We start from the raw sequence: 144,179 nt of genomic DNA on the forward strand, positions 1-144,179 counted from the left end.
TCAAACATTTTCACTGTGGAATAGATCAGAGGTCTTCAACAGGGGGTCCGCGGCCCCTAGGGGGTCCGCGGAGGTACTGCAGGGGGTCCGCGAAATCTTTGGTTGATTAGACAATTTTTTAAATTTTTTATAATTTTTTTTTTTTTTTTTTCACAAATGTAATTGTCTTTCAATACACATTAACATGCATCCAACATATTGTGAGGCTGATTTGACCCTCTGCCTGACAAGCTCCATCCATCTAAGATTAGATAAGTTGTGTGCTACCCATCAGGGTCCGACATCTCACTAATGTGGGGGTATGTGTGCCATCCACAGATGAGTATTCACTGTCTCTTCTACATGTATGTTTAAAATAAAAACATGAATCTGAATTACTTTAATAGCTCAGTGTTATATGCAAGATGTACAGTGGGTACGGGAAGTATTCAGAGCCCTATAAATATTTCACTCTTTGTTTCATTGCAGCAATTGGCAAAAATCAAAAAAGTTCATTTTATTTCTAATTAATGTACACTCAGCAGCTCATCTTGACAGAAAAAAACAGAAATGTAGAAATTTTTGCAAATTTATTAAAAAAGAAAAACTGAAATATCACATGGTCATAAGTATTCAGACCTTTTGCTGTGACACTCATATTTAACTTACATGCTGTCCATTTCTTCTGATCCTCATTGAGATGGTTCTACTCCTTCATTGGAGTCCAGCTGTGTTTAATTAAACTGATTGGACTTGATTAGGAAAGGCACACACCTGTCTATATAAGACCTTACAGCTAACAGTGCATGTCAGGGCAAATGAGAATCATGAGGTCGAAGGAACTGCCCAAGGAGCTCAAAGACAGAATTGTGGCAAGCCACAGATCTGGCCAAGGTTACAAAAGAATTTCTGCAGCACTCAAGGTTCCTAAGAGCACAGTGGCCTCCATAATCTAAGACCTGGCCGTCCAGCCAAACTGAGCAATCGTGGGAGAAGAGCCTTGGTGAGAGAGGTAAAGAAGAACCCAAAGATCACTGTGGCTGAGCTCCAGAGATGCAGTAGGGAGATGGGAGAAAATTCCACAAAGTCAACTATCACTGCAGCCCTCCACCAGTCGGGGCTTTATGCCAGAGTGGCCCGACGGAAGCCTCTCCTCAGTGCAAGACATATGAAAGCCCGCAGAGAGTTTGCCAAAAAACACATGAAGGACTCCCAAACTATGAGAAATATGATTCTCTGGTCTGATGAGACCAAGATTGAACTTGTTGGCGTTAATTCTAAGCGGTATGTGTGAAGAAAACCAGGCACTGCTCATCACCTGCCCAATACAATCCCAACAGTGAAACATGGTGGTGGCAGCATCATGCTATGGGGGTGTTTTTCAGCTGCAGGGACAGGACAACTGGTTGCAATTGAAGGAAAGATGAATGCGGCCAAGTACAGAGATATCCTGGAATAAAACCTCTTCCAGAGTGCTCTGGACCTCAGACTGGGCCGAAGGTTCACCTTCCAACAAGGCAATGACCCTAAGCAGACAGCTAAAATAACAAAGGAGTGGCTTCGGAACAACTCTGTGACCATTCTTGACTGGCCCAGCCAGAGCCCTGACCTAAACCCAATTGAGCATCTCTGGAGAGACCTGAAAATGGCTGTCCACCAACGTTCACCATCCAACCTGACGGAACTGGAGAGCATCTGCAAGGAAGAATGGCAGAGGAGCCCCAAATCCAGGTGTGAAAAACTTGTTGCATCATTCCCAAGAAGATTCATGGCTGTACTAGCTCAAAAGGGTGCTTCTACTCAATACTGAGCAAAGGGTATGAATACTTATGATCATGTGATATTTCAGTTTTTCTTTTTTAATAAATTTGCAAAAATTTCTACATTTCTGTTTTTTTTTCTGTCAAGATGGGGTGCTGAGTGTACATTGATGAGAAATAGAAATATTAGCAAATGTCTGCAATGAAACAGAGTGAAAATTTTAAAGGGGTCTGAATACTTTCCGTACCAACTGTATGTTTATAAATGGCAGTGGCATGGCCATACTGTACCTTGCACATGTTTAAATTAAAAACATGAATATATGAACCCTTGTAATATTTGAATAGCTTAGTATTGAATGCACAATATCAGGGTAGTTATGTTGAACATGGCACTAGGTCCAGTTTAATATAAAACACAATTTTATGCAATATATATAGTAGGGGGTCCCTGCTCCATCTCTCCACCTGTTTGGGGGTCCTTGGCCGGAAAAACGTTGAAGACCTCTGGAATAGATCATTTCAGGATTTTCACTGAAGAAAAAAGATCATTTAAGGATACTTCAAAGTACTGTAAAAACACTTTGCTCAATAAGTTTAGAGACATACTGATATGCCTGTGTTCAGAACCTCTCTGACTACCTACATACTGAATAGCAAACCTTTTTACTGGATAGATTTGAAGATTTTTCAAAGTAAAGTCCAACTTTTTCACTCTGGAATAGATAATTTCAGGATTTTCACTGTAGAAAATAGATCATTTAAGGATACTTCAAAGTACTGTAAAAACACTTAGTTCAGAGTTCAGAGACATACTGATATGCCTGTGTTCAGAACCTCTCTTTTAGTTTTAAATTTGAATTGATGTTCACCTTAGTAGGTAAGCATTCCTATTTACAACTTACACAACAGATTATTTGTAATTTAATTTTTACACAAGGTTCCTGAATGCAGCAGCACTCTCTTCACTGCAGTGTATATTGCTGCTATCGCAAAAACAAAAGTAAGTTTTCATTGATAACAAGAAATAGGTTAGTATCACTGAGAGCCAGTTAACGGGCCAACATTGGACGGGGCATAGTGGTGGGAACTGGGCTCGACAGGTCGGGTCTTGGACAGTTGCTGAAGACGCACAGTTTGACAGTAATGGAAGATCAACAAGTTTCTTGACAAATTCGGCTCTGGGAAGACAGCAAAATTCCACAATTGTGTCTGTCCTGGTGAGTACATTTGTTTAATACTCACAAAAAGTTAATGGGTCTAGGTCACCGGACTGGACTTGACTGGAGACACTGTCCAGTAGGCTAGAGCGTCCATTGCCACTCTTAACTGCCTTAGATCAGCCTGCCCGTCTCCAGGTTCCCGTCCCTCTCCCCTTACTATTTCCACGGACCTATCCTAAGTTCCCCTAGCCAACCACAACCTGGAAGAGGTTTTTAGTAAGGACAATAACCTTTTATCACCCCCTCACCGTCCCTATGATTGCACCATAAAATCGCTCCCCAGTGCCATGCTTCCCTCCAGCAGGCTGTACAATCTGTCCAAACCTGAGAGATAAACCATGGAAAAATACATCCAGGAAGCGCTGACTGGAAGACTCATTCCACCTTCATCCTCTCCGGAAGGACACCATAGTTGGGGCCATCCTCTTCCAGTCTCCGAAGGATAAACATCATGTCACCCAGGCTGAGCAGAATAATGTTGTTGGGAACCATGAGCTCCTGGCGGTGGTGTTGGCTCTGGAGGAGTGCGGCACCTGTTGGAGGGGGCGGAGTGTCCTTTCATTGTTTGGACAAAATATGGTTTATCTTCAATCAGCTAAGAGGTTAAACTCCTGTCAAGCAAGGTTGTCTCTTTTCTTGTTTAAATTCAACCCTGCCCAGGCAATGGTCCCCTTTACCGCCTCTATGTTCCTGTCCCTCTCAGATCCCAAGTGTTCCTGTATGGGTATACGTCAAAACTAACTTACTATCTGGGAGTTCAATGCACTTTAGAATTCATTAAGCTATGTTTTCTATGGCCCACAATCGCCCAGGACACTCAGTCCTTTGTTGTGCCTGCTTGGTCTGGGCCCCAGGAGGTTTCCCACCGGCCTCCCTCTGGACTGCTTCAACTATTGCCCATCCCCAACCAGAATGGTCCTATATTGCTGTGGATTTCGATACTGTTCTCCCCCCATCGGCAGGTAACACAACCATACTCACCATTGTTGGACGGTTCTCTAAGGGTGTGCACTTGTCCCTCTCCCAGGTGTGGAAGGCTTTCTGCCTGGCACTCAGGGCGTCAGTTAGCTTATCCTCCAGCTATCAACCTCAGACCAACGGAAAGGCCAAGCAGGCCAACCGGGACTGTGTTTCTGCCCAACATCCCTCATTCTGGAGTTCCCACCTTTCACACATCCCTCATTAAGCCAGTCTCCTCCAGTCCTCCTACCTAACTCTCTCCACCCACCCCGATCATGGACAACCATCCAACATTCATTGTCTACCTCATCCTGGATGACAGGCGACCGGGCAGAGGCTTCCGGTACCTGATGGACTGGGAGGGTTGTGGCCCAGAGGAGCGCTCCTGAACCTCTATGCGGCTCATCCTGGACGCCACTCTTCTCAGGGACTTCTATGCTAACCATCCGGAATGTCCTGGTAGCAAACCTGAAAGTGTCATTATATAAACCTTTAAAGTTTCCAAGTTGGTCTCCTTCATAGGGAGGTTTTATCTCTTTAAAAAAATCCTAGACAGATGTGCTGAGCAGGAATGGAGCAGTGGGTTCACAGATCACATATCTGCTGAAATAACAAAACACTAAGTGATTCAGGTAGCTTTCTTTTTAATAATGATAATTTCACAATAACTATTAACAGCAAACAATCATAAACTCTATTCGTGCACATTAATTAACCAACAAAATCAAGTGATGAGATCACCTGATTAGAACCAGTTAGGCATGATTTGGAAAACACAAAATGAGTCCGTATCTTAATTAAATTCACTTCATTTTGATTGTGTTACTGTAGTAAGGAGCTGAGCACGAAGGAACAAATCACCAACAGAACCAAAGGCCACGAATCAATACTGTTTTTCAAAAGCATCGCTAAGAAACAAAGTGCTGCCTATACAGTCTGGTCCTTGCACTGTGAATTTGTGATGTGCACGTTGATCTGTGTGAAGGCGTCACTTAAATCAGTTACAGTGGTTCACAATTTGCTGTGCACGCACAAACATAGACACGCAAAAGAAAGTCAAAGTATCATTAGTGTGTAGGTGGATGAAGAAGTTGCACATAGAGGCTGTCTGTGCGTTGTCAGTTAAGGAATTAAAATAAGACCTCATGAGGCTTATTAAAAAAATACAGCACAACCTTTCATGCTTTTACAAAATAGATCACATTATCTCAACATACATTCAAACTTGTGCAATACAGACATTCCAAGCACATCCTTCAGGTCATGTCAACATTCAATGTTTGACACTGCAGAAATCAAACTATAACTCTTTTAGGAATGTCATAGTGATGGAGCTAGGCATTACATCTCCATAAGTGAAGATGGAGAGTGGGGTTTTCTTAGTAAGTTATTTTACAACTGATTTGGTTGGTCAGAGGTATGTTTAGTTCTGTGTATCTGTGTGGTTGAAGGTTATTTCCAGGGTGTACTGCTTTGAATCCTGGAACTGTTCCTTCCAGATGCAGAGGAACTCAGTCGACTCCCGGCGCCGGATGTATTGGAGCGGGAGCTGAGGGTTGACATGCTGCTGGATCTGCTGCTCTCTGTGAATGCACACACAAACACTGGTGAGGAATAGGAAATTAAGTGAGTCAGTCTTCTACCAAGGGGAAATTTGGTTTTGATTCATGCTTAATTGGCCCGATGTAAGGGAAATGTAACATTTTGATCATGCACAATGTCATCATGTTTATCTCCCCTATAATTGATCATGATTAAATCTCATACTATGTAACCTTGATCATGCTGAATTCTGTACAACTGAATGAATCTCGGCCTGATTGCCTTAACCACGGTTTTGTTGGTGGATTCAGACTCTAACCGTCAGCAAAACCGGCCAGTTTATGCAGACTGTTTTATTCATTTATTTTAGGGTTGGGCTATATATTGTTCTTATGTTCAACTACGGTTTGGGTTATTTTCAGTTTTATTTCGTTGTCTTTTACACGTAGCGACTCCCCTCGCATAGTTACCTGCAGCAAAGGAGCCGTGTAACATCAGTTCAAGAGACTCAGCGTTTGTATGGAGAAGCGGGGGGCCGTTACAGTAAAACTCGAAGCTACACTGGAACGTCTTCCTGACCCGTGTCGTCACGCGAAGACACAAACTTACAAATCGACCGTCAGGCAAGACCGGAAACGCATCAAATTGCACGCATAATAGCTGCACTGAGAGACATGGATATGCAATTTTTAATGAAGCTTTTCACATGTAAATACAATAATTGTTGTGGACTTTGCTGCTGTGTTAAAGTCAAAACTGATCACAAAATAATGATGATGACGATTATAACGACCAATGATAAATATGTGTCATGTTGCAACATTATTTATTGTTTTCTTTGAGGAGCGTAAACACTGTTTAAATCGCCTAGGATAGCTTGTTGAGCATATTTATAACGCATCCTCTTTTGTTTGTGCCTGTCAAGCCTTTTTTTCCTTTGCTTATAATATTTATGTTGCATCCGTTTTGTACTGAAACTCTTAAGTATTCAACTGTTTTGTAAATGTCTGGTCAAAGAAATAGCAGTTACTAAATTAAAGCGACTACTGGCAGAGGTTCTATTCAGGCACACTGTATATCATACCTAAAGATTAAGGTCCGAAATTCAAATTAACAACGCAAGTAAAATAAAATGTCACTTAAAGCAGCAGCAACAAGTAAATCAGTTCCCATGCATCAAGACAGACCAGGCTCGCGGCAAAAAATAATTCCTGAGAACATCAGAGAGCTGCACACAAATACCTTTTATAAGGCCTATGAGTCCTGGAAATTGTCAGCAAGAGAAGTTCGGACTGAATTGAAAAACTACTGCTCTCCAGATGACCTCGATAAAATCCAACGAAAAATTAGTACAAACCATGATGTGGTGAGCCATCATTATGAGGCCCTTGTATGCAGCCAAACCACCACTCCAGATATCGTTGGTAAAATGGACACCTGCTCTGCTCTGACTGAAGAAATTCTTGCTCTTGCGAGCAATCGCAGAATAATCATTGATGGCAACTATAATGAACGAGTCGAGAAGGAGAGGGTGAGAATAGTGCTGAGTAAGGAAGAGCATGGCTCCATATTTGGACTTACAAATACTGAAACCGCATTTTCAGAAACATCACAGAACTCAGACCAATCAAATGCAATTTCCACAAGCTCTAGTAAACGACAAGACGCAGAAGCAGAGCTCGCAGCCAAGCAAGCGGAGGTAAAGGCAACTAAAGACATTCTAGCTCAGCAATCCAAGCTCAGAATACTGGAAGATGAATGGAAACTTGAAGAGGCGTCCATGTTGACTGAATTGGAGCGGAAAAGGACAGAGAGACAATCAAAGCTAGAAGAGGAAAGAAGGAACCTGCAGCAGCTTAAGGCAGAGAAGGAAGTCCAGGTAGCAGCTGCTAGAGTAAGAGCATATAACGGTTTTGAAGATGTCCGCCAAGATGGCGGACATCGTTTGTATGGAGAAGCGGGGGGCCGTTACACAGACCTTTGGCTTAGAAACAACCTTAACAAGAGGGGGAGGAACCAGCCAAATGTATAAAGAGAAAAAACTGCTTCCCATCGCTGTGCATATTACAAACCAACCTTTGACTTATGCACCATGCGCTGAGCATCAAATGTGAGAATACTGTAAGAGATTTGTGTCTCGTTCCTCGTTGTCAGAGTGGTATTGCAGAATTGCCACGACACTGATAATTGTGCGTCATGGACCAAAATTCTAGGTCTGAGTCAGAAGTAGGGCTGAACGATGAATTGCATTTGCGATAAAATCGCGATATGATAAAACGCGATTTCCTAATCGCAACTTGCGCGATTATTACGTGCGAACGAGAGTAGGGCACCGGGCTGCTGTCCTCACCCGCAGCCAGAATGCCGCGGGACAACAAAACTACGCTGATCCAGAAGATAGCGAAGCAGGCCTGTGTCCCCTACAGGGGCCTCAAGTCTTCGGTCGACGTGGCGGAAACATAGAACAGGCCAGAGCCCCCCGGTCCCCTACACGCACATCTGCGAGACGGAGATGTTCAGCATGGGGGTGTTCCTGCTGAGGCCCGGTGCCTCCGTACCGCTGCACAACCACCCGGACATGAACGGGACGCTCGATGTCTTTACACCGCCTCATGTCTGCTGTGTTGTGGCTCCACACACACTCTGTCTGTTACGTGACTTGTGTTCGAAAGGGTTAAAAATCAAAGTCTGAGGAGTGGGACCATTTCATTAGCTTCAGGAAACTGTTCATACATGCAGTTGTACGGTGGACTAGTGGCAGAAACTTGGACTACTGGCAGAAAAAGGTCTCTGGTTCGACTCCACGGTTCGACTCCACGGAGTTTCAACAAAAACTTACCTGGATAGAATAACAACATAAAGACGAACCTGGATCTGTCCAAAAGTTCAAAAGACTATTCTCCCTACCCTGTCTAGTGCCCCTGAGCAAGGCACCTTACTCCCCCAACATCTGCTCCCCGGGCGCTGTACATGGCTGCCCACTGCTCTGCTCTGTGTGTCTGTCCAAAGATCACACCAGATGGGATAAATGCAGAGGACTAATTTCCCCATTGCATGAGTGTGTCTATGCATGTTTGTGCATGTGTGTGGGATAAATAAAGTGTATCTTATTCTTATTCTTATACTGTTTGACTCTGTGGCCTGTGGATTTCTCCGTTTTTTATTTATAACTTTTTTTACTTTGATTTTACAAAATATTTTCAAAGTATAGTAGAAGCAAATTCTATGTTTCAGTTGTGTGAAATGTTACTAACTTGGGAGCAGTAAGACACCTATCATTTTAAAGAATATTTTACACTAAATGTATCTAATATTGTGTTGGTCATATTTAAATCATTCATTACGTTTTGTTGGAAAAAAAGAAGAGTATCAAATAAAAAAATCGCATATTAAATCGCAATATTGGGGGAAAATATCTCAATTCGATTATTTTCCCAAATCGTTCAGCCCTAGTCAGAAGGGAACTCAGAAAGTTGGCAAAATTATGACATGAATTGTCATCACTTATAAACCTGTTACCACCCCACAACAATCAATAAACAAAGATTTAGATGAGGTCATACCATGTTAAATGGACACCATAAATAAACGGTTGGATGAGTCGAAATAAGAGTTTATTTGTAAAAAAAAAACGCAAGCCATAAAGGAACTAAATGAATGAAAGAAAAGCTGACGAAGTGGGCCATCGCTATTAAAGTCAATCTTAATCAAAACCAATACAAAAAACTAGACGACTGGACATCTCCAACTCAAAGTAGAATATGCTGCTGCTTTGTGGATTGATTCAAAGAGTGAGAGAAAGAGAGACCAAAGGCTCTCCTCCTCCAGCTTCTTATCTCATCTTTAACTCATCTTTAAAGTGGGTTGTTTAAAAAACATAAATCCACATTCTGACTTCAAAGCACCTGAATATATCAAAGGCAATCATTTCACAATGGGAACTATATCATATCATTTACTCACATTTTGAACCAAACTACGTTTATTTTCAGCAAAACCCTCAAACCCCTTACCCTACCATACAATCTAATTTTTTCAATACTGAAAAGGGGTTGTGAGTTTGTAACAGTGTGGTCTTACGGTTACTTGGGATGAGTATCTCCTCCAGCTGCTCCTGGATCTTAGTCAGCTCATCTGATGTAAAGCGCCTCCTCATCTCTGCTGCCTGCATCTGCTGCTGAACAGAACTCTTCTTCCACTTTGACGAGGTGGGACACGACAGGCAAGTGGTCGGGATGGAGCCTGTGGTCAACCCCTCTGGAAATTTCTGAGCGATTACCTTGAGACCTGGGAGAACGAAGTGAGACGACAGCTCTTTTCAGGCACAATTTTTGCTTTAATAGTTCATATTACAAATTTGTGTCATGGGTTGACTAATATAACATTCTTAAGTGTAACTTCACCCATAAGTTTTGGTTGAAGTTTCTTTCCCTGTAAATTCAAAAAATGCCTTGAAGGCCGAACTAAAACACAGCTACCCTCATCTCTCTCTACCCTGCACAGAGAGTAGATTTGTAAACATTTTGGACAGCAGATAAAAATCAAGCAGATAGATGGAGAGGATTAGTAAATTGGAGGAAACACCCCTGTGTCTTTGGTCACATACTGGACAAGCAGGGATAGAGCTAAGCTATCTAGGGTGTCTATCTATGAGCATTGACTCCAGGAGCAGCACACACACTTTTTCAACAGAAAAGAGGCTTGTCACCTCCAGAGTTTCCTGACGGTCAAGAGCAGTGATTCCTAGCAACATGAACTACTGGAAAAGGCGGCTTGTGCCAAGACAGCTGGTGCTAAACTGTTTCTGAGGAGCGCTGTGATCAAAAGCCTATTAGAGTTTTCTAATATTTTTACATTACGTAGATATATAAATCCCAAACTGTTGATTTTACATAAGCATTGGTCCTGCAAGGTCCAAGACGGTTTGATACATTAATTCGCATTAAGAACCATGTTACCACATAAATCTAAAATTTGTAATGAGTGATATTAAAACCAGCATTCATGCATTTCATTACAGTCATGAGCAGTCATATGATTTAGTTTACAGCCCCAAAAAAAACGCATTTAAGTGCGCAGTACCTCTTTATATTCCCTTACATACTCATACATGAGTTATTGAAACGCAAAAATGTAAGCTCCAGAACCTCTCGCGACTACAACCCAAGAATGGTACAAAATATTCCCTATATGATTTAGAGAAAGTCTGACTTACCTCCAGACAACATAAACAGATTCTCGACTCCTCGCTGACACATGGTGGTGGCTGCCTGGCCGGCTATTCTCTCATCCTCATCATACACAATGATGATCTTCCCTGCTGCGTTTTTCTAAACAGAGTGTGGGTTAAGTTCAGACAAGACAGTAATCAGTTGTACCTGCGTGGTAGAAAACTATTTTGTAGTTGAAAAGTTCCTTTTATATACCCGTCTGAACCTTTTAATGATTTAAACTATCTGAGACCTGAATCTTTTATTACCTTCCTATTACTTATTTCGTGTCTGCTCTATCTTGATAGGAAACTTATACAGAGTTTTGTCCTGTTTCTGCGCCTACAGAACCAGTCTGAACTGGCTCAGACAACAGCCTATGTCTCCTATATAAGATGCTTGCATTTGACTTTTCTCCATCAACACTGTGAGATCCCTGTGACTCTCGGTGTTGATCATTTCTGCAGAAGGCTCCTAATATATTACACAAAGATCAATTTTGTAATCTAGCTCCCTATATTTTCTGATTTCCATCACAATTTGGTGCCAGAAGTGGGATCGGACGACTGGGTGCATCTGGACTCGGTGTCAGCGGTTGAATGGCCTTCTTGAAAAAAGTAGTTTCCAACCTCAACTTCCAAAAGGAAGAGGGTGATGGAGGGACCTAGACTTGAACCAGGATCGTCTCAGCACTGCGATCATTCTGGTGAGAATCTGAAAATTCAAGTATATTTTGTACCTGGTAACTTATTGCTAAAGATACGTGTTTCTAGAGGGATTGGATCCCAGATGGGTTAAAGCGCTGTACAGTTTTTAACCAAGGTTTAGTATGAAACCTGGAGGTAAACTGACGAGGTACCTAAGTTTTGCTAAGACCACAACCATGGAATAAAATATTACTGGTTAATATTTGGATTGTGTGATGCAAGACTCCAAAGGCGCGCTATGTAGACAATTTCTCTAAGGCATTATGATTTATGTTGGTCAGGCAGGATATTTAAAAATGTATAAAGCAACAAAAAAATAAAATAAAAAATAAGAGAGAAACATTTTGAATTTACCGAGAACCAAGTAATTACGAAAGGAAATTACTATTGGCCACATTATATTGGGGATATTAATATTAATAAATTTTCTATTGCTTTCTTAGGAAAGCATTTTGGAGAGTGATTGAAGACTCAAGGTAAGTATTACTTCAAATGCATTTAAAAAATGGATAAAAGTAATGGTAAAGAAAAATGTAAAGATCCGGATAATGGAACTGATCTGATTAGAAATACAGAGTTTTGTCTTGTTTTTTAATCTCAAACTGCGCCTACAGAACCAGTCTGAACTGGCTCAAGCAACGGCCTTAGTTCTCCTATATAAGATCCTTACATCTGACTGTTCTCCATCAACACTGAGATTCATATGTTGATCCTTTTTGCAGAAAGCTCCTAATGAAATGCACTAAGACAAATTTGGTAATCCAACCTCTTGTATTTTCAGATTTCCATTAAACCTGCATTTAAAAAAGCCCTGATGTTGTTGGTGACATGGACAAGTATCTAAAGTGAAAGTGTTTAATGCCAGTTTGTGTTGAAGGATACATATTCCAGCACTTCTTTGGAGAAGGGGTTCATTGTTCGAGACAGCTGGGCGATCGGGAAACTGTGTGCTATAAGAAAGACAAATGATTAGGATGTTAAAATTATTCTACTTGGCATAAAGAGCTTGATGATAATTTTTCTGCTACATACCGCTGATGATGTGACAGCAGTTGTATTGGTCCCGGTCACGCACGTCCAGCAGCAGGTAGGGGCAGTCGGGGTAGGGCCTGTCAGTATCATTGTCCATCTTATGACACTTCATGCCGAGGCTCAGCTCTCCTACACCACCGAGGCTCAGCTCTCCTACACCACTGACAACGCTGTGGGAGGTCAACGGTTAGGAGACTGACAGGGTCAGAGAATAATTCAAGGATCTTGATGAAGAAAAATATCCAAATAAAAATATGGATCTAGTGAATTTAAAAGTGGTTCTATAAAGGTATACTGTTGTTTTATGTTGTACACTTAAAAAAAGTTCAACCGAGTTGTAGAGTAATGTTGCTTTACAGTTACTTAAAGTTTAATGCAGTGATTAATATCCATGTCATAGCTGCAACTAAAAATTATTTGAGCTATAGATTAATCCAATGATAATTTTCTCAAAGAATTATGTATAAAATGTCAAAAACTCACAAAAATGCCTTTAATGTCGTGGCTTTCAAAAAAAAATTCCATTAAGATTACTTAAAATGTCTTGTATTGTCCAATTAACAGACCAAAACAAAGAAATTCAGTCTACTGTGATGTTTGATGGGTGTTTTTATGAGAAAAAAATACTGAAATTATGAATTGATTATCAAAATAGTTGCCAATTAATTTTCTAGCATCAAACTCTTTTAGTTGCGGCTCTAATCCAAGCTTAAAAACTGACTAAGCAACCAGAAGATGATGGAAGCTCAGCATCTTAATCATCTGCTCAAGTTTTACTAATGCCTCTCATCATCAGTGATGACTCACTAATGTACAGGATTTTGGTGTTGTGTGTTTCATACAGCAGGGAGGTCTTTAAATCTGGTAGTCAGTCAAACACACAACACTGTCCCTACGTGTAGATATGTTTTACCCCAGTGCCTTTTCTCTCCATATGTCGTTCCTTGCACAGTGAACGTGACATAAAAGCTTTGCCATTACAAACAGTCTGCAGCCCCAGGAGAGGTTGCAGATTGAGTTACACTCCTGGGGTTCCTGTTGCAGTTGGAGGGGGCAAAGACGCAGGTGAGAATTGGGTACACTGATGACAGATGGAGGGAGGTGACTGTGCGTAATGCAGAAGGGTGGAGTTGTAGGACAAGTGGATGTCTTAAGGGACAGTGCGTTCAGTGACACAGATATGGTGGGTGTAGGATTACAGGGCTTCTTGTGATTAGGGACCGTGATTTTTGGATGCTGGTTGAGACTGAGGGTGAGTCTGTGTGTATTGGAGTAACACTGCTTCATACGCTGCTTTCAGAGATGCACTGAACACCAGTCCAGACATTGCCCAGAGGGGCTGAATTTGTGAATGTAAATATCCTAGTGAGAGGTTTCGGACTTTGTCTGAAGTTTCTCCAACCAGCCCACTAGTAAAAGCTTTGGAGACTATCCAAATGAGCGAATACAGCAGGAGATCCTGAGCTAAACATGTACAAGATACCGACAAAGGTGTTAAGAGAGCTTTTGCTGATAAGGGCCCGATGTTGGTGTCGATATGCTGTGAAAAAAAGATGTGACCTCCGAAGCAGAATTTATGTTACATCCTGCTGCACCAGCCCTCACATGAATGCTCGGGAAAGTTTCTTGTTTTTGTGAACCCGTTTTAACAGAGAATCTCCTGATGCTTTGTGATTGAAAGGCAAACTCTGGACCCCCTTGTGCCGACAATCGTTAGTTCATGTCTGAAAACAGCTTTATACTCTACAGTGCAGCCAGTGGACGACTCTGTTAGATCGTCTAAGTGCAGCTTCTGGGACAGAGGTACAGTTCCTGTGCAAGTGCAACACTGACAATGGGTAAAATGGTATGTTAGATATTGAGCGAGGTCTTTCTTACCTTAGCAGCGTTGACCTAGAAGTGTAGCAGTTCTCCCTGGTGTCACCTGCACCATGGGGATCAGAAAGTGGTGACATGTGTAGGGCACCGTTGGTGTGTTCGGACAAACTCTCCAGGTCTGCATCAGACATCTCTGACAGGGCGTCTGCAAATGAGTGTGAAATCAACAGATTGTCACCCACTGTCAGAGCCAAGTTCAATATGTTAGAAAATGTTTATCAGCCTATTGGTATGAAGCTGTAGATGAATAACATTTACCGTCTGGGCAGTGTGAGTCACCATCATTCTCACATTCATTCAGGTCTGACACAGAGGCTACCTGAAGTATCTGGTGAGTAAAACAAGTTTGAAACTCAGCAATGCATGTACCAGCAAGAAAACTAGTTAAAAGAAACAGGAAGTAAAAGTGCATGGACAATGGTATCCTGGAACTATTCACACAAGTAGTCTATCAATTATTAAGTACAGTGAACAGTACAAGTTTTCTCACTACATTCATTCAGTCATCTCCAAAGTATAGGCAACAAATAAATAGATAAGCACTTGATAGTAAATCCAGCAGGACTTTACCATATAGCAATGAAATGAAAACTTACCAATTGTGCAAATGTCGTCACCTTTAACCGCTTAAATATTTCGTCTGCACGGTACCTGTAATCTGGGGAAATGGAGAATAAAAAAACAAATGTCAAGAACCACAGCTCTAACCTGTCTTCTCTCATGATACCGTCAATCCACAGCTGCTACTACTTCCCCCACATCAGACTCAGTTTTATCCCTGCACACTAGCTCACACTTGTTGGCATCCAATAATCACATCCCCACAGTTTTTGTCTGGCCACACTGTGTGAATGCTGCAATCCTCCATTGAAGACAGAAAGAATCTCTCATTTTTCCCTGAGAAATGGAAGGTTAGGTCACAAATTAACATTTATTTAATTGCTTAATTAACTGGGGTAGTATGAGAACCCAAAGATTCCTGAAAAATTGCCTGCTCTATCTCACATCTATTAAACCAGCTGACAGAAAGAAAGATGAATTATGACTGCCAGACTTTAAACGTTGGGTTGGTCAATGAAACATTCAGACAAAACCATACAAGCATAACAAATCCACAATACATCAGAAATTTATATATATTAACCAACTGCCACTTCTGAACTTCTCTCCTCGTTAAACAAGTTACTCACTTTTTTTAATATCCTCCAGTCTTTCCATGTACTTCGTAAGGCTGCATCCTACAAAACGAAACATAACCATAATGTGAAGAAGATTTAAAGCTGAGTTGTTTCAGATATCAAATGGTTTATACTAAGGCCCTGAAATTATTGTTCTACTTGAGTTATGTGTCCTTCCCTGAACAGGTTACTTGTGATGTTAAGGAGCAAAATCAAACAGAATCGAATAGAGTAGAACTTTATTGTCCACCTACATGGGAAATTGCATTCAATTAATAAATAAACAAACATAAAACCACAACGGGCGATTGACGCATCCCTGGAAAGCTCTGCAGCTTGAGTGACTTTACCAGGCAGGGAGATGAAAAGTTAAAACACTCTCAACAGCAGATTTGTGCACAGGTTCCTCAACCTGCAAACTGATTCCTAGGCCACAGAATCTAGGTCTTTTTTTCTCATGTGTTTTTGATACATGATTATTGTCTACAATATATAACCTTATGTTAATTATAATTTAGATCAATAACAACAATCCAAATGCAGCTCAAGAAGAGGACACACTCTGCTTATTGTGTTAACTAAGTAATTTGAGAGTGAGGTTCATATCTGGTTCTACTGTCCTATCAGGAGGGACACACATTTTAGTAGAATACCATGCATCTAAAGTATTCCACTTTTATTTGATTACTATAATCTTTCCATCTTTGAAATTACGTGATACAATTATAATCCTAATAATAAACTTAATTTATGCAGCTCTTTTTAAAACAAAGTTAAATAGTGCTTTATATGAATAAACAAGGACTAGGCCATTTCTGGACTGAGGCAAATAAATCAAAATAGTTCAAACAATATAGAAAATAGATGGAATAAACCACCCAACCGTAGAAACAAAAACAATAGACAAGAAAAAAGAGGAATAAAATGAATAAAGGGAAGACAGCCCCCAACAATACAAAATATGAATACTAACAATAACACAGATAAGACATCAAAGTTTGTGCTAGAAATCATTAAATTACAAAGGTATGTTATCAGAGGTGATTTAAAGGATGTCACTTAAGAGGTTAAGTTTCAGATCCTCAGGCAGTGAGTTCCAGAGCTGAGGGGTCCTGACTTATAGAGCCTGATATAGGATGTGTTACTACAACTAAAGTACTTCATGGTGTCCGATGAACCCGTGGGAATAGAGTACCCTGTGAGCAGGACACCTAAATAATTTAAACCTGTACCTGTATCCAATCGGGTCTTGACGTGTTGGTACTTTGCGTTTCTCGGTATTCTTCTTTTCATGAACTAGAAGGAAAAGGACAATGTGTTGTTTCTCTATAGCTTGGTACACAGAAGTATTTTGTTTATAAAGCAAATAACATTATACACATCGCGTAGATTAGAAGTACGTAACGGACCAAAGCAAGCTTTAAATTCTTACTGGTGTACTGTGGATATGGTTTAACAGAGATGACAGCTAGCTAGCTAGCTAGGACAGCTACATCTGATTGAGTTAGCCCACACCGTGTTCACGGTGCATTAGCCTAATTCAGCACCGACATTAGCAGGTAACTAAAAGATTTTAAATGTTATTTATCCAACATTACCTGCACACTGCCGATGCCCTGTTTGAGCGACATCCTTTCAAACCAGAATACCAAACATTAACGTCCAAGTTTAACAACCTTGCTGATGATTGGTCGGTGCACTTACTTGGACCAATCAGAGAAGCCGATACTCACTCTCCAGAACGCTTCCATTTGATAAGAGTGGCTAGTTGCTAGGCAGCGAGGGACGCTCCACCTTCACGGCGTGGTGCATTCATGTCACATAGAAATAATCGTAATTTATCTGGATATATCTTTTGGAGACAACGGTTACAGTTGTTGAGGCGTAAACAAACATCGCAAGCGTGTACTGGTGTTGATATTACGGACAAAATAACATAACAAAAGCATAAATAAATAAATAGAGGGTCTTATTTCAAGCAGCATAAACAAATTCAGTGCTTCATGCGTCCATCTGTAGCTATGGAGCCTAACTTTTTTTAATGTTTGCATGAAATCAAGTATTTTATAAAATTTGTGTACACTCTCCCATCAACTATTTTAGTTTTATATTTGAAGTGAATTTTGCTGATGTTCACCCGTGTTCACCTTAGTAGGTTAGCATTCCTATTTACAACGTTCCCAACTGATTTGTTTGTAATTGAATCTTCGCACCAGGTCCCTGAATGCAGCAGCACACTCTTCACTGCAGCATCCTCGAGCCACAGGTGGACAGTTACTCCGAGGAACAAACACTGAGTGTGTTTTGCCGCCACCGAAAAAAACAAAGTCAGTTTTCATTGATGCTCAAAAAGAAATAAGTTAATTCCACTGAGCGCCCGTTGGACCGAGCGCAGCGGTGCGATCTGGGCTCGACAGGTCGGGTCTGGGACAGTTGCTGAAGGCGCCCAGTTTGACAGTAATGGAAGATCAACAAGTTTCCTCCTGACAACATCAGCTCTGTGCAGACAGCTAATGCCCACAATGGCGTCTGTCCTGGTGAGTACATTTGTTTAATTCTCACAGAGGAGCTTATGAGGAGAAGCGTGCGTTTACTCTGATAATGTTCACTTGTGCCAATGGTAGCTGAGTCGGCGAGTTTGCTAGCTGCGTCTGTGCTAAGAGGATTTGCTCCTGAACGTGGCTGTGAAGAACACCCTGGTTCCTCTGTGCTGGCCCGTTGAAGGAGTTGTAGACTTGTGTTGATGTCAGGTTCAGCGGTGTCCTGGTGAAATATCTCTTCAGTGAGATTTGTAAACACGAACAGGCTTGGTCAGCGAAGGCAGTGTCCCACAGGAAGTACCTGCAGCCCTGCACCATATAAACAGTCTTTCCTCACACAGCAAAGTCTAGAGATCTCGTTCATGTGTCAGTGTTCACTCACGAATGCTTAAGAGCCCCCTCCTGTGTCTGTGTCTGTCTGTGTGTCTGTGTGTCTTTGCGTCTGTGTCTGTGTGTCTGTGTCTTTGTCTGTGTGTTCATGAATCTGCTATCTAGGGCTGGCAGTAAAACAATATCAATAATTATGCTATATCATTTCAAGCAATAGCAATATATTGCTTATTCATTGTGAAAGCACATTGAGGAGTTAAAACACTCCATAGATCTACCTCAGATTTGTAAAATGCGTTGCTTTTAATCAAGTGTTTGTCGTTCTCTGCTCATAAAGAACGGTTTAAAGCCACAACCTTCACTCAGGAGCACGGCTGCAACAATCAATTATTTGTTCAGTAATCGATCATCAGTAACTATTTTTCAATCAATAAATCGGTTTGAGATTCTTTGCGACTCTATTGACAGTAAAGTGAATATAAAAACTAAGTCTTTGAACAAGTATTTGAACACAATCACCGCGGAGCAAAACTTTTTCAAAATTTTTGTCAGACAACATTGTATCATTTCACCATTTAATCTGCAGAGGAAATTAAAAGTTTTGCTGACTGACTGTGAGCATTCTCTCTGCAGGATGATCCAACCCTGGAGAGACACTTCAAGGGTCATAAAGACGCTGTCACCTGTGCAGACTTCAGTCCAAACCACAAACAACTGGGTAAAACCAGCTGCTGCTGCTTTGAGCCTCAGATATTTACAGAAGATAGTTGGCTGTAATCATATGTCATGCTTTTGGTTCTCATCTAATATTAACTTAAAAACACTGTTAAGACATATTTTTTCTCACCTTTTATACAATGATGCACTACATTTCCAAAAATAGAAAATGTAGAGAATCTTAATCTGTAACATTTAGTGGCAAAACAAACACTTTCTTTGGAATTTATCATGTAAATCTATACCTAGGCTACATGTACAATTGTACTGTATACTGTACATGTAGAAATGGGAATATCCAAACTAAAATGTTGTGCCATCATCATGTACAGCACACTCCACATAATGGCAAAGCACAAACTGACTGATATAAAGGACACTGGCTTCATAAACTTGATAATTTTCTGAACTTTTGCATCTGAGTTAACTCAAATTAAACCATTAGGAAATGTTGGGCTTTCTAAGTTATTATTTTTTGGAATGTTTGGCTGTATTGATGCATACGGCATGACATTTGCCAAGGGTGTGTCTTTTTTTGGGAACATTGAAATTCTGCTCCTATGTCTATAGTGGTAAATATTAGTGGTGGGGGAAAAAATCGATTCTGTTCAGTATCGCGATATCTTGCGCCCGCGATACTATCGATACTGTAGCACAAAGTATTGCAATTTTTTTTTATTTTTTTTTTAATACTTTATTCACAATTATATATGTCACAGCCCCTGGCTGGCAAAGCATGACGAGGAGTTTCAGAGTTTAAAATATACCTAGTGTGTATGCGAAAGGGTGTTCTACACTGCAGGAGATATAGTTGCAGCCCGATTTTATTGAAGCTCGAGGTTACTCTAATTTATATGATTATTCTCAGGTTTATGTTACTCTATTATGTCTGCTTTATGTTACTGTATTGTATTTAAATAATTGTAAGTTATGTGCTGGGAGCTCAGCGTTCATGTGAGAGGTCTCCTATTCAGAAAATAATAACAAAGGTCCTGTGTCCTGAATGTTCAAGGACAAAGTTTTTGCACTTCAGTTAATGTGTAGAAGACAATGTTGTTCACAGAATTAAATGTGACATTTGAAGTGAGTTGAGCAGTCTTATTTTCCTAATTTTTTGTAATGCCTTTGAATAATATGGGGGACATGAATCGCAATATATCGCAGAATCGAATCGCAATACTTGCAGTATCGCAATATATCGCAGAATCGAATCGCAATACTTGCAGTATCGCAATATATCGCAGAATCGCAATACTATTGAATCATGGCCCAAATATTGCAATACTATTGAATCGTCACATTTTTGCCAATTCCCAACCCTAGTAAATATAGAGACATAGGAGCATAATATTGCTGCCCCTTTGACATAATATGAGAAAGTTTCTTTTTAAATTGGAAAATCTACACAAAAACTAGTAATGCAAATGGTAAATGGATTTGTATTTATATAGCGCTTTTCTAGTCTGATGAAGACCACTCAAAGCGCTTTACAGTACAGTTTCACATTCACCCATTCACACACACATTCATACAGTGCATCTACTTGCAGCACTTTGTTATTCTATGGGGGGCTATTGAGGGTTCAGCATCTTGCCCAAGGACACTTCGGCATGCAGATGGTTCAGACTGGGGATCGAACCGTCGACCTTCAGGTTGGAGGACGACCACTCTACCCCTCAGCCACAGCCGCCCTTAAATGTGTTACTAATCAGTGACATATGCCAGGCTGTGTTGACCCTGTATCTATCTAGATTGATAGATAGATATACAGATAGATCTTTGTCTATCCAGATAGATGGAGAGAGCGAAAGAGCGTTATGTAGGGATTGTAGGGAGGGGACCTTTTGGTCCCAAAGTACATGAGAAGTAGGTGAGAGGAAGTATTTTAAAAGTAGCCCTGAGGGTGTATTTAAATCAATGACAGTTCTCCTGCACGGGAGCAGTAGGGATTCTACTGTCCAGTTAATTTAGTTAATCTTCACTGATTCATCTTTCTTTTGTCTTCCTCCAGCCTCAGGGTCAGTGGACAAGAGCCTGATGATCTGGAATCTGACTGCTAAGTTGAGGGCCTTCCAATTTGTTGGCCACCAAGATGTCATCACTGGGGTGCAGTTCTCCCCATTAGGTAACCTGGTGGCAACATCCTCCAAGGACAGAACAGTCAGACTGTGGACACCTTCCATGTAGGTTTTCAAAGTCACTGTTACAGCTTCAATCATGACTTTTTTATTCATTAAGTACAATTAATGTACACTAATACGGAATGAATGGTCTGTATTTTTGTGTGTTGTGTCACAGGAAAGGAGAGTCAAAAGTGTTTAAAGCTCACACTGCTGCAGTACGCAGTGTTGCATTCTCCCATGATGGCCATAAACTGGTAACAGCGTCTGATGACAAGTCGGTCAAAGTGTGGAGCGTGCATAGACAGTGCTTCATCTATTCCCTCAACCAGCACACCAACTGGGTGCGCTGTGCCAGGTACAGCATGATTGTCAGCACCCTCTCTAGCTATAGCATTAGAATGTGCATGTATATTAAACATGTTGAATATGTGGAAATGCATTCAGAAAGTCCTCGGATCTCTTCAATTTTGGATAATTTTGCAGCGAAATATGTCCCTAATCAGTCATTTGAGACATGATTAGGAAAGACACATAACTGTCTATATAAGGTCTATTAGAACATTTATAGCTGCTTTCAGACATGCACTAAATTTGGCGGAAAAGAGGTTTATATGTGAATGCAAATGTTCAAGTGAGAGCCCCCTGAGTTTCTCTGGACTTTCTCCGCCTGGCTGCCTAAAGTTTGCAGAAAGTATAAATGAGTGGATGTGGAAACACAGCAGGAGGTCCTTCACCGTGAGCAAGTGGGGCGGGTGATGAGGTCCTAGACGAGACGGATGCAAAAATAAAGAATTCAATAAAAAGACAGCAACAAAGATGTCAAAAGAGTTTGTGGTGATAAGAGCAGAGGCCGCTGCCAATGTGATGTGAACAAAAACATGTGATCTTCGCGGCAGAATGAATACGTTATGCATCTGAGCAGAGAATTTCCTGATGCGCTGTGAATGTGTGACAGGAAAACTGCAGAGAAAGACCGGACCCAATTCTCCGAAGTTCATCCGTAGGTCATGTCTGAAAAACGGCTTCTGAACCATCTATGATAAGTCGGCATAAGCTACTTATTAGTCAGGCTTGGCAGCGGTGTGTTTATTATGTGTTTCCACCTGATGGGTTTTGTCTTTTCCTTGCTGCAGGTTCTCTCCAGATGGGCGGCTCATAGCTTCCTGTGGGGACGACCACTCAGTTCGACTCTGGGACACATCCAGCAAACAATGCATCAACTGTTTCTCTGACTACGGAGGGTAAGTTCCCAGAAATAACCTGCATGGGTGTCCTTTAGGTTGCCTTGTAAATACTGCTTAGGGACAATATATGAAAATTATCTTAAAAAGCTAACTCTGGATAATTTATTGTATTATGTCTGTTGCTTGATGAGCAAAATGTAAAAACCACAGTACCTGATTTGGTGTAGTCGTTCCTCTGTTTCTCCAATAGATGGCATTGCTGTGTATTATTTAGATGGTAGCTGCTATAGGTCACTAACTCGGTTTTTATCATCACAGGTCAACAACGACTGTTGAGTTCAACTCCAGCGGCACCTGCATTGCATCATCAGGAGCTGACAGTTCACTAAAAATCTGGGATCTACGGACCAACAAGCTGATTCAGCATTATCAGGGTATGTCAAAATCTCAGAGCTACAGTACAATACTAATGATATTTCCAGATTGGAAAATTGAGTCATTATCTAAAATATTCTTTCAAATAGTTAGATAATGCAGAAGATCCTGACTGATTGTATTTCCAGTTTGTCAGCTGAGGAATTATTTCATTTATTATCATTCTGAGCATTCAGACTCAGTATTTCTAATATATCTTCTTTCAGAGTAAATTACTTATTATATCACTTTTGTGTATTGCTAGTTTTTGTGTGTGGCTAATCTTTGTATGTTCCCGTTCGGATCAGTCCACAGTGCAGGAATCAACAGTTTTTCCTTCCACCCATCCAACAATTACCTGATCAGCGGTTCCACTGACGGCACGGTCAAGATTCTGGACCTGCTGGAGGGACGCCTCATCTACACCCTGCATGGACACAAGGTGGCGCTGCAGCACAGCTCAGTTCACCCACAAACACCAGTCAGACATTATCAGACAGTTCAGGCAGTCTGAGCTGCTGTTCCAATATTTTCTCTGAAATAGTCCTTGATGCTCTTCGTCTTAGTAAGTTTTGTTAATCACCAACATTGTGTTTTGCAGGGCGCTGTGACCACAGTCGCCTTTTCCAGGACTGGAAATCAGTTTGCTTCAGGGGGAGCTGATAGTCAGGTTGGTGTTTCATGATGCAGTAATGACCCTGTGTATCCTATCTACTCAATAGCTTGTAACTTTGGTGAGTTCGGAGTCATCCTACCACCAGTAGGTCGGCTGTTCGATCCTAGTCTTCCCCATCACGTTTCCTTGTGCAGGATACTGAACCCCGAATGGCTCCTCATAAAAAAATGTTCTGCCCAACTGTATGGGTGAATTGCAAAACTGTACTGTAAGCACTTTGAGTGGTCATCAAGACTATAAAAGCTCTATAGATACAGACAATTTACATGGACACCAACATTCAGACTTTTGTCTAATCTAATTTAAAATAAGACATTATTTCCATTATGGTGTTTACCGGTGTTGCTAAGTGAATTCCTGTCATTATAATTGTTACAGGGCATAGTCTGATTATGACTCACGTCAATAGGTCCGCTATTTCCTTACATCCAATGTTCTTCCCCCAGTTTTAAAATCCCCAATGTGAAATACTTTAAGGTATGATACCGTATGCACCCTTTTGGTGTTTTATTATTGCAAAAGCTACAACTCCTATACATTTTTCCATTTTGTCGGTAGTTGTAGCTGTATGTCGATGTTGCAAAATGCTGTGAAAACTCCAATAGGACGTTATAATACAATTAGGTTGTTTACAGGTCAACATAATGTGGCTAAGATCAGAAAACTCCACATGTCTCACTTTGATAATGATTTATTGAAGAGAGTATGTCCTTATTCAGGTGAGGGTAGTCAGGAAATGCTGTTTACATGGCAGTGTCTTATTCACACTACTGACTTAATCAGGTTAATAATAGACTATTGGTGTCCATGAAAACTTACTCTGTGTAATCCTTTTATTTTCTTAATTGGAAAATGTAGAGAACGTGGGTCATGTTAGTTGTGCTACTCCCTTGGTTTCGCAGGTGCTGTTGTGGAGGACAAACTTTGACACCAAATCCTACCAGGAGGTCCTGCAACAACACAGCCAGAGGTCCACCCCTGATCCCCCACCCCACATCACCGACATTCACCCCAGAGTACCCCACCTTCATCACCCACAGTCCACAGCCATTCAGGTCAGTTCAATTTGACTAAACATCACATTTAATTCATATTCATAGTGTCTTGTTACCTCCGCCAAGGAGGTTATGTTTTCACCCCTGTCCATTTGTTGCTTGGTTGGTTGAATCCGTGTATCATTCGTTATTCGTCATTATTTCGTTATTCATAAATGAATAACGAAATAATGACTTGTTTATACATTTTCAGATTTTGGTTTTCTAATTGAATATGAAAAGAATGAATGATACACAGATTTGGTTGGTTTGTGAGTTGGTTTGTTTGATTTTGAGTAAGATTACCCCAAAACTACTGGACAAATTAGCATGAAACTTGTTGGAAGGATGAGCTATGAGTTGGCCAGCATGCCCAAAATCACACTGTTGTGATTGGCCAAGTAGGAAATGTCGGACTCGGCTATCGCTCTACCTAGCTTTGTAGAGGAGCCTTCCAAGACTAGCCACTAGGCGTTTGTATTCGGCAAATGAAGGACACTGTAATGTCACATGACATCATGATAATGCAAATTCATCAGCTGGACAACTGATGAGGTTTTCAGCACCTACAGCTGTGCTTTTTAACTTAACCTATATAAGACATGAGAGTAAAGAAAATCCTATGAAAACCTATAAATCATATGTCTCCTTTAAAGCTCTTAACCTATTCATCCTTCTACTGTACAGATAGAAAGCATCTGGTAAAAGTAACCGGATCTGGTATTCATTTGACATTCCTCTCATATCATCTGTTTTCAGAGTATTGTGTCGAAGAGAAAGAAAGAGCTGTTCTCTGATGGTTAAAAGTGGAGAAGCTGTGACATTTCTTTATCTCCACAGATCAGTCAAACAGTGGCAGACACACGGTCAGCTGACCCGCATGTCATAGAGTTGGGCCATGCTGTTCCCAGCACCATGGTAAGATTGCATTACTAAATCTGCACTTACACAGTTTCAAGAAGACAAGCCAAATTCCTAATCATACTTTGGATATTTATTCAGGGTACTTGGGGGAAAATATTTATTATCACAAATGTTTGATTGCATAGAGCAAATGGCAACAGAAATGTGGTTTCTTGAGGGTAAACACATGTTAAGAGGAAAAATGACTTGGAGATCTTACAGCAGTTACACAATATGTAACATAGAACAGTTAAAGGGATAGTTCATCCAAAGATGAAAATTCACTCATTATCCACTCACCATATGCCGATGGGGTGGGTGGGTGAAGTGTCCACAAACGACTTCTGGACTCTCAAGGGGTAAACTTTGTTAGAGTCCAATACAACTCAAGTCAATGGTGAGTCCTTCGTCAGAGGTAATAAAACAACAGAAAAACCAAAACATGCCTCCATACTGCTGCTGTGGTGTCATCAAAGTGTCCACTTTTAGGTGAAATTAAATGAAATGAAAATGTTATGTCTGTGAAAATGAGTCTTTTGTACCTTTTTAAATTAATGTTTACAGAAACGTTGTGTTTATTTGGTGAAAGGCTCATATGACCACCAGGTGGCAGTGCAGGCCACAGGTCAGTCTTATGTCAGACCATCTTGCTGCAGCTCTGAAAGCTGCCTCAGGGAACAACAAACTCACATGACTAGCACAGTGCCCGTTCTAATCCTGCCTGTTCTCTTGTCCTGTGTTAATGCTCCAGAGCTACTTCAGAATTATTCCTTGTCATTAAGTCAAACAGTTTTACAATATACTGTCACTTTAATTGTTTGTGTGCTGGACGTTTTGTATAGAGCTTTTATGATAAAAAATGGTGCAGAGTGAAGTTAGGAAACTTATCCTACCTGGTTTATTAGCAGAGAAGATTTTATATAAATTAAATTTTATCAAATTAATTTTGGGAATTTTCTCTATTACTGTTCACCAACTTGTAATTGTCTTGACCCAGCAAACTCGTAATGCCACTCTGTGTTTTCCTAATGGTTCCTCTCTGGGGTCCTTTATTGTTGCTCTGGGACGTGACCAGGTCTTGAACTTGAATAGTGAGTTTGCATTATGTTGCAGAGGAAAATCCTGGATGTGAATTAGTGCTATCCGCTTACTGCACTAATGCAGATCTTGGATAACCAGGTCGAAACATACGATTGATTTAGGTGGGTCTTAATGAACAGATTCACTTAGTATTGGGAAAAAAACATGCTCTCACAGAAGTTCATGAACTTACTGAGAGATGTTGCATAGAATTTTCAAGTGGGTTTATATGTGAGGGTGACTGGTTTGGAAACAAGGTTGTGTGTTCTAATCGCTCAGCCACAGCTATGTAAAGGACTCAAGAGCGCTGTAAACTACACCAGAGTTTGTTGTGTATTTGTACAAGGGAATTTCAGTGGCATGAAATATCATTTCTTCTCTGGCATCTTAGAAATGTCCCATCACATGCTGCTGTTCCCTGGTGTGGTCCATGAGTAGTTGGAGTGGAATCAGGAGCCTGTCTCCACAGACTTTATAATTAATTATCGCCCTCTACTGTTGTAAACAAGAACATCAGGACATTAAATGTTAAAGCAGGGGATCACAAAATACTTCATGATAAGAAATAGAATACTCATGTCTATGTGCTGTATGGCCTTCTCTGCTTTATGCACTTAATGATTAATGATTCATAGTAATGTTTGTATTTTATGTCCACACCCTACACACATGGGTGTACTTAGGGTACACTAAGAGAAATGTTTCGATGGTGTGAATAGTTTGTCTCCTGGTGTTTCAGTTATTTCCTAATGATATTGAAGCTGCAATAAAACCACAAACAAGACCAACTGATAACTGATTCATCCTCAGGGGAAGTGTAAGTTATTCTCCAATATTACTACATACTTGTCGTACTTGACAAAGGTCTTAAATTGTAATCATTATGGTCATAAAAAGTCTTGTTGAAACCTGCAGAACCCATATGTATTATATGTGAAAACCCCTCTTTCTTTACCGTATGGAAAACTTAATTTGGGTATTTTTTTTACTTAAGATCGCTTTGTAGTCAAAAGCAAGCTCTCGCTCAGATTTTGCTCCATCTCTCCCTTGTTCTCTCTATTTATTGTTCTCCTTCCTTCGTGGGGTTGCTAACGGAGCTCGTCGTTGCTCCCTGTATGAATCGCCCAAGCGTGCCTGAATGGAAAGGCCCGTGAGAAAGAGAGAGAGAGAGATAAAGCTAGGGAGGAATAGAGATCAGAGAGATGCGGGAGATTGCAGGAATCCACGTGCCAGTACCCAGGCCCCCCCGGGGGCCCAAACCAAGGAGAGCAGCAGCCACAGCAGCAGCCGTAGCTGCAGCTCTAATAATAGACTTGCTGAAGTTCGGCCTGCCTGACTAGCTCGCTGCACTCTGGAGTAACACACAGTTAATACTTGTACATCAATTTCATCCTCTCCACAAATAGAAAGACAAACGTTGGTTCCTGTACATGCTTACTCACTCTTAGTGCATCAGCTACATCAGCCAATGTGTGAGTGCATTGGCTAATATGATAATATGAGCATGTTGATGTTAAAATGTAAAGCATGCACACACAGACTCATTCATGCACACCCAGCCCTTCCCCTTGCCTCCTGTAAGCTGTGTCTATGGATGTGTGTGTGTGTCTGTTCTTAGATGTGTGTGTGGTTAACTATAGTTGTGCCTCCTCTGAAGATGTACGTAAACATCTCCGCAGGCATATGCAGGGTTTTTATGAGTAGACGTAGGTTGCAGAGGAGCTGATGAGCACACCTCCCATACCTCAAAAGCACGTTGTTCGGACCTGTGTCTTTAAGAAAGCTGATTATACAAGATTAAAAAAACGTAACATCTCCCATATATATTTACTCTCTATGGACGAGTGAGTGAGTTGTGCATGTGTCAGGGGTTATGTGAATTTACAAAGTCATATGTATTAGTCTGTGTGCGTTTACAGTCTGTTTATGTGTGTCCATGAGTCACTGTGTGTGTGTGTGTGAGAGAGGGTCATTCCTGGTTAGATTGGTTCAGAGCAGGGAGCCCCCAGTGCTACTCGTCCTGTCAGTTATCATCACCCGATTTCCATCACAGGGAACCTCTCCTCTCTGCTTCCTTCTCCTCTTCCTCTTCTCATCCTCTCCTCTTCCCTTCCGGTCATTTCCTCCTCCTTCCACTGTTGTTGATGTCCTCAGAGTGCCTTCCCTTCCGCCCTTTGCCTGTGTTTCCCCTTCATCGCCCTAATGGGTCCAAGCGTGGGCGGAAACAGAGAGAGAAGGAGTAGGAGAGCCTGACAGACAAACTTAGAGATGTTATGGGAGACGCGAATGACCTGAGGTGGATACGTGGGTGGTATGATGGGGAGGCCCCTGCACTCGAGGTCCCGCTGCACCTTTGTGTCCTTAATCTAGGGCAATGCCCCTTTTATCACTTTTTTCTACTTTACTTTTTTACTTCAGCAGTATTAAACGTATCTATTCACAATGTTGTATTTTAATAATGTAAAGAAATCAGCTAATAATAATTAGAGCTGTCAAACGATTAAAATATTTAATCGTGATTAATCGCATTTTGTCATAGTTAACTCGCGATTAATCGCAATTAATCGCAAATTTGTATCTATTCTGAATGTTCCTTCATTTATTATTTTTCCATAATTTTACTTTCGTTTTAATGCTCTTATCAACATGGAAAAGTGGATTGGCTTGCTTTATGCAAATGTTTTATATTATTGAAAAACAACATTGCCAAACAGGGCGGTACAAAATAAAATTATAAAGTGCACATTTCAGGTAAACAAGGACTCTCCCTATAGTGCAGTTAAACCATGGCTTAATATTTTCTTTTTTTCAAGTTTGCTGTGAACATAGCAGTCAGTCCTCTTATTTCAGAAACAATGAACCATAACAGTTAGGTTACCAATAAAAGGTAAGCCTACTACTTCTTTGCTTTAAGCTAGCTACTCAAACAGACAAGCAACAAATAACAAACAAACAAAATACACAGGCAGGTGTCGGCCTACTTTGAAATAAATGAAACACACAACTTTGTAGGGCTATTTGAGTCCTCCCCTTATTTGTGGAAAATGTATGAAATAAGAAGTACCCTATTTTTAAATAAATAAAAACATATAGCTGCAGCCTAATAGTGTAACGGACTGGGTTTATGTTTATGTTTGGTTTTGACGTATGCTCAGTAAAACACTGTTGAAGGAGCGCTCTGATGTCTGACGGTCATGAAGGGGTCTGGGTGGGACATGTGACTGTTTTAACCAATAGGATGGGGGGATCGGGGATCAATGAGGAAGTGAAGTGTTGATGTCTGCGAGAGACGGAGTAACAGCGAGAGGTGCACATGTTCGTGTAGAGGAAAATACCAGTTTCTAAACCACGAAGAAGTTCCGTGTCCTGTGGGACGCTACAATAGCTTTAAAATATATATTTTAGGTGGCGAAATATTAAAACAAAAAGCGAGAGCAGGTCAGACTGGAGGCGAACACAGATACTGAAGCTGCAGCTGCAGCTCTGCTTTAACTCGAGTTAAAAAAATTGACGGCGTTAAAATGGGTTTGCGTTAACGCCGTTAATAACGCGTTAAACTGACAGCCCTAATAATAATATTACTAATATATAAACAACCAAATCAATATGCTTTGATTTTAATCATGCAAACTTGGAGAAAACACAGTGAAAGCAAATACAACACATCAGGTGTTCAGGAAGTTTGTTTGACCCCTTTCTGTCTTTCTTCTGGTATTAGCCATTAATCTCTGCAGAGAGCTAGCAACACCAGCAGGACTCAGTATTTCTGAATGGCGAGTTAGCAGCAAACATTACGTCATGGTAGAGCAGACAGAGGCTCAGGGTGGTGCCCTTGCTCCCCATTGACATTGCAGAGCTGTGAGAGACACACCAGTCGCCATAAAATGACATATCGCATTTATTCCAGTGTCCTGCCGGCACTAAACCCTTTCTTCCCCGACTTTGGATCCACTCTGGATAACAGATCCGTCTTTAAGCACATACACAAACAAACAAAAAAGATATATATGTATTTTAGTTTTAATCGTTGCATTATGACACAAGTCACATTTCGTTCTGATCTTCATGATATTGGCTCAAAATTAGGTTTCAGGGAGCCCGACAGGTCAGTGATCCTATCAGATTGCACTGGAGCAAAATGAGGTTTGTTTTAATCACAGGGCTCCACAGGCTCCAGCTGCCACCTGAATAGTTTCCTCTGGTTGGATACTTTTTCATCTAAATGTAATTTCATTTATGGGGGTTCAGAAAGTTTAATGGGAATGAGCTACATAAAATGTGATTAAACTAATATTAAAGTAAATTTGTATTTTTTAAGTAAATTGACATCCCTTATTAACAGTCTACAATGTGTTTGGAGTAGTACTGCTCTTCTGTTTATGTGGATTCAGCATTATGCCCTGAATAATAATATTAATAATAATAAAAATTCATTATTACCTCCACCAAGGAGGTTATATATTCGTCTGCATTTCAATGAAACCTTGTGAAAGTCTTGAATATGATCCGAAGAAGATACCATTAAATATGTTTTGTGACATTCTCTAACGTTGCAGTCATTTGAGGGCATTTTTCAACATATTCCTTAATTTCACAGAGAATAATTAATAGATCTTGATAAATCCGTTCCATAGGGGGAGTGTTTGGCTTGGTGAAGGTATGAACTCTACTGACGGACATTCTAGTTTGCCTCATAGTCACACACATTTGTCTCAATTCACTGTTTGGGATGAATTTGGGCACAACTGAAAATGTATCTGTCTTTAACATGTAAAAGATAAATGCAATTATTTGACGCTAGCCGTGTGAGTTTTGTTGTCTCTCAAATCGTTGTACAGTCTGTTGTTTGTGTGAGTTGCTTCTCTAGATGAATGGCAGCAGAAAGTATGCAACAACACAGACGGTGTCAAGTCCATTGCACTGAACAGATATCAAGTCAGCTGTGAAACACATGCATAGTGGCAAGCGTGAAATGAGGCCAGGGAAGAAAGCGGAAAGTTATAACGTGTGCGTGTGTATGGTGTAACTGTCTTTATGAGGACCTAAGGGTCCACTTGTATTCATAGAAATCCTCCAAAGGAGAGCTTGTTGTGTTGAAGTTAGGTTTGTTGTGCATCAGTTTAAGTTAAACACAGGTTTTGAGACAAAATTAGGATAAGGTTAGCTATAAAGTGTGAAGGGTAAAGGTTAAAGCAGTGTTTCAAAATAATTCTGTGTGTGTTTAAGAGGTGATTAGATTGCAGAAGGTTAGATTTGGTTTCTTGCGCCATCTCTCGTGTCCCTGCAGACGTGAGCTGTGACGCCAGTTGGACCAGACAAGGTGTCCTGTACCGACGTGTGTGTGTGTGTGTGTGTGTGTGTGTGTGTGTGTGTGTGTGTGTGTGTGTGTGTGTGTGTGTGTGTGTGTGTGTGTGTGTGTGTGTGTGTGTGTGTGTGTGTGTGCGTGCGCGTGCGCGTGCGTGTGCGTGTGCGCGCTTGTGTGTGCTTGTGTTTACTTTATGTAGGTGTATGTCCTTCATCCTCTGTGAATGATTCTATAATCCTTTGTGTGTCGGACCTGCCATCATTTTTTTTTTTTTTTTTTTTTTAATATTCTTTTTATTGGTTTTTAACCATTTTATAGAACAAACATTAGAAAAACAGAACAGACAACAAAACAAACAGAACAACAACAAAAATCCCACCCCAAACTAACAATGAGCACTGCAGTATATATCCTTACACACATATATACATATATTTATATACACACATACACATACCCATACATATATACATATACACATATATATATATATATATATATACACACATACATATATACACACATACATCCGTGTATACGAAAACATACATACATACACAATCAGCAGGATGACAGGAGATAGACAAGGGAATAGCGTATATAAAATAAAAAGAATGAAACAAATAAAATAAAAGAGCAGTTAGTCCTCCCCTTCCAGAAAAAGAATATGAGTTATGGCTTTTGTAAGAATGAATGCACCGGTTCCCAGATCTTCCAAAACCTGACTGATTTGTGATTGAGGTCGTGGGTCAACTTCTCAATGGGGAAAAGAGCAGAAATCTGCGATATCCACATGTCGACTGTAGGGACCTGAGGGGTTGACCACCTCAGCAAAATACATTTTTTTTGCCATCATTTTTAATGCTTCTGTTCAGGGGCATCCATCAACTGAATATGTTAAGGCCACGCATGTTTGTGGTATTGCACTGTGTGTATGTGTCTACATTTACACAGATGGCCCCGCCACCACCCCTCTCGAGCTTCCTGTGCAAGGGAAGTACAGGATATTGGATGGCCTGGAGGGTTAGATGCCAGATTTAAGTGCTGTAGAGGAGAACATGAGTGACAAGACGCGACGGAAATGAGCTAAAGATAGTAACAGCTCCGGGGGGGTGGGGGGGGGGGGTCACTTTCCATCAGGACACAGGCACCCAGCGGCTGCATAACACCCTCACATGTATGCCGGAACGGAAACACCACACTCTGGTACAGTCAGGAAAACACGCTCTTGCACACTTAGTCCTATGCACATTCATTCATACTTTATACTACAACACTGACTGTCACTTCTGTCACTCACAAACTCTCCCACAGGCCGAATCTGATAAACATAAACGTGCAGGCATACCTGATATGACAATTATAATGTGCATGATCTTGATATTACTTTGATAAAAACACCAAACCAAATGACTTCATTTAATGTAAAACAATCAGTCATAGTGCTGCACACTTAGAATCAAGCCCATGTTAGGAAACCAAAGTAAAAGTATGAAGTAAATCAGGCTTGTGTCTTTCTTCTTTTAATTTGAAAAAAGGCCTAAATGCACTTTCTGATAAGACGTTGTGTAACGGAAACATTACACAACGCCTCCTGACCACCCGATGGCCCCAGTGACAGCAGAGTCAAAGTGGAAACCAGTCTCCAGACACCGCACATGTTCTGTAGAGCTGTGTTTTGCTGCGAGATTCCCCCCAGCAGCTTCAGTCTCCTTGGCGCTCGCTGGCATGCAAGTGTCCAAAAACTTGATCTTCCTCATCAAAAATAGAAGAGGAGGGCAAGCCTTATTACTAATTCAGGAGGATTCTCTCTTCAGATTCCCGGCTGCCCCCCCTCACCCTTCCTGTCTCTCTCCTTTCTCTCCTTGTCTAACTGGTGTCTCTTTATCTCAACCTTACGCAACACTCACTCACAGGAAGCAGGTGCTTACCTCAGGCCCATGCCAACACTCTGCTCATCAAGAGAATATTTATTTTATGCTCTTGGATGTTTTTGGGGAAATTTTTTTGCAGAGCAGGCTAGAAATATAGGGTTGGTACTTTGTTTCTGAAACTGTTTTTGATCTCATTCCTCAAAGTAAAGAGGGTAAATGGTAAACTCAGGACCCAATTCTCCGTACTTTACACGCAGGGCATGTCAGGCCATATTCAGACATGACCTACAGGTAAAATCCAGAGAATTGGCTATGGAGTTTACCGGTAGTTTGCCTTTCACACATGCACAACGTTATGTTTTCTTGGACAGACTCGTTAACAACAGCATCAAATCTTTTGGATTATTCAGGAGAGAGGTGGAGCAGCCTGCAGACAGAGATCATGTGATCACGTTCACAGCACCTGACTCCTTTGTTACCACAAAATCTCTTGACATCTTCGTCAGTGTCTTGACACTGCTTTATTTCTTTTTTTCATTTTTGCGTCTGTCGTGTTTTAAAGTATCATCAACGGCCTTTTTTTTCATACTTGATTTATTCTGAATGAATATGCGGAGTAGAGGTGAGACACATGACTGGATGAATCTTTTGCCATCTTTTATGACACAGTTTTTGAAAGTTAAATAGAGAACAAATTTAGGTTGATGAACGTAAAGTAATGTAAGTATCAGAAAGTATTTGGTTAAATACCCAGTGCCGGTGTATTGATTAGAATTAATGGGATTATATGGGATTCCGCAATCACATAATTTAATATTTTCTTCACTCCTTCCTTTTCCCATCATATGATTTTATTTCTGAGTTGTTTGTTTCCCTTCCTGTCACTGTGAGGGCTTCCCTCAGGAAGAGCATCTATCCCCGTCTGACCTCCCCTCAGTTCTGAATGTGCCGTCTCAAGGGTACAGAATGCATCCTCAGGGGTTTCTCCTGGGAACCTGCTGACATTCTGTCCATGCTGGAGACTAAAAATAGCTATGCGGGTCTATTCCAGGTACCAGGGACACCTGAAAGGCAAATGTGTTGTGTTTTCCACCCTGCTTGCCATTATCCCTGCCTGGAGAAAAGGGGGGTAGCTAGGATGCAAGATGAGAACAGAACTCAAATGAGATAAAGACGAGCAGACATTTGACTTTGTTCTCGTTAGTTCGTGCCAAGAGGAGGTAGAGAAAAGACAACCAGAAACATTTGTGGTACCGTGCCTTGTGGTCAGCTCATGTTTTTTTTTATAATTCCTAGGTTGTGAGTTGAATCTATGATCTAATGGGGGGATTGGTCTTTGAGTTTGGAGATTTTTCTCCCCCAAAAAATCCAGTGAAGGAAACTGAAAACAAAAGAATTAAAAATTTGTAATATTAATCTTCTGCTGAAATAAACACGATTCATACTCAACACTAGAACAAAAATATGAATGCCCTTTCATGTTGGCTCGGCTTTATTTGCCTGAACTTCATATTTAAACTAAAAGATGCAATTTTTTATTGTCATTTTTATTGTTCTATTATTTTGGCAAAAGACTCATATTAAAAGCTGTAGGTTACTTTATGTTTAAAATAGTTATATACAAAGTAATTGACATTCAATGATAGATAGTCTACAACTGAAATGTTGTTGAGTTTTTCAAAGGTTGACAGGCTGAACATTAAGGCCAAATAAGTGTTGTGTATTTAATGTTTGTCTGAAACTGGTGGACAACAACAGCTAAGCCAGTCTGAGGGAGACACTATGTGAAGAAAGGCTACCTTAATATATGATACTATTTTCTTCCTGAGCGGAGGCAGAGAGGAGGTGCCCCGATGAACTGCGTAGGAAGATCAGACGCCTCTTGGCTCTGCTGCAGGCCCAGCTTATTTCTGTCCTGCTCGGTGAAGACAAACAAATTATTGATTTTTCTAAAAAATGCATGCGTTTTCTTTTTTACCTCCCACTGAGCAGCATGTACATGCAGACCTTAAGTGATTGGGGCTTAGGTTAGCCAAGACTGGACTGGACTTTCAAGGGACTTTCAGTACTTTTAGGAATGGACTTTTTAATGCTATTTTTAGCTGGGTGGTGGGTTGAACGTATTCATTTTCTTTGGGAGTATAGAACTGTTAATTTGTTCTCCTAATCAGTGTTCATGCTGTTTGTGGAACACTTCTTAGGTAGATTATACTGCTTTGGCTGGGTACACTTAGTCTATCTAGCTATATTTTTTCTTTTTCCATCAGGAACCATGTGTTTGAGCACTTCAGTTTCTGTGTGGCTGTAAAATGTTGTATACATGTGTCATCTTTGTGCAGATGTGTATGTGTCTCTGTCTGTATATATGTCAATCGCTTATACTTGTGGCGTCACACTCAGATATAGAGTATAACTGTAAAGGGAGGATTACTTGGAAAGAGCGAGGAAAACAAATCCATTTCCTCGAGCTGAGAAAGCCACAGGGTCACGGTTTCGTTCCGGCGCTGAAGCTGTAACCTAATACTGCCTTGGTTCCAGGTTAAAGCTCACCTCCCCTCGCTACCACCCCCTCCCGTTAAGCTCATAGTCCACCTGTTAGGAAGTCATTCATCTCTCTGCTCCCCGGAGAGAGATAACTGGATCTCCCACCTCTGACCACAGCCCCACTGATGGATGGTTTTAATGGACTTTTATTGTTTGATGTATCCACTCTCTTCCTCTGTCTTTTCCAAATTGAATCTGCTCTCCTCGTATCTCTACTCTATCTGCTCGTGATTTACCTTATTCCTTCATTTTTAGTGTCGATGTGCCATGTCCATTTCACAAATATAGTATTACAATGACACTTCTGTTTCGGCAGTTACTGGCCCTCAGTTTTTGGTTTCAGGATTAGCAGTCAGCAAACTTTCAGATGGTCTCAAATCCTCTCCATACATATATTTCCATTTTTTTCCATTTTATGTGGTGTGTCCCTGTGAGAATATTTGATTTTAAAATACAATTTAAAGGAACAGTCTCCAGTTGCATAGTAAAAGTGGAAGGGCAGACAGAGCTCTTTATCACTGCATGGCTTATACATGTACTGAGATCATAATACATTCACTATATGTACTACAAACTGCTTACAGTTTCACCTGTTCATAGATACTAGTAGTCTTCATATGTGCCTGATTTTCTTCATCAAGATCTTGCATTGTAAAAGAAAGTGAAAGAAAATTGGTTGAGACAGACAACCAGTGACAGGGCTCGTGACTGCGACTGATCTGGTCGCATATGCGACTGGAATTTTGGCCGTGGGACTTGATTTGAAATCACGGTCGCACGCGTGCGCCTATAAATATAAGCAAAAATTTCAGGTGTGCGCCTAGATAATGGGCTGCAGAACCAAGTCATAAGCTTGTATGAGCGCTAGAAATAATAAGATCCACGCCCCGCTGGCGAAAACTAGTCCCCTGACAGAAACAAGCGATCAAATAAACTACTCTGACACAAGCGATAGAATGATAGTTGCTGTCACTCGCCCGCTTACACAGAACCCGGAAGCGCTATCGCTGGCAGCGCTAGCAGCGCACCTTCTTACGCAACATCTTACACCTTGTAAGCATCATGCTGGTGCTGCCAATTTCATCGGCGCAGTGTGAGAGGGGCTTCTCCGCTCAGAGACGAATCAAGAGCTCCACTAGAGCCAGCATGGGTGTGGGCACCGTGGAGGATTTAATCCGCATCTCTGCGGATGGTCCTTGACTGGAGGACTTTGATCCACTTCCTTCTGTAAGGAAGTGGATCAGAGCCGGCCGTAGAGCCAGGAGACCGGAGTTCAGCCGTCCCTGCCCTGTCTAATGAGCTGACTGTTAACGTTGTTGTTTTTTCTTATGTACATGTATGATGTTGAGTAAGTAAGAAACTTAAAGGACGTTATATATATAGTGTTGTAACACTTTGGCACATGTAGTAGATAGTAATATGTTGTTCTACTGATCATGACTGTAAAACTGATTATATTTTTAGCTATTAATGTCAAAATTAATCCTGATCTGTGAGGCCATTCTTATGTATGATGTTAAGTTATTAAGAAAGGACATTATATATATAGTGTTGTAACACTATGGCACATGTAGGAGATAGTAATATGTTGTTCTACTGATCATGACCGTAAAACTGATTATATTTATAGCTATTAATGTCAAAATCAATCCTGATCTGTGAGTGTCACCATGGTTTCTTAATGTTGTAATATTCTTGTTATTTATTTTTCAACAGTTGACTGCAGGTACAAGAGCAGTCTGAGTAATAAAGAATTTGGTTAAAACAAATGGTGTGATTTGTCCTACTTCCCCTACCATCTAAACCACCTAAAATACCGTGCAATTATTTTCCACCTATCAATGTAGGCCTTTATCTAAGCAAGGTCATGCCTTACCTTTTATAATCTGTTCAAACATGTTATTCCAGGTTGTTAACATTGATCAATAGTAGTATTACTTGGTTTGGCCAACGTTTTATAGTGGTGCGCCTAGATTTTTGCTGGTGCTCCCAATTTTTCTGGGTTAGGAGCACAGTGCTCCTAAGCCAAAAAGTTAGTCTGGAGCCCTGCAGTGAAGAAAATAATCTTTTAGCAAAGGGAACAAGTAGAACTCCAGTCCCCCCAAAGGATCATATATTGTAATTTACAAACATGCAAAATCCTAATTTCTTTTGCTGCAGAATACTCTATCAAAATGCATAGTTGACTCAACAATAAACATGTGCATTTTGCTGCTGGACACTCCCTCTCGTTGTCCAGTCAGATCCATGTTAACACATATTCCCAGTTACTTTTGGTAAAACACTTGGTAAAACACTGAAAGTTCCAGCTACGGTACCTATGTAAATCTGAGTTGACCTTCTAAATATTTAATAGCCCATTAGTCAGCTTAAGTTCCTTTTTAAATTCATGAAATTGTTCAGGGTTGGAACACAGTAGGCACTGTGCACACAGATTTGTTTGCCCTTTGTTTTCAGACTTTGCTGATAAGTTTCTGATCTTTTACTGGGTCTTACCTTAATCAGATACAAACAGCCAGGGAATGCAGTTTTAATGCCAAAAATGGAATTATGGTCTCCATACAAACAGCTTTCATATTGTTAGATCCTGAGTACTAAATCTTTGTGTTGCATTAATATTGTTTTTTTGGGATTGTTTGTCAAGGTTCAGATTTAAGATTGTTGGTTAAAGACGCTTAAGTGTTTTGCAGTGGCCATGAGCCCGGCACATGTGTGAATTTGGCAAAGGTTTGGTCACTAACACAGTCTGTGAGGGGGGGATCAGTGCTGGCCTGAGTTTGCATTGTCTTACAACCAGACAATTAGCAATTAGCAGAGGGGATATTGTGAATGGCAAATGAGTTTCCCACAGGTGCTTTGCAGTCCTTCTGGTATTAGCTTAAGTGCTAAAGCTGATTAGCAGGCATTTGTGTGGCAATGCAGCCCAATCCGATCTCTCTTATGGACACCTGCCTGGTTTGCAGTTTCCTGTGAGAGCCACGAGCTTTGAAATTGTAGATTTAGAATTTATTTCGCTGGCCTTCTTGCATTTAGTGCTCTGTAGAAGCAGTGATTATTCACAGATAAAGAGGTTTTTTTGTGCTCTACTTTTTGTACATTTATAGTTTATCCTTCATTTGGTTATTTGAAGCAAAGCAGAGGATTTCTGTGACACTTTCAGTCAGAATGTCGGCCGTCTAACCTCTCTGTCACTCATCCAAGTTTTGGATCATCTCTGCTTCATGTGCAGTGAGAGCAGGGGCAGGGTGAGGGTGAACACTGGCCAGCAGGTCGGTTAGTGACAGCCACGTACGCTAGCTGATCATATTATTTGGTCTGTGTTTAATACAGCTCTGTAAGGGCCACAGACTTCTGTTTTTCATCTTATTTGTAGCCATCAATAAAGTGTTTAAAGAACCCTATATTCCTTCAGTTCATCTTAACATTGAATTATGAATAACCGGACAGAATGCTGTATTAAAAAGAGCTATTATATGTATAGAAGTCATCAACATTTCCTTACTCGGCACTACTATATTTCTCCTTGAGAACATGTCCACATGCCATCTCTTCCACAAGTCCCCTTGTGACCAGCTTTATTTGAGCACTTATGAGTATAATGAAAGGAAGTCACCCATTTATTTCCCTCTCTACAGTTAGATATTCTTAAAAAGTCCCCTTGCTGCTCTAATGAATCAGTTGCAGCACTTTAAAGGTATCGGTTTGAACTGACAGCCACGGCCCTTCTTAAGAAATCAACAGTAATCTTGTAACACACAACAGGACTTATGTTTAGAAGGCTCATTTGAGGGCAATTTACAAGAAGTATGGTTAACAACTGACCCAGTGATGTCCTCTAATTTGACATGGATCGGTTTAATCAAGCGTCTGGAATCTAATTACTTTAAATTACTATTAAATACTTTAAAGAGAATCTTTGGGTTGGCATTTAGTTTCTGCTCAGTAAAGAGTTGATGGTGATAGTGGCAGTTTCACACTCCCTAAACATTCTGTACTGCTATATTATTTGCATGAAGACATCCATTTTTATCAACTTTTTTGGTGCAGCAGGAGAAGTAGTGTTGAGACTGAGCAAGAATGCTGATTCTACAAATGTTGCAGCTTAACTTAAGTTTGCTCTAGACGGTGCAAATGTCCCGGTGTAATTAACCAAAAAAATGTTCAACCCGAGAGAAAAATGCAAGCTAATTGCAAAGTTCTGTGTCTCTGCATCATGTATATACACACGATTCTGCTCTCTTCATCTGTTTCTTCTATTCACACTCTCACACTAACATAATCTAGCAGTCAAATTTAAAACGAGTCGGAAACAAACATTTTGGGACAACACAAAAAGATAAGTGAAAGTTTTCCACACACCTTTCTAGAGTGTTTTTAATTGATTGCCTCTTTCTGTGGGATGCATCCAGAATAGAATAAGGAGTAATGATTTGAATGTTTTACTTAACTCTACTTTGACAGTGGCACACTGAACAACAGGTGCCTTTCTGGTTACAGTATTGCTTCCCAAACCAGTAACCAGTGACTGCCACTCCTACACTACATACATCATATATTCTTTTTTCCTTGTCTTCATCTTCTGCTCCTAACACCACTCTTCCCTTTACAACCCTTCCTTATACATTCTATGGTCTCATAAAAGTTGAACTTTTCATTCTGGATAATAGACCACATATATTCTGTTCCTGCCACTCACTGCAGAGCACAATAGCATCAGATGTTGAAGTGCCCAGGAGGAAACACTTGCACAGTCTGTTGACCCACCCGCCTCAGGACAGAGTGGGCTTGAAGGTTTGGCTTGTTTGACATTAACCCCTGGCCCTTGTGGAGGTGGTGCAATGAAAATGAGAAGAATGGCTCCACAGTTTGAAATGTTTTCCTTGTTTTGCTAATGTTTCCATTGGGTCTCAAGAAGTTCGCCCAGTAGGACCTTTCCTACATCTGCAAAGTCCTCTATAGAGCCGTCGCACTCCTTCTCCCTTCTTGAATAACAAATGAATACAATATATCACAGACTACTCAGTATTGGCAATACTGTCTTTGAGCCCCACCTGTTATGTGTGAAATAGTTTTTTCAGCCTGTGCTCGGATGCACATTGTCTTATGTCTTTTCATTTCTCTCTTGAGGGACAGGATGCAGAACCAGGGTCATACTTAAACATCTGATGGTATGTCAATATGTGCAAATGAATGAATCTACTCTAGTCTCACGCCCACTGAGAGTTCACATGCATTTTTGTGTGGTAAAGTAGGTCACATCCTGAAAACCCCTCAGTCCAGAGCTGCAGACTTGCTGATTGTGCAGCTATTTAATCATAAAGCTTCTTTAGAAGAAAATTACTTAGTTGATTATAACTTTACCACGTCTCAGTCTTGTAGTTTCAACTGTACACTTATCGTGTTCAGTTAATGACTAGCATATTATTTGGTGATAGTCACCGATATGAAAACTTTTATTTTACAGAATAAACAATGCTGAAATTATGTGCTGTCATGTTTAAATTTGATGTTAAAAAAAACATTGTTCATTCATGTTTTATATATTTAAAACATGAATATTTATATATATATTTATATATATATAGTTTATTTTTATTTATAGTTATTTATAAAGTTCAACTGCAAAATATCACACCTCACTTACATTTCTTTACAATAAGGATTTGATAACGACATCTTAGGAATCATGTCCAATTTTTAAACATTTGTTTGTTGATCATTTTCTTTCCTTCCAAATATTGGTATTGGCGTCGGCCCACAAAAAAGCTGTATTGGTCGAACTCTAGTATCTACACTTATATCCTTATTAGATAATTAAAGTGGAAGTCTGGAAGGTTTTAATCCCACCTTGAAAGCACAAGTGGCCACGATATTTTAGCAATATACACAGAATCTGATGAAACCTTCTGTGCTGCTGTTTAGACAAAACGCCTACATAAAAACCTGGCTTTGAAGATAGAGGAGGCGGATGAGCACAGGGAAGTCACAGGAGTTACCAAATAAGCACCTTCTGTGCCAGCTAATCTTGTCACATCCACAGACATTCTAACAAAGTAGATTTTTCTTCCTCAGAAGCTCTCACCTCCACAACCCCTTTCCAGCTCTGCTTAGCTCCGAGCTCATGTATGCAATCATCTATACAACCCTGGCATTGCCTCTGCTTTTGACCGATTTATTCATAACTTCATTGGAAGGTTTGAGGGATATCTGCGTACATTGTCTGTTCCTTAGTGTCAGTCTGGATGGTGGCAATGTTTTTGCTTGAAGAAATGGGCCGAATATGGCTTTTGCCATTTGGAATTATTAGCTTACCAAAATTAAATTGGTAATCTCTTGTTTTTTTGGCACAGAGGGCCTGATTTACCAAAGGTTTCTACCCGAGTGCACAAAATATTGGGAGCTATTTTTTCTTTTGTTCTTCTTCTTAAGTCCTGCCATCTTCTCTTCATTTCATCGGTTGTTCTTTTTGTTTTAGACACAGCATTTACTTTCTCACAGAAACTCTCCCATATCGCATTTCTTTGCGTTAACAAAGCAAAAATACACTCCCTGAAAATGTTAAGTATATCTGGTACCTGTGTATGATCCTATTTCCGGTGTGTCCCTTTTACACAAAAACACACCGGTCTTTTAGTAGTTGAGAAGTCACTTATTGACATAAGGCACCTTTCCCTGACCTTTAACATCACAACTTAATGCCTAACCCTGAAATCTACCCTAATTCTATCTCTAACCCCTTATCCCTCAAATAGCCTTTCAACTGGTGATGACCAGCCAATATGTCCTCACAGCATAAAAATGTCCTCCAAATGATGGTTTTGAACCAAAATTGCCCTCATAACTCTAAAGAACACAAGCATGCACACACCGTGTGGAACCTCCTGTTCTCTATCTATCATAGTCCTCATAAATCCCATCGTTTGATGTGCAAGGTCTTATTAGCGGATGTATGCCTAATTTAGCTACTCCAGCTGGTGTCTAATCTGAGCCCTCAGTGCGGCCACCAGAGGAGGATGTTCAAGTGTATGAGGCTCAAAACTAGAACAAGCTAAGTACCAACATTGTCTTTCATCTACTGTAATTGTTAATGTAAGCCATGGGGGTTTTAAAAGAGGAGCAACAAGTTACATTGCCAGGGTTGCTCTGGCAATCTGCCTACCTAGAACATATTAATGTCTGGGTGACATGTCCTCTGTTTCAAATGAAATTTTAAGGAAAGGTATTCACATGTTTTCTGCAGTGATCATAGCAGTGATCACTTTTAACATTTAAAAAATAGAAAGTTCTGTGCATGGCAAGGAGATGTTCTGAGTTGACTACAGAACTAACAGAAAGTTTACAATGTGCAACCACAAACAGTGCCCACAGTATCCAGTTGATCTGCTCCCTCAAATGGCAAGTTCTTTGTTGTGAGAGCTTCTGTCTCATATACCTGACCCTATAGTGCAGCTCAGAATAGACTTCTCAGCTAGAGCAAGATTCTCCTCCATTTTCTTGGTTACAGGGATTATCAGTCCCACACCATTCTAATTGGCTGTCTGAAAAGAGCCTACACAACTGTCCTCACTGCAGAATATGCTATGTGGTCACATGCCCTGGCCTATAGTGAAATTAGAGAACTGCTCACACACCGACGATGAGATAACATGACAGCCAAGGCCGAAATTGCAGTAAACAAACTTCCCAACCAAGTTCCTGTGCGACCTAAGCTTATAAGTCAGATGTAAAAAAAAAATCATGTGAACATAGCGGCTACTTTCCTCGTGAGACATCATGGAACTTGAAACCAATGTGAAAGCCAAAAACCAAATGCTGAATGCCTGAAGTCATATCCGAGAGTGAAGGACCACTCAAATATTTGCCACGCGTACTCATTTTACAGATATCCACAAGCATATTATAAAAGCTACAGGAGCACAGCTGAGAAGATGCACACAGCCACTTGCAGGCCTACACATGGGAATATGTGGACAAACATGCAGACAGGAAAGCCTGCTTGTTGTTTGTGTTTTTTAACAGGGCCGAGGGGGTATTTTGGTGCCACAGGATCCATGATGACAGACCACATAGCCCACCTGTTGTTACTAGTGCTTAGGGCAGCTCTCTCTGCTCCCTCCTGCCTGTTCTGTGAAGGGCAGAGACACAGCATGACCTCTAACCCCCCACCGCACCAGCTGTCAATCAAACAGCTCAGCAACCCCAGCTTCTCTGATGCTCTCTCGCTGTGATGCTGCTCAATAGTAGCACAGCTAGCTGCATCCTCTTTGAGGGCCCCTGTAGCCCAATCAGCTATCCTCTTCTTGCAGCCCGGAATCTGCATTGGCATTTTTGAGGGGGCTGGAGACTGTGAGCACAGTCTATGGATCGTCGTTGACATTTCAGTTAGCAAGGCCAATATGTCCTTTTCCGCCATGATAGATGAAGATTCCTTTGACCTCATAGCCACTGCAATATCAACTGTTACACTCGCATGCACTGCTGTTTCTGCTCTAGTGAAGCAGAACAGATTACCAATGGAATCAGAATGCTTGCGTGAGCAGTGTGGCAAACATAATCTGTCAAATCATTTCAGAGCATATAGGTTCATTGCTGGTCATTGTTTTGTCACCTGTAACTGGTCAAAAGTTCCATGTGATTGATGGGTGGACTGGATATTGTCTGTTCACACAATGACTGTAATTTTTTTTCATATTACTAAATGTAAACTTCAGAGAAATAAGAAGTCTTGGCCACTCCCACTATGACCTGTGAACTCCACCCTCGAAGCCAAAACTTCTTGTATACAGGCACTGCCATCTGCGTAGTTGTGATCATGGAGCGGAGTTGCTATGTCGAAGTCCTGGCAATATATTTGTCAGACCAATTTCTAGTCAGTTTTAGCTCTCGATCATGAAGTCTCACCACATTTTTCAGTATCAAATACTTTATTAAAATCATACTGGAAAAACTTACTGGAAAAATGTTCATAACATTCGTCAATGTGATGCACTTCCTGAGGTGACAGAACCATTTTTGGAAAATATTTATTTCCAGTGGTCTTTGTCCCATCTGCTTATATGTTGTGGCACAGGCTGACGCAGGTAAAGGTGTTTAAATGTCTAGGCTATATTACCCCCCTTGTTTCAGCAGCATTCCAATGTCTATATTTACTGATATTAATAGGACCTGTGTCCATAGTATATTTCCTTACCTGCCAAGTCCACTTATAAGGTACATGTCCCCTACTTTAATGAAAAACATCTATGTTAGAAAGTTGAGTGCTATAATTAAAGGTAAAGAGAAGATTAGTCCGGACCACCTTTTGTCAGTGTTAGACTATGGTTATATAGTTTATATTCCTGCAACTGCATCTCTTAAATACAAAATAAAAAAACAGATGCAATCTATCATGCTGCTTGGAGGTTTGTATCTGGTGCAAGTCTTAGTACACATCAATAAATGGGCTCACTGAGTAGATTACCACAGTACATTTCCGGTTTGCTAGGATATTGCTCAACACTAGATCATCAGAGAAAATTCTCTGATTTGCACATGTACAAGTCCGTCTTTTGCTTTCATGTACCCAATTGGGTTAGGGTTAACACATTTGCAACGATTGTTTTTATCCCTATCTCTGCATGTCAAGTTTAGTTTTTGTATTTTAGTATTTTCCTGTTTGTACTTTAAATAAAATGTTGCTGCATGTCCTGATAATATGACTCAATGACCTTCCAAGTTAAATACCATCATGCATTACCATGCGAAGCTCACTCTTACCTCCATTTTTTTTTTAAGTCTCACTCTTTGTACTTGCGCCCTTTGAACGTTGTTGGCATTAAGGGGTTAAATTGACGTGTTATATACTGTTCATATGTTCATGCTCAGTCATCGAAATAGGTACAATCAATGCCTATTTGTGTTCTCTCATTCTATCTCTGCAATACCTAAACTTGTGGTCAATGAACCTTGAAATATTTTCCCTTTTATTAAGCCCCATGCTGCCTTGTTTCATTGCCACAGATTTTGATTGTAGTAAGTATGCGTACGTGTGGGTGGGAATTTCCATTAAAATGTGAATTATGCGGGTAAATCTTACTAAGGGGCTTTAAAATGGGCTAATCCCATGCAAAGCCACAATGACGCTCATTCACTTCCTTACTGTGAAAGGATTCACCTCCGCTTGAGACTTTGGTGGGAAAGAAACCAAAGAAAAATCTCTGGTGGGGTTATAAATTGCTGAAATCTCAGCAAAAGTCTAATTTCCTCTTATTTCTTAGAAAACTCAGCTGTGTTATCCTTTTACAGCTCATTTAAAAGAATGTTGTATGAAAGCAAAATGCACAAATCATCAACATTGAAACTGTTCACAACGGTTTAAAGTAAAGTGGTTTTCCCGTGTTTGTCCTTTACCTTTCAGCTAATGCCTCATGTAGCATTAGAGCAATCCTATTTCCTTTAATAAGACACTTAAACCTATAAGACTTTGTTTTCCTTTTTCTTGAAAAACTTGACAGTTGGAGGTGCCTTTCAAAGATTGAGACAGTCTCTTACCCTGACGTGTAATGTAATGTATCTCAACACAGAGATTAGCAACTTTCTGAATGTTGTTTAAATATGTTGTGGTGGCAGAGTTATTTAATCAGAGTTGTCAGTACATGGATGATTAACCAAGGGTTATTGTAGGTCAAACCCATAGACACAGGGAATTAGATAATGCTAACACCAAGTGCCATTTGGCACGTAACAGAGAGAGGAGAGGAAGTACAAAGAGGAAGTATAGTAGAGGAGAGAGAGGGAAAAATGAGGTAGTGATGAATTAAGAGGAACCAGAGTTGCTGACTGACTCATAGGATGCACAAGAGCCAAGGAAAGAAAGGAACTGAGAGTTGGGGTTGATTACCAAAATGATTGGTCTTCATTTAGTTTTGTTAAATGTGGGTGCCTCCTCTCTGTACGGTTCTTAGTTCAGGTTTTGGCAGGAAGGACTCGTTAAAATATTATCCACATGTGCAACATAAATTAAATCTGTCCACTAACAAGTGAATTTGTAGAGACATGTTTCATGTTCAAGTCCCCGCGGCAGTAAACATCCTGCAGACATGTCCTTGAGAAACTCAAGATCATTCTACGGGTACTGCTGTGCTGCTGACCCTGACCTCTGATCTCTCTGGGGAGCAGTTCTTAAGAAGAGTCTATTTCCTTTCAAAATCAGTACCAATACTATAAACCGAATATATACAGTTTGAGAATTGGATTTTTTAATCATTAGCACTTAATGACTGTTTGTTAGAGACAGAGGAAGGATGTAAGGCCCTGACATTCTGAGATGTTATCTTTGTGTTCCTGTTGATATTAGTGGCTTCAGGCTCAATTGAGCATATTAAATCCTGATGGTGGCCACTGGTTATGGATTCTGTATAGGGCAATTTACTTCTTTAGTTATATAGTTTCATTATCTTTTTTGGGGGGGATTGACATTAAAGATAGATGTTATTACACATTAGAAAATTGCATATGAAACTATATCATTATTTTTTTTATCTGTTATTGCTGCAACCTGCCTTGTTTTCACCGTTCTGCATATGTTCTTTCATGCTTACACAAGCATTAAAGACAGTCATTCATTCTCAGTGATGACCTCCGGAGGATGTAGTGCAAAGCAAAACCTTACAATGCCTTTTGAGACTGTACTTTTTGAATTTATTTACTCACATCTTAAATATAATTGAACTTTTTCAGCAGATACACATCAGCATTAAAATCTAGATACTTTTTTGTAAGAGACATGGACCTTCAGACTGTGAACACACTCAGAATCTCTTGTAATTTAGGTACATGACATCCAGATATACTTGTCAGCTGGATAGTGCCATGTTCTTTTAGATAAAGACGAGCAGTAACCAAAATGTTGGCTTGATCCTTTGTGGCTTTTGGTATGTCAGGGCCCTGATACAAAAGGATATGGGTTATGATTTAGGGTAAATTTTGCTATGGTATTAGATTTTCTGCCAACAAACTAATGGAGCATCCAGACTACCTGGTCCTGGCAACAGCCAAGTGTCACAGGTGAAGGGAGGTAAAAAAACGGACTTTGGTAACATTTGCCCTGCACTTCATAGTAAACACAATAAACGACATCAGGACAGGGGAGTGTGTGTGGGTGTGTTTCCATGGGTGTGATCATATCTGAGTGTGTATACAGATGTCCAAGGTGTGACTGGGAGTGACTTTGTATGTGTGAGTTGAAATGAGGTTAAGGTCCCTAAAGCACATGTTCACTGCAGACTGAGTGTGCAGCGTGGATTGCAGCCTAGTCACGGAAAAATGCTCCAGCCACCTCCAGCCCCCCCTTGATCTTTTTGTCTATCACTCTCTGATTATGATTATGAGGATGATGATGATGATGATGATGATGATCGTCTAACTAACATGTAGTGAAGATGGTAAAAGTGAAAGCTGGAGAAGTAGCTAGCAGTTTTTTTCCCACCAAAGATTCCAATGGCCTAGCACCACAGCAGACATTGCTTTATCTTCGTGGGAACATTGACTCTGTACATTAAATCTTACATGATATTCATACTGTTTGGTGTAAACTTTCAGTGACCTTTTGTTGTCTTGTCATAAACCAGTCAGGGACCAGTCACTTTTGGACAACTGCTGTAAAAACTGCTGGGTCTTCAGGAACTACATAACATATAGTAATAAATATAATTGTATTCTCATATATATAAAGTATATATATATGTGTGTGTGTGTGTGTGTACACGAGAGCTTTGGAAAGCCATAATAATCAATTATCCCCCATGAGGGAGGGCTGGGTTATAACCTTCTCAGAGGCAGCCAAATTTAATTTCCTGCCCCTTGTTGGTCTGGTAATGCCATGTTAATAGCTTCCTGCTCTCATGCATTATAGCCACACTGGCACACATGCTTGTTTATTTCCGCCACAGCCGACCTGCCTAACAGAACTGTTACATGGACGACTTCTTCTCCATGCTGAAATCTACACACAGACACGCACATATAAATGCAAACACTTTATTGTTATGACTCTGTTGTAGTCAGTGTCACAGTTACACTCAACTGCTTGTTAAAAATACACATTTTCTTCCCTTTTGGTGAATGAATGAACTGTTAATTTGTTTAATGCCTCTCTTTAGTATTTCAATTTTTGACGGTATCCCATGGAGATTTTCAGTGTTTCTGACCATTAAAAATCGAATATTAAAGTAATAGTTTATAGCTTTGTATATAGTATATAGTAGTTTATGCTTATACATGCCTAACGAATGGAATCAGTTTATTTTAATCCTCTTGATGATGAAAATCTTCTTGCATTCTTAATCTCTAAATCCCTGACCCTTAAAGAAGGAACACCTTCCTAAAGGAACATGAGTCAAGTCACCTGCATGTTGCTGATTTAGATTCTATTTGACCATGAGTCACAAACTAAATGTGGATGCACTCAATTGTAACTGGGAACTGATAACAGATTCACAAAACCACCAGCTCATACAGCCGGTCACTTCTGATTAGCCTGGAAACTCAGCTAATGTACTGTCCCTCTCGCAGATGGATGTGGCCCCCCCTTCCATTCAGACTGATTTCTATCCGTTTTAAAAATGGTTTGATATGTTGACCGACAGACGGGCGGTCAATGGAAGTCTCACCGAAGCCAAGATGGCTGTTTCACACGCTCCGTTGCTCTTATTGGTTGATGGTCTGGTCAGTGACAAATGCCAGGCTAAGTTCTCATCTGCGCTGCAAATCACAATTGTATTTTCAACTGTTGTTCTTTTTACCAGCCATGACAGCATTACATATATTGTTTTCACTTTTTTATTCGGTGTATGTCATCATGATAAAATGTAGTGTTTGAAACACCTGTTTTGGCTGGAACTAAGAGGCTGTTTTGAGAACTTCAACAGGTGTTAGTATGTCTGTCTGTGTGGACAGACATTGTCACCACAATAGCGTCACAAGCCTGCAAGACACAGTCTCGAAACTTGACATTTGTGTTGTTGAGATCACAATGAAGGCCAAGTTCAAAGATGGGTGTTGCCCTGAGCACCATCTATAGTCATTTTGTGATGACTACTCATGTACTCATGGGTTAGAACGTCAACATGTTGACAGGTGGCTGGTGTGATCTCTGGTTTACATCACGCCTTATTTGAATCCTATCTTACCAAAGACTGCATCCGAACATTGCCACTGAAACACAAATGAATAAAGCTCCTCCTGTTGTTTCCCCTTGTTTTTGCCATTTCAAGTGCCAACGCAAATCTTTCCTTTAGTTTGAGTCATTAATGACAAAATCAGGAGTTGTCTGTTGTTTCTATGCCAACTGGTGATAATCAGGGACTTTAGCCGGCACTGGTGCAGATCATAACTTGTGTAATTGAAGGTGTCCTGAAGCTTGAGATGAACGCTGCAAGTGCTTTACCATATGTGCTGAAGATCAGGCAACCTTTTTTGCAGTATGCTTTCAAAGCCCTATTTTCTCAGTACCGCGGTCGTTTTTAGCATAAGGTAAGTGTTCCTCCATGAAATATATGCAAGCAAAGAGTTTCCTCTTTGAATGATCTTTGTTCATTAGTAGTAAAACTGGGATCTTCTGGCCTTTACATATCCGTTTATGAAGCTCAACAGTTTGGTTCCAGAAGGAGAAATCTTATTCATTTTCTGAATAGAGATTTTGATTATCAGTAATAGTATTGTATCCATCCAATGTAGACTTACCTCAAGCTACGAAATTTACTGACAGTACCAGAGCAGTTGTAAAGGTGGACAGTCACTGCTACATTCTTTGCATGATCTCTCCTGTTTTGTTTTGTAGAGGGCAGCTAACACCATGACAAGAATCTCAGTAATTTAGCTGGAGTCATGTTTCTTGATATCTATCTAATAAATTAATGATGAATGTTTGTTTGATGTGTGTTATTGAGACAGAGCAGCAGTTTCAATTAAGTCCTATCACTTACTCATTATTAGGAGTGTTATTTTGTAATATCAATATCCAGCAATAAGACTGACGATGAGACTCTTTGTCTCTATATCCCCTCTCTCTAACTCTTTCTGTGAGCTAAGCAGCACCAGGCGATGAGACCTCTTCATTCTTGGTAGGACTGGGCGACAGATGCTCTTACATTCATACTGCGGAAGTGGGTCAGAGTGCCGAGTTCATCTTCACACTAATATAAAGTGTTCCTCCTCTTCTACTTTGAGTCTCCCTATTCCTCCATCCTGGTATAATTTCTTTCTCTGTCTGCATCTCTCTGGACTCTTCCAACATTCCCACCCAACTCCAATACTTTTGAAGGAGCCACAATGGACTCCTCTCAGCAGTACATTTTAACCCTGCTGCTGTGAGCCAGGTTGTCTTTGTATTACCAAAGTCAAAGTTGGTCCTTATCCATGGCACATAGTTAAACATGTTGACAGTGGTTGTTGGACTGAACAAATCTATCCCCTTGACCCTGATGTTTTCTGTGTTCTACTCATGGACTGCTGCCCATTTGCATTGAATTTTTTTTAATTTTATTTGGTTGTAATAACTTTTTAATGGTGGTTTTGGTTCCTTAACGTTTACATAAAGCTCCATTAACAGGATACATTTGTCCAGAAATGTTGGTGAATGACCAAATAGCCACATATCAAATTACCTTCTAATCAGCCTATGTTACAATTCGAGTTAGGAGTTAATTAACAACTTTAAGTATACCATTTGGATATAGTCAAAATAATAACATTATTATTCTATATCCCTTTGATTAAAGACAATTTTTTCCCTGTACATAATTGTCTCAGTAAAGTTAGTTACTGCACTACGCTCTTAATCATAGTAAACGTGTTCCAGTGTTCATATTGACAGATTGACTGCCATGGTATTGTGCCGGGTGTGCAGTTTCAAAACCAAAAGCCTACCTCATTTGTTTATTCTATATCAATAGTATACATACTTTTGCATTGGTCTAGGGGTTATACATTTGTTTCCGTCTATTCAACTTCATTATATACCTACATCAATCTCACATTTTCCCTCTCTTTCCCGGTATGCGGATATTCACACATTCATAGAAATGTATCTTGCCATAAAAATAGAATCTACACCTTCCCTCCAATCGCATTAATACATAATTGAACAAATTACTATATATAGATTTATAAAATATAAAATGGTTATTAATATATATATTTAGATAAATGCCTTTCTATTGCAGTGCAATAGAAAGGCCAACGAGGAAACTAGTTCCATCAAGTGTCAGTGAGGATCATTTGTTATGAGCACTGCATAGTTGACTTGGATTATTGTGTGTGCGTGCTTGTGTGTCTGCATGTGTGTGCATTTGTACACTGAGCTATGATATGAGGCTCAGCTGCCATTGCATCAAAGCAGGACGGTATTGTTTTTTTGTTTTTTTATTGGCCATGGTCGAGGTGTTTACTGTCCCCACTGTGTGTGTGTGTGTGTGTGTGTGTGTGTGTGTGTGTGTGTGTGTGTGTGTGTGTGTGTGTGTGTGTGTGTGTGTGTGTGTGTGTGTGTGTGTGTGTGTGTGTGTGTGTGTGTGTGTGTGTGTGTGTGTGTGTGTGTGTGTGTGTGTGTGTGTGTGTGTGTTTAAGAGATGCGGTCAGAAAACACACTGTATTTAATGTCATCCGCGGCCAAGCAGGATATTTTCGTCTGAATGTGTGGGTGGCTGCTGTGCGGATGTCAGAGACAGACAGATAGAAGAGAGAGGAGGAAGACTGAGAAGTCAAGAGGATGTATCCACTTCCTCAAAGCCACAAAAATCCACCCATGGCTTCCTGCTCAGCGTTTAGCTCCACCTTTATATAAAAAAAAAACATTGCCACACCTCTGACAAAGATCCTGTTAGCTCAGATCAGTGGTTTCAGCTTAATTATAGTTACACAACTTGTATCTGTTTGTATTATCTGTGTGTGTGTTGGTATGTGTGTGTGTTCATGTGAGTGTTCATGTGTGTGTTCATGTGACTTTGTGCTTGCCTGTTTCCCGGTGTGCATATGTTTTGGTGTGTCAGTTTGTGTGTCCATGTGTGGGTGTGAACATCCTTAACTGTGTGTGTTTTGTCTGAAGTGATAAAATAGTGTGGTGTGGGTGTGTGTACTGCACCTGGGTACCTGACAATAAGGTGTGACAGAGATGAATGGAAAATGAGTCCTATGATGTGGTGTCTTGGCAGTACCAACCGAGCACAGTGGACAAAGATCACTTGCCGGTTTTAGCTGCCACCTGACTTTGTGTTAAAGGTTAAAGGTCGATGGCGGAGGGAAACAGGATATCGTGTGTGTTTCCACACAGGAAGCAGGCTACTTTTTGAAGACAGATATATTTGACTTGACATTTGATACTAATGTTGTTGCTGCTACTACTATTACTAATAATAGTGGTGCTACTACTGTTGCTATTATTAAGTGGGCATTCAGTCCGAAAACAACCTTGACCAAGCAGAGGCCTGAGGCGTTGAGAGTGTTTTACCTTAGGTGAGACGATGAAGTCCAGGAAATCAAAGTCAAAATCTAAATCGCAAGCCTTACGTGATTTTTTCCTGCGTTGAGATTACATACAAAGTCAATCCCGTGATGCAAAATTCATGTCATTGGCTTCAATTGCTTGAATCGAAATATTTGTACCTGAGTGAATCATTTGCTAGTTGCGAAAGTCAATCGGTGCTGAGAATGAAACTCATCAGATACAGGACCTGGCACTGACCTGGAGGTCGAGGCAGGTCATCAAACTGGCCACTGGTCATCCTGGAAGAGAAATCCTCAACATACACAGAAAGGACGTAGCCTGCTTACCGTATTGCATTCATATTTGTGCATTTCTTTCTTGAGTGTATTATAGCTCAAACAAAATGACCATAATACTCGAGGAAGACATTTCAACACTGGCAGAACTTTATGTGGAGACTTTGCCGGTTGGTTAGAAACTACAGGCATCTTTATGATCTTACTTCAGAGGTAACTTTATCTCAACCTCCTCCACCATGTGGATGTATTTCTTAACAACCACGCCAATGTCGCATTATGGTTTCATCATTTCAAGTGGACGTTACTCTTTTTGCACTTAAAGTACATGACAAGTAGCCTTTAACTGAAATGTGTTGTTCATACAAGAGTAACATCAATGGCATTTGTGCGACAGTCCAATCTTAAACAAGGATGACACGGGTGTGCTAGCGTACTTGTGCGGGATTATTTGTTGTGGTGGACAATAAATGATGAGAGCGAGAATGAGAAAGTGACAAAAAGCTAAACAGGGCTGCTTTCCTCCATGTTTATTTTTACTTGAGGTGCCAACACTACATAATGGCGAGACGCAATATGGGCACGTACAGAGACATGAGGCGACGACATGAATCCGACCCAGCAACACGTGTGCAAGTGGTGCAGATGCGATATAACACATCTTGTTTGTTAACACTTCTGTGAGTCACTTGGAGGCAACAAAAGAAAGTCACTTTTGGGCCCCTTCAGCATGTAATGTGTACATAGCTGTAGAGGTTCACTGAGTTCAAGAGGGCTTCTCTGTGTGACTGTGTGCTGAGACTAGAGCACGGCCTTGACTGCTGTTAATCAAGAGAAGAATTCAGAAGAGTGACTCCAGCTGTTTGAGTGTTTGTGATGGCAGTTGTTGAGTGAGTAATTATTTGTGTGTGCGTGCGTGTGTGTGTGTGTGTGTGTGTGTGTGTGTGTGTGTGTGTGTGTGTGTGTGTGTGTGTGTGTGTGTGTGTGTGTGTGTGTGTGTGTGTGTGTGTGTGTGTGTGTGTGTGTGTGTGTGTGTGTGTGTGTGTGTGTGCGCGCCCGTCCGTCCGTCCGTCCGTCTGTCTTTTGGTACAGATGGCAGCCAACTGTGTACAAGCCACCATTTATGTTTGCTCGCAATCGAGTGTGTCCGTGTCCAGAGGGCAACAATTTGCTTGTCCGTGTGTTGTTCTGCAGATTTAGGAAAGTGAAACCAGGGCCGAGGGTCAGGGCCAGCTAATGCCTGCTTTGATTTTTAACAAGGATTTCCTCTCTCCATGGAGCCTGCTTTATTAATGGCATTACATGGCATCCTGTGACCAGGAAGCGCTCCTTTTCAATATCAGCACCGGACCAACCATCTGATACAGGAAAGAAGGGGAGAGGCAATGTGGTACACACCAAAGTCACTGTAATTGTTGCATTACAATAATTTCAATGTATTTCTTCTGTCGCCTTTTTAGTGTTCATTTTTGCTTCACTCACATTCAAGTTAACTTCAGCTCTGTCCCCTCATCGCCTCTCAGACAAAGCAAAGCCCCGCCAACATGTAGTCATGACACCCTGGATAAAAAGGCACAGTAAGAAATAAAGCAGTGTTTTTTTCTACCACACTCTTAACAGATAGAGCTCGATAGTTGTCCAGGCTGTTTCCTGACAGACATGAACTCCAGGTAAAATCCGGAGAGTTTACCAGTTTACCCTTTTATGTTAGAAAAGACAACATGACGGAAAGAGAAATTCAAAAGGCAGAAATATCAACAGAAGCAACTTTTTATGGAATTATTGAAATCAACCAATAGTCTCATCAAACTCCAGCAGATACATACACAAATCTTGGAAAGCATTCAGATCCCTTTTTATGAAAATTAGAGATTTCACACTTAAATTTGAATTAATTCATTATTTAATTAATTTAAGTTTAAATGAGTTTGCAAAAGATTTTGCCTCAGTTGATGGTTGTGATGAAGTAAATTAAAGCAATCCCTCGAAATGAAACTGATAAATTAGAAAAACCCTTATCACATAAATTAAAATGAAGTGTCATTTCATTGAACTTGTGTGGTCACACTCTTGTCTTAAGTAGCACTTGTGAAATATCTGTTGCACTATGGTCTCCCTGTAATCACAGCCAGTGCCGGGCATGACGAGGCCAGCAGCTCAGTGTGAATACTAAACATCACGAGGCTTGAGAGCCCATCTGTGTCCTCTAGTGATCGTCGTGACACACCCCCTCATGAGACATGACCTGCTGATTTACAATTAACTTTGTGGACATTTAGTTACCGTCATTAAAACATTGTGTGTACGCACGCTCCTGTGAAAATATAGGATGTACACCAGTTTGACTGTTCACTTGTCGTTTTTAAACAACATCAGACAGAATGAGTGTAATCGGTGAAGTGTACTTTTTCCGGAGGACCTTAGCTCACTTCATGAGGAGGATTTCCATGCTCAGTAACAGACATCAGGCAGGTTATTTGAAGAGGAGAAGGTAGAGCAGGGAGGTGGTGCAGGGAGGCGCAACATCATAGAGGCCCTTCAATTAAGATCAAACAGCCTTTTTATGTAAGGGTCACAGTGTCTGAAGTTTCCTGCCAAAAGACAGAGCGTGGCTAATTCTGGTGCTGATGCTAATCATGGTTTTGATCTGTGATTTGACATCTGTGATTTGATTTAGGAATAGAGGGGAGACTATTTTTGATCTTTCCCTTGAGGATGCGTTTGATCGTAAACATCACAGATGCTGTTAACATTTTTACATGGGCTGCTCTTCCGACGGATAAGATTGATATGTTAGGTAAATCCTCTGCAGTCATGTGAACAAGCTCCCAGCAATATTAGCAGTGAATAATTATTGTCAGTTCAACAAGTGTATTACTTTACATCTAATCATCAGCTGTGGTATAACACTTCAACACAAAGGAAAAACTATGGAAACAAGTTGTAAACCTGTCAAACATTTACTTGGCTTACAACACAAAACATTCCCATTAGATTGAATCCAGAATCTCATTTTTATTCCACCAATAACCCCAATGACCTGTTAACCTTTCACCAACACTGTGGGCGGAGCCTGCGTGTCTCACAGAACATAATGCTGTAAGACAGCGCTCCAATAGTGTTCAGCGCGAAGACAACGTGAACATTGTTCCAGTCAACTTACCAGCACTGGGGCTCTGTCACGTCTCTCCCACTGGCCGCCCTTGTATCTGAGTGGCTAGTCTCTGCACTGCCCTGCCACCCCCGCCCTAACCACCCACTCATCTCCCATCGGACAGAAAACCCTGGCTGGCAGCAAGCCATCACCACATTCCTGCCACTGTTGAACGCAGCTACAGCGAGCCACGACCCCTGACATTCTGCAGAGCTTAGCAGGGAGGATTCTATCTCAGAAATTACCCTTATAATTATGAGGTTCTTTTTGTGGATGTTGTGCTTTAGCAATGTGTTGCAGTTTAGCTCCGTATACACTTATTTTCTGATTTGTTGGCAGTGTCTGTTTAACTTGATGGATCTCTTGGGGCTATATTATGGTAGATCTGCATGATATCATGATTTTGTACATTCTTCTGTATTCATATAAATTATGTTTTATTTTAATGTTTTTGTTGAATTCTGTTAAATACTTTGATGTAATCGTGTTGCCCAATACTCATTCAATCATTAGTTTCATATATTCTATACTTTGTGTGTGTGCTTTCATGTAGGTGCTTGTATGTTGGTGTGTGTCTGTGTGTGTGTGTTTGTGTCACTCGGGCCAGCAGGGGTATCCTGCATGTTAAACGTTTGATTGCACCCAAACTTCCTGGCGGAGGGGGGTTGCGGGGGTGCAGATGGATTGGAGGTCTGGATCTGCTGAGCGTAAAGGATTGGAGCAGATGTTGGCCAGATGTGGCCACAGAGGAGGAGGGGGCTGAAGGATAAAGAGCGAGAAAACACAAAGAGTGATATCATAGCAGAGATATCAAGAGAGCGACACTGTCCACACACTGACAGCTTTGTTCACCTCCATTCTGGAGCTGTAACACAGCCCTCTCTCCTCCTTCCTTCACACTCTCCTCCTCTCCACCCTCCATCCCTCCTTCCTCTCCTACCTCCCTCCACGCTGCCTTTGAAGTGAGGACAGCGCTCAGGAAGCGAGCTGGAATCAATTGCTCCATGCATTAGGCTGGGAATGTGTGACACCCTCCTCCTCTTCACCCTTCTCTTCCTTCCTCCTCCATCCTCTTGACACATCCCTCGTTTATCTCCCCCCTGTTTCTCTTCATGCACTTCCACCTTTCAAACAAGACGTTGCTGTTATTTTGGCCCAAAGCCCAACTTTGCTTCATGCAGATTATTAGTGATCTGAGTGCAGTGGTTCCACGTATGATTGTGTGTTGTCCTTGTAAGTTAGTGTAAGACTTATTGCAAGGGAAGGGAGCTCAGATTATGATGAAATGATAAGTTGATTATGTGATCATTTAATCTACATTCAAAGGGATTTGTGACAATTGGTGATCATTTATGAAGCAACAAATGCCAACTTATGACTAGCTGGCTGGTGACACAGTTTTTACAAACAACAGCATACTGGACTGCAGTAAGCAACGCTGCTCATATTGTTTGATGACTTTGTTTGACTTGCCTTGCTTGTCATATTCATTTTAAATGCTCATGGAAGTCTAAGTTTTTGGATAAGAAAGTTGCTATGGTTGGTATAGGTGCTCCTGGGAACTGCTGTTCAACACCTGGAGCTTTAGAAGAGCTTCTAAGCAGCCACCACTCCAACACTGTCCCTGTAATGTAAAGCTACTGGTATGAAACCAGTTTTAATATGAAGTCTTGCTCCGTCGTCCCTGCCCGGATAAACGAGGAACAAAGGAAATGTGTCCCTGGTTAAACTGAACATAGTGCTCTCGCTCTTATTTTTCAATCTCCCTCGTTATGTGTTTTTTTTTTTGTCTTTACACCATCAAGGGAACACTCAATAAATGTATAGGTCAAATAAAAATGAGGTCATTCTCTCTGTGTTGGTCCTGGGCTTTAGCTCTCGCTGCCTCAGAGGGCAAATGACCTAATGAACATGTCTTTAGCCAGCGAGTCTGTCTCAAAGTCTGTCGTTCAGTCAGTAATTCAGCAGTGTGAGTCATCCGCCTTCTTCATTCTGCCAAGTTACAACACACTCAAGGCTCACTCTGAAACAACAAAGAGACAGGAAGGATGTTGGCCAACCCTGTCTAACATTAAGTATCTCTGTGGCTTATTAGTTTAGTCTAATGAATACTGCTGTGTTTCACTCTCTCTCCCACTTTGATGCCTTCACATATCAAACAGGGAGATTATGCCGACCACAGTTCTGAGCTCTTTTTACAATGTTTTAATACATTTAGGGTTGGTGAGGCTGGAACAGCTAGGCTGCATTTGCAACTGATCTCACCGCCTCCCATAGTCCCTCTTGTCAAAACTACGCCCCCCAAACACATGAATGTGCACTGGCTGACAACTTCTAGAAGCCGACTTTACCGTGATCCGCTCGCTAACTTCTGTGTATCGTCCTGCTTCAGCCGTGAATGTCTCACCTGAAAACTCCAAACATCTGCAGTGAGAGAACGGGCAGGCTGAAGGCAGGCAGATCAGTTAAGCTGTTTACAGACATGAGAATTTGGTCCGGAGTTTTTTCCGCACAGACGTAGCAACATCTCCTCCGCATTATTGAGGCGAGAGGTTGAGCAGCCGGGAGCAGCATACAGAGAGTCATTACACTCGATATTAATGGGGTATTTTGAGAGGCATGTTTCATTAGCATGTCCTCAATTAACTGTTGGGTACCTCAAAGGTGATTCGATTTCATGTGGGCTTCATCTGGTATGCAATACTATTGATGAGGGCCAAACTCAAGGCTGATCTTCTGTCAAAAAAAAACAAAACACCCACATAAATATCAGTCCACTAAAGTCCAGTCTTTTTTTTTCTTTCACTTTCATCTCCAGCTCTCAAACGGTCGGACACGGTCGATGCCCACACAGGCCGCCGCCAACAGACACCACTCCAACAGGTTGCCAGCGTGTCATGTTGCCAATTTAAGAGAGGAAGGATGGAAGGGGGACGAAAGTGCCCGTAGGGCGGGTTCAACTTGGAGGAGCCAGATTGGGGCTCACGGAGGAGGAAGAGGAAGGAGAGAGGAAGAAGAGGAGACAGAGGAGATTAACCCGCTGGAAGTCCTCTCCGGTCATCAATCAAGTCTGGACTCCACCCTGAGGCACATTGTTCAACAATTGGATATACTCACACAGGTCAGTTATTAGTGAAAGTCAAACCCTCATCTCATGATACTGCCAAGCTCTGAAATCCCCCAAGAGCATCATAAAAATGGGAAAAGGAATGTGAAGGTGTTGGAAGCAGGCCAACAGTTTAGATTTAAAGGTTGTTCATCTCTCCACTGTAGGGTTGAATCCTAGTGTCAAGTCACTTGCTATTCTGTGCTGAAAACACACTGTGCCAGGACACAAAAGCTAAAAAGCCACCTCTGTCGCTCATAGGGATGGGCATTCGATTAAATTGTCTTAATCGATCGTCGGGAGAGTTAATGACGAATTTTCGATTAATCATTAATATTTTTATATTAAAATTCACTATTTATAGGCTGTTAAAATGCAGTGAAAATAGAAGAAACACAGCGTGTTTCCTCATTGAGGTCTTTATTACAAGATGAACAACTCTCGTGGCAGTTAAACGGGTTCGATGGTAACACTTGTAAATATGCGCTGCTGCTCTCTTCAGCCCCGCTGAGCGAGCAGCTAGCCGCTGAGAGCTAGCTGGACTCCGCGGCCCTCGACCTCTTACTTTGGTTGTTGTCACGTTCTCACTCCCTGAACCCCTCCACCAGACCCGGCCCTGTCCGGGTCCGAAGAGGCTAGCGTCCGGAGCTAGCCTCCGCTAGCTGCGGAGCTCGGCTTCATGTCGCACGCGGACCCTCAGTCTACAGGGAAGGGAACCCGGAGAGACCCGGGTCTGGGTGAGGGGTTCCGGGATTGATGACATGACAACAACCGGACTGAGAGGTCGAGAACCGTCAAATCCATCTAGCTCTCAGCGGCCAGCCGCCGGTCCCCCAGCGGGACTTGTCGAGTAGAACTCCGGACTGCTTCCTACAGCTGCTAACACTGTGCTGCGTTCAGGCAACTCGGGTATTCTGACCTCCTACTCATGCGCTCATGAAGACGTATAGCTTCGCAGTGTTGGCAGTGAACGCAACAGAATTTCGTCGAAGACAAAATAATGTCATCGACGAAATTCTTTATGATCAATTAATCGCTCGTCGATTAATTATGCCCATCCCTAGTCGCTCACACAGACTTTGATTCTCAACTAATTACTCTATCAACACGTGGTATATTAATTATATACATCCTCACTTCAAACAGACCGTTTCAGTGCTGGAGGAGCGCCTCACCCTGACAGAGGACAAGCTGAAGGAGTGTCTCCATCAGCAATCCAAGATTTTCATGGATCTGCGATCATCAGGAGAGAGGCGGAGGACGGACAGCGAGGAGACGGATGGATCGTCCGTCCGTTCCACTTGAGGATGAGCTCGCCTCCTCTCAGACTGCAGCACAAACACGGACTGAACACTGCTTGACCAAGGCTGGAAGTGTGTGGTGTCTGTGTGTCACAGGCAATGTTTGGGGACAACACTCAGACTAACAACATTTGTTTTTCCAATTTGGGGGGGGGGTTTGGTTTAAATTTATGATTGCTAAATTTTGTCTGTCTTTCTTTGACTCTCAAGAATATCCAGCTGTAACCAGACATTCCATTAGTGTGTGTGTCCGTACTTGTGTGTGTGTGTGTGTTGCTATGGATGTTACATCCAAACCGGACAGCTGCAGCTATGAAAACAGACGGCGCATGTCTGCTGTGTGACCTCCGTTTGCTTGTGTGCGTGTATGTGTGTGTGTGTGTTTTTGTGCATATTTTAGCTGTGGGTTGCTTCTGCTGTAACATTTCTCATTGCGCCCTTTTCGTATCTCTGCATAATGCCATGGGATTTAAAGCTGCATTGTGCTAAATACTTGCTCAGTTACACTTCCTCATTCCAAAATAATTTATATGAATAAATATTATACTGTATTGCATTGATGTTTTGAGTATTGTGTGTGTTTCTGCCCAGACTACAGACCTTTATTATGATGTTGGGTTATATCAGTTCAAAAGATTAACTGATGAGTACTGCCAGAAAAATATTATCATGTGTTTTTTTACATAATACTGAAATAATAAGTAAACTCCAAATGTTAAGAAATGCTAATCGATCTCATGAAATAGAATTAAGTCAACATTATAACACAGTATCAATAAGTTTGATTATAATATTCCATATTATCTTTACATTTTCATTCATCATGAGTATTTAATTTCTTTCACCGCTCACTTTTTATCTGTCGTTTTTATTTTGGTGGTAGGTTACTTTTCACATGGTCATGACCCTCATCTCATCTGGTGTAGCTTGTTCATATGATACTTTTGTCTCCACCAGTGACTCTGTAATGTTTTGGCTGGGTCTCTTCCAGCGTGGAGACTTTGGCTGTTGATGTTTTCCCAGCGGTGAAGATGTGGTGAGCGATGCTGCCGGGTTGGGAGGAAGCAGTAAAAAAGCCACACAAAGGGACAGCTCTCCGCTGGCTGCTGTTTTCTCTTCCCACCACATCCTTCACTTCCTCTCTGGTTTTACTGGTTTTCCTCCTACTGCGCCTTTTTCTCTCTTCTAATAACATTAATCAGTTTGGCCTGCCGAGAAGAGAAGACCAAATCCAGTTCATCCCAAGCAATGAGAAAAGTGTTGGACTCGTAGAAGACCTGAGGTGAAGTAAGAAAAATACATCAAGTAACTGGTTTTGTATTTATATAGGGCTTTTCTAGTCTGATGATGACCACTCAGAGCTCTTTACTGTACAGTTTCACATTCACCCATTCACACACACATTCATACAGTGCATATATTAGCAGCACTTTGTTGTTCAAGTAGAAAGAGAAAAGGATTCACCTAGCACACTTAGATTTCTCTTTTTAAACGATTGACTTCCTCACATTGAGTTGCGCTCTAGAATTTCTCCTGCTAGTCCCCTGGGAAAATGTCCGGATAATGTGGGAGTGAGCCCATGATGTGAGAAAACAGCAGAAGATCATCTGCAGGACTCACAGTGAGAGTGGGCAATTTGATGATATTTCCAGATGGACACAAAACAGGAAAAAAGGAATAAAGAATACAAAAAAACGGAGAAATCAAAAGATGTGATGTGCGGTAAACCAAAAAACACATTATCTCCACAACATGTTTGAAAAGACTTAACCCATATAAACAATTCAACAAACATGCAACGTTCAATGTCAATATGTTGTTTGAGCTTGCAGGCTGATGATATTACACTTAATAACCTGTGTAGACAAAATTCAAATAACCACACACCACACTTTATTGTGATGTAGTAATGGTGTAATAAGTGTATAAAAACCCAAGTGTTGTTGGCTGATGCCCATAAGCCTCATACCTATAAGCAAGCAGTTCCCTTGATGGCCATCAGTGTCCTTAGTATAAAGGGAACACATGAACACATTAGGTCTTAAAGAATAAGCAGCTATTAATGATTTCTCAATCCTTTATTTATTCTTTTGTGTTAAATGTTCACTCACAAAAGTCACAAAAAAGTAAATCGGGGTCAAAGTTAAAATTCTTCATCACATGATACATTTTGGTAATGAACTTACTTAACGTTCACTTACGGACATTGGTCAAGCTCAACCTTTGAGCCTGCAACAGGCAAGTTTGAGATGTACACCTCCACATCAACTGAGCAAACCTTATCCTCTGATGAAGATGGTGTGATAGGATTTTCTTTTTTTTAAATAGCAAATAAGTGGATCTTGAGTGGGGTCTTAACCCCAAAGTGACTCAATGAAGTCTTAACAAAATGACCTCACCTTGAAGAAATGTCCACTTAAGGCCTCTGTTTGTATAACTGTTTCTCTGCAAGAAGAAAACCAAGAACACACAAACCAACCCGGCTGCAAAACCTTTTAAGAACAAAAGCAGGAGAGGGAGTCCGGTGCAAAGGGTTAATGACCAATTTCCAACTTCACTTCCAATTCCATCTCATTAAATGCACACAGGACCTGTTTTACAGTGAACGTTCTGTAAAACCCTGACTGTGTGTGTGTGTTTGTGTGTTTGTGTGTGTGTGTGTGTGTCTTTAGTGCGTTGTGAACATGATCCCATAACCTGTTCATAGCTTCCTGGAAGAGGGGTTTCCTGTTGATATGAAGGACGGATCTCTTACAGCCTGGGTTGTTGACTTGCCACCGGGCCACTGCTTGGTCAAAGTTTACTGCTGAATTGTGTGAGTGTGTAATTATATGTTTGTCCTTGGGTTGATTGGCTGTGCAAGCAATGGTCGGATGTCTGTAAGTGTCAGACAGCTGTGTATTGATTTCTCAAGCTGATATTGATCTTTATCCGGTATCTGCTGCTCTTTGCTGCTGATATTACGTTCTTTATGTTCATGAGTGGGAAAAGTAAAACAAATGAAGGATGAGCAGGATGTCTCTATATCTCTTTCAGATTTATTTAGTTGAAGGTTCAGTTTCTCCTTTTGGTTTTATTTGTCCACAATTTGAAATATAAGCCTCTTTTTGTTAATGCTCACAGCATTGAACATTTTTTTTAAGACTTTAAAAGCAAACTCTTATTTTAGAAAATATTTGGCTTATAACTTCCTAAGCTTCCTTTTAAATTTACTCATAAGAGAGTTCCTGTTAGAATACTGGGTGCGGTGAATCTCCTCAGTCATCTCTCATCTCAGAATCAGAAGCTTGTTTTTTTTTCAGAATAATTTGCTCAATTGGATGGAACATTTTAATTAAAAGCTGCATTTTTAAAACCAGGAAACATTTCATATTTTGCACAATCCTAAAGATTAGAGACTATTTTCTGATTAAGTGTTCTCCTCTTCAAGGGTTTGGGTCCCTCTGTGTAAAATCTGAGACAATTAAATTAAAATAAATTCGCAAAATTATAAAATCACTGAAACCTGAAATTATTTCTAAGCGATGTGTTTCTTTCTTGAGATGAACTCTAAACTGTTAAGAACCACATACTAGCAAAATATTATGAATGATAACGTATAGCTCTCAACTGAATAGAAGAGAGCGAGCGAACAAGAGGATTGTCTTTTGGGAAATTCCCCTCAAAGGCTTGAGGGGATGAGGCGATAAATGGACTCCAGGGACAAAAGGAGAAGAGAGTGATCAGAGAAAGAAGAAGAGAAAGGAGGAGGGCATGTAGGGGGAGAGGAGGATGCTGCACCCACGCCTATTGAGTTTCAGTGAGGCTCACGCTGGCCCTAACAATAATTGATTGTAGTTTATCTAATGTGCACGCCCATTCACAGACACACACACATTGTGGCACCTGTTCAAATAGGTGCAGAAGGGAACAGGTAAATAGTGAAACCTGCACACTGTTGCACCAGTTGCTCCCCTGTTTGCTTTCTATGCTCCTGTTTGACTTGTGCTCGTCAGGAAAACTGCTGCCTGTTTGTCAGAGCGGTTTAACAACCTGCTTCCGTTCCAGAGCTCATATAAAAACAACTGTAAATTCTTACATGATTGGCAGTTAAACCTGTCACTGCTGATCTGGTCAAACCTGTTTTTTACCACCAGGACACACATATGCACAGGATGTGTCATGTGGTAGAAAATATTGACAACATTATTTTATGACTTGAGCCCAGAACTGACCCACTGTGCAAAGAGAAACAGTGAACAAATGCATGATTGATATCTCTCACTGTGGCCTGTGTGCAGCATCCAAGCACTTGCCACGAATCATTTAGAATTTGCCTTCACGTTTCCTGGTTAAATGTATCCTGGTAAGCTTGACGAATAACATTTTGGATATGTAGAAACTATGTCTGGGGTTGTGGGAAAGATTACACCTAAAAAGGGAAGTTACGGCCTAAAATTGCTCAGTTGTCGTAAGACCACCGCTCCTGTAAAATCTGTATATTGGATATCATAAAAAAAAAGGGTGTTTTATTTCATTACAATTACACACAAAGAAATAGAGCAATACAACAACAAGGTAAGGAAGAAGACTTCGTAATAATAACAACAATGCACGATTTTTTAGATTTAAAAGTGCTAATCTTTCAGATGATAAACACTTGGCATACTTGTTAGACATCCAGGATTCTCACAATTAAAATCAGACACTGATGTTGTATTTTATTAATCTCAAAAACATCTGGCATAGCGGAGACAACAGATTCCTTTCGCATCAATATTTGATCTGTGGCGTCCTATCGAATTGTTGAAGTAAAGATCGCCGCAACGGGAGATCCTCCGATCAGACCCAGAAGTCTCGGGAGCGTTCAGGTGAGGGTGGAGCAGCAGACGGAGGCAGAACGTAACATATCAATTCTTCTGCTGCTGGGATTTAGTTTTCCAGCACATTGACACTGATGTCGAGTCTTATCACCCAAATCTCTCTTAATATCTTTGTCTGTGTTCTCTACGTGTGTGGCTCTGCTTTTTCATTTTTAGTTTTCTAGTTTTGCATCTCATGTTAGAAACGGCATCAACACACCCAATCGCTCGCAGTCATCCCTGCGGAGGATCTGCTGCTGTGTTCTCACATGAGCTCATTGGGACTCTGTGGAGTTTTTTGGGGGCTGGCAGAACGTCCAGAGCATCTCACTCTGACATTTGCGTTCTCACACACAGCCCATCCTGAGAATGTCAGGAGTTCAGTGTATGTCTGGAAGTAGCTTATTACTAAATACATTCATTCCTACAATGTAAAGCCAGAAAATGTATTAACTGATGTGTGTTGTTTTTCCAAAATATGTTCCCCCTGAAGTTGATTTAAGATATGTGTTATCCCTGGCAACTAACAAAATGCCTTCTAACCCTAATTGTTCCAAAACAACATTTTATGGACTGAAATGATGCAGCCTCAACGTATCACAGTTGCATGTGATCCTCTGAACATGCAGGCATCATGTCAGGCTCTTCATTAGTGCCCAGCCCCACTGTAACCTCTGCAACAGCAGCACACAGTGAGGAGTAAAGGTGGACAAGCCAGGAGAGAGAGCAACTTTTAGTGGACACGCGGTCCTGAGCAGCAGCGCTCTGGTGCACCGCAGCATGCTGGGACATCTTTGCAGACTGGTGTCGGCTTAAACACTCGTGGCCTGTTTTTACAGTGCTTAGCGTGTTGAAAGCTTATCTCCGGTGGAAGGGGGGGGAGCAGTGGATTACAAAAAAGTGAGGGGAAAGAAAGAGCGCGCACAGGGAAAAAAAGCTGACTTCCGCACGGCGAAGGTTCAAAGGGACCTCTGCTCCTGTGTGATCTGTTTGTTGTCATTTGATCCCCCAGTTGATTTTCTATCTCTCGCTCGCTCTCCGGCCTTCCTGTTCCTCTCTTTCACTCACAGGAAAAGGGGATGCATGTACACAAGGCCTCTGACAACACGCTTGCCATTCTCCCTTCCTTTGTGCGACAATAAAATGTTATTTGTTTCTCCTCTGACTTCCTGTATCCTGGACACACAGTGCACTGAATCCTAAACAGTTTCACTTCCCTGACATGTAACCAGCTAATGTTCTTAAGCGTCTTACAGGCCAATAAGCCACACAAGGTGACAATGCACTGCTTTTTACTAGATCCCTGCAGCTAAGGTCATTTTCTAGGAAAAACAAATTAACTGTGTTAAGCACTGGATGCCTTTTCCTACTTGCATACTTTTGGTTAATATGTTTGCATAACGCGTCTGCTGACCATGAAACTCTGCTGCTACATTATGCACAGAGGTACCTAAGCTACCTGAGAATGCTTGATTAGCATCAGGCAGCATTGAATCTGTTGGGTTCACTTTCAAGATTAGCATGGATTAAAACGAGATGTCTTCTGACCTGCAAACCAGTGCTGCCCTTTATCACGATTATATCTGCCTTCACAGACCTTAAAAGGCAGGTTAACTTGCATCTTGCCTAAAAAGACCTGCAGAGCTGAGTCTCATAACATTTTGACATCTTTCCAGAAAAAAAGGAAAAAAAACATAAATCCCTCCAACTCCCTTCCCGTAAATGCTGCCGGGTTTTGGCTTCCTACATTGGCCCGGTTTTCAGATGTTTTATCTGGTTCCCTTTTCTCTGGAAGAAGGAACAAAACGTGGGAACGGCCTACCTCCGCTCCTCTGATAAGGAAGCAGAGGACTTCCTGGCATCCTGGCATGTTGTTGGTCAAGGGCCATATGGGTCAAAGGTCCTTTTGGTGGATCACACATCCTTCCTGCTTGTCCCACCACAGCCTGTTTGCTGAGTGGGACTCCTCCTCTCGGCCTCCAATGTTCACTTCATGACAAGAGAGAGGAAGCTGATTATAATCAACAGCCCAATTCATTCCATTCATACTGTATTCCCAATCGTAGTGTAAAAACTGTCAAAAAAATAAACATTTTTGTATGACACACATAAGTCATAAATCAACCATTATGCAAACTACGTGTGTGTGTGTGTGTGTGTGTGTGTGTGTGTGTGTGTGTGTGTGAGAGTGTGAGAGTGAGAGAGTGAGAGAGTGAGAGAGAGAGAGAGAGAGATAGACAAATTACAGATAATTGCTGTCTAGTCTTTTCTGATCACATGATCCGCTATGGCGACCTTTATTTTAGAGTTTGCACAACTCATTACTGTTTACTATTCAACTTACTCGACTCATGGAGACGGAGTCTCTTTATTCTTTATTCTCGCCTGAAAATGAATTTGAAGATGAATCCTGTTCTGAGTGACCATGTTATGGACCTGCATTTAGGCGAAATGCTCAAATCCGTGTTGTGGTTTTGACAGGTGAGTCATGTGGGAAATTAAAGTTTCACCAGGTCGTCACCTTTTCACTCAAACCGAGAGCTGACTCATTATACATATCTTCTTATATGTACCTTTTGTAAAAATGTATCAAATTATCACTGTCTGTAAAAATAAAACTCATCACATAATGTCTTTACAATCATAAACTGAATATGTTTTATTTTAATCATCAGTCAACCCACAACCTTTTAAATAATTGATTAATAATTGATTTAGCCAAATTTTAACCTTCCCATGCCTGTTCCTCATAGGCAAAGACACTTCTTCTCTATAAATATCTTGGCTTCTGTTTTTTATTATTTTTTTATTTTCTATTAACCTGATTGATTAATCTGTTAACCTAAATTAATTGATCATGAAACGAATCACTGGGCTCAGCCCTGAACTAGTGATTCAAAGAATTCCAGGCTCACTGCCAGACATTTAGCAGATGTGATAAAAAGCTTAACATGCTCACCAGCTTGTCATTGATGAACCTAAACACAATTCCTGCTGGTACATGAAGGCACCATGCCAGGCTCTGTGGAGAATGCAGATTTCCATATACCATAGATTTAATGAACTACACAGACCAACATTTCTTTATTTTCAATTTTTTTTTACTTGCCAAACAAAGAACTTTATTATATTTTATTACATATATACAATAAGTATTACAATTTATATTAGTACTTCCTTTACATAAATTACTCAATTAGTTATAGTTATAGTAATTATAACTTTGATATATGTAATTAAACAATTAATACATAGTCAATTTTATGTAGCCCATGTGGGGAAAAGTAGGAATTAATTAATCTCAAAATCCTCTTTCTATATATTTTAAATTAGATTCAGGTGGTTGATTGATGGAGTTAGTGTTGCTACTGAAATCTTTGTTTTCCCCTTTTATTATTTCCAAACTGTACAATAGCCAGGATCAAAAGATGAACAGGTTACAAGCTTACAAGGTCACTGATTCATACATATCCCCCATCCCCTCCATACATCCCAAACTCCCAGGTAGACAACAATACCCAGAGAAATATGATTATAATAATGAGAGACAAATATTAATAACTGCAAATTGCAATAATTAATCTACAATTTATGGTGTACAATGCCCATAGTGACTCAGTTTCAAAAATTGTCTATGTCCGTTATTCATCACCTCTAGAAAAGTTTTCCAAGTAAGATAATAGTGGTGACCAAAGATGTATCCACTTGTTTATATCTCCAGAGTTAATGTCTCTGATGGCAAAAATTCTGATATTTGATCCAAAAACAGCTTAAAAATTGCAGGAGATTCATTTTTCTAACGTAAAAGTATGCATTTCTTTGCAAAATATGTTATCGTAATCAATAATCCCCATTTTTTCTCATTTAAATGGAGACCAGGCATTACATATAATATATATAATTTAGGGTTTAAGTCAAATTCAATCTCCAAAATGGATTTGGTGAAAGAATGAACCAAACTCAGGTCCCATTTCAACAGGTCCCATTGGCAAACAAACTATTCTGATGTGGTTTATGATGCTGAACGAGTCTGATGCTGTTTGTCTGAGCTTGTTATTGGAACAACGGCCCTCAGTCTTAGAGTGACAGACGGCCTGACACATCCTCAAAGTGTGTAACTCTCTCTGCTCATGTGAGTAACTGTGTCACTGGGATCATCTTCGTCCCTCTGTCTCTTATCTCTGCTTTCTCCCTCTCTCTCACCAGGCCTCCATGTGTCTGCTCAGTCAGGTGTTTGCCTCCAGACTCGAGGATCCTGGTTAATAGTTTTTCCTGTAAGCCTGCTGTCCCAGCCTGCCATGAATGGTTGCGCTCACAGGTGATGACAGCAGCGGATCATGTACATCCTGGTCACATCAGGTTAAGTTTTTCTGCACACACTCCTCAGCTTCACATATGATGAGGAATCAGGATCACTGCGGTCAGCCAGTGTGTTCACAACTATCCTTTCGTTCATACACAGAGCATCAAGGACGGGATTAAACAGTGAAGCTGCAGGGACTGTGGTGAACACGGTGACACCAAGGAGGCTTACAAAGAAATTACTTCACAAAGAGCCGGAAAAAAATAATGTCAAAAATTATTCATATTTTATGTGTTCCAGCATTTTTTTTTTATCAATAATAAACTTTTCTGTACTTCAAATAGAAAGTTAAAAAGTGGAAAAAAAACACACTTAAAATCTCGAATTATATCCTTTAATACATTTACACATCCATTTATATCCTTTTAGATAAGTGTGATAAAGTGGGTGCAATTTTGTGCCGATACAAAATCAATGAATATTAATGTCACAATATGTAAACATAAAATCAAGTATTGATAACGCTGGTATAATATATAGACGAGTATTAGTGTTACTGCAGCTTGTTATAGTTCTGAATGGATGTTGCAATTCACGTTTCTAGTATAGCGCCACACATAATCGTCTGTTCAGCCATGTTGGGCTTCTGGGTCAGTTCCCACAATGCACCCTCGGTGTAGCTCACTTCCTAGTATTTGACGGCCGGGTTCCCTGATCCCTCGTTACTTTCGCTCCCTTTGATCCTTCTATCGTCTTTACCTTCACTTCACCCACAACATTGGCCATTGTTACATTGTATAATATGAAAATCCTAATTGCCTGCTTTAATAATCAGTCATTGGTGTCACAACTTGCCTCTTCCCATCTCCCCAACGGGTTGTTGACCTTTCCACTGAATGTCAGGACAGCAGAGTCCCCCCCCACCCCACCAATGTCTGCTGTAACCTGAACAGTCTCCTCATCTTCTCCCCATGTCAAGCTCCTGTCCATGCTTTTGCTAAAATTAGACACAAAACCATTGGGTGGCCAATTTGCAACAACAATTACAACAGTCACCTTAATTAACCAACTTATATATTAAATGAATCTTACACTATGAAAAGTAGTTTCTAATTTGGGACATTTTCAGAATCACACCATAATTGGTACAATATTATGTTATTTGATCTACAATGTTAAATCATACCTCCTCCACCGAGGCCCATCTGTTCCCTGAAATTCAATCAAGCTTCACCAAATTTTCCAACACTTTTAGATATCAGTTCCCTTTATTTGACTTCTGGTGCAATTGTCAACAAATTGAATTATTAAAAATCTCTTTCCTGGCCTTTGTCCCAATCTTTCACCAAGTTTTATTAAAATCCAATTAATAATTTTTGTTCAATCCTTCTGAAAAACCAACAACCAAAGGACAGGGGCAAAAACATATCCTTCTTTGGGAGATTAAATTGGACATTTATACTTTAGTGACAATTTACAAATAAATCCCTCATACAATAATGTTTCACCATTACTGTTTTGTAAAAGCTCTACTACCTCATAATCCACATCAAGCCTTTAATAATAACATGACACAACAGAGAGAGAAAAAAGGATTTCCTCCTGAATAATAGAGTTACTCAACTACCACCTATCCTCCTCCCTAATCCCCACCAGGTGTTGGCCAACTCGAGCCTACCCCCACTAACATCTAAACCCCCCACCACCCCCCTCCCACCACATCTTCTTCGCCTTAATCAATCCTCCGCTCCTGGGGTCTGACATCTCTTCTTTGCTTGCAAGGACAAACACTTTGTATCTGGCAACCACTGTTGTTGTTCCCTGTCTTCTGGCTTCCTGCCCTCTCGGTCCTCCAGCCTCACAATGCTCCCTCCACCCTCCCCACTCCTGTGTCCGGATGTACTCAGTCCGTCTGTCAACGTGTCTGTCCCCCAGACTGGAGAAAGAGAGGGGAGGGGAGGGAAGAGAGTAGGGAGATGACAGACAAGAGAAAGTGAACAGCCAATGGCCTCAGATGAGACAGTCTGAGCTGTCAGAAATGGCTCCTATCTGCTTACTGCATAGATAAACAGGAATTTGTATTGTCAAGTAAGAACATACCCATCCACTTTGGTCCATGCTTTGCCAACAGCAGAAAACACTGAAGCTTGAGTCCTGCTTTAAAGCACACACTCATCTGATAGTTTGCCAGACTCTATGTAAAGAACTTTTACATCAAGGTTTGTTTTGGAGAAATAATTCCCATGGGAAGATGAGTATCTTCCAATGTTTTCCCCCTCTGAGTCCTTGATTTCACGCATCATCAATCCTGACCTGTGTAACCCAATAGGATCTCTTTGTTCCTTACTTCAAAGAGGTCTCACCGGACCAGAGATCAATCAACGCCAGATACCGCAAAGCGGATTTCACCCATTTGGAAAGCCATCAATACCGTGACTAAAGAAGGAGAATCCCTTTCTGGTGAATTGATTGATTTGATCAGGTCTCTTCCTCTGGGATTCCCAAGGCAAGTGTATTGTTCCTCTACTTTCACAGGTCATCCACATGGAGATATTATTTCCAGGATATTTTGTTTGAATCTGGCTGTCTTATCCGTTTCGATCACACAGGGTAATAAACGTCACGTTAACTCTTGTGTTACAGAATACGCTGGACATTTTAAAAGGAAAGACACGTTGCAGCTCAATATCTGTTGAGGATTAGTTTGGTGAACCAAGTATTGAGACCCAGTTTCATCTGTAGACAAACTTATGAAATATATGTCTTGTTCCCTCAGGAACTTCCAGTCTGATGCCAGCAGTGCGTGGCTATGTCTCAACGTGGACTGTCCTTCTTTGCTTAACAGCCTGTGACTTCATGACCTCACAGCCACTCTTTCTGAACAGACGGAGGAAATGGGAAAGAGGCCTGTGTTGTGGCTAAGTCATGATCAGGCGCCAGGAAGGCAGGAAGTGAATTTTTCCCATAAACACCAAAGATTCTGCACTTTTGAAGAAAGTTGCAGAACTGTTTGTACACTTGAAGAACATAAACAGACTAAATAATACTGATAAGAGTGTTGCAGTGACCACACCACAGTTTGGATGTGCAGCAGGTACTGTGAGTACCCAGTCCTACTCAAAACTTTATCTTTAACGTCTCACACAAACACACACACACACAACAACAACAACAACAACAACAACAACAACAACAACAACAACAACAACAACAACAACATGCTGCGAATATTATAGAGTCAATATTTTATTTTTTTTGGTTGGAATTTAACTGGATCTAAGGGAAGAGAACATATTATACCAATTTATTACCTCAGTCATCTTGCAAATACTTTTACAATATAGTTTTTAATTTGATCCACTCTAGGGTATGTAAAGTGGGCACTTCTATTGTTTCCAATGCCTCATTCTTAAGGGGACATTTATACGCATGTTTGATTGTGTATTTGCTTGAAGGTTGTTGTGGAGAGCCTGGCAATCCCCTTCAGCACGGATCAGGCTTTGCCTTATCACCCCCTGACAATCGTTTATTTTCTCTTTGTATTGAAAAGGAAAGATTTTGCTCTGCTATTTTCTGACAGTGCCTGTGTTTGCACAAATGTTGAAATGAAAAAGGAAATCCTTTGTAGGCCCTCCTTGTTCCTTCAGAGTGACAAAGTTGAATGTTTAACCCATTGACTCAGAAGTTTATACAAAGAATCAAAAGGTGAATGAAAACAAAGGCAGCTGAACTTCTGATCTCCTCAACATTAAATCCATTCAATCTTCTGCTTTCCCATCTCTTCTCTTGGAAGCCTCCACCCGAAACTGTTGTCTCTGGCTGTGGTACAGTTACCCTCACCCCTCCTGTCCAGGCAGCTTACTGTAGTATGCCGATCAGGCAAAGGAAGTGACCAGCCGGCTGAAGGTCAGTCAGGATTAAGATTCCATCACCGCACAGAAATAGCACTGTTAAAATTTACTTTTTACCTTTTCATGGCCTCAGATAATGGCCTCTTTACTTGTCCTGCTGGATCTTAGTGAAGCATTTGATGCCTTAGATAATACGATTTTGTTACAGAGATCTGACAACATGTAGGGATTAAAGGAACAGCATTAGGCTGGTTTAAATCATATTTATCAGATATATTTGAATTTTGTAATATAAAGAATGACTACTCCATGCACACACAAGTTCCACAAGGTACTATCCATGGACCAATACCCCACTGAGGAACATCAAGGCCTGGATGAACCAAAAGTTCTTACTTCTAAATTCAGACCAAACTGAGGTCATTGTAATTGGCCCTTAACATCTCAGAGAAACGGTGTCTCACCACCAGATAGTCACCTTGGATGGTTTTAGTTTGGCCCCTAGCTCCACTTAGAGGAACCTTGGACATGTCATTTGACCCACATATAAAACACGTCTCAGGACAGCTTTCTTCAACCTGGGCAATATTATCAAGAACTGCTATCATTAAGAACATATTTATATCCATAATTATCGCTCTTATTGTTTTCATTATAACAACTAGTCAGAGCTGATACCTGATGGTGAACAACTGTTCCTGGTGTCTCTTCCCCCTACCCCTCTTTTCTCTCCCCTCTCCTCCACATTTTTCTTTTCTCTCCCCAACCGGTTGAGGCAGATGGCCACCCACATTGAGTTTTAAGGTCTTGACCTTCTATGTAAAGTTCCTTGAGATAATGTATTGATTTGGCGCGATACAAATTAAATTGAATTGAATTGGTTTGCTATTCAGGGAGGCACCGTCAGCACTCAGCCTTCCCAAGACTGAAGCGCTTTGTGCTTGAGTTGCATTAGCGGATGGGAGATCCTTTAAGACGCCACAGACATGCACGAGACCTGTGGGCAGCTGGCCCTACGCAGGGCATGGTATGTATGAACTGGCAAGATATGGTTGCAAACTTTGGCCTAGTTCAAATCCCCGAATTTCACCAGTGCAGGGGCTGGACATGCTGCACTCTTGCCAAGGATTAGAGGTGTTTGGCTTTTTTAGCAAACTGTGTGTGTCAGAAGATGTGTGAAGGGAGGTGATCTTAGATGTGCCCTCAGATTGATGAAAATGATGTATGATTAACTATTAAGGGGACTGTTTATGGAGAAAAATTATCCATCTATCATTATCTATACTGCTAATCCTCTAAGGATTGTGGGGGGGAGCTCGAGCCGCTCACAGCATACTGCGAGAGGCAGAGTATTACAGAGCCAAACAACCATTTACGCTGACTTTCATATCTACATTCTCCTATTAACTTAACTCGGTGGGACTGTGGGAGGATTATCTTGAGAAAACCCTCGAAAGCACGCAAACTCCACACAGAGAGACCCTGACCCTGAATCACGATTCAAACCAAGAACCTTCTGGCTATAAGTGGCCAGTGCCAACCTCTGTACCACCGTGCTAGACCAAGAAAAATATCAATAATGCACAATGTCTTCAAACCTCAAAAATGTATATAATATTTACGTTCAGCTCAGTTGAAATGTTCTTCATTACCCTGAATGTTAAAAAAAAAACAATATCGACAATTGTTTGTATGTTTGCACTGTAAACTGAAGTTTAGCTAAAATGAATGTTGCTTGTTCTACTTCCATTAACATTATGACAGTAAAAGTTTACGTTAATTAACAAATTCCCATCAAACAAAAAGAGTGTTAAAAAAAAGTCTTCAATGAGACTTCTTCAAAGTTCAGCGACTCCGACTGCATGTTGGATTACCTTGAGTCTTTGATCGCGACTCTGGAGCAGTTCAACAGAGACCACATGCTCTTAGTTGAAGCAAATTAACCACTCTCTTCAAAACCCCAGCTATTTATCTTCAGAAGCGTGTAAGACTCCTGGCTTTGTGCTCGGCAGAGTTCCTCAAAGCTCATTTCTTCCCCGCTGCTCACTCGGTCAAAGGTCATCCCTTGTGCTAATTGTTCAAACGGTGATGGAGTGGAGCGAGGACCGTTCTCCTGAACCAACTCCAGACATCTGAACAATTCTGTGTGTGTGTCTGTGTGTGTGTGTGTGTGTGTGTGTGTGTGTGTGTGTGTGTGTGTGTGTGTGTGTGTGTGTGTGTGTGTGTGTGTGTGTGTGTGTGTGTGTGTGTGTCTGTGTGTGTGCGTGAGCGAATGAGTGAGTGAGTGAGTGAGTGACAGGCTGGGTGGTCCACAGCTACACTGTGTAGTGGGGTCAAGTCAAGCAGAGTCAGTTTTTGTTTTGTTGCAAAGACCAGACCCCCTACTTTTTGCTAACATTTGCCCTACAACCACAACTCTCCAGAGAGCTGTGTCAAGGGCACAGTGGAGGGTTTGTGCGCTGTGGAGTTTGCCGAACATGGCATGTGAAAAAAACATGCAAAGCTTGGAGTAGAGAGAGGAATATACACCAGACATATGTTGATACAGGGATTCTCTTGAAGTTATAGGTCATCAGTCTCTGTAATGATGCAAGCCTAATCCTTAAAAGTTAAAGATGTCTTTAACTTTCCCGACGTGGAAGTCACACATGGAGATAACATGCATTATTGTGAACACACACCTTTGATGAAGACATATGTTTGATCACATTGATCTCATACTTTTTCAATCTTAAACCTGATCCAGCACATGCCTTAAATTGTTGCAACATATATGAAAATGCAACAGTATCAGCTGGAAAACAAGTTTGGAAAGAAGCTCCTCTGGGTTGATGTGAAGCTGAATTGCAGGAAGGAGGTTAATAAACATGCATCCTGCTGCCTTTATATGATTATACACAGATTCAATGTTCTGAAAGTCTTACAGTACAAACCAGCTGTTGAGTAAATATTATGTATTTCTTTAGAAATCAATTCGGCTCCACAGCTTTAACCACATTCATATCGCAATGTCTATGTTTTATATCAAGTGTTCTATTAAATATACTCAGTATGTTTTGAACATTATTCTGTCCTGAAATAATTTGTTTTGCTCTTGTTGGAGAATCACTTAGGTGTAGTGAAGGAACATCCGAAACAGATGTCGTTTTGAAGCACACAGTAGCGATGCCCGGGTCCACCCACAACCCTTGGGTTATGCAACCGCAAATGTAAATAACTCACAGAAACATTGCACCCTCTCTTTCACTGTCTTTACACACACACACACACACACACACACACACACACACACACACACACACACACACACACACACACACACACACACACTGTGGACACAGGTCCACTTATACCCTGATTGTCAATATTCTGCATTACCGAACTCGTGACCCTCATGTAGAGTTCTATATTGTGACACAGCGAGAGAGAGAGAGCTACACTGGGAGTTTGCATGGTTGGATGGTGAAGGTAATTGACTAAAGCCTGTTTTTGTTGCTCAGATTGACTTTTGCAATACGTTCGGTTGGTGCAGGTGTTAGAACTCCAAGACCTACAGATCACTACAGCCTGTCATCAAGCCACATAATTCACCAAAATTTAGTTATATTCCCATTATCATTTTTGGGAGGCTGATGCTTAGTTAATGCTCAGCGTTCCTGGGTGCATGGCACCACACACCAGAAATGTTATTCAGTGGGAGGAAGTGGAGTTTAGTCGTCTATCTTTAAATACAGACTTTGGGATAAACAGACTAGAGAGAAACACCAGGTCTTCATTTATTTTGGGGACAAATTCTGCAACCATGCTCCCACAAACAGACAACTGATAAAACTGACGATAAATCTGCTAGAACAATACATTTGAGTTTACTATCCATCAATTTATTATTGGAAACAAGCAGTAAATGAAGAGATAGAAGATATACTGTATTTTGAAATACATACGCAACACATTTTTTCTTCATAGCCATTGGAATTGAATCCCAAGGCTATGGATCTATTGTGAGCTGTGGCCAAAGTTTGTCACCTACTTGGGTTGCATTTGGGTTGGGTTGGCACCTTTAACAGGGTTCCACTCAAACTCAGATCATTGTTTCTTAATAGACCATTATGGGCAGAGTTGGACGCACAATGTAGTTTATAATATCATTGCATGGTGTAGCATAGTAATATCTCTATTAATTAGAAATATGGAGAATCTGGATGATGTGTGTGGTTGTTTTTCTGAAGTTTGACTTAATGGTTCAGTGTGCAGAATTTAGTTACATCTACCTCACCCTCGTGAGGTAAAACATCACTAGGATTATTTTATATTGAATTTCTGCCAATAGATCCATTTCACTAAATCTTTCACACTGAACCTTTAACAAACTGAGGAAGCATTTTGAACACACTTTTCCTCTCGTGAATCTACCAGCATTATTTCAACATGTGTGAGAATAAAACATTCCGCGTTAGCATGCCGTACCAGTTGGTGGCAGTAATGCACCAGTTCATTGTTTTATAGGGAAAATGTAATGGAGTAGACTTTGAGGTGCTTTCCAAGGCTGACAGACTTTGTTGGTATTTTGTTTAACTGAGCTGACACCAGATTCTTTGATGAAAATATGTAGAACTGGTTCTTTATGTATTGGTGGAAAATGGCTATCAGTGTCAGGTAAAGAAAAAGGTTTATAATTTGGCCCAGCATAATACTACATGGACAGTGTTGGGGAGTAACGGAATACATGTAACGGCGTTACGTATTTAGAATACAAATTATGAGTAACTGTATTCCGTTACAGTTACAAAATAAATAGATGGTATTCAGAATACAGTTACATTGTTGAAATCAGTGGATTACATGACGGTACTTCTTGAGTTTATTCACGCTCTCGTAAATCCACCGGCGGCAAAGCCCCCAGGAAGCAGCTGGAGACCAGGGCTGCCGTATAGCGCCCCGGCCCCCGGCGGCGTGAAGAAGCCTCGCCGCGACCGGCTCGGGACCGTTACAGGCCCGGGACCGTGGCTCTGAGAGAGTTCCATCGCTACCAGAAATCTACGGAGCTGCTGATCCGCAAGCTGCCCTTCCAGCACCTGGTGAGAGAAGACCGACCTGCGCTCCCAGAGCTCCGCTGTCACGGCTCTGCAGGAGACCAGCGAGGCACGCCGGGTTCACACCGGACGCTGAAGCGCCGGGCAGCTCTAATAATATCCCAGAAGTATTAAATCATATAGTCACTTGTTGCTCCAACATTAACTGCAACAGCGTCCCAATTTAATGTCATCTATCTTCAAGAACTTCTCCGCTGTTTGCTCCGTTCAATGTCGGGTGTCGAGGGTAAATTACGTATTCTCCGCCCCCCCCCCCTCTCTTTTTATCTTTATGACTGCTTGTGTGTCTGTAGTGGATGGGCAGAGGGGGGCATTTAATAATGTGATCGGTAAAATTGGTAAAATTAAAACTCCAGGACAACAGAAGGGGAATACAAACTATGGGATGCATACTTTATCATTTATATCATATAATATGTCATCAATATCGTTTAAAATCATTTTTCAGTGTGTTTCCTGGAGCGATACGCTCGCGTCAAGCGCAAAAAAAAATAGACTCGACGCCGAAACGATCGCTGCACGGCGCGAGGCAGCCTTGGCGCAGGGGGGGGGGGGTCCTTCAGCGTCCGGTGGGACCGGCACAGAGGTGGAGTGGATGGGAGCCGGACATCCAGCTGGCCCGCCGCATCGGCGGAGAGAGAGTTTAAACTGCTGCTGCTCCACTGACTATAACAACGCCGCAATCATACACTTAAAAAATGCAATACAAACCGGAAGTATTCCAAGTATTCAGAATACGTTACTCAGATTAGTTAATGTAATGGAATACGTTACAGATTACATTTTTGAGCATGTATTCTGTATTCTGTAACGGAATACGTTTTGAAAGTATCCTTCCCAACACTGTACATGGATGCAACTGAAGGACTCTATCTATCTTTCTAGTTTCATATATTCACATATCCACACCCTACATCACTCAGGGCTTGTGCAGTTTTCCCTCGTCTGGTTTGTCCCACCAACCATACGCTCATAACAATAACTGCAACAGCGACCTAATTAAAGGGGCCTCTTCACTTAAGGTCACACAACATCCAGCAAATCAGCAACAAACAACCACATAATGGCCCTCATCCTGCTCGCCATCCCAACAACCCCGGCTCTGGGGGGTCATTACCCACGCTGCTTCAGGGCCTCCTTCCTTTCCCAGTGTTTATCGCATTCTCAAGCCTTATTTGTATGGGATGCACCACAGTATACCTGTGCGTGTGTGTGTGTGTGTGTGTGTGTGTGTGTGTGTGTGTGTGTGTGTGTGTGTGTGTGTGTGTGTGTGTGTGTGTGTGTGTGTGTGTGTGTGTGTGTGTGTGTGTGTGTGTGTGTGTGTGTGTGTGTGTGTGTGTGTATGTGTGACTAAAGCAGCTGTTGAGGAGTGAGTGGTCTTGTCTGGACTTGTAGGCCTTGACTCATTTCCTGACGGGTGGTTGCTGTTTTTGGAGTCAGAAGACTGGGATTCACCACGTGGCGCCAGAAAGTCACAGGCTCAGTCGGAAAATGTTTCATTCAATACAAGAAAACACAGAAAACATACCAGACAAGAGATTATGATTACATATATACCTGGAGCTCCTTCCCATATTATATGACATAGGAGGATGTTGATGTAAATTTAAGCTGCAATTAAATGTAATTGTAACTTGACAGAAAGACTAAAACATTGAAATATAACAAACTAGAAAGTTGCTTAGCTCTCCCACAGATGATAACATAGCAAAAATGGAGAGGTAAAGCCGGGGGAACCTTTACAGTGGGGATCCCACAGAAGTGAATGTAGGGGCACAGAAACCCAAAGATTCTGAATATTGGCACTGGAGGGATAACGTGTTCCAACTATTCACTCGGATTTCATATTCATATTACATATTTGATATCTATGTCTAGAGAGCCTGTGTGTACATGTCCAATAGATGCTGTTTTGACAGATGCCTGTTCATTGAGACCACTGGCTGACATTTACATGTGTCTGCACAGCTGTTTGGAAGTTGAAGCACGCCCTCTCCTTTCCCAGTGGCCCGACAAGGAATGTCAGCAATGTTTTGCTGAGAGAAACAACGTGGAATCATGCAGGAGAAATTACCTTTTTTGGACAAACTCTAACTCAATTCTGCACAATAGTTTCTCTCCCGTTCTGTCTCTCATTGTCCTGCAGCATTGCTCTCTGTTTCCCCTCCACCTTCGTTTGTTTCCTCTTAAAGTAAAGTCACTTGGGTGAATAGAAATACCACCAAACACACACACACACACACACACCACCATACACATATACTAGAAGTGAAACACACTTTCACAGCTAAACATTGAGCGACTCTTTCCCCGCCGTCCCCCATCTGTGTTTCCTGTTTTCCTCATGCTTGCACTCGTCCGTTTCCAGCGGGTCTGTTTGTTTGCGGACTCGCTCTTGAAGGATGCCGTTCAGTCTTGGCACTTCCTGTTTTCACTGGAACGCAGGAGTCAAAAGTGCAGGCAAACATCACTTTTTGTCTACTCAACCAGAAACAACCCCAACCCCAGAAAGAGCATTATTCTGATCATAAACATGCTTTTTCCTTTGCTGTTTAACAATGAATCCCACTGACCGCAGCAGTAGATACGCTTGTGTTTTTCTTTAAATAAGCTGGATCTCAGTGCCAGTCGACTTGTTTACTTTTGGACAACAGCCAATGTTGTGGGATGAAACTGACATTAACGCTGCACAAATTGATATCGTGTTATAAACACACCAGAACAGATAAGAAAGCCATCTTACCTTGTCTCTCCAAAAATACCACAACTCAGACATGACATCAACATTTATTTTGGATGCATTGTTGAATGCTTTTATCTAGTTTCTAATCTCACCTCTGATACACAATTAATGGACGGTGTCATATGTAGCCAACAATTGCACGTGTTGCGGGCTATTTCAACTTCTTTGAAAATGATATATCATCCTGAAGATCCAGTTTCAGTCCAATGATAGCCTGAAGAACAATCGGCCTTGTACACACCTGGGAGTAGTCAGCCCAGCATAGGGCTGTTAGCTGATTACTCCTCAGGTTTAAAAGGCAGAAGCAGAGCTGCCACAGAGAAGAGACACGAGGGACATGAGACACGTGGGAAGACAGGCCAGAGCTGAGCTGCCTCGACCAGCAGGCACTGCAGGACACCTTTAGTTTAGTGCTGTGTGAACTGATGTTTGATCTGGTTCAAGAAAGAAAAAAATGTTTGCTGTGGGAAGACCCCGGTGGCATCGTCGAATGCCACACCGAGTTATGTTGTTTTACCCAGTCTGAGTACACAAGTGTGTCCACTGTGTGTGTGTGTGTGTGTGTGTCTGTGTCGGTATATGCGAACCAAAGAGGTAGAGAGACGAGTCAAGAGAGTCTGAATGAATCTAGTGCATCTGTAATGTAAAGAAGATTTTTTACCATTTTAAGGAAAGTATCTATCATTATGTGTTGAGCAGTGTTGTTATTGTGGTTACAAACAAATCAACAAGAAGAGAAAAAATACGTTTGATTCATAAGGAGACTGCAGTGGGTCAGAGGACATCAGCTGAGTGTGCGGATCTTTATATGTGGCTCAGAACAGATTTGTGTACCAGGTGTGTACGGGGCCTAAGTGCGTTCACACCTGTACTTAGATCGGTCCACGTGAGATTGGATCACAAAAACTAGGCGTGTACGCGGCCTAGAATGCAAACATTGATTTTTCCCTGCCGGACCCTTAGGAAAATAAATGGATTCACAGCTAAAGGAGTGGGGGTATTGATGACATTTTTAACCCGTGGTCAACACGTCAATGTTCTGTAAACAAAAACACGTGATCCCCACAGTTGAATGATTATGTCACACTCTCCTCTGCCTGCTGAACCCCCCCCCCCACCTAAACACTGCAGAGATTTCTGTGTTGTTGTGAACGCATCTAAGTGAAGAATCTCCTGTTGCTTTGTTCATGTGTGAAAGGCCGGACCCAGTTGTTCAGACATTCTCCAGAACTCATGCTTGAACCAATTCTCTGTTGTTCATTGTTATGTTCAACACATAAAAAACACATTCTTGACTGTAGCTATTGTGTTGAACCTATATTGATACATTTATTGCAGACACTTGTATGAGAACTACTTGTGTTTTCAGTTAATCTTAGAAATGCAGATGGTTTGGTTCTTTATATTTCATGGGTCTGTTCCTCTTTTTCTTTTTTTTAAACATTCGAGTCAGTAATTTGAACGTCGTCAAAGGCTGAAGTTGCTGAGAAACTGAAATGCTGCTGTTGTTGATTTCTAACCACCCTTAGCTAAAGAAAGATAATATAAACCAACATCCTGTATGAGATGTATACGTCTGCTAAAATACTGATTACTGATGTGATAGGCCCACTGTCACATCCTCATAGACGCAACTTCAGCAAACATGTATCTAATTTGAGCTGGTGGGTAAACACCATAACGTCTCATAGTGAGAGAGAGAAACAGCAGTCTGCCTGTTTTGCACGCTAAATGGGCCAAAGGTAGAAAGAAGTGGACACCCAGTGCAGTGGAAAACCTCTCTAAGGGTCACACACACACACACACACACACACACACACACACACACACACACACACACACACACACACACACACACACACGCACACACTGAGGCAAGACAGAAGTGAGGCGAAGCAGAGCAGAGACAGAGTGATGGAGCTGTTGATAACACTGGTGCCACCATTGTCTTCAAGGAGCTCAGACCAGGGTGTGTGTGTCTGTGTGTGTGTCTGGAACTGTTACCAAACAGCTGGAGGAGACCTCTCTGGAAATCAGACAGTGTGTGTGGTTCTCAGTTTCTTTATGCAATAAATATATATATATATAACATAAGTATATATGTCTATAACAATAACATTTCAAAACAAGAGATTTGATGTTGAGTGATACACTCATCAGTATGACATAATCATGAATATCACGGTAAGTAGAACATATTTAAATATGGAGAACAGGCACAAGTCATTCAGAAGACATTTTACAGATACTTGACTTTTTTTCACTCGTGTTTGTCACAGAAACACATTACAGAGAACTAAAGAGGGAAAACTGTGAGTGTTTAAGAAGTAGACAGGAAACATGTGCTCCTGTCTGCATCTCTGCATGTGTGTCTTTATGCATGTGTCCCCGTGTGTTCTCCTCAGCCACCCAGGTGGTGGAGGTGTAACTGTGACGCTGGCTGCTTTGAATGTGAATGGTGTGTGAATGAGTGGTGGAGACGGCAGCTGACTGAGCAGCGGAGACAAGATCTCAGTGAGGGCTGAAAAGGTCTGAATGACCGTCATGCGTACAAAAAGCTGCTGCCTTAAACTTGCATTGTGTGTCTTCACTGATGAGGATACATGGGAAGATACTGTTGACACGCAGAAGGCTGGTTGCATTTCCAGCTGATCTCCTTTTCCAGATCGGCACCAGCAAAGTTTTGAACTAGAATGTCAGGTACAAAATACCGTCTCTTTGCTGTCCTGGCTCCCAAATTGACATCAGGACAGAAAGTCTGCACATCTTCTGCTCCGGACTAAAGACATGTCTTCCGTCTGTGCTGCACACACACTCATACATTTATTTCCCTTAAACATGCCAAATCTTTTGATGAATGCCCCATAACACAATGTTTTAAGCATGTGCAAAAAAAGTTCCTAGATCCGTACCAAAATCTATGAGCCAAATTCTTTCACCAAATTGCATGGTAATCTGTATAGTTGTTTTTGTGTTATCCTGCTTAAAGTTAAACCAACAAACAGACAGGGGTGAAAACATAACCTCCTCGCTGGAGTAGGGTTGTATTGTTTATTGACAATTATTAGTTTCATCTCAACACTGATGGAAATGTAACACAAAAATAGCCAAAACAAACTTGGGGAATGAATAGATGACCTGTTGATTTATAAATAGACCTTAAGATGATGTTCCTCACATAAAAAAAAAGTCAGAATAAAAGCAGCATGAATCTGTTCTAGTCATCGCGTGCAGATCACCCGTTAGCTTGTGTTTGTGTGCGTGTTGCTCTGGTGAGCGTTCTGCCCCTGTGCAGATACGATCAGTGTGATAAGAGAAGGAAGCATGTGCTTGTTATCTGTGAGCAGGAGCCTGAGCAGCTCTACCTAAGATGTCTCTGCTCATCTCAATTTAAACTGAGAGGCTCTCTGTCCTCGCTGTCTAGCCAGTGCTGCATCTTGCATGATATGAAGAAAGAATTCACTGCAGCATGTTGTCCAAGATGTAAAAAACAATAAGTACACAAACATTCATGGCTGTTTAGGTGCCATCATATATATGTATATCAATGTGCGTCACAACGTTGCACTGGAAATGATGCAGCATCAGCGTCTAGACTGCCAAAATAAAGCAGTAGAAGAAATCATTGTGTGCACCCACGTGTCATGTTTCTATCACTGCTGATTGGAGCTGGAGACGATACAAACCTGTGTCTTCTCCAGAATCATTTGACCCTGGAGTGAATGCTGATTGTATCCGTTCCAACTGCAGACAAAAGACAGAAGTTGGTGGAAAAGGAGCTTTACATGTAACTTTGTCTTATTTGGCCTCTATGTGGATGTTTAAATGTGATTTATAACTGGTTTCAAGCAGGTTTCTCAATCAAAATGTTTGAGAATATCAACAGCAATATATCTTTAGCATCAACCAAATTATCAGCCAAATTATCTTAATCATCAATACAAAGCATAAGAAAACCTTTTAAATAAGTTAATGTATGTAGACACTGTGCCTAAATTACCTTTGTCATCTTATATGGGAGCCCATATTCACAAATCACAATAACGTTAAACAATCTGTAGAAGGTGAAACATCCTCTGTCCTACAGTGTCTAAGATAGATGTTGACATATAACTATGTAGGTGATAATGTTTTGTCATTTGTTGAGCCAAAATGTAAGATTATATCATTTGCGCTTACTTTTCTTTTTGTGTGTGTTGTCATTATTTGCATCACAGTTTAACGTTAACGGCAAGTTCCCCTATCCATCACAAACGCAGGCTTCCTGTGCATCATGTGCTAACTTTAGGATTTCGCAATAGACATTCTCTCATTGTCTGCCTCTGTCAGACTCTGTGTCGTTCTCACACTATAAATTCCATGATAACCCATATACTCACTTCCTCAGTATCATCCCACGCACACGCACACGCACACACACACACACACACACACACACACACACACACACACACACACACACACACACACACACACACACACACACACACACACACACACACACACACACAGAGAGAGACAGGTCTAGCTCCAGACCTGATTAGTGCACACGGTGAGTCTTTGTTTGAGGACAAAGGATTTCCCTCTTTGAGACGAGCAGCTGGTGGCAAAGACACAAGGAGCAGGACAAGATTAGCTGCTGAATGAGGAGAACGGGTGGGGTTGGCAGGGAGGGGTGGGGGGCAAATGGGAAAAGACAGAGGTAGAAAGACTGAAGCTTCACTGACAAAAGACGATTTCAGACATGACCTACAGGCAAAATCCAGAGAATTGGCTAGGGAGTGCACCCGTAGTCAGCCTAACACATGTGTTCACAACAGAAACAAATCCTCCACATAATTCAGGAAAGAGGTGATCCCGCCGCATGCAACAGACAGACGTAGGAAGGGATGTATTCACTCAGCTGGCGATATCATCTGATCGTGTTTATAGCACTCTGCAATAGTCGCCAGCTCTTATCACCACAAACTCTCCTGACATCTTCGTCGGTGTCTTTTACACGTATGTCACTGGAAAGTATGTGCAACTGCAGGAGGAACTGCAGAGTCTGCATGTTGGAAAAGCATCTTAATTTGGACACTTCTTTCGTTTGGTGAACTGTAATTCTACAGCTGTACACTGGAATCTCTATCAACAGGTTGAGGTAATAGAGAAGAAGAGTCTGTGACCTTTAAACTCAACTTAAGCTCATTCAAGCTCATTAAACTCACTCATCTTTCATCGTTAAGTCAGTCGCTGTGGAAATGTGAACCGATTATAATGCAAATGTGATGTAAATGAGAGAGGAGAGAGACAGGATCTGAAAGAGAAAAGGATGAATCTTTCAAGAAATTGAGGCTTTGAGGGAAAAAGAAATCCTGAGAATTTAGCTAAGAAAGAGAAGAAGCAAAACAACATGGACCAGCCCCACAGCACAGAGGTTGTGACATACATCCGTACAGTCAAAGAGAAAGAAAGAAAGTCTGGGGTTTTCCAGGAGCAGAATTCAATTGTAAACATGTCAACAGACAACCAGTCTGACAGAGCTCAAATATGATGGTTGCACAACTGTTTCTCTCTCTCTCTCTCTCTCTCTCTCTCTCTCTCTCTCTCTCTCTCTCTCTCTCTCTCTCTCTCTCTCTCTCTCTCTCTCTCTCTCTCTCTCTCTCTCTCTCTCTCTCTCTCTCTCTCTCTCTCTCTGAGATGGTTTTATTGACATCTATTTTGTATCGCACTTTGTAACCTTATTCAAATAAATGCTATACAAATAACGTTATTATTATTATAAAAAAGTTAGTATCTCGATGATTCATTAATGAGGGAAGATAGAGATTCCTAGATAGCTCCTGGACAGACAGTTGGTAAAAACAAGCCATTCTTCAGGAAACTATAGAAAAACCTTCAAAGCTGGTTTGCCACAGCGCACAAGCCGTGACAAACAGAAATCCTGAGAATTGAACAAGAAGAAGAAGAAGCAGAACAACATGGACCAGTCACACAGCACACTGGATGTGACATACATACGTACAGTACAGTCAGGGTGAAAGAAAGTCAGGGGTTTTCCAGGAGAAGAATTCAATTGTAAACATGTCAACAGACTGACTGGAGAAAATGTCAACTGATTTGGCTCAGATTTTTTTCCTAAGCAGACATCACATGGTAATAGGCTGCAAATTGAATAGCTGAATAGATGTACAGTTGTTTAATTTCTAGCAAAATGCATGACTGCAGCTTTACTGCATCACACTTTAATCGGGCCTGGCAGCTTCTAGCTTGTTAGCGTGGAAGATGTCATTTGACTTGTGGGCTTAAAACATGGTCTAAATTACCTTGTTTTGAGTCAAATATGAATGTCGGGCCTGCAGACACTTGGATGACACCACACAAGTAATATGGAGGCTTGTTGTGTTTTTTCTGTTCTTTTTTACATCTGAAGTGTAAGTCCCCATTGACTTCAATTGAATTGGATTTGGCTGCAAAGCTGTTTACCCCTGAGACTCAAGTGTTTTGCGGACTCAAACACTTCACTCATCCCTCCATCGGCATAGTGGTGCGTAGAGGATGAGGGCTTTTTCATTTTCGGTGAACTAACCCTTTATGACGTATCTGCAGTGTTTCTGGGTGGTGGGTTTGACAGGTGTCTTTGTGTGTTTGCTCTGAAAGACATTGCAGCACTGAAAATTCTCGTGACCACCTAGGCGCTGATTAAACTATCTGTGACTACTGCAGTCATTTCACGACGGAATAAATGCCAACTGTACGTATTCACAGATGTTGGTTGCCTTTTTGTCCAATGTCAAAGGTATAGTCACTGTTTTCCCACAACGCTGAAACTGTCAAGTATTCAAATAGCTGACTCTCTGTGGTTGTTTGTGTTGTATGTTAGCGTAGCCAACGATTCAGTTCTTGTCTTGGCATTGACAAATCTCTTAATTTCTCATTTCTGTCAGTCAAATGCACCAGTACAAAACACTGCCAATCGTCTCATTTATGTACATATTTTACCAAATAGTGATGAAATCATCACTGTAGAAACTATCTTTTTTTTCTTTGTTAGTAAATAAATCTGAATCTTCCACTTGGATGTCATCAAACTTGGCACATCAAACAGGCTGATCAGCATGACTGTAAACATGTCCTAGGGAAGAAGTGACATACAGCATTTGCGCAAGTTTGGTAAAAATCTGTGGCTTCTGACGGTATGTATCCTGACTGGAAGAGGAGAAAATTAAACAAAATGGGGGAGAGAGGGGAAGGGAAAGAGGGGCCAAGGCCAAAAAAAGGGGCTAAGGCAGAAGAATAGAGCAAGCACACAGGGAGGAGGTGGTAGTTGGGGTGGGTCAGGGGTGAGGGAGGGGGCAGTTTGCTGGTGAGAGCAGAATTAATTTGAAGGTGAATAGAAACAGCTTGGCTATTTAGTAAAGGGGCGGGGTTCGTGCCACATGGGCAAAAGGGCCAATGTTAACGCTGGGGGCCGGTACACGCTTCATATGCTAACATACACTGCAGAGACACTGGCAAGGATACGGCATACAGATGGGTGAGGGAAAAGAGGGGCTGCTGGGTGGGAGACTGGAAGTGGGGGTCGTCTGCTTAGTGTGTGTGTGTGTGCATGTGTTTGATTTATAACTTTTAGGGTTTGGTATCCAATGTGTTTTACATTAGATAACTGTGCCCCTGAGAGATGCTTCTTTCCTGATCACGGCTGAATCAAAACACAACTGCTGTAAAACCCTTTAACAGAATTGCTTGTTATTAAGATAGCTACATCGAAGCTGCTAAATACAAAATAATAACATGTCATTTCATAGAATATCTGTTTTGGCAAACTATCATGGCATGAATATGGAAATGTTTTAAACAAAAGGAGATTTGTGCAGAAAAAAACAATCATGCTTTCAGGTCCAACACAAGGAATTGTCCTATACCCTGTAAAACTGATTTGTCCATCAGTCTGGTCTGGATCACTGACCTTTATTGCAAGAGAGTGATATTGAGGACGTGGCGTGACTGTTGGTTTGAGACTTGGACATAATCCGCGTCGGTCGGCCTCTTCAGACCATGAACAAAGTAATTACTCACTTTCCTTTCACTCTCATATATTAACCATTGTGTATTTTACATCTTCTTCGCATCAAAGAAATATTCTCCTGCTTAATTTTTGCAGTGATTGAATCTATATGGTATGTTTCAGAAGATGTTGTCAGCTTCTAATCACACATGATATATCATCACAGAGCTGCTGGTGCCTCTGAAAGGCTTTGTGAGTATTGTGTACAGGACGACTTCATGAGAAATAGCTGTCAGTGAAGAGTGCATCATGACCCAAGCATCATCTCCTTCAGAGGGTTGATATCTGAACTGGTCAGTCAGGAAATAAATAAAAGAGATTTGCAAGATTTCTGCTAATATTACAATCATATATTTTTTATTTCTTTCACAAATGAGTTACTAACCTGAAGTTAACCTTTTATATTCACAAATGTAGAATGTAAAAGGCTATAAGAATGTGAAATAGTATAAAAAGTGAAAGGCGTCTATTATGTTGATATTCTCTGTATTTTTATTTTATTTAAGTATTTTATAATGTCACATATTCTCTTATCGACCTCATTCTGACTATCTGCAATAAAGCTTATCTCACGGTATTAACATTGCAATCATTGTATTAAATACAAATATTAGTCTAAACTAGTCTTATTTATTGTTTTACTTTTGTGGTTGTTTCTATTAATTTCAGGCTTTGATTAATAAAATAAAAACCTGATAGTGTGAATTTGTAATTCCAGCTGTGTCATGTGTGTATAACTGTAATTTAGCTTACAACTCCATGGTGTTTATTTGTCCTATATAATGTGTGAACTTCATTACAGCTGCTGACTCTGCAGTGATGTCACACCCACAATTCATCAATGGGAGAGCGTAGCGCGCGTTCACAGTCCGCTGCGAGGCGCGGGTGGTGATACAAACACAACCCGGGGACGTGCACGCATCTTTTGTTTACTGCACAAACGCGTTTAGATCGGCTGCGGAGGCGTTAATGGGTTGATGGGAAGCGATCAGCGGCCCTGATGACCCACCACTGGCGGAGGTCTACACGGCCTGTCCGCGCTAAAGGGGCGTGAAGGACGCGGAGATAGAGGAGATCCGGCTGATCGATGTAAAGTGACCACTTTGACACCATGTGGCTGTGTTAATGCGCGAGTCCTTTCAAACAGGAATAGCCTGGAAATGCTGAAATATTATGGTGATTGAACTGGGCTGCAGATATAAAAGTGAACTTTTAAAATAAGTATTTGTTCTCCCCACAGCAGCTTTATAGGAACATCAAAGTGGTTGTGGTTAGTCCAGTGAGTGTAGTTAATGAGAGAAAGGCAGGCTGAAGCCAAACTGACTGTGACATATTGATGCACCACCACCCACACACAGGAGCCTCTCCAGTCTACTGAAGGCTGCACAGACAATAATAGATCCAGTGCTGTGGTTTGCTCACAGTATCACTGAGAGCAATCATTATTCTGCTGCAGTGTTTATCCGGTTGAAAAAAATGTCCACAGAAACATTTGAAAGTCCTCATTGTACAGAATAACATTTTAATAACTGTTGGACAGGCATATTTAGATAGACAGACAGACAGACAGGCAGGCAGGCAGGCAGGCAGGCAGGCAGGCAGGCAGGCAGGCAGGCAGGCAGGCAGGCAGGCAGGCAGGCAGGCAGGCAGGCAGGCAGGCAGGCAGGCAGGCAGGCAGGCAGGCAGGCAGGCAGGCAGGCAGGCAGGCAGGCAGGCAGGCAGGCAGGCAGGCAGGCAGGCAGGCAGGCAGGCAGGCAGGCAGGCAGGCAGGCAGGCAGGCAGGCAGGCAGGCAGGCAGGCAGGCAGGCAGGCAGGCAGGCAGGCAGGCAGGCAGGCAGGCAGGCAGGCAGGCAGGCAGGCAGGCAGGCAGGCAGGCAGGCAGGCAGGCAGGCAGGCAGGCAGGCAGGCAGGCAGGCAGGCAGGCAGGCAGGCAGGCAGGCAGGCAGGCAGGCAGGCAGGCAGGCAGGCAGGCAGGCAGGCAGGCAGGCAGGCAGGCAGGCAGGCAGGCAGGCAGGCAGGCAGGCAGGCAGGCAGGCAGGCAGGCAGGCAGGCAGGCAGGCAGGCAGGCAGGCAGGCAGGCAGGCAGGCAGGCAGGCAGGCAGGCAGGCAGGCAGGCAGGCAGGCAGGCAGGCAGGCAGGCAGGCAGGCAGGCAGGCAGGCAGGCAGGCAGGCAGGCAGGCAGGCAGGCAGGCAGGCAGGCAGGCAGGCAGGCAGGCAGGCAGGCAGGCAGGCAGGCAGGCAGGCAGGCAGGCAGGCAGGCAGGCAGGCAGGCAGGCAGGCAGGCAGGCAGGCAGGCAGGCAGGCAGGCAGGCAGGCAGGCAGGCAGGCAGGCAGGCAGGCAGGCAGGCAGGCAGGCAGGCAGGCAGGCAGGCAGGCAGGCAGGCAGGCAGGCAGGCAGGCAGGCAGGCAGGCAGGCAGGCAGGCAGGCAGGCAGGCAGGCAGGCAGGCAGGCAGGCAGGCAGGCAGGCAGGCAGGCAGGCAGGCAGGCAGGCAGGCAGGCAGGCAGGCAGGCAGGCAGGCAGGCAGGCAGGCAGGCAGGCAGGCAGGCAGGCAGGCAGGCAGGCAGGCAGGCAGGCAGGCAGGCGACAGCCCCAGCCGCGGAGACACGGGGGTCTCCGAGCGGTCTGACACAGGGGTCTCCGCGGAGACACGGGGTCTCAATTGGCTCAGGCACTGAAGTCAGAGTCACGAGTCAGAGTGTGTCTGTTTTGTATTTATTTTTATTTATTTAAGTATAGTGTAAACTTTTGTTAACAGTTCATATATTATTCATAGTTTTAAGTTAAAAAGTTTTTGTATTTATTTATATTTATAATCTACTTTAAACAGTTCATATATTTGGCAATAAAAAAGTCTTTCTTAAATGTCTTCCAGATGTCCAGTTCCAGTGTTCTTTAAAAATAAAAGTTTATTGATCTTCGAGAGGGTGTACTTGCATTATTATGCCATTATCATTATATAAGTTGAAAATGGTGTCAAAACGGCAATATTATCGCTTATCGCAATAATTTCTGGGGCAATTAATCGCACAGAAAAATGTGTTATCGTGACAGGCCTAAATGACATGTGTATAGAGTAAACTATGGCACCTCTGATTTTTGTGTTAAAATAGATCCTGTTCTTGGATTGCTTCTGTGGTGTTCTCACTTCTCTTCTTTACCACATGGAAATATTTTTAATTTATATTTATATTATTTCTATATGAGCCTCATTTCATTGTTATTTCCAGCATATAAATGTTAATGTATACAACATTTAATTCAACAGCTTCATTGTAAAACAATATTGGCACGGAATCCAAGGGTATCCAAGTGTTGACGTTAAAAATGTTTTCTTTTGTCAGTTACTGACACGTTGGGTGAACTATACCTTTAAACTGTTTACTTAAAATTTGCCCTGCTTTATGTTATACAGTTCATCTTTATGGGCATAATAATGTGCTCAGTCTGCTGTAGCCTTTAAGATTGCATATGTGAAAAATCTGAGAGATATTTCTTTGAATTTCAGTAGCTGGTTGCATTGAAATGTGAACAACAAAATAAATTGCTCAAACTGAGTCATGTGGGTGTTTTTAATTTGAGTTAATAGAGTTTAAAATGTTTAAGGCAATCAGTTTCATCAAATGAACTAAGTAGCCATAATAAAGTTTTAAGTTATCACAACTACAATGTAATCATTTTCTTAAATGGAAGACAACTAAGTAAATTGAACTTAAGTGGTAACATTTGTATAAAGAAGGTTAATTTAAGTTAGTCTTACTTAATCCACTTACATTCTGTCAACACATTTTAAATAAGTTTCTGTAAATACTGCATATGAGTATAGAATACTAAATAGATTTAAGGTCAGGTAACTTATAGGGATCGGTAATATTAACTTTAGTTACTCAAGTTGCCTCATCAATAAATATTTGAGTTACTTTTGCTTAAATCAAATAATTTGTAAACCTTACATTGTTTGAGTTAATACACTTAAATGGTTCAAGGCAATCAGTTTCAGCAAACAGTTTGAGTTGACCTAACTTGTCAGGTTTTACAGTGTGATGTACAGCACATTATTACATAGCCTCCTTGTTGTTGTGGACTATAATACTCTGCAGCACTCACTCCTCTCCCTCCCTCCCTCTCTTCCTTCCCTCCGCCTGCAGTTCTTCTGTTTGTTTGCACTCACTTGATCCGGAGCGGAAATTCCTCTCCGTTTTTGTGAATGACAAACTCATTAACAATTCATCAACACGGGGCCGCTCCATCCGGCCCCCGTTTCCAAGGCGACCGCCGCTGGGCCGGCTCTGATTGGCCCGCCTGCTTAATGTATCCAATGAGACGCCTCCCGTCTGTAGCCATTCAGCAGCCTGGCGCCGCAGAGAGAATACTGAGCTTCACACGGAGGACACGGAGGGAACAGGCGGCATCCGCAGGCACAGGCAGTCGGATATTACCCGCAGGCGTCTCATCCACAGGAACACACCGCCTCGCACCGCCAGTCCACTGCAGTCTGAAGGGTTAGGGCTGCGCTTGGATCCGTGGACTTACATAAGAGCAGAGGAAGCAGCAGCTATTCGCAGGGCCGCTGTGACTCATTGATAAATACCACGGGCTCCCTCCGAGCAGATGCATGAATGAGCGCCGGTGAATGCAACCCGCAGCCCGGGAATCTGTGAAGGGGACCGCTGCGTTTTATTCATCCACCCGCCTCGTCCCGCAGAGCCAGGGACACCCGCAGGACACCCGGAGTGAGCATTTATTCGTCTGACTTTCCATCTTCTCCTGTCCTGTTTTCTTTTTGCTCAACTGCCCCCCCCCCCCCCCCCCTACCCCAGGCAGCGCAGCGCACTGACACACGCAGTCCATTCACATTATCGCGCTCGCTCGCTCGCCTCGCAGCAGCCAGGGAAGCTCCCTCGCTTTCTCAACGCACATTTTATTACCAACCTCCTGCGTATAAATGCTAGAGAAGCTGAAGCCCGTCGTCCAGCTCGACTCGGTGATGGCGATCAGCAAGACGGCCGGCTGGCTCCGGGAGCAGCTGGAGACGCGCCGGGACGCGCTGCTGGTGATGGACTGCCGGGCCCAGGAGCTGTACGAGTCGGCACACGTTGAGACGTCCATCAACGTGGCCATCCCCAGCCTCATGCTCCGGCGGCTGAAGAAGGGCAACCTGCCCGTTCGCTCGCTGCTCTCCGACGGGGAGGACCGGGAGAGGTTCGTGCGCCGCTGCCGGACCGACACGATCGTGATGTACGACGAGTACAGCCGCGAGTGGAACGAGAACGTGGACGGCGGCTCGGTGCTGGGTCTGCTGCTGAGGAGGATGAAGGACGAGGGCTACAAGGCCTACTATCTGGAGGGTGAGTGCGGTTCATTCACATTGCACGCCCCCCCCCCCGGAGGCCGCTGCTCTTCAGTGCCAGCAGGTCTGTGCGCAGAGAAGGAGAGGGAAATAACACATTTAATAGGACATATTTTGTTGAGCTGCGTCTTCAATGATCAGCCTGCATCCGCCAACATTCAGTCTCCTAGCGTGAATCCTGCATTCCAAAACACAACACACTCACGTGGAACTGTAATCAAAACAAACTGATACTGCGTGCAGGCATGCGTGCAGGCATTTGAAGAACTAAACAATTATTGTGCAGCTAAACGAGTCTCCATCACAATTTAAGAGCAATGAAATGTGCAGTGCAACCCGTGTTCATTGGATTTTTGTTTCTGTCTTCCAGGTGGCTTCAGTAAATTCCTCGCCGAGTATCCGACTATGTGCGAAACCAAGTTGGACGGCTCCTCCACCAGCAGCTCCCCCACCGCCCAGGTGCTGGGCCTCGGCGGGCTGCGCATCAGCTCCGACTCCTCGGACATCGAGTCGGACATCGACCGGGACCCGAGCAGCGCCACGGACTCGGACGGCAGCCCGCTGTCCAACCCGCAGCCCTGCTTCCCCGTGGAGATCCTGCCGCACCTCTACCTGGGCTGCGCCAAGGACTCCACCAACCTGGACGTGCTGGAGGAGTACGGCATCAAGTACATCCTCAACGTCACCCCCAACCTGCCCAACCTCTTCGAGAACGCCGGGGAGTTTAAGTACAAGCAGATCCCCATCTCGGACCACTGGAGCCAGAACCTCTCGCAGTTCTTCCCCGAGGCCATCAGCTTCATTGGTGAGTAAATCCTCAGAGCTGAGAACACACCAGCGCTTGTTTTGCTGCATACTGTTCCCCTCCAGGCCATGGTTTTATCCCCTTGTTTACAAATACTGTAACAAGTCATTATTCTCTTCCATGATTTCCCAACAATTCTATTTTGATTAGTAGTATACATATATATTTAATGTTTTTAGGGACAATACAATTTGAGGAACAGGAAGCAGCTTATCAGCTAAATATTTACCTAATGATTACTCCCCCTTTACACCTTAACTCCTCACTTTTGGACATATTGTGATAGTTTTGACTATATGCAGATAAAGTTGAGGAGCGGAAGCAGATAATCAAGGACATAATCTCATTCATTTGAAATGTGTTATCAACGCCAGGAAGTTCTTAGGTTCTTATTGTGCTTTTGAGATTAGATGAGGTGTCCCTGGCTGTTGTTTTATCAGTCAATCAGGCAGGGGCACACAGAGCAGGCAGATTAAGGCCATTGTGTTGAGGCAGAGGAATACAAGTCTGACTCTAATGGTGCACAGGCTAAAATGCTATGTGTACAAGTGATTTGACTTCAATGGAAGACTTCCCGGCCTGTCTCTTGAACTGGGGCTTGTGTAATTGCAGAACAAAGGCAGCGTTGAAACAGGAGAATGGGGAGAGTGAACAAGGGGAGGGCGGTAATTTGAGCGCAACAGGAAGGAAGTGGTATTGAAAGTAATCTAGGACATGGCACGTCCCCCCCTCCCCCCCCCCCCCCCCTCTTTCCTATCTCCCCAGTACAAAAGGAGCCATTTACAGGCCCTGTTGACATCCTGTTTGCCTTGACAGGGTGCCCTCATGACTCTTACGTTTACACGCCCAAATGGCACCATTGTCGGAGTAACCCTAGCAAGCGGAAGAATGGTTTAATAGACCGTAATAGTCAATTTCCCAGCCGGCTACTCTAGGCCAAAAACGAAAGAATGTCGGCTCTGTTTATGTGCACTACTGCTGCAGTCCCTTCTTTGTTGACTGACATGCCTGGGAGATAGTCAGGATAATAACTTAGGCTGCTTTCCTTCCCCGGACCGGTTTCAACTTCCACATAGCTTGACTTAAATAACAGAGAGGTTTATAACAAGTTGTGTTCCTTGTAAAAAGGGACTGCTATTTTTCTGTGCATCCAAATACAAATGAAGCCTCCCGAGCCACTTACAAGATGGAATACTTTTTTAGGTGTTAAAATATCAATTAGTTGATTTACTGAAACAGGCACAGGGTTTTCTGAAATTTTTATTGATGAGTCATTTAAAAATCAACAAAAAAGGCCTAGTTGTTTTGTTAAACTATGTGTTGCTCTGCATGTGTAGTGTTTGGGGAAAGTATTTAACCTTTACACCCTTCTCTCTTTCTACCAGATGAAGCTCGAGGCCAGAAGTGTGGTGTCCTGGTCCACTGCCTGGCCGGCATCAGCCGCTCAGTGACAGTTACAGTGGCCTACCTGATGCAGAAACTAAACCTGTCCATGAACGACGCCTATGACATTGTCAAGATGAAAAAATCGAACATCTCACCCAACTTCAATTTCATGGGCCAGCTCTTGGACTTTGAGCGCACGCTGGGCCTGAAAAGCCCGTGCGACAACCGCATGGCTGCGCCGAGCCAGCAGCTCTACTTCACCACTCCGACCAACCACAACGTTTTCCAGCTGGACCCCCTGGAGTCCACGTGAGGTCGGCTGTTGCCACCTCTGTCGCTGCTGGAGGTTTTGTGAGCCTCCTGTTGGAAAAGCTACAAAAAGTTTCTCTTTTTCCTGTCGTCTGCTGTGCGACAAGGCTCTTGACGCTATTGATACAGCTGGTTGGAGATGACAGCTGCTGAGCGCGGTAACTGGAGGGCCAAAGCTGTCTGGACAAGATGCAGCTGCTGTCGACTAAATGAGGAGAGACAGTAAAAGAGACACAAAAGAGGAAGAGAGTTGATTAAAGAGTGCAGATACGTTCTATAATCCTATATCGTTGTTGGATTCCCGATGTCGTCTATCTTTGCTATCATTGTGTCTGAGGAAACTAAAGGTGATTTGTCGGGACAGCTGTGCGTTATGCTTCAAAGTTCCTAGGCTGGTGTGCCAAAGATACACGATTGTTCAGACTGGACAGATATACAAATGAAAGTCTTTTTTTATGTTTGTTTTGGGGTCTAATGTTGGTTTCCCCATGACTTCAGGGTGCATTGTCTCCTTTGTCTTCTGTGAAGACTTGCCTGTGTGGGGCCGAAACACCCCAGCTTTAGATGGCACACATACTGGACTCGATTTTACATTTGTGGATTATTTTCAAACATTTATACATTGTGTATATATCTTAATATAAAACAATACGGTTAAAGCCTTGCTCTAGTGTATACCCTTTGCAACAATTGGGTACTGAAGATTCTTTGTTTCATATTCTAATTTTATGTAAGCAAACAAACTGCATATTAATCAGTATGTAAGTTTATTATGCCAAAAATCAAGTAGGCTCTCTGAGAATTATGGAAAAATGTGTACATGTGTAATATATTTGAGAATCGCTTTATGTGTGAATTCAGCCGATCGGCCTTGTTTTTTGCACCCACCCTATCACAAATCAAAGTCACCAGGGTTGTTTGCCTTACTTTTGTGCTCAGAAGGTTTTTTAGTGCATTACCCTACAGAGAAATGTTCTCAACTCTATGGGATACCAGAATTCATTTTCTCACAATTTTCACACAACAAATAAACCAAATCTTGCAGTTAAAATAGTAGCAGTTTTTAATTTGGCACCACACTAAAGCTAGCTTGACTAGTCCAAGACAACTATGTTGCCCGGATCTCTGAAGGTTAATGTGACTAATCCCAATCTGTGCACAAGTGTTAAAAGTCACTGACATGTGGACTACGCACGAGGCTTTGCTAGCCTAGCCTCTTCAGGGAAACGTCTGTGAAATGCATTTTAATTTGTCAAGATGAGAGAAGAATCCAGAGCTCAGGAGGGTTGTGTTGCCCCCTCCAAAGACAAGGCCACTTGCCGGAGGATGCCAACCTGGTGACCTCCGTCACCCCATCCACCCTACACACTCCTCTCTTACGAATGTAAAGAAATGATAAGTTATTAATAAATTGCTATTTTGTCTACACTCTCCGCTTCTCATGTCTATTTTTCAATTAACACAGTTCGTTGGTGTTTTGTCTGTGTCCACAGTGACACGTTTATGTAAGTGTCTCCTCACCCACAGAAAACTTGAGCCAAGTCACGACAACAAAAACAGTTGCCGTGAATCATGGGGCTGTTCACAAAGCTCTTGCTATTCATTAACAGCAGTGCGCGATTAATCTCCAACTTCACTTTCAACATCAGAATTAGCATGTCCTGTCACATGACGCTTGTGTAAGATAGCATTGTGCACACTCTGTTCCAAACTACAACCATTCATGAACTGTACAATGCTACCCAACAAGTACAAAGTGATTCCAGACGTGTTGTAAACAGCCCGACTGGTTTTTCCAGGTGCAGCTCTGTGGCGAGGGCTTTGGGTTCATGCTAATACTCCCTAGGGCACATCCTGAAGGTGGTGCCTCTGTAGTCAGCCATCAAAGGGAACAGAAAGTACCTAGCTAGGCGGATACTTGATAGCGAGCATAGTAGTATGTACCTGTTAAGACCTGGAGGCTAGGGAGACGGCCCTCACAGTGCAAGTGAGGCAAGGGGTACATTGTGTTCTATAGCAAGCAGCAACTTGCAGCAGAGATGCGTTGCCATGCACCAACATTCCCCCACACGCTGATTAAGAGCAAAAGCAGACCAAGTATGTGTGACTGAAGTATGTTAATCTCTAAGATTTGGAGCAAACATCAACCAAGGCCCCGATCTGGGTACATCAAAGTCTGAATAGCATGAAACTCTTTTAGTCTGCTATGCCCTTGATGTGGGCATCATCCATGTGCTTGTCATAATGTTCACAAACTAGTCCACACAAACAGCATCCTTAATGTGACTGGCTGCTAAGAGTTGCTTTAGAGGGGTAGTTCACCTAAAAATTAAAATGAAAATTCAATCATCACCACTATGGAGGAAGTGTTTGAGTCCACAAAACACTTTTGGAGTCACAAGGGTAAACAGGGTTGCAGCCAAATCCAATACAATTATATCTAATAATTTGTACCAAATTGTAAAAACATTGATCTCAAAGTCCTACAGTGGCCTCTCTCAATGTTAAGGGAAGTGCAAACAAAGTATGACTCCCCTTTAACTTGATCCGCATCCAAATGTACTGGTTTTCAGACTTTGAGTGCTACCAATGAGAATGTAACTGGAAAGGGCATTAGGTGCAGTAGAGGCAGGAAGCTCTAGTCTTTTCCAAATACTCAAAACAAAATAAATAAATAATTGTATTGCTTAATTATCAACAATATCTGTTAGTTGAGCTAACACTGGAAATGGAAATAAAGTCGCTGGCATGTTTTTTTAGGTTTAGACTGGAAATATAATCTGAGCAAAGCAAGTGAATCATTGGCAATATAACAAAAGGATTAAACCTGAACTCTCATGTACACTCATGTCCTGATGTAAATGATTTATAAAGACACCGTCACTAAAACCCCTGCCCACTTTCCAGTTAAGATGATTTTCCAGTTCCTTGGTAATAATTTCATTCTAATATAACTCCCACAGTCCAGATATAACAGCTAAGTGAACAAAAACAAAGTAATCTTGTTCTAACTCATCCTAGAGTTGCCATATCGCCCACAAGGGTTTCCATGACCAAGGGTGAACTCCAGGAATCAAATAGCAGAAGTCAATGTATGAATATATAATTGATGTAAGTAGTGCACTGTCATAGTGATTTGTGCTTTAAAAATCTACCAATTAATGCAAAAAAGTACTGCAGGAAAATATCTGTGGCACGTTATAACACTCCATTATTTTTTGTCTTCCAGCTCAAAACTTTAAAGTCATGGATTCTGGTTGCACTCAATGAAAGGAAGAGTAATCAGAGTACCACAAGATTAATGCAGATATACTGTACAGGCACTGAGAGATAACATCAGTGCCCATGTCCATCTTATCTTAAAGAACACAGTGTGTCTCCGATAACAATACACATATTCTGATATGAGATGTGCCCAGGGCTCTGTTCTTGGCTGTTTGAGTTTCTCTTATTATATTACACCTTTTGGTCAAATTATTCACAGTCATGGAATTATTTTTCACTGCCACGCTGATGATAGCCAGCTGTATCTTCTCAAATTATGAAATTTGAGAAGACAATCTCTATTTATCTGCAGTGAAAAACTGCATGTCTGATGAAACTGATGCTTGTCATTGGCCACTCTTTTAAGGGCCCAAGCACCAAAAGTACCAGTAGACACTGGCTTTGAAATTAACCAAAGTAGTGCATCCATGTTATAGTAGGTGTATTGGTTTTCTAGTTGACAATGGTTATGCTTAGGTTAAGTTTGAAGATTGATGAATAGTAACTCAACTAATACATACAAATACCACCATTATTATACTATATGAGAGATGAACGCAAAAGTGCTCTGACATGAGTGGTGTCCTCAGTGTAGCATGAAATTCAACATCTTGCTCAAGGACACTGTGACAGATATATACTCTGGCTGCTGCAGGGGATCAAACCTGCAAGCCTGCTGGTGAGGGGCAGGTCTCTTCAGCCACCCGGATATCGTCCATCAAGTCAGGCCTGGGAAGCTCTTATTCTTAGACTGGACTGTGGTGATGTCATGGCAGAACTGTGATAAACAGATAGGGCCGGGGGTATGTGCGGCATGTCAAGCACCCCAGGGGTCTCTCATGGCCGCTCTTCCTGTCTGCGGTTTGGCCTTCCGTGGCTTTAAAGCCAAGGATTAAAGGGCACAGGAAACTACTCGTGCTAATTTCAGACAGGCATGTCAATGGGATTGGCGGACCCCATGAGCACCTACATCACCACAGCCCAGCTGCTGTGACAGGGCAGGCCATACAGGGACCTGGAGACACGTATGGCTGTGGTTCTGGTGAGGGCTGTCAGGGGGGTGGAGTTAAATGTACAGTAGTGAAGAGAGTAAGCAGGTGTTCTGCCTAGAAATAGCACTGAGTGAAAAACACAATGTTCTGCAGTGCGTTAGAGTGTTACTGCAGGTACAGGTGATTCAGGAATATTCAGGAAGTCCAAACAGAGAATTTAGTATTGTAAAAGGTTACCATGAAAACTGTCATTTTACCCCAGAAATGCCTCATTCAGGTAAGAACATCAGGTCCCAACATACATGTTACACACATCATGGTTAGGCAAAAGTGAAACTAGCTTCAACAAATTTAGTTGGAACCATTCACTCATTAAAGTCAATGCTGGGTGTGCATTTGCTTTTCATCTAGGAGCATGAACAGGCTGGAACACTGAAGCAAAAGTACAACACAGATAATCTGATAGAGTAAAGGTCGCTGCAAATAGACAACAGGTGAGGCAGGCAGCAGGAGAGATCCGGTCACATGCATGAGTGGGAAACTGGAGGAGGTAGAGAGGTGAGTCAAGTAAGTTCAGCTGAAGTACAAGATTCCAAACTGAAGTCACAGATGGTTACATGCTAAGAACACATGGAGCCTGACCATGACTGTTGTTAGGTTTCTGTTTTTTCTTTTTTGGGAAGATTTCAATTAGAAAGAAAATATGACAGATCCCAGTACAGTTCTTTGACATTCACCCATTCACCCACATTAATACAATGAATCTTTGAGCAGCCCTTGCTCAGGGACACTTCAGTATGCAGATGGGGGAAGACTGGGATCGAACCGCCGACCTTAGAGGAGGACCGCCCTAACCCTTAACACCGAATTCTTCCAACAAGCTTCATCTACTCACTTGCCTTTCCAAAACCTTTAACCCTTCACCCATATTATCACAGTAGCAGCTGCAACAATATTGATCGAACTTTTCCATTATCTAAAACATAGTATTATAAAATAGCAAATTACAACGGAGAGCCTGGTATCACCATGCTTAAGACTGCAATAATAAAGGCCCAGCTGCTATCTTGGCTGGAGAAAGAAACTGTTCCGTTTTTGAGGCAGAAAGTGCTCACGACTCCAGGTGCTTGCTCATAAAACCATTTTCTGGCTGGAGCAGCTAAGTTGTCAGTGTGTGGGGAGGTTCTTGTTTTTCCACAACACAGCAGATTCCAAAAAGTAACATCTGAAAAGTTGAAATCAGCACCTGGACAAGTAATTGTTGAGTTTCTGGCACAGTGTAGAGACCGAATTTGTCAACCTTTTCCTTTTTGCCACCATTCATCAAACCATATGCCTGTTTCTCCTCACACTTGAGAATGAGAATGCCACATCCGGTATTGTGTTAGGGTTAGATTGGGTTATCATTGATCCCGGACATGGTGTCCAGTCTCTGAGCTCGCTGTGGAGCGCCGCTGCCCCACTTCTCACTGGCATTTGGGCCCTGAGAGTAAAGGCATCGGGTTGTGGGGCTAAACTTGGCAAGCCTGCTAAAACTCTGCTAACGGCTCCTGTCCCTCGTACCCTCAGGCGACAGCGTGTTGACAGCCGCCTCCTCCCCCTTCTTCTCTCTCCCTCCACCATCCATCCCTCCATCAGCTCCCCCAGCACAACCCCCCACCCACCTGTCTCATGTCACACTGCTTCCCTCTCATCCACTCCAGTAATTTCCTGTTGCCCTCACAGATCGTGTTGCAAGTTCCAGGGCAGGCGCGCGAGCTCACACACATTCACACCAACACACAGAGCCGACAAGCTCATTCTCAAAACACATAGACGTAAAATATAGCAAACACTCTCTCACGCACAATACACACACACTCCCTCTTGCATGCCAGCCGTGCTATCATTTCCACAGCCAATCCTCACAATCTCATTGCTTACACCCGAACACTTTCCAACTCTCTCTCTCTCTCGCTCCCTCTGACCAGATTATTAATCCAGCTCAGGGAACAGGCTGTGACCAAAACCTAGTCAGAAGCAACAGATGGACCAGCTCACAAAAAAACAACAATTCCCCTCAATACTTCCTGTCAGCGGATTTGCACTCACACACACGCAGGCACAAACGCACGCGCGCACACACACACACAAGCTCATGACACGCTCACAGAGGTCTATCAGCCCTTGTAGTGAATAGTTATGATAACAGGGTTTGGTGTCTGCCCAAATGTTGTTAACCTTGACAATTATTCTGTTTCTGAGTTCAAAGTAGATAAAGACATTACGATTTTAATGTGTGTGTGTGTGTGTGTGCTCAAACTTGTACCATTTAGAAAATGAGGACATTTTATTTAAATAATTTCTATTAGGGCTAGGCAAGTTAACTAGTTAATTTCGAGTTAACTCATCACTTATTTAACTCAGACAATTATTTTATCTCGCATTAACTCAGGTTTGATTATTTATTGTTTTATTGTGAAAGTCAGGCTTTTATTTTGTGAAAGTCTGTTGCTGACTGCTGCGGAACCGGAAAAAAGAAAAATAATTGGCAGATAAACAACCATGGATAAGGGTACGGAGCTTTTACATGGCCATTTTCATTTTAAAGTTCTTCCAGACGGCGGAGTCGACAGAACCAAAGTTATTTGTAGCCACTGCCAAGGTGAATTTTCTTATCACCGGAGCACTTCCAGTCTAAAATATCACCTGAATGCAAAACACACAGTTGATATCAGCAAATCACTCAACGAAACAGCGAGTGGAGCGAGGCTTCGGCAGAGTACGTTAGACGCAGGGAGGAGTATACATTTTTCATAACGAAGAGGATAACATTAATGCCCTGGCAGTGTCATTGAGCTTTAATTTTGTATTTGCTTTGATAACATTGTTAAGTTGAGATTTACACTGAATATTTTATTTAACTGCTACTGTATTAAATGCTGATGTTAAAAGTGTTTGCACAACAAATGTTATGGCACGTTCATTCATATGGCAGAACATTGAAAATAAAATTGTGCTATACAATACTTTTTAATTCATTATTGGATTTTGCGCATACAAATGCGATTAATCGTGATTAATCAGGGAAATCATGCGATTAATCGCGATTAAAACTTTTAATCGTTGCCCAGCCCTAATTTCTATATTTTAGCGCAAAGTGGGAGGAACCTGTTGTGTTGGTAAACTTAAGGAGCGAGGCAACGCTCTGTGCCAAAGACAGAAGCACAAGCATGTATGTGTTTTGGGGTTTTATGTTTCTATTAGGACTTGTAGTGAGACTTCAAAACCAATCATAAAACAGACGTGTAACAATATTTTTTGCTGATACTGAAAAGCAGGTTGATTCATGACATAGGGCTCTTAGAGATACTTTAAAGTTTTGCGCAAAATTATATGTGAGGAACTCTCTCTGACTCCATGTTAATTATAAAAAACTATGACAAAGAAGCTTCACATCTCCTTTCCTATGTAGTGAACTCACCTGCTTATGTAGGGTGTTCATTCACAACTTCAGCCTGAACCACAATGAGCAGGTCATTATTCTCTGCTTCACACACAATCTTCTAACCTTCTTAAAAGAAGCTCATCACTAAATGGTTCCAGAAAATAAAATTAACTTAAATTTCACATAAGGAAACTTTACAGGTGAAAAGAAATCCACTATACATGGTTTGTCCCACTGAGGAACACACGGTAAGTATGAACAAACACATTTTTAACCTGCAACATATGAATTATGGTTGTGCGTTTACTTTAATATACTAAATATACTATGATATATGCTACTATCATATGCTTTGGACTGGGACATATTGCCCACACAATAAAACCTGCGATAGTAAGTGATGAAGTGTTACATAATCTATGGTAAAAGTAAAGGTAAATTAGAAATACCACACTGTGCTTGTATGCCTCCACCAACCAGTGCAGTTTCCATCTACATTTCCCCCCCCTACATTCATATGAGGTTACTGTGACCAGTGAAATCTAATTTGTTATCTTTGCTCTGACTGTGGTTCCTTACCCTGTGATTTTCTCTTTTCCTCTTATTCGTTTCCTCTGACAACGTCCTCTTCGGTTTCTCAGGTGGCTCTCTCATGCTGTCCCCACAGAAAGCTGAGCCAGTTGTTTCTTATACCCAGCTACTAGCTCAAATCTGGTTGTATTGTGACCTATGCTTTTGAGCAGGTCGTAATGGACCAGCACGGGATACCAGTGATACATAGTTCTAGGCCTCCAGGAGGAACTGTGGTAATAACCATGTCATTCCCCCCATTATAAGTTTATGTACTTTAATTATTTTACAGTTATTTGTATACAAAATGACCTGCTGTAGCTTTAAAAGCAGCCACAGCTTTTATTTTACTTTCTGAACATATCCTATGAATAGTTATATTTCCAGACATCTCAGCCACCCGTGGAGGAAACCAAATACCAAAATAAGTAATTTGCCCGGACACATCTGTTGAGTGGGTGTCTTTTTGCATCAATACATCCGATCCATATAATGTGACAACCACATAATGATTTCTACTTTTCTCGGGTAAATCTGTCTTCATAGCATAGTGGATGAGAATGATTGAATCTGGGATATATTGATTTCAAATGAACATGGGCAGCAGGAGCATAGAGAGGGGCACCAATGCCTCTCTCCCCTACCTCCAACCTCCTTGCTTTCGGCGCCCTTGCTTGGACCAGTCTTTGTTCTCTGCCTTCATTTTGATCTCAATTATACACTTGTAATGTTTTGTGATTGTATCTTTGAATGCTTATGACACTGTCCACAGACAGAAACATCTGCCAATGTACTCAAAACCGCCTCTTAGCTTAGGTAGTTCACACACCTACACACACACACACACACACACACACATAACCTTGAAGGACAAAACAACACCAGCCCTGGTCTTATTCCACATGTTGTCTGACAGGGAGCCTCAATGATATTGCCATGTTTTACCGTGATATTCGTGTGTTTGTGTGTGTTTGAATACTTTTTAGAGTTAAGATTTGTTTGAAGGGTTAATGTTAGATTTGGGTTTAGATGAATCTAGGTTCATGGAAAATATGTGTGGCTTTCATTTACATACCTCCCCCCTATTAAAATCATCACCGATGTCGTTGGGACCTTTGATCCCCACCGACGCCTTCTGGAATGCTGGGAAAGAATGTCTGGAGTAGGGGGAAGTCAGAATGAAGAGCCTTGTTGTGGGATTCAGTCTCTCTCTCTCTCTCTCTCTCTCTCTCTCTCTCTCTCTCTCTCTCTCTCTCTCTCTCTCTCTCTCTCTCTCTCTCTCTCTCTCTCTCTCTCTCTCTCTCTCTCTCTCTCTTTCTCTCTCTCTCTGTGTGTGTGTGTGTGTGTGTGTGTGTGTACAGTGTTCTCCATCACAGCTATTCAGCCCACACAATTTCCCCTGGAAGGCCTTTTTTTTTCCTGGTGAAATCACATCACCACAGCTTTGTGTTGGAACATGATCTGCATTTTAAATGACATTTTTTAAGGTTTCACTTAGTGTGTGTGGATGCCCGATTCTTTATGTTTATTTTAATGATTATTCTAAAGCCATCTTGTTGTTCCAAGGATACTAGTCTTGTTATTTTAGCCCTTTTAAATCCAATCTTAATATCAGACATTGAGCGTTTAGTTCACTCTTAATAGCTTCAAGTTTTCCATATGAGCTATACTGATGCTGATAACAAATGATTTTCAGTAATGGGAAATCTGCACTTTGTTGCAAGAAATTTGTTCCTTTTGGTTTTTGTTTTTTCTTATGTTAAAGACGTTCAGACATTTCATTTCTGTGATAGTTAATATTCTTTGACTTCTTATTCAAATATTTTTCTGAATTCAGTTTAGACTTCTTTACTTTTTGGAAGAAAATTCATTTTTTAAATTCATGTTGCAAATGTTAGCAGCTGTCCACCCTGCTGAAGACAATAAATCCATGTTTGGTGCAAGTCTGGTCTGCATGTGGAGGGAAGAATGCAAAAGCCTATAATATTAACTACAAAGAAAGGTAGCTATATTAAAGTTTGTTTAAAAACTTGTATCACCGAATTCTTACTTCAGATTCAACCCAAGTGCAAAGAGCACTTTCCAAAATCAACTTAAGGTGCAATCAAAACCTTTACCTGACAAACTGTGAAGCTTGTGGCAGTAATGGTTCCATTGCTTGGTTTGTCTTGTTTTTCTCAAAGCATTGCGGATGTGTCCTCAGTTTTCTCAGATCCGACGTCTCCCCCAAAAAACGGAGCTTCGCTGTCTGTGACAATCAGTCTGGTGGTTTATGTTCATGGAATTGCGTCTTTATAAGTTGGTGGAGAGGCTTACATGTCTTCATAACACCCACCTTCCTGTCTCAGCAGGCCCCCCTGCATCACATATCTCCCACTGTGATCCATGTGCGAATCAGATGGATTTGCAGTGTGTGAGTGTTGACATAGCTGGCTGTCAAGTGCCGCACATGCTAGTGTGAGCTGTCCCAGATACAAGCACAGCGACGGGAAAAACGTCCAATTTCCATGGTCTTATACCATGGCAGGCATTTTACCATTATAGGTTCCAGTTCTGCGAAACAAGAAAACACAATGTCTTTTTCAGAGACAAATAAACCAACCTGTTGTATTGGCTGCATTGTCACATTTGGACCATTAAGACAGACAACAGTCTTTTAGCAAATAATCAAGTTGAAGTTTTAATTTCATAGTTTGAACAATCCAACAAGCATGGAGGCGCAGCTGGGCTCCGGCCAATGTATAAGAAAGAAACAGATCAGATAATCAGAACATGGAAAGCTGCAGAGACAGTGTTTTCTGTTCATTAATGAGGTTTTACATTTCAAAAGAGTTCTTAGTTTAGCATTTTCTGAGTGATTTAGTCTGAGACACCCTCTGACAACAGTTTCCAGCAAGCAAAACCTAAAACCTCCTGTGCACTCTACACCAAACAAAGCTAACTCTATGTCTTCTACATGTATGGATCATCTTTCTCGTCCTGAGATATTTGTATAATCTGTTTTGGGGTTGTTGTTTTTTTTTCAGCTCTGTGTCTGTTGTGTGTCAATACACCTGCTCGCTTGAGGTGAATTCTCAGTCTCCGGACGTTCTCCTGCTGTATTTTCGCAAGGGCTCGCTTTGAGATTCTCAAATGTTTCTTGGGCTGGCAGGAGAAACTCTAGAAAAAGGAGCCTCTCACTCGTACATTTATATTCTCACATACAGAACCCCTGCATAATTTCAGGAGATCATCTGGAATTGACCCCTTTTAGACTCCATGATGCATTTCAGCTACGTTTGTTCACCCTGACCCTATATCCTCTATTTTATGTACTCATTATGCTATTTCACATAATTTGCTTTGATTTACTTATATTGTGTCTTATTGTCATGTCTTGTTTACAATGACACTTTCGAGGCTACAACTATAACAAAATTGCTTGCACCTGTACTACTTTTGCAAATCCCTTATATACTAGTAAAACAAGCATAGTTTTATACTGCCATATGTTCAGGTTGGGGAAGGTTCTTGTATGTATGTAAATTTATAGAAATGTATAAAACCAATAAATGTGTGTTTAAAAAAAAAAAATGCATACTGGTTTCCATGGGTTTATAAAAATGCCGTTTTAGCAAGTAAATAGGTCATAAACATAAATTCTTTAAACTATTTTTCACCAGCTTTGCTTTTTAAGACGTTAAAGTCTAAAAATGGATTTCAGATTATGTTTTCCGTCACTGTAGAAACACTGTAATGTTACCGGTTGGGCAGTGGACCTTCATCCTGGCTGAAAACGCCAACGCTGCAACTTAACCTGCTTCCTTTTAATTCATGATGAGTCAGACAGAAGACTTATGAAACCTTTCCTTCAAAATCTATCTTTGGCACCCTCATAAACCTTGAGTCAGTGTGTCCTCTCGCCCACACAGCCTCTACCTGAAGTGAATACAATGATCTTTCTATTATTGCTCTGCAAGAGAACAGAGATGGAGGGAGCAAGATTCAAAGAGAGAGATAAACATAATGATCGACTGGACAAAGGAGGTGGTTGACAAAAGGCGAACTGGCTGTGAATTACGGCCAGGTCTCCATTGAGCCCACGCAGCCAATTCCAGAGGACTATAAATAGTCATAATCATTTAGAAGCTGCTTTAAAAATGACAAAATAAGAGAAACAAGGTAAACAAACATCACATCACACTGACACACACAGACCTGCGGTCAGGGCCACTTTCTTTATTTCACTGTGTTGTCTGTCGGCCTCCATTTATTGTTTCCAGTCTCAGACTCTCAGTTTAATGTCATCCATGTCCATCAACTGTCTGGTGTCAGTCTGCGTGTGATGCATGAATAAATCAACAAATATTCCAGTTAATATTACATTCATTTCATAGTCAAGCAGAAAATATTTCTTTATTTTCTATATTCCTGCAGATTCATTTGCAATTTTGATGTATTAATGTTGTAGCTACAACATAAAAACGTTCTTCTCCATTTTCGGCCCCTTCATAGCACAACACAGCCCCGGAGTTAGCAAACTAGTGTTTCCGAACTTCTCTGCTTTTGGCACCAGATGAAGTGAGGATAGCATGTGTAGTTAGGAAACTAAGTTAGGAAACTAAAACAGAGTTGTGTGAATGTTGCCAAAGACAGAAACAAATTATTGTTTATGGTTACAAAGGTAAGGTATGTTTATTTAAATTAAAATAGTAGACACATAAGCTGCTCAAGAGCAATAGGCGCAAAATAGACGCTTCCCTACTCTCTAGAACCTGATACAATGGGCGCAACATGTTCCGTGACACACACTCACTGCTCACGCAACCAGTGTGGCTCAGGCGTTAACATGGTTTGGAAACAGATGTATACAATGGTATTTGATATTAACACAAATTTTAGCCTTATTTATCATTTTGTATCCATCTTTTCTATTCTGTCTCTCTGGACTATCTTGTGGTTTCCTTGCAACCTCAGTGATGACAGAACTCAAAGTTCAATGCACCCAGCCAATAAATTATTGGGCTTTCATCACCACATGTTGTTTTTCTTGCACCTTGGTTTGAACAGTTGGTATCATCAACACATAATAACACTTTTTGGGGGATATTTACAAATGTTGCTGTATTTTTATTTAAAAGAAAATCAGGTTGGGATCTTTTGACAGTGAGCAGGATCCGTTTTGGTCTCCTTGTCCATTTTGATCCTGTACTTCCTAAAAGTTTTCCAGAGTGTGTGTACATGTGCACTGTAATGACAGTCGTCTCTGTTCTTCCCAGCCCTCTACCCCATTATCAGTGAAGCTATAATAATATCCTACTCGAGGGCTCCCTCCTGTTTCTTGCTGGTTCGGTTGTGTTGTTTCCCGTCATCAGTGTCCGCCCACAGCAAGTTGTTGGCACATCGAGGAACAGGAAGTGGGTGCTTGAGGCACATCCAGGCTCGCTTGCCCAGTGAATCCAGCCTGCAGGTATGAGTAATACTGCTGACACAACTGAGCCACTTCAGTGATAGAAAAGGGGAGAAGAGAGCTAATAAGGGAGACAGTGGGAGGAAATAGCACTTCATCACATCCCAGCACACTTCACCAACTCTTGGGTGATTTACAGAAAAAAAAACTTCACAGGATTGTTGACCGCTACCAGAATAGACCCGATATGTAACACATACATGATGCTACTGTGCATGTGCCCCTGTCATTATACTGCAGAAACTGGACTGGATATTTCTGATCCAACACAACTTTTGGGTGCTATTTTAGTTGTTTCGGCCATTGTGTCCATTGGTTATGAATGATGACTCAGCAAAAAACAATTATTGAAATCTGGCAATGAGTCAGAAGCACTGATACTGCAGTAATAAGAGAGTAGGCTGCAGCAAACAAGCAAACAACACAACACACAATATGCAAATCCTGTAGCCTTCATCCAGCTGCTGAGCAGTGCCAAGCCTGCCGCAAAAAATGTAGCCTCATTGGCCCTCATTCACGTGTCATGAATCCGGCGGGGGTTTGGCACACGCACTTATTATGGGCACCTGAAAGTTAATGAGGCCCAATGTGTCTAAGTGACTGTGGCAACTTTCATGCCTTTGTTCAGAGAGATGTTTTAGACCTTGCACCCACGTCGTTGTCCACAGTACCTCCATGCTGACATTTTGATACAGCAAACAGGGGAAGCAATGAAAGACATTACCACATCCATTCAACTCTGAGTAAACTATTTTTATCTAATTAAGTTATGGTTAACATTTTGCTATAGGCTTTTGTGTCTCAGGATGATGGTGAGGGTGTTAAAGCATTAATCAGCCGCCACTGCTCTGGAGTTATTGTGCAACTTTTAGTACTCCGAGTGAACCAGTGCTAGAATAATGAGGTAATACGAACTTACACAGAACTTTTTAATTAGGTTTTACCAACCAGATAAAAATTCTATTCTAAAAGATTGAGCCATAATATGGACATTTGGAAGAAATTCAGCTACTGTTCAAATTGTATATATTATTTACTTACAGGGTACATACTTGTACATGTATATTACCTAAAAGGAGTTTGACTATAAAAAAAAAAAGGAAGTTAAGATAGGTGATTCTTCACTATGAAAATTGTGTTTGGTCATTATTTATCTGGTGGATTTGGATCAGCATGTGGATCAGCTCTTTAAGACTAAAAGTTAATCTATTTTATCCATATTTTCGTGGATAATGAACTTTGATGGGTTTAAATGCATTTCAGCTAAAAACATCACCTGTAGAAAGGTTTGGTGTCCAACCTTCAGAATCCAAAAGCAATGACATTTTGCTCATATATTACATTCTGCTATTTTGCACAGATGTTCAACAGTGTAGGTGTATCAAGGGTCCCTTTAGGGTTGGCTAAAGGGAGCAGATGTCATTGAACTCAAAACCTCTCAAATTGTTGATCTGAGTATGCCTGTGTTTTCATTATTTACTTCCAGTCACAATAATTATCTGTTGATTTGAAGACAGACTGACATGTGACATACTGTTAATGTAGTGTAGGTGCCCTCTACACTGACTCCCCATTAATGAAAACACCAAGGGGCAATAAGCAGGTGGACGGAGAGAAGGTGCACAAAATATTTTCCAACTGCAATTGTGAACACTTTCAATTTTATGTTTTTCTAACAATCCGTCCTTCCATCCTTCCATCCAGTTTCTTCTGCTTATCTGGGGTCGGTTCGTGGTGGCACCAGGATAAGTAGGATATTCCAGATGTTCCTCTCCCCTCTCCTGAGCAACATTCTCCAACTCCCCCTGGGGGATCACATAGCGTTCCCAGGCCATATTTGATCTATAATCTCTTCACCATGTTCTGGGTCTACCCCTGGGTATGATCAAATCAAATCGCAGAACAACCTCAACTGGGACCGTTCGAGGCCAAGGAGCAGCAGCTCAACTCTGAACTCCCTCCAGATACCTAAGCTCTTCAACCTCCTGAATCTTTGAGGCTGAACCCTGACTCCCAACAGAAGAAGCTTATTTCAGATGTCTGGATCCATGACCTCATTATTTCTGTCACAACCCAAACCTCATGACCAATATGATAACTTTGCATTACAGCTCACTTTCCTCTTCACCACAAAGGTTCAGTACAACATATGCACTACCAGTGATCAGTGCTTAATTTGTAAATCACAAGGTGCCGGAACGCAAAGTACATATGACAGCGCAGGGGTGACGAGACGGGCACAGGTCCCGGAACGCATACAGAAAACGGTGCTGAAAAAAACATGCAAATGCCCACTGACAATGCTGTGGGACTTACAAGCCTTAATTTCAATTAATATCCATGGTATAAATTTTATGACAATAATTTACAATTATTTTAGGCTATACAGCACAGCACAGGCAAATGCCCACATCAACACAGGTGGGACTTACAGTCAGCAATTCATTTCTCAACATAGATCTAACTTGTTAAGCATAAAAAATAAAAGTTCAAAGCTTACAATAAATCACATAAATCTTCCATTATTATTATTTAAAGATTGGCACGGCGGCCTATTAATAGACAGTATGCTCATCATATTTAGTCCAAAACACCCCACATCACGACCATGTCCGGATTCTCCTCCTCCTCCTCCCGGAGGTTTTACTGCGTGTGTCTGTGGCAGTTCTGTGTCCTTTGGCCACCCACGACCTCACGGACTGGATTGAATTTAGCCAGGGGGGGTCCAACAAGATTTAGGAAGAGTAAAGATGATATGGTGGATGTGAGCAGAGAGGTACGGTTGGGAGTGAAAATTAAGTTTATTTGCGAAAATCCGCGCTCACATTCAGCACTCGCAATAGGAATGCTGTTGACAGCAACAAGTAACTCCATCAGTTCATCGGGGATGTCTTTTCCATCCGAGTCTCTGTGTTTTCTGTAGGCCCGTATGACTGCGGGCGGGTTGGCAATGTTAAAGCGCTGGCACAGCGACTCAACCTCAGTCTCTCCATACAGCGCACCTGCGTCCTCGGGCCAGTACTGTGCGTAAAGCACCTTCAGCTCCTCAATTAACTTGTTGCATAAGTTGCAAACACAAAAATCAAATTAGAGATTTATTACAAAACGTCACATCAGCGGCGGTGTGTCTTTAGCCGCCGCCGCCCCCTGCCCTGGACGATGTAGCGAACCTCGTCCGCGGCGGACCTCTTGTCAGGGGGTGGGGGTGGGCGTGGCGGCGCCGGCCCACACAGCATTCGCGATCGACGTATTGGCCACTTGTAAGAAATTACTTTCATTTTTGGCGTGACAAATTGGATGTGTGTCACCATCGAAAGCATGAGAGTTGTCAGCTCTGTATTCATATTTTTTTGTATACGAGAGGTACCGGATCAGCACAAATAAGTCCCGGAACACGGGCAGGCCAAAACCAAGAGGTGCCGGATCCTGTTCCGGCATGATCCGGCACAAATTAACCCCTGCCAGTGATGCTGTAACGATCTCCTCTTTATTCAATTCTCTTTCTTTCTTTCACATGCCTAATGGAATAAAGAAAAATCCAGCAGCAGTTTGACCGGTTCTTGAACTTCTACCTTGTCTCTTTAAGCATCTTCTTCCTCCTCATCATTTTCTTTATGTTCACTTTCATCCCCCATCCTTTTCCAATCCTCTGTGTCCCTGTTGTCAGGCTAACAATGGGTGAGATAAATTAATACACATCATATTCAACCATTAGTCAGTGGAGGCTTAAAATGGAAAGAAAAAGAAACCTTGGTACAGACATACGGAGTCTGCTCTTGGTCTGAATGAACCCTCGCTTGCTGCCTGTGAATGGGAGGGATGAGGTGAATGGAGTCATTTGCTTGCTATTTTCAGAAAGAGTTCTTTGAGTATAACTAATGCTCAGATGCTTATTACATCCATAAAACCGACTAAATAAATGAGATACAGGCTGTTTTCAGACATGGTAAATGGTTCTGTATTTATATAGCACTTTTCTAGTCTTGATGACCACTCAAAGCGCTTTACAGTACAGTTTTAAATTCACACATTCATACAGTGCATCTATTCGTAGCACATTGTTATTCTATGGGGGGCAATTCAGGGTTCAGCATCTTGCCCAACGACACTTCGGCATACAGATGGGTCAGACTGGGGATGGAACTGCCGACCTTTAGGTTGGAGGACGACCACTCTGCCCCTCAGCCACAGCCGCCCCGTACAGGAGATTTTCTGGATCAGACATATGAATTAACCCACTGCAGAAATCAAGATTTTTTGTTCTACAGCATATCAACACAAGCGTTTTCATGATCAAAATCTCTTGGAAATTATTGTCACAAACATAAATATTTCCAACATTTCTTGTACCTGTTTCAAAGGAAAAGCAACCCTTGCATTTCTGTTGACTTAGTCCATTCATTTGTTCTCACACGGTACATTGTAACGACATAGTTTCATACTGTAAAGTCCTAGCAATTAGTTGCATAAAAGCCAATGCTAACCGAGGAAAAGCTCCGCTGCAGACAAACAGCCGAATCACTGCCTGTGTGAACAACAGACACCTGCTGTCCCTGCAGTGCCCATTCATTCCTTCACTGCACAGACTTTTCCTTCAGTTATTCCATCTCTGCAACAACTTCCAACATACTCTGGTTTTTAAGAAAAACTGTGATTTAATGAATCAAACAGCCATTTCTTTCCTCAGTTTCCTAGTTCGGCTTTCAATAAAACACCTCCGAATGTGTTATTCTTGCCATATCATCCTGTCTTGAAAGAGGCCTCAGGCACGTAAACACAGCAGCCATTCTCCTGTTAGAGGAGAGGAGGAAGTCCATTATCAAACAGCAGGGGCCACACCGGATGGCAGAGCTCTGGCACTTGATGAAGGCTGTAGGCTCAGGAGCCGACAGAGGCTTGTAAATATTTTAGTGTGTCTAATGTAATGTTTTCCCTGGCTGTGCCCTCCCAGAGGCGCTCACAACACTCAACTTTGCTCCTTTACTCATTGCATAATGTCTAATTATTGATTCCTTAAGGAGAGAGAGGTCAGAGGTCAGGGTCAGCTGTACAATGAAGCCTATGAATAGACACTGGCCCTCTGGAGATGGGAAGTTCAGTGTCTGGATCAAGGACATGTCTGCAGGGTGGATGTTTATCATCACAGGAGACTTTAAAAACTACTTCCACGTAACTAAGCATATCAATATAATTTTTTGTTGTCATTTTTAAAATATCAGTTAAATAAACTTTTATTAAGATTAAATCTAACGCATTAATAAATTCACATGTCAAAGAATAATATTTCTTATTTATATGTAAATAACGTGTTTTGTAGGTGTATGTCTTCGCGATGGCTCTGCTACTCACCACAATTGAATGGCAAATGGCCACAAGATGCAATTTAGAGCATGACTGGTTAGGGCGATGTGCCAGGTGGTGAAGTGAGGTGTGCAGCTGCCTCAACAACAATGATGGAACATGGCATTGACACTGTCAAGTCAACAATAACAACATAGGAACCTTCTTGTGTCTTTCCTCTGTTATTAAAGCACTGAGAGCATCAAGTGGCTGCACCTACATGCCATCAATCACCTGGCAACATTGCTGTGTGTAACAGGAATAATTTACTGCTTTACAGTGCACATTACTCAGTAAATAATAATTAATTGATAGACTCATAGTGAATTTTAATTAGGGTCAGCAACAACGTGGCTTTGCTATAGTGCTTGCTACAAGGGTAACTTGCATAGCCAAGAAAATAAAAGAGTAGCTAACTATAGTGCTTAAGAGCTGATTATATTGTATACATACATCTTTTATATGTAATTTTTATATCATTCTGAATATTCACAAGTATAAATGTAGATGAATATGAGAAGTCATATTGATGCAGCAAGTGGCCATTTTATAAGCAGGACAACACCTCCAGAAGGGTGACAAGACAAATACCCACCTATTTGTCTTGTGAATGAATCAGCTTTTTCCCTTCAGAGAAAGCTGATTCATTCACTCAGCAAATGTAGTTTATTATTCGAGTCAAAGTTTGAAAGCACTAAGAATCAAACTGCTGTATTAAGTCACAGGACAGAATATGAAAGTGTAAAAACTAACACACTGGTGAACAGACCTGATAGTCGTTGCCGCTGGATATCCTTTTTAAACACCAGTTGTGTAAAGAGGAACTAATTATAAACTTTAGCACTTTTCAAAAAGCAGGTTTCTTCACAGACATAAAATCTGAAAATACACGCAGTGCAATTACAGATTTAAACAAGTTGCTGCAAAAGGAAATTAATAAAATAGAGCATTAAAACAAACTTCAAATCAAAAGAGTTTTAAAAGAGGACACTGCTTGTCTGATTTACAAATGCAGATTATTCCAGCTGGTTAGCAGATTACACACAGGGTAAGGTGGTGCAAGGACATTCAGTTATTTAAAAACAAGAAAAACATTTTTTAATCAATTCTAAAAACCACAGGCAACCATTGCAATGAGCCGAGAATGTCATCATTATGCTTGATGCTCCAGCCCACTTCTTCCTTATTCAGTTTGACCTTTTGTACCACATGCTACTGAATTATGGATTCCAGTCAATACAAATGGATGCACATAACATAAGTGGATATGTGACTCCACAACATCAGAAGAATTACTAAAAACATGGTACATTTTAGCATTTCCTTCTGTCGGACCTGCACCTACTTAATAAATTCCTACTGAATCTACATCAGCCAGACACTCTGGCTCCAAGGTTTCAACCGATAAGAACCTATACAACCTCTGACCTGCCGTTTTCTTTCTAACCTGTGTTGAAGTGTGATGCCTGTGGGCCTCCTGTCTGTCTGACTGACACTCAGGTGAAAGGTAAGAGGAGGAAATCTCCTGAAATCAATATCCTCTTTGTGTCGATGGCTCCCTTCTTCTGCCGGAATCCAGACATGTTAAACAACTCCAAGCACGGAGGAACTTAAGTAGATTTAGCAAACTACCGTTGTATTTTATGCAACCCTGGGGTATTAAGTTGATAGTATCAGCTTGCTTCACCACTGCATCCAAAAAAGGAAAAGGAAGCTCGCTGATGTAGGGCCTGGAATGACCTTTAGCTTTGCCATTTAAGGAACGAGTTTACAAGGGATTTGTTGTAATTTTCTTAACTCTATCATTTGATCCATCTAACCAATCAAACACACATCTGGTTAATAGAAAACTGAAACTACTGTGTCAGACACATAGCAGCAGTATAGCACCTCATAATAAATATCAAGTAGAGGGGAAGTAAGTGGGCTGAGCCATCTGTTACATCAGGAAACTGCCCTGGCTCAAACAGGTTTGTCTGCAACATTCCCAGTCGCTGATTGAGTCTCCATATTGGTGAAAGTGAACTCCCAATCCACCACCTCCACCCACAGGTGGATCGTTTTCTCAATGAAACATTACCTCTGGTGACTATGTAGGAGGAAGATTACAAACACAGAAGGAAAGGCACTGTCATGACAACAGAACGATGAGGAAAACCACAATGTAACTGCCGCTGGTTACATGTGTTGTCATACTGGCTCATAATTGCACCGGTGATTACCATGAAACCATAGAAGGCTGGTTGTTGCATCACTTCCTTCCTTCTCTGTTCCTGGACACCGGCACAATAGTGACTGACATTTACTGACTACATTACACACATTTGCATGCACACACATACACATACACACACTTATGAAAACACACACATTGACACAAAGAGAAACAGGCATGCAGACTCTGGGAAATAAAAAGTTCGCTCGAACCATCGCAACCACATGCACAGTAGTCTGACCCTTAAAGGGTAAGATTAGTGAATTACATATTTTCTATTATTTTTTGTTATTATTTTATTATTCTATCAACAAATCACATTAATGATCAGTACTTCTTTACCTTTGCTGCCTGTGTCACCCAGCTCCAAGCATATTAATGGCTGTTGATAGAAACTGTAAAACGGGTCAAACATCCATAGTTTTTTAAATAAATCTAAAAAGGATTCACAACACAACTGGGAACTTCAGCTATTCAACATGGTCTAATGATGATTTCAAGTAGAGAGAGGTGGGTTATTACTCGCTGAGAAATAAACTACACCACTGAAAGGGGAAAAGATGTTTTATGAGAAAAAAAGTTGTTCAAAAATAAAGTTGTAACAATATAAGACTAAAGTCATTATTTTAGGCTTTTTGTCATTTTAGAAGAGGACTATGAGATTAGCCTGTCGACATGTGTTGAAATGAAGAAAGTGGATCATCTTCTTAAATTAAACTTACAAGTTTCAAACACAATACTTTATCTTTTGTCACATCAGCACCACATTATCATTAGTATCAGGACTTTAAAAGGGTTGTCAAATAACTGTCTTTAACCAAACAGACTTGGAGGAAACTGCCTCTTTGTGGAAGAGAAAATGTTTCCTCAGTGAGGTAATTGTTGGTTTCAAAGGGGTTTTGTAGTTTCTAAAGAAACAATGAAATTGGTTTCAAGATATTCGATCGAGAAGGAGTGAGCACAGGTTCTCCTTGATGCTTTTTTCTTAATACCTTCGTTCAATATTAAGTTTAGAATTAAGATTAATACGTTAAATTCCAACTTGACCCTCTTAATATTATGACTTTCTTCTAAAAAACAACTTTATTTTCACTATATTACATCTTTATTGTGGATTCTTTTTTTCTTCAACGTGGCTATAACACACAGCAAATTGTGCATTTGTTGAGGGCAATTGTAAGGTACTAGGCACTAGTGGGTGTTTATGGGATAGTGGGATGGGATTTGAGGAGATTGAAAAAATAAACTACAGTGAAGCCCACTGATGACAGAGCCCATGGCACCATTTCAGTCTTCAACTAGACGAAAAAATACTAAATGATAAAACTTAATCACTCTCAAAGTCTGTAGAGCTACACACACAAACACACACACACACACACACACACACACACACACACAGAATCGCAGACAGCCCTCGAATTGACCACCTGCCTGGCCCTGACCCCCTCCTCTCCTGTTTTGCAATGCAGAAGAAGTGTCAAATCTCCTTGACCCCTCGTTCAACTCAGTCAAACTGATCCTGAGGGGTGAGGTGGATAGGATGGCGGGCGAGCCGACGCACTGACAGGCGATCAGAGTTCAGTTTACATGGTGGTTTCCGTCTGGTCTAGGTGGATTGGAGTTAATGTCAGCCACGTTAGCCGGCTGTCACCACCTTTGTTTTATATCTGAGCAAATAGAAGACTGGGAAGTGAACTGCTTGTAGTCACATTGTAAAGGCTGTTGGTCTTTAACTTACAGTCCACACAGAATTAATGTGTTCAGTAACAAAAAGGTGTTTGTTAACAGATTTCACTGTTGGTGGGTTTTCCTTGCAAAAATGTAACAAATCATCCACAATTTGTTTTTAAAAGGGACCAAATGTACTTCTGTCAGTTTCTAAGAAAGTCTGACAGACAAAGCAGCAGCATGGTAACATTTTAAAATCTTGATCTTTTTAGAAGATCCCCTGAAATATTATTGACTCTGCAATTGTGCGAGTCATAAGTGTAAGTTTGGATACAGCAGGAAGTGGGGGTTGCGTGTTGCTTTGTTTTGGCTTGACTTTTTTTTGTTCAAGCAGCATGAGATCACCACTGACACTCCGGTCTTTTTTCCAGGAAGGCACAGTATCCAGTTGGGAGGTGCAGGCCTGCAGGACATCATACAAATCCTGAGGGAGGCTTCTGAGCTTTTCTCTATCTCCAGGTCTGACTATCGAAGTTCAAAACAACTATTTGTAAATGATCAAAGTAACTTCTATGCTGTTAAGATACGTTGGATCAGAAATGTTTGAATAATGGTCATTTGTGGAAAACACACAAAATTGTTAATCCTCCTAAACATTGGTTTAGATGGTCAGGAATCACTGATTGAGACAAAGAAAAACAAGTAATACTGAGTACAAAATGTTGTTTTATTTTAATTATATAGGAATTAGAATTAGTGGGGGTTGGTAACACTTCTAACATAAAACAGACGCAAATATGAAAACAAAACAAAAGACAACAAATATCTCAGAGTGAACCTCTTGTTGCATTGTGCATGTGTGAAAGGTGAACTCTGGGTAAACTCCAGACCCAGTTCTCTGGACTTTACCCACAGGTCAGGTCTGAAAATGACTAGTGACAAAACAGAGTTTTCCATTACTTACCTTGACTGTGTCTGCCTGCCATCTTCCAATCTGTACCACTACGGTTAAATAATGAACCAATACATTTTTTTACGCTTCTCAAAATGACAAAAGATATCTCTGACTTGTTTTGCTCTGTTGTTGCATTGTATAAATGTCTGGTTCTGTGGTATTTGTTAGATTTTAAGTGTGAAGGTCCTGTTTCCGGTTCATTTAAGTAGAGGACAGCATGGCAGGAAAGAAAGTGTGGTAACACCTGTTCAAGTAATCCAGGACTACACCCACGGCTTCCTAGAAATACTAAATTATCATCCCATACTTTCCTCTTTTTTCCACTCCTCTCCTCCTCTGCCCCCCGCCCTGCTCACCCCCAGATAATAGGGAGCTGAGAGCGACAGCTGCACTTTAACTGCCCCAGGAGGGGGGCATCGAAGGGGGCAGGACCATTGGAGAAAGGGGCAATGAAAAGGAATAAGGCACTGAAAATAAATTCTTTCCCAATGAGGAGGAGGGGAAAGCGAGTGGGTAAAAAGGTCAGCGAGGTCACACCTCACCTGCAAAGTCCCCCCACCCAAAGAGGGAGACGTGACAAGAGCAGGAAAACATTTAATTACAGGGTGTGAGGGGGGGACAGGACCCTGACAGGGCTTTGTCAAAACATTTGGCTTTTATCTGAGCCAATAAAAACATCTAACACATCTTAAATAAAATAAAGCAATTTCTTATATATGGCCTTTGTCAAACTAAACTTAAAGTTATTTGTCCTCTTCTAAAAATTGACTTTTTGATCTGGTGCTGTGAAACATTTCTCATTATGAAACTACATGCAGAATCATCAATGAGAGCAGATGTTTCTTAGAACAAAACAGAACATGAAGTGAATTGTCCATTTATTTGGGACTGAATCCAACTGGAGTTAATCCACAACGTATGATGGATCGACACAAAAACAACTGTGTTCAGCGACAGTGGAGCTATGTAACTCAAGCTGCTTTCAGACAAGAACTGGACTCCACAGTTCCTCAGTATTTTCTCCAGAGAAGGTGCATTTGTTAACGAAAATGTCTGAGTGAGATGGTCCGCAGTTTCTAAAGGCCGATATATGCTTCTCCGTTTGGACTGACACGGACTGACACGGACAGAGGAACGCCCTCTCCGAGCAGAGCTCTTCGTGTAGGCCTACCTCTGATTTTTCTAAATATCTGTGGGCATTTCGGAGAGCCTAGGGACAGCCCTTGGCTGAGATTGGTCCGCTTACGATATAATTTCCGCACAACGTGATTTTCGGTATCTCACATTTCCAGACCTCAAACTTCCTGTTTTATTCTGTATAACAGAGTACCACCAGTTTAAAACCCAAACACAACTACCATTCTAATATGGACAACAACATTGAAGAGCGCCTAGTGGAAGAGGCCCTTAAGTACGAGCACCTAAACAACCCGTCTACGAGTGCCTACAAAGACACACAGATGACTGCGAACTCATGGAGAGTTAAGGCTCCATTATGCTTCTAAGTATCCGTTAGGCCGAAAGGGACGCACAGACACCACGGACTCTTTTAGATTTTTGCTTTTCCGACGACCGTCCGTCTGAAAACAATTCACCGCCAAACCCATAGGTGGCGCAACGGAAGACGAGCTCAGAGAAGCCTACCCCATTTCTGGGAAGAAGAAGTCCACGTGTGTTTATTTACCTCTGTCGGCTTGCCTCCTACACACTGAACCATAGCAACTAACAAAACTTAATAAAGTGACACCCAGCGGGTCAAAATGCTGATGTTATCGTTTCTTAGCGCAGCGGTTCCCCGGTCTTGTTTCCCAACTGTGTTGCTGATTCCACAGCTTGAATCTGCTTGAGGCTACACTGAGCTAGCTAGCCTCCCCCCGAGATTCTACACAGAGTCAGCAGGGACTCCCTATTATAGAAACAGTGTCATGATAGAAGTGGAATTAAAGTCGTGACAGCGGGTTTTTGCACCGTTACCACCGCAGTTAGCATGGTTGCTAGCCCGCTAGCCTAGCCCGCTAGCGCCGTTATGAAAGCTCATTATAACCGTATGTGACCGTGCACACATGCTGTCAGTGCTCTAACGAGCCACCGTCAGCCGGACAACTCCGCTGGCTTAACACACACGTCACATTAATCGTAGAATCATAGTTGTGTTTGGGTTTGTTGTGATAGGAAGCAGGAAGTTCGAGGTCCGGAAATGACGTCGTACGGAAATTATGTCGTTCGTGGACCAATCACAGCCAAGGGCTGTCCGTAGGCTATCCGAAATATCCACGGATAGTTAGAAAAATCAGAGGTGCACGAAAAGCTCTCCGAGGCGCTCGGAGAGGGCGTTCCACGGCGGAGAGGGCGGTCCTATCTGTCCGTTTTAGAAAAAACGGAGAAGCATAAATCGGCCTTAAGTTGCCATCATTCACTGTGTGTGAGGAAAGCCTGGAGGAGGTAAATAAACAAACGTGGACTTCTTCTACATATAAAGACGTCATGAGGTAGGCTTCTCTTAACTCGTCTTCCGTTGCGCCACCTACTGTTCTGGCGGTGAATTGTTTTCAGCACCCACAGCCTTCGGAGAACCATAAATGAAAAAGAGTCCGTGGGATCCGTGCGTCCCCCCGCCCGCAACGGAGTCGGAGTAGCATATTCCGGCCTTTAAGGCTTTTATCCGCCTGGCCTCTTAATATAAAGGTCGTAGAAATCCAGGAGTGTGTGGTGTGTGAACACAGCACGGGGTCTTCTGGATTCACATCACACGAGGGGGAGGTCTAGGTTGCTTCTAACACGCAGCAGACGCCAAAATGACAAAAACAAAAAGAAAACAAATATCTCCCAGTGAAAAAGTGGTGTATTACAAGAAGAAGACACCGACGCAGATGTCACAAGAGTTTGTGGGTCATAGGAGCTGAAGACGGTGTCGGGGTGCTGGAAACAAAATCAAGTGATCTCCACAGTGGACTTAACACGAGTCCGCTGTTTTGTGTGAAAGGCAAACTCTGGGTAAACTCCATAGCCAATTCTTCGGATTTTACCCGTAGGTCATGTCTGAAACGGCTTCAGAGAATCAAGTTATTGCAGTGTTTGGCAACAAATATTTCTTTTGTCAATTCGTAGTTGATTTTATCTTTTTATTGAATGCTGAACTTCTACTGAAATCTGAACTTTAAGTATATTGTTTTCTCTTTTATTCTATTACCTTAACTTTCGATTGTTTTATACAAGACTGGAACTATGTGTTTTTTAAATTAGGAATGACTTGGAGTTTAAAGGCTGGTTAGCCTCACAAGGAAGTCATGGCTGTAAGATTTTAATATTCCCCCTAAAAAAAAAGCCTGAAAACCCTGCATCAGCGAGCACGCTGCACTCTGTATAACCCTACTTCCAGGGTAGCCACAGGCCATCGATCTGCACAAAGGCCTTATGGGGGCCCCATAGGGGGCGTGGTCATGGAGAATGGATGAAAGCGAGGAGGAAGGAAAAGCAGGGCTGTAACAGACGAGAGCCCCCAACCTCCAGTGAAAGGCTGATTTCATGCTGTCTGAGAAGCAGAGGGGACAGAGCAAGGAAAGCTTTGAATCTGCAAATGTGTGAATGTGTTCTTCCATGTTGTGTGTGTTTGTGTTACTCTGGGTGTGTGGGAGTAACTGGAAGCGTTGGGCTGAGACACTGGAAGGTGTCAAATGTTTTTGTGAGAAGCAGAGGAGAGATTAGCAGCAGGACAATGCGGGGCACTAATCCCTGTTTTTCCATTCCTTCCTTCTCCCTCCATCTTCCCTTCCCTGCGCCCAGACCAGGCTTCTCTTTTTCCTGTGGCTGCTGTCGTTTTTTGAATTTACTGTGAGAGAAAGTGAAATCGCAATCAGATAGGAACTGATTTGGTTTGTAGGAACTCATCAGAAAGTATGGGGAGAAAATTAAAAGATAGCATGTTGTTTAGCCGTAACATATCAAGTTTGAATCCTTGACCTTGGCCCTCGTCTGTAGTTTTTGTCATGTGACTGACAAGGCTTGTGGGTGTCAAATGAACAGCATAGACAGTCAAAAGAGAGGGAGATAGACTGGATGTGTACTTCACCAAATTCACAATTGAGCCCATTGACTCTGGTTTCTTCTGGAAGCTTTTTTTACATGAAGTTTGTTTACTAGATTTGACATTTGTAGGTGCCAACCATATACTGTATGTACAATCAGAAGTTGAAGCAAAGCCACTATGTCAACAAGACAGGGTGGAAGTAGGTGCACCTATGTCAAATTATTTACATTACAGTTCACACGTACTCCATGTGCAAAACTAATTTGCGTGTTACATTAATTTCATTTGATGTTAGCAGAACAGTGTACAGAAATGGCCCATGGAAAGCCAACTACCTGATCTCATGAAGAAAACATGAAATAACATTATAAAACAAACATCATTAGTGCATTAGTCCTGCTGATATAAAAAAAACCTCCAACTATTTTGATAACTAATCAATTCGTCGTCACTAATCATGTGGTTTTTCAAACAAAAGCACAACACAATTTAGCAATTTAGATACCTTTTCTTTTAAATGATAAAAAATAATAATCAATATAATCCTCATACATGAATAGTCATATAAATGTCTTTAAATCAATGAAAGAAGAGAAAGAGATACTAAGACCCTGTAAAAGCTGGGGTGAAGATCTGCATCGAGTAATTTTACCCAAAACTGTTTGGTTAATTTTATAGTCAACCTCAACACTGCTTATTCACACATACGAGTCAGTCGTGAAATATTATGACCTAACATAACATGCACAGTCTGTTGGTGCACTGTGAACGTACTTCAGCCAGTCTTGGATAACTCTCTACAGGTCTTTTGTTAGAAGGTAACAGGAGTGCTGGTGAGAGTTCCAGCTCAAATGGTGTGGAAATGCATCTCCTCCCAGTATGAGAGAAAAAAAATAAAGGGAGGTGTTGGGGTTAAAGGTTACGAGCATCCTGCAGGCTGTGAAGCGGCGTTTTTCCTGGGGTGCATTCATCATGCCAATGGTGGGGGGCGACAGGGGTCACCGTGGGGTGAAGAGGTCACCTGTTGAGTTGACAGAGAGAAAGAGTTAGACAGGAGCGATGGGCAGATAAAGAGTGTTGGCTGCTCTGTCGTGGCTCAGAGGAGCTGAATGGTGTCTGGTATATTTAAGTTTATGTGACAAGGTTATAAATGTTCCATCTTTGCAGGGTTTGAATAAATAGTGTGTCAGTGGCACACAGCCTAATGAAATAAAAGAGGTGCTGAGATTGTTCTGAAGAAACACAAATATATCGGGAATACAAAATACCCACGTGTTTCTTTTATACTGAGAGTTAAGGACTATGTCACTTACTGTAAGATCTTTTAGGAGTTTTGATTGAGCTTAGAGCAAAACATGGAGCCAGTGGTGATGGGTGGATGGTTCAGAGAAATATGGATTCACAGAGCAGCAAAATTTAATTTTCATGTTTGTTCACGCCTTGATAAACCAAAGTGTATGAAAAAAAACAATCTCTGAGCCCACTGGCTATCATCTGACTTTAAATGAGTTTTGGGGGCAATGGCCAATACTGGACCTCTGGTGTAGATGGTAAATATCAGATACAAGACCTAATCTTAATTTTGCAGGTACACTCTTTACACTCTGATATGTTTTGTTGGTGTTTTAGGTCCAGATTACGTTTTGGCTAATCTTTTATAAACAAATGTAGATAATTTCAGCCCATGCATTTCATACCCTATTTTCTGCCTCTTTTAATCTCCACATGGACTGTTTAACGGTGGACGACTACAGCCTGTTCAGACGTGATTGTTAAATCTAGAAAAGGAAACCAGAAGACTTCCAGCCCAAAAGGCCCCCCACATTCTACATATAGAATGTGTTTTGTGGAGCAACTTGTTCAGTATGTTTATAGAGATTACACAAAACCAAGTAGTTTTCCTGTTTAGGCCTAAACTAGGCTAAACATATTTTTGTGCTAACTACTGAACACATACAGATGATAATTATAATCCTCTTCTCATAGAACTCCTAGAGAGACAGCATTTATTTAACCCACAAATCTTAATTTTGCTTTTGTTGTGTATTACAGTATATTATTTCCAGTAGATTAACATTCAGAAAGTAACATAGACCTAATTTTCAGCTGTATTTTACCCAACAAGACTCCATCTCTACCTGGGCAGGGGAAGGCCATGGTACTAAACAGTGATAATGAGTTTCTTTAATATCTCTTAGAATACCACTTATGCAACTATGACTACTACAATCCTATCATAAAACTAGCATATTTCATATATACTGATACAAATATTATTTTGGTTGACATATGAGACAATCTAGAAGATTGAAACCTGTGCAGAAACCGGCCCCGCTCAACTATTTGATCTTTTGTCTACGTTCTCACCTCTCCATTGTAAAAGCATGCCAGAAAATTGGTCTGCACTAAACCAAGTTGTTTCAATATAGTTTTTATTCTTTGCAGTGTGCCACTGCATAACATAAGTGTGACACACTTTATTATTCAATTAACACAGTAATTTGCTCTATACTAATAGAAGATTGATTCTCTGCATTCACATGAAAAGACTGGAGTTAATTTAACTTTCAAAGTTTTTTATGTCTTTACACTCAGATGTGAAGTTTGCTTTATGTGCTCAGCTGCAGTCTTTTTGATATTTACTTCTCCGACCACTGTACGTCGGAAAAAATTCACCGCCAAACCCATAGGTGGCGCAACGGAAGACGAGCTCAGAGAAGCCTACCCCAATTATCGGAAGAAGAAGTCCACTTGTTTTTATATTTCTCTGTCAGCCTGCCTCCCACACACTGAACCATGGCAACTAACAGAACTAAGTAAAGTGACACCGAGCAGGTCAAGATGCTGATGTTATCGTTTCTTAGCGCAGCGGTTCCCCGGTCTTGTTTCCGAACTGTGTTGCTGATTCCACAGCTTGAATCTGCTTGAGGCTACACGGACCTAGCTAGCTCCCCCCCAGCTTCCACACACAGTCAGCAGGGACTCCCGGCACTAACTGCTACCCAGTGTTTGCTTCTAACCTGGCGGTATTATAGAAACAGTGTCATGATAGAAGTGGAATTAAAGTCGTAGCGGCGGGTTCTTGCGCTGTTACCACCGCAGTTAGCATGGTTGCTAGCCCGCTGGCCTAGCCTGCTAGCGCCGTTTTGAAAGCTTGTTATAACCGTCTGTGACCGTGCACACATGCCGTCAGTGCTCTAACGAGCCACCGTCAGCCGGACAACTCCGCTGGCTTAACACACACGTCACATTAATCGTAGAATCGTAGTTGTGTATGTGTTTATTGTGAATCAGGAAGTTACAGGTCCGGAAATGACGTCGAACAGAAATGACGTCGTACGGAAATGACCAATCACAGCCAAGAGCTGTCCGTGGGCTCTCCGACACAACACGGAGAGTTAGAAAAATCAGAGGTGTACGAAAAGCTGTCCGAAGCGCTCGGAGAGGGCGTTTCACGACAGATAGGGCGGTCTTATCTATCCGTTTTACAAAATACGCTCAAGCATAAATTGGCCTTGAGGGCCACACTTTTCTTGAAACATATAACTACTGATTAAATTAAATTCATGAACCAAGTTGTTTCAAAAATGTTCTGGAAACAGCTATTTATACTGACAACAACTAATAATGTACAAAAAAGTGCTCTGATGTATAATAATAATGAATTAGGTTTCCTTAACTGATCTGGATCCATCACATCTGCAGCATCATATTTAAAATATTTTACTTACCAATGGGGAAAAACTAGGCTACATTGAAATTATATTTTTAGTTTTTTCCCCCCACTAGTTTCATATACCTAGACCACTTTATTTCAAACAGTGCCTTAACTTTTTATAAACAATACTTTTACTTATTACTGTGTCATTGTTAAAGGCTCAGATTTTGCTACTGAACAAATCAAATATCAAAGGCTAAAAAGGAGGCCTAACTAGAGTTGCTTCGAGGCATCTGGAGGTATGTGAGAACCCAAGTGTACGATGTGGACTTTCTCCAGAGTTTCTCCTATCAGCCCCCAGTAAAAACTCTGGATTATGTCCTAATGACCTCATGTGAGACAACAGCAGGAGATCCTCCATAGGATTCACTGTGATGGAGTGGGCGTATTGATGTGTAACATGCGAAAACAACAAAAAGAATACAAAAATCTCTGGATGAAAAAGCGGTGCCAGACGTTAATTTGGAAAGACAATGAGATTCGAGAGCTTGTAGAACTACTGGCCAACACATACATTCATGTTGTCCAGCCTCTGCCTACTGCACCCCCTCTTACCTGCCGTAATAGATCACACCTCCCCTTCCTGCAAACTCCAACAGAGGGCCATTTTTTTGCAAGAATATCTACATTAAACGTTGCAATTCAAGTCGAGAAGTTGACGTACACAAATTCACACCCATACACAGTGGAACAGGACACTAAAGGTCTCTGAATCTCAGCCAAAACAAGACTATCTGAATGGTCCCTGGCATTGAAGGACAATTTGCATGCACTCCCTAATTGTCACATGTGAGGCGACTCTTTATGCCTCCTCTAGTCTTTTCATGCCTCATTTTTAAAGCCTTTGTCAACAGGACAAAACCAGACTTTGACTCAGGTGTCGACAGTGTGTTCATGTCCACTGTCAATTGACACTTGGCAAAGTTTCAATTCTTTCTCTTTTTCCGTTGCAGACTATTGAACCCACTGATTAGATTGACAGGGATTTTACAAAAAACCATAAAGTACATTCACATGTTTAAAAGAGGGACTATTTTATAGACGTACAGACTGACCGTGCAGCACAAGTTGTACCTGTATGTGTCCAAATGTAGATGCAGGAAATGTGCTTGAAAGCGTAAAGCAGGGCAATACTGTGTCCATGAATCATGGGTCTGGAGAGAGGAGTCAGGTAAGAGAGTCTTGTGTACTCAGACTTTGGCTTCTTGGCTTTTTAGTGTACATCTGTGATGACCTGGCTGCGACCCCATGTGACAGGAAATGGTGTGGAGCCACGTGACGGATGGTGTTATTAACAAACCACAAGCTCACCATTGAGGTGGGATTTAGCACACTTGTACGACAGATGCACAACAGTCAACCTGTGTACGCATTTTTGTGCTTAGAACTCTCCTACAATTGAGACAGAATCTATTTTAATTCCATAAAGTAAGTATATATTGGAATTATGCTTGTTATTATATCATGATTTCTTTTAAAAATGTTAAGATTGTTGGCTTTTGTGTGTATTGTTAATTAATAACTGTATGGCTGTAGTTGCTCTATAGACACTGCATATATAAATGTGTACTTATCTTAGTTGTGTTTAGCCTTTATTGACAACCTCAGGGCACTGGCCACATCAATAATAATTATTTCACACTTCTCTGGTTATTGCTTTGTAAAATTGAGTCATAGACAAAGTCAAACCGATTGTCTTACACCTTCGCAAACCACCATCAAACCATGCAATATTTCTTATTAGCTTGTATGTGTACAATGCATACAAAGGCTTTTGGAGCAGCAGCAGGAGAGACGGCACGCACTCCCATGCAAACAAGAACCTGGCTGACCTCAACTTGATCCTGTTGTCTGCAGTTACAGCAACCCAGAGGAATAATGAGGAATAAAGCTCTTTTTTCACTGCCACCCTCAGAGGAAGTCACTAAATGAGGGCAAGGGAAGGGAGCAGTAAAAGCCAGAGGCTATCTGGCTGTTTACAACCCCTCATATAAAAACAAGAAAGAGAGCAACAGTATATTAGATGCCAGAGTGGTAGGCTAATGCTTTCCGATCTGAAAACAGATGTCCCTCCTGCGTAGCTTGTGCATTCCTGCTTTGTGTGCTTAATAGGTGACTGCACACCTGAAAACCTTGGTTCTAAGGTCCTGTTGTGGTAAAAGATGGTTTAAGATGGGACGACAAACATTGGTTCTGCTGTTTATGTGAGAGGGCATAGTTTTTGCTCAACTCCCAATGAGGGTAAATGATCCGCTAGAGGGCATCTGTAAAACAAACATAAAGATCTTTGCTTGTTAAATTGTGGTAACTGAGTCTCATTGTTCATGTCAGAAAATGCCACACTGGAAATACTGTGTAGCTTACCTTAAAAATGGCAAAAGCACCATGCAAAGAAACCTGTGGGTTAATTGTTTGCTGGTTTTCAATGTTTCACTGTATTTAGAGCTAGAAAACATGCAACCAGAGAGAGCCCTGGCAACTGCAGCGATGACGTGAGTCTGCAGAGGCCACGAGGCAAGGATGGTTACAATACTTTAATCCGATGTGTTGGACCATCGTATGATTATTTTCACACGTATAATAAAAGGCATAATAGCAGACAAACAACTCCTTCAAGGTCAAAGGGGATAAGGAATCACACGCAAAGACACAAAGGTCAGAATTTACATTCAAGTGATGCTTTATAACTAGTAACTAGTAGTGGATTTGACTTCTATCCCTTTTCTCTGCAAGCCATCAACTGATCTTAATGTGGAGGTGTGTCCTTTAGGGACTTTGTGCTTTTATTGTTCTTGTTGCCAGACTTAATGAGCTAGTGAGGGGTGTGGGGGAAATACTGTTTGGGGATATTTCAGGTTAATAAAAACCAACAGCCGACAGCTAATTAAAGAAAAGGGGATGCGTGGGACAGGGTAATGGGTTGCTGTTCAGAAGGTGCCACGGCTACGATGGCACGCTGTTCCCTCTCTGATTATGGCAGCAGCGGTAGGCTGGTACTGAAGTAGCTGTGGCACAGCAGATGGGAGGCTGGCTAATGGTGGAGAACTGCGGGAGAAGAAATCAAAAGAGCTGATGAGGATTGCAGCGTATTGTGGTGTACAGGCTGCAGTGAGAGGAGGGGGCAGCCTCCACCCAGGGCTTTTTATGGCCAAACAAGAATGTTCCTGTAATTGGGCTTGTTTAGTCTGGTCAGATAACAAGGAACATTTGCAAGGGCCCTGTTGGGAAGAGATCTGTTTGATGTTGCGTCTGTTTCAGAAAACGTAAGGAGAGGTCATGTTTCAAGATAAAACATGCATGTTGTTGGTTTAAGTCACTCATGAATGCAGTAGTCTGCTGTTTTCTTGTGATCAGTGAACACATTTGTCCTACAATACTTGCAAGAACCCTCCACTAATTCTCCCACCCATATTGTTAACTATTTATGCAGACTAAAAGTCAATCACATTTACTTTACAGTAGCTTTCATTTGATGCAACTTACATTCACAGGCACTGGGAGCAGCGAGGTTTATTGACTTCCTCATGGATGCTTTGGCAAAGGAGGCACCAGGAATCGAAACTCTTAAAGGCCGATTTTTGCTACTGCGTTTTTTATGACACGGACAGAAATGGACAGAGAAACGCCCTCTCCAAGTGCCTCGAACAGCTTTTCGTGCACCTCTGATTTTTCTAACTATCCGTGGATATTTCGGAGAGCCTACGGACAGCCCTTGGCTGTGATTGGTGCGCGAACGACATCATTTCTGTTCAACGTCATTTCCGGACCTCAAACTTCCTGCTTCCTATCACAGCAAACCCAAACACAACTATGATTCTACGATTAATGTGACGTGTGTGTTAAGCCAGCGGAGTTGTCCGGCTGACGGTGGCTGGTTAGAGCACTGACGGCATGTGTGCACGGTCACATACGGTTATAACAAGCTTTCATAACGGCGCTAGCGGGCTAGCCACCATGCTAACTGCGGTGGTAAAGGTGCAAAAACCCGCTGTCACGACTTTAATTCCACTTCTATCATGACACTGTTTCTACAATACTGTCAGGTTAGAAGCAAACACTGGGTAGTAGTTAGTGTCCGGAGTCCCTGCTGACTGTGTGTGGAAGCTGGGGGGGAAGCTAGCTAGCTCCGTGTAGCCTCAAGCAGATTCAAGCTGTGGAATCAGCAACACAGTTAGGAAACAAGACCGGGGAACCGCTGCGCTAAGAAACGATAACATCAGCATCTTGACCTGCTGGGTGTCACTTTATTTAGTTATGTTAGTTGCCATGGTTCAGTGTGTGGGAGGCCAGCGACAGAGGTAAATAAACACACGTGGACTTCTTCTTCCCAGAAATGGGGTAGGCTTCTCTGAGATCGTCTTCCGTTGTGCCACCTATGGGTTTGGCGGTGAATTGTTTTCAAACGTACAGTCGTCGGACAAGTAAAAATCAAAAAGACTCTCTGGTCTCCGTGCGTCCCTCTCCGCGAAACGGATACGTAGAAGCATACTGGAGCCTTAACCCTACAATTAATGACCCATTCTATCACATCACAGCCTCTGCCAATATATAACCCTCTTGTGCGTAGAAGAGATAACAGAATTTGGAAAATCTATACTCACTTTATCAGGAACACCTGTAAACCTTTATATTCGTGTAATCATCCAATTAAAAGCATTATAGTGGTAAAGAAGACTACTATGACTGTGACCGTGACATGATTGTTGGTGTCAGACGGGCTGGTCTGAGTATTTCTTTTGAAAGTTTTTACCCACAGCACAAACCAGTGTATAGAGGTTTTACTCAGAATGAGGTGAAAAACAAAAAACGTCCAGTGACCAATAGTTCGGGGGACATTAACACCTTCTGGATGTGAGATGTAAATAGCCTGACTACGGTTGGTCAGATAACAATACATGCAACCTACAGTCGGATAGGCTAAAACACAGACAATCCCATTGAGTTCCACTTGTGTTAGCCAAGAACAGAATTCTGGTGATGAATCTGGATTTCTGCGAAAGCATACAGAAAGATGTCAGAATTTGGCATCAAATCCATGGACCAAACCTGCTTTGTGTCAACAGTTCACATTGGTGGTGGTAGTGGTGTGTGTCGGTGTTTGGAATGTTTTCTTGACACACTTTGGGCCATTTATACCAATCAACAGTTGCATGTATCACACAGCCCATCTGAACCCCACAGTTTACCATTTTCTATTGGCTATCTGTAGCATGTACACAAATTCCATATTTTGATTTAGATTTTTTTCACATACACCCTCAATCATAAAAAAACCTCCTCCTTTCTTTTTCTTAGTGAAATGCACACAGATTTAACCTTTAAATTTGTAATCCTAAAATAGTTATAGTGCCAAACGTTTATAACGTTTTTTCCATGTATTATCTTTATTATGTATATTGTTATACTGCTTTATTTGCCTATTATAAGCCTGTTTAGAACTTTGGTCAACTGCGTTTTGTTTTTACTTGACACATACAGACACATAATACATTCCCTAACCTTAGGCAAAAAAAAGCCCTTTGAAAAGGTGAAAGGTTGGAAAGGCCAAATGTCCTCACTTTCCAAAAATGTCCTCACAAAGGTATACGTACAGGAACACACAGACACACAGCCTCAGGGACAGCCTAAGCAGGATAGTTGCTGAGGTAATGGTCCTATGAGAGACACAGGCGTTCTCCCTTGAGCTCCTCCTGCATTATTGAAAGGCCAGTTCATTCATGTCAACAGGAACTTCCTGCCTGCCTGAGCAAGTGTAAGGGATACACATAAGGACCTGTCCGCCTGCACACTCAGTAACCGGAGAATGCCAAGGTCTGGCTAAGAGGAGCCACCACATCCGCAACGTCGGGTGGACCTGGTGGGTGTAGGCGGGTTGTGTAACCCACCCAGCCTGACACCGATGGCGGCAACAATAGAGTGTTTGAAATTTCCACTGCAAGTGATCGGGAAGCTGACAAATCTGACAGGAGTTTCAGTTCATGGGGCTTTTTTAGGAGTTTGTGAATGGATAGTTGGTTTACTACTCAAGGAACAGAGCAGTGAAGGGGGATTATATGATTTCAGGGAGAGAGAATAGCTGGTGCAACCCAATCCAGTTTTGATCCGATCATGAATGGACAGCTCTAAGCCCAGGTGCGACTGCCCCGATGACGTAATGATCCCAGAGGAGGTTTACGACACATCGCCACATTCTTTCTATTAGCGTGAAAGCAAATGCGTCCTGGGCCACATTAAGGGACCGGCCACTACCTACGCTGCTGATGTCCTCGGCTTGCCAACCCTATTTTTCACATTTCTTTTTCACATGTTGATTTATTTGGGACCCCTTCCACAATATTAACATGTTGTATTTAGTTGTTGCTATTTTAAATGAGTAATCATCTTATTTCGCAGAGCATTGATTTCCTCAGTCCCTCCTTGGCCTGCTCTCTGTCTCTCTCTCTCTCACACACACAATCACACGCAGACACACACACACACAATAGAGTGATGTAGGCTATATGTTTAGTAGTCACAGGAGATCCATTCAGGACACATTTTAATACCATGTTTAAACAAATGAGCTTGGAGCTTAACACTTGTGATCGGATCATTGGGAATGAATGTATTTACCACATGTGGACAGGGTCTTACAGCCCATTAGCCAAAGATTAAATGTGATGGATTCTTGTAACTTGTCTTATACTTAATATTAGGGTCACCTAAAGGAAACATACATATCACAGACTTTGAAAATAAAGTAAATATTCCAAGAGTATAGGCGTTATAGTATGAGAAAATAGTTATCAACTTGCAAGAATAAAATTGTTAAATAATATGAGAAAAGATCAGTCTGTGTTAAAAGGAGCAATGTGGAGCATCTTTTAAGTTATACTTACTTAAATATAATACTGAATCTTTAGGCTCATTAGCAGCACATTATCGTAAGTATACCAGGGCTCTATAAAGATTGTAGAAATTATAGGTAATTGTGACAAAGGATAAATATACTGAAGCACCTCAGAGCATTTGCTCTTTCATATTAGGAAATCATCAATGCTGTTTGAACAAGGGAGAACCTCCTGCTGCGTTGTGCACATGTGAAAGACAAACTCTTGGTAAAACTCATTTCGGAAAACGGGTATTCTGACACTTATGAGCAACAATGTAGGGATCCATGGTCCGGATATCTGATTCATGCCCTCACCCAGCACTGACATGAGATATTGTCAGCTTGTGCTTGATCACAAACATCTCCATGTGTATCACTGAGCTTGTGGTGTTCTGGATTTCTCTTCAGCACACCACTCCCGGCTCGGGCTGCCTGCCCTCAGAGGACATCATGAGGTGCAGTGTGAAAGACAAATTTAACCACAACAGTTCACATGATCACTCAACAAAAGCTTCCATTCAGGGAGAAATATCACTAAAGCAAAGCATGTTTCACTGTGCATGTGCTTCCCATGTTGTACATTCTCATGAACAAAAAAAGTCAAAGAAGTGCAAGCTGTAACAGTTAACAGTTCAGTGCTTCTATGCTGCGTCCCCTGCTTTAGCGTAGGTTGCATTTTTTCTGTTTGCAGACATTACGGTATAAAACCTGCTGACCTCATCGTTACAACTAGTCCCCATGACGACTGGGACTAGGGGTTTCTTTCAGAGATGTATCTCCAGCACATAACCAGATAGTTTTGAATGTTGTCAGAACTTCCACTTTCACAACTTTTGCGTTATAGTACGCTTGCTGGGCGGTCCACAATGAACAGGGGCTTATGAAGCTGTGGCCCCCAAATGTAACATAGGGTACATTTTTCCCCATATAAGGGGTAGAAATAATAGATATATTTTTATTAGGTTATATTTGTGCCTATAGTGAAATTCTATAACAGTATAATAACGTGACAAAGCAGAAGACACTTTATGGCATTCTCCATTTTGGTTTGACAAGCAGTTTGTAGCAACATTTGGACAAAATAAACAGAGAAAGTCCATCAAATTGTGCAGGAGCACTGGACCTCCTCACGGCTCGAGTGGATGATAAGCTGCGTGCGAAGTTGTCAATGTAGTGCTTTAAATTCCCCTTTTCCATCCATGTTTTCCTGTTTCCCAGACTTCCATCTTCAAAGACAGCCTGCTTTCCAAAAAACTCATTTTAATTACTAGTAACTGTGCTATTCTTTTTATTTTATTTTTAGTATCAACCACTAATACAATAAAGCAGTCTGTTTAGGAAACCCATAAGGTTATTCATTTTTGTGCATGGTGTTGTTCTAAATATGTTTTTTTTACAGAAAACTTAAATCCATTTCCTGTAATAAAACGCTTCTATGTATAATTTTGGGAATATATGAATTCCTAATGTGAACTCAATTATATACGTTTTTATGAATATTCCCATTATTACATTTGCTTCACAGACATTAACTGTCTTTAAAAAAAACAAAGAAATACAACATGATAACACAAAAACTAAATGTGTCTAGCCTATCTTAGCACAAAGTGCTTTGAAAGCTGACATTCTTGTTCCTCGTGGGCTGCCATAAAGCTTTATTTACATGACCTCTGAGCCTGGGGTCGCATGCTTGGCCCTCTAAAGCAGAACAGCCCTCATTTCAAGAGGGCCACTTGTGGAATTCCCGGCAGACCTTTCATGTTGTAAAAATTCCTGCGTATCCTGGTAAACATAGAAGTTTGACCTCATCCAACAGGAAGTTCAAAAGGTCACCAGGGATTTGGTGGGTGGCACCTTATCTCTCTCTCACTCACTCACTCACTCACTCACTCACTCACTCACTCACTCACTCACTCACTCACTCATTCACACACACACACATACACATACACAGATTACAGGTTCATCACTTGGGGGAGGTCTCAGTGACCTTTGCACTCTTTAGACTGATGTCACACAGAATCAGAAAGATGATATACAGGAGAGAATGTTTTAGGACTATTTATTCACAAATTCACTCTGAAAACAAATCCTCTCTTTACAAACCTGAGGGCTTTAGTCTCCAATATGATTTCACAGTGCAGTAGTGGATCTAAGTTGTTCCTTTTAACACAGAGGGGCAACTTATTCTCCAACACGATACAGTTCAACATCGCAGCATCCATTAAGTAATACCATGTTAACTGTTAGCTCCATATGGCTAAACCACACATTATAGAATATACTTGAAAAGTGTCCCTTGGTCAAGCACATGGTGTACTTAAAAAAACCTTAGAAAGTTTAGATTTTTAACAAATGATCATATTTTTTTGTTAGTGTTGTCATTAAATGACTAGTTTATAAAAAAGACTACCGACAGGCTAGGGGCACTTTAGGGGGCAATCAGATTACAGCTGGGGCCAGTGGCCCCCTGGCCCTGCCCCTGGATCTGCCCCTGTCACAGTCCTGTATGTTTGTTCTACCACAGTTCAGTACACTTTCTTATAGAACATCGTCTACTGTATTCCTAAGCTATCTTCACTGACCTATTATAACCCTTCTTCAGGCGCTTGCAGAATGATCTAAGACTGGTAAAGTCAAACATCTGACTCATCGTGGCATCACTGATGAGCGGAAACGGAGGCTTGTGAGGGACTAAAATATAGATGATGTGAAAAGAGGCGTGAGTTCCCAGATTTGCCTCCTGCACTCAGCTGCAAACCAGGGAAACGATGCCTCCTCTACAATGCAGGGACGTGATATGTTGATTCAATGTTTAAATTGTATGTATTCTTTTTTTTGGAAGAACTTTAATGTTGGTATACACATCAACTTTCCTATGATACAAAGATTGTTCCTGCGAGAACAGCAAACCCATTTTACATTTTGTTGAAAGTTTCTTGACTCAACTTTTTTTTAATTTGCCGTCACAGCACCAACTAAAGTGCAACATTGTTAGTTTTGGTCAGAGGAGAAGGTGAAAGAATTAATGATGTTGTAATTGTTTTTTTATTGTCAAAAAATTGTTTATTATGTAGAAACAGAGGAAGATTAATGGTGCTCGATGACCCAAAGGAACTGTTGTTTTTAGAACCTGACTGAAGCAACTCTATTGGTTCTGTTTAAGCATGTGTTAAATCCTGATTGCTAACTAACATGTTGGCCACTCAACTCATGACACCATGTGGCTGCAGTCTGTAACTGTTTCACAGTAGTTTACCAATCAGGTTTGTGGCCCCACAGATCCAAGGAACGTCCCTGCACTTCTACAGAAAAATCTATTGTTATTTGATGTTGTTGTTGTTCTCTATATTAATTTATGGTTGGAAACAAATGGATTCATTCACAGAGAGAAGTGGAATAAGATTATACTTAAGACTTCCTAGAAGCTCATGCGCTTATGGTTGGTAAATACACTCAATGAGTCAGAGTAGCTTCAGCAAAAGAGTTAATGGAAACAGCATGTGTTCTGTGCTCTCTCTCTCTCTCTCTCTCTCTCTCTCTCTCTCTCTGTGTCTAGAGTTACTGTAGATGTGTGTATTGTTGGACTTTTGAACGAAAGAATGGTCACAAAGGGGTAATGGTTAAACTAGTATTGTGTGCGTACGTGTGTGTGTGTGCGTGTACAGATTTCTTTTTGAGGACCACTTTGAGCTATGAACTATTCATGGGCTGCTTCGGGGTCAAGACTTGGTTTTAAGGTCAGGGTTAGGATTTGGTTTTGATGGTTAAGGTAAGGGGTTAGGAAATGCATTATGTCAACGATTGTCCTCACTAAGATAGATGGGCAAACGTGTGTGCGTGAGGTGGACCAGCTCTTGGAAAACTACTTATGACAGGTCTATTGTTTAGACTCCCTGGAGTGCTTCTTACACAGTTACATCATGACTCATAAGTAATGCAATACCAAAACAACTTCAGCTGACATATGTGTAACTTGTCTCCATCCATGTTCTCGGCACTGCTGGAGCTATACTTTCACATACATACACAAATGATCTGATTGGTCAGAGAAGTAGAATTGGGGTTCTGTTATTTTAGTAGAGATCATACAATCAGGCTTTATTTCATGTTGATTCTGTATTCCTGTGGTTATTTATTATAATAATATAATAATTGTATCATAGTATTTACTCTTTACTCTTTCAGCTTGTCTCTTTACTTTTCAGCAGACAATTTTCCTTCAGTTTTGCATTTTTTTCTCATTCTGACGGCAAGATGTTGCATCCCCGATCTAAATACACAATGAAGTGACCCGTACAATTACATTGTGAGGATGCTGTATAGATATTTGTATAGTTGCAGCGTCATATGTTAAGCTATAATTAGAAATTTTAAGAAAATAAGTGGCAGGGGATATTTATTGAAATTGCTGTAAATCTAGTAGAAGGTGAAGTGCATTTGACATATTTAAATGTAGATAATATATACAGTAATTATATTTCTTTAAATATTGGTGTCTATGAATACATTTTTACCTCATATTGTAGTCTATATGGCAGCTGTGGCTGAGGGGTAGAGTGGTCGTCCTCCAAGGTCGGAAGTTCGATCCCCAGTCTTCCCCATCTGCATGCCGAAGTGTCCTTGGGCAAGATGCTGAACCGTGAATGACCCCCCCATAGAACAACCAACTGCTGCGGATAGATGCACTGTATGAATGTGTGTGTGAATGGGTGAATGTAAAACTGTACTGTAAAGAGCTTTGAGTGGTCATCATCGGACTAGAAAAGTGCTATATAAATACAAAACCATTTACCATTCATTATCTTCCATTCTTTCTGTCTTTCACTGCACTCTTCTAGATCTTACATGATAGCATAATTTTGGCTCTGACTGCTTTAAAATGTTTTACCCTATCAGGGGGATATACATTTTTCCGTTCCTCAAATCATTGGTCAATCAGTCCTAAGCCTGTTCACTGTTTTTTGTTGTAGAGATGTACATATTGCTTTTTTAAGATTATTACATTTTTGGGGCTTTATTTTGGAAAGGACATAGAGCTAGCAGTAAAGGGGATCAAACAGAGAGTGGGGGAGGACATGTGGGTCGGAATCTAACCTTGAATAATGCGGGGGATTTGATGCTGTTGTGAAGGCTTCTGTGGGGAAAACCTCCTGCTGTGTTGTGCAGGTTTGAAAGGCAAACTGTTGGTAAACTCCGTAGCAAATTTAATCCATCTCAGCATTTCTATCGGTGTGTCCTTGCTTTGAATTATTAGAACATATTACATAGTAGAGAAGATCTTTGCCGATGTCAGGCCTTTGAGTTCATTACAGACACACCAGATGTCTTTGGCCTTTGGTGTGGCATGAAACCCATGTAGAAGCAGTGGGTTGAGTTTTTTTTTTGGAAGACGCCTTCTCTGTACCACAGACACGGCTGTTGCCAAGCGAGGGTGAACAACCATCAAAGACGCACTCCTGCATGTGTCATGATCAGCTTGATGTAGAATGAGTGCTTTGTCAGCATTTGTGCAGGCAAACACTGCAGTTCTCGTTCACAAGAGAAAATACAACATGTTGTGTGATTGGTGAACATGATAAAAAGGAATTATCTATTTCATGTATTATAACAGCATTCAGTAGAGTCACCACCAAGGCCTAATAGTTCTGTTAAAATTATCAAGCAGCACCAAATTGCACACACGTATAGAAATCAGCCCTTAGAATATACCTGATTTGGTATATGATGAAACATAAAATTAAGAAAATTATGAAGAATTCCTGGGACTGACCACAGAGTTGCTTGATAATCTATCTCGTAGATTTAGCTTAATCTTTCTACAAACATACAGACCACCAAAAAAACAGGGAGGAAAACACAAGCTCGCTAACAGAGGTAAGGAGGTGTATTGTGATAGGGAAAACACATAAGTTTCTCATAGTAAAATGCGCTAATACTTGATATAACTTTACATTGACATTTATCATTAATTGTAACTGATCTTACTAATATGAGGTTGTGGTTAATATGTTTTAACTATGAAACGTTTGATGTCACATTCATCTGCTGACTTTGACAATTTGGAACTAAATAACACTAAGAGCGAAGTTCATTCTGCCAACTTATAATTGAGAGGCTTTAATGATTTTTCATCCAAACACTTCAAAATTCAAAGGAGTTAGTAAATGATCTAACACAATAAAACAAAAAGCAAGATAATGTCAGCATGTTTACGTTTAGAACATTTATCACGCTTACCATACTAGTTAAAAATACTAGCGAGATAAAAAAAAAAACGAATTAGCAATTAAAACAAACGACAGCTGAGGTTAAAGAGATATGCTGTAAACCAAAGTATTGGATAAATTCCGATTTAGGCTTAATGAACACGTGAGACGGAGGTTTGTCCTGTCGATACCATGAAGGTGTTTACCAAATTCTGCGGTAACTGATACAACAGGATCCATGGGTTTCTTTAGCTAATTGGTTTGCCAGTCCATGTAGTTGAAGATTCTACATAATTCGCCGAATAACTACAGAACTTTGACCTAAAGTTTTCTTTGGGCAAAACCCCATTGTACATTCTATTTCTTCATGTAAATACATTTATATTTTATTCATTCTATACTAGCCTATATAGGAAAGGCATTTACTAGAACTTTAAATGAATGTATTTTTTGTATACTTCCAAAAGTAATCTAGACATACCAGAACTACAATAAAGTTTGATCCATTGAAATAGTGTTAACATCTGTTTCCAAGAATCTGATCCTGCATGTTTCTTTTTAAAATCTTGAGCAGTAACTGCAACATTTGTTTTCAGAATACTTATGAAGAAATCATATTTCTGTCTGCCCCAAGCTGTGAGTTCTGGATGAATGACTGTGTAATGGAACTAAATATGCAGCCATGACGTCATCAAAGTGTATGTAGGATTTAAGAATGAACAAAGTGTGGAATTAGAGATTAACTTGTCTTGGTTTGCTGTTAGAGGCTGTGCTCTTATTTATTTATTTATTTTTACTCATGTAATGTTTTAGAGGCTTCATTATGTGTGTGTGCACTTGTTTGTATGGATTAGTGTCTAATTTTACATGCTTGCATTCCTTGTTAGGTTGGCAAGAGGAAGGTTTGTTTATTTATTAGCTGTATAAGCTTAAGTTTGTCATTGTATAGAAATATAAAATAATATATGGTATATGTCAATCAAAATTTGATCAAGAAAAGGAAAGATAGATTTGACATGTTTGGTATAAGTGGACAACAGCATTGACCAGAAGTTAATGTTATATTTTCGAAAGTGAAGAATTATGTATGGAAAATTTGCAACAAAAAGCAGCGATTCATGGTTAAAGATGAATATTAAATTAAAAGTCCTACTAAATGTCATGGCTTTTCCGAATTTAAAACATAAGATCGGATAAGCCTCCAATAATGTGGTTTTTAACATTCCCCCAAAA

At 41.5% G+C, this 144,179-nt stretch overlaps 3 protein-coding genes across 3 annotated transcripts; 2 read left to right on the forward strand and 1 right to left on the reverse strand.

The window, feature by feature from the left end:
- Positions 1–4,560: 4,560 nt before the first annotated feature.
- On the reverse strand, positions 4,561–17,123 carry cep41 (centrosomal protein 41). Its single transcript, XM_061076727.1, has 11 exons — positions 17,068–17,123; positions 16,702–16,765; positions 15,482–15,529; positions 14,888–14,949; positions 14,550–14,619; positions 14,292–14,436; positions 12,414–12,583; positions 12,264–12,331; positions 10,680–10,794; positions 9,545–9,751; positions 4,561–5,505 (listed from the first exon to the last, which is right to left on the reverse strand). Exons 1-11 carry the CDS (start codon positions 17,098–17,100, stop codon positions 5,375–5,377), a joined length of 1,113 nt encoding a protein of 370 aa, XP_060932710.1. The 5' UTR covers positions 17,101–17,123; the 3' UTR covers positions 4,561–5,374.
- Positions 17,124–17,980: 857 nt separating this feature from the next.
- poc1b (POC1 centriolar protein B) lies at positions 17,981–61,983 on the forward strand. Its single transcript, XM_061076895.1, has 12 exons — positions 17,981–18,006; positions 18,973–19,057; positions 21,068–21,239; positions 21,355–21,534; positions 22,313–22,420; positions 22,682–22,797; positions 23,086–23,219; positions 23,379–23,447; positions 24,356–24,508; positions 25,328–25,405; positions 59,920–60,222; positions 61,354–61,983. Exons 1-12 carry the CDS (start codon positions 17,983–17,985, stop codon positions 61,510–61,512), a joined length of 1,581 nt encoding a protein of 526 aa, XP_060932878.1. The 5' UTR covers positions 17,981–17,982; the 3' UTR covers positions 61,513–61,983.
- A 33,291-nt stretch (positions 61,984–95,274) lies between these two features.
- dusp6 (dual specificity phosphatase 6) lies at positions 95,275–99,671 on the forward strand. Its single transcript, XM_061076308.1, has 3 exons — positions 95,275–95,736; positions 96,109–96,543; positions 97,929–99,671. The coding sequence occupies exons 1-3, from the start codon at positions 95,334–95,336 to the stop codon at positions 98,240–98,242; spliced, it is 1,152 nt and encodes a 383-aa protein (XP_060932291.1). The 5' UTR covers positions 95,275–95,333; the 3' UTR covers positions 98,243–99,671.
- Positions 99,672–144,179: the final 44,508 nt, after the last annotated feature.

The sequence above is a fragment of the Limanda limanda genome, chromosome 8, assembly GCF_963576545.1.
Source record: "Limanda limanda chromosome 8, fLimLim1.1, whole genome shotgun sequence".
NCBI lineage: Eukaryota > Metazoa > Chordata > Actinopteri > Pleuronectiformes > Pleuronectidae > Limanda > Limanda limanda.

Bases quoted from the DNA above. Each gene is read 5' to 3' on its own strand.
- cep41 (XM_061076727.1), bottom strand. From the start codon at position 17,100: ATGTCGCTCAAACAGGGCATCGGCAGTGTGCAG. The intron at 12,332-12,413 runs GTATGTAGCAGA...TCTTTCTTATAG, and splicing joins CTGCTGTCACATCATCAGCG to CACACAGTTTCCCGATCGCC. The intron at 10,795-12,263 runs GTATCCTTCAAC...CACTCTGTTTAG, and splicing joins CCAAAGAAGTGCTGGAATAT to AAAAACGCAGCAGGGAAGAT.
- poc1b (XM_061076895.1), top strand. From the start codon at position 17,983: ATGCCCACAATGGCGTCTGTCCTG. The intron at 21,535-22,312 runs GTACAGCATGAT...TCCTTGCTGCAG, and splicing joins AACTGGGTGCGCTGTGCCAG to GTTCTCTCCAGATGGGCGGC. The intron at 60,223-61,353 runs GTCAGTTATTAG...CACTTCAAACAG, and splicing joins AATTGGATATACTCACACAG to ACCGTTTCAGTGCTGGAGGA.
- dusp6 (XM_061076308.1), top strand. From the start codon at position 95,334: ATGCTAGAGAAGCTGAAGCCCGTCGTCCAGCTCGACTCGGTGATGGCG. The intron at 95,737-96,108 runs GTGAGTGCGGTT...TCTGTCTTCCAG, and splicing joins CAAGGCCTACTATCTGGAGG to GTGGCTTCAGTAAATTCCTC. The intron at 96,544-97,928 runs GTGAGTAAATCC...TCTTTCTACCAG, and splicing joins CGAGGCCATCAGCTTCATTG to ATGAAGCTCGAGGCCAGAAG.